Source organism: Castor canadensis, chromosome 9 (genome assembly GCF_047511655.1).
Source record: "Castor canadensis chromosome 9, mCasCan1.hap1v2, whole genome shotgun sequence".
Classification (NCBI taxonomy): domain Eukaryota; kingdom Metazoa; phylum Chordata; class Mammalia; order Rodentia; family Castoridae; genus Castor; species Castor canadensis.
In genome coordinates, this window is record NC_133394.1 from 112,696,836 (window position 1) to 112,841,014 (window position 144,179).

The window sequence follows — 144,179 nt, forward strand, 5'->3', positions numbered from 1 at the left end:
TGACGTTATACTGGCAAAGTATGACTTGTCTACTGAAATTGCAGGTAGAACCAGGCAGGATGAATGGGTGGAAAAGAGTCGGGTCACTGACTTAGTGAGCAGTGTATCCCTGCCCTCCTATGCCCCCAGCCCCATCCCATCAGCTTCCAAATTCTACCACTCAACATTGCCACTGGAGCTGGGCATGATCAGGGCCAGCAGGGTAGCTTTGGGCCACGTTCCAAGGTTACTATGATACAGTGCACACCGATGGCGTAGCCAAATTGCTTGTCTTCCCCACAAACTGCCTTGTGTTCTGTGGCATCACCGTTCAACAGAAATATAATGCAAGCTGATATGTCACTTTGAACTTTCTAGTAGTCACATTTTAAAAAGGTAAAAGTACACAAGGGAACTTCCTGATTTCAAAGCATGTTACAGAGATACAGTTATTCAAACTCTATAATATTGTCATAAAGCCCAGAATTAAACCCCTATGCCTAGAACCAGCTGATCTCCCATAAGGAAACTAAGATTACCCAATGGAGAAAAGACTGTCTTCAACAAATGGAGCTGGGAAAGCCTGGTATCTACTTACAAAGGAGTGAAATTGGAACACTAACCTTGTACCACGCACAAAAATCAGCTCAAAATGGACCAAAGACCTAAAACCTTAAAACCCCTTGGAGAAAGTGTAAGGGAAAGCTGTAGAACCCTGGGCTTGCCAATGGTTTCTTGGATACAACACTGAAATGCAAACAACAAAAGCAAAATTATACAAATCGTACTCCAGAAAACTGAAAAGCTTCCACACAGCAAAGGAAAAAAATCAGCAGACTGAAAAGCATCCAACAGAAAGGGAGAAAATATTTGCAAATGATATATCTGACAAGGGATTAGTAGCTAAAATACATAAGGTATTCCTACAAGTCAATAGCGAACATGTAAGTAACCTGACTTAAAAATAGGCAAAGAACTTGAGTAGACATTCTTTCTAAGAAGACTTACAAATGGCCAACAGGTACTTGAAAAGATCCTCAACATCACTCGCCACCAGGTGAATGTAAATGAAAGCCATAGTGAGACATCACTTCACACCCAGTAGTGTGGCTACCATTAAAAATAGGACAAGAAGAGCTGATAAGTGTTGGCCAGGATGTGGAGAAGTTGGAACCCTTGTGCACTTCTGGTGGGAATGTAAAATGGTGCAGCCAATATGGAAAATAGTATGGTAGTTTCTAAAAAAATTAAAACAGAATTACCATAAGATCCAGTAATCTTCCTTTAGCATGTTACCCAAAAGAGTTGAAATTAATATCTTGAAGAGATAGCTACATTTCCATGTTCATTGCAGAATTATTAAAAATAGCCAGGATACATAAACAACCCAAATGTCCATCTGAAGAAAGAAGACAAAGAAAAATGTGACATATATAAACAGTGGAATATTATTTGGTCTTGAGAAAGAAAGACATCACAATTAAACCTGGAGGACATTATGCTAAGTGAGATAAGCCCCATTACAGAATAACAAATACGTTATGCTTCCATTTAAATGAAGTCAAATTCATAGAATCAGAGAATAAAATGGTGGCCACTAGGAGGAGGAAGAAGAGAAACTGGGAACTGGAAAACTTTGTACAGCTCTGCTGTCCAGCATAGCATCTGCCGTCAATGAACTGCATTGCACCATTAGAATTTTGTAAAAGGATAGGTTTGCACAGAAAGAAGATGAAAAGTCAAGGCCATGCCTATTTCTTTGATTGTGAAGATGGTGTGGTAAATGTGTGCATAAACCCAGACTCATCAAATTGAGTGGATCAAACGTGCAGGCTTTGTACTTTATGCTCCAAAAAAACTGTTTTTATAAGTGTCTTAACTTTAATATCATGTATTATTTAATCCATCACACCTAAAAATTATCAATTAATCATGTAATCAACATAAAAATTTTTAGGTATTTTACATTCTTTTTTCCAAACGGAACCTTTGAAATCCAGGGCATATTTCACACTCACGTCCCAATACCAAGTGTCTGTGTTCCAGGTGCTCAGCAGTCACAAGGGGTGTGACCACTGCAAGACAGGGCGGCCCTGCAGCCATGGCCCTTCAAAAGGTGTCCAGTGCTCTGCACTCAGGACTGACTCTCCCTTACTACTTTGAGCTGCCGGGAAATCAGGAGCCATGTTCTCTTTTTTCTATATATTAATCATACAAAAGAGCTTCATTGTGACATTTCCACACACGCACACAATGTACTTTGATCACATTTGCCTCCTCCGTTACTTTTCTTGCTCCTCCTTTTCATAGTTTCAGTGGGTTTCATTATTCTATTTTCATACATCACCTCCCCTTTACCCTCTCCTTTCACCCTACACCATTCCACTTGTTCCCCTCCCCAAAAAAAGCAGTTCTACTTTCACATTGTTTTTAGATCTAGATTCCACATAAAGAGAAAACATGAGGTGTTTGTCTTTCTGAGTCTGGCTAATTTCACTTAACACAATGCGCTCCAGTTCCACCCATTTGCCTGAAAATGACATAATTTCATTCTTCTTTATGGTTGAATACTCCATTGTGTGTACCACATTTTCTTTATCTAGTCAGCTGTTGGTGGGCACCTAGGGCTGATTCTGCAGCTGGTTATTGTGAGAGTGCTGCTATAAACATGGATGTGTAGAGAAACCATGTTGTTTATCAAGAAAGAACATTTGATTAAAAATATAAAATATCATCTGGGCATAATGGCAAATGCCTGTAATCCCAGCACTTGGGAGGCTGAGACAGGAGGATTGTGAGTTCAAGGCCAGCCTGGACTACATCAAGACCTTGTCTCAGAACACCAGTGTATATGTGTGTGTGTGTGTGTTTGTAGGTGAGACACTGGATTTAGAATCACTGGAAAGTACATGTCCTCTCAGGCCACCTCAGTCTGAAAACCTGTATTTTTAAGATAGATTTATTTTTTTTAACTATGGGCTTTTATATGATAATAAATGCTGCCTGTTATTGGAGGAGATCAAATCCTAGAGACAACTGTGACTCCGTCACGCTGTCATGGTGAAGCATCAATGGGCCCTGGAACCTCTACCTGACCCACTGACCTTCCCTCCACACCGTCACACTCACTGCCCACTGCCCTTCCAGCATGAGTGAGTCGTGCCAGCACAGCTCCAGTAGGCAGGCCAGTTTCTTCTTGTTCTAGAAAGAGTTTGAATAACTTTCTGAGAAGGGAAAATGCATTTACCCAACAAGGAGAGAGGATGCATTTCTTCCTCCAACTTGGCTTTGTCACAGGCTGGGGGAGCTGTCTTGTTGCCAACAGTTAGAAAGTCATCATGAGATACAAGCTACAGGCCTAGGAAACACTGGTGGCCCATTACAGGGTGCACAGCCCTAGGAACCCCTCTTGTTGCCCCTGCAGGAATATGCAGCATGCACCTGACAGGAGAGTTTGAAACAAACACCCTGGAGAAGTTTCAGTAGAGAGCAAGGCCAGCCAGGCTGCGGCCATGTGCTAAAACGCTCTTCAGACCCCAGTGTGACAATGAACCTGCACGGCAAGAACAGCAGCAGGCTAGAAACATCCTGATGACAATGGGAACAAACAGCTGGGCTGAGACCCAGCCAGTCCAGGCAAATGTGCCTGTGCTTTTGATCCAAGTGCAGGATGAGCGGATGCAGGGGAGGCAGCAGCTGCAGCACAGCTGGCCTCAGGAGGCATGTGACCGCGTGACTTGCAAATCAGGCTTAAAAAATTCATTCCTCTAAGCTTGGACGTGAACACAGTCACACGGCCCCCATCATCTCATTCCCTGCGGCCAAGAGGGAGACAGAAATGCAACCAGGCTAATGAGAGGCCACGAGACCACTTCTGGTCCCGTGCCTTTCAGGGGAGGAATGGTGCAGGAAGTGCACTATATTTGGAAATGACTCTAAATTTAGAATGAAGGGCTGACTTAAAAAGAGAGAGCTTGACTGAGAGACACACGTGGAGGGATCTGTGGGGTCTCTGTCACAGCATCTAATAAGAAAGGCCCTCTCATCCCTTCCATTGCTCTAGCACTTCCAGTTCACAAATGAGCAAATAAGGCTAGGAGAAACGAAGGGAACATTGACTGGGGATGTGTACACATGCACATCAGTGTGTACATATGCACTGCGTCACATATATTTACAGTTACTATATCACTATGCACACACATAAGTATATACAATATTGTAATCATTCAGCCAACAAATATTTATCGAGCAATTATCTCAGTGAGGAGAAAGGTTGGGTGTGATGGTACACCTGTCATCTCAGCACATGGGAGGCTCAGGCAGGAGGATTGTGAGTTTGAGGCCAGCCTGAACTATAGAGTGAGATCCTGTCTTAAAAATTCACCCCCACCACACACACACACACACACACACACACACACACACACACACAGATAAGGTATACAGGTATTACCCTAGCTCTCATGGAAGTCACAGTCTAGTTAGAAAGAAAATACTACAGAAAAAAAATCACAACGTAAAGCCAGGCATGGTGGTATACTCCTATAATTCCAGCACTGGGGAGGCTGGAGCAGGAAGATTGCAAGTTTGAAGCCAGTTTGGGTTTCCTCATGAGTTCCAGGGCAGTTTCAGCTAAGCGAGTCCCTATCTCAAAAAAAAAAAAAAAATCACGACATAACTCCATGACTAGGGTCTGGATTGAGCATGTACAAGATGAGGCCTGTTGTCCCTGGGCCACTGGAACAGCTTCCTGCTCAGAGAGCCTGGACTGAGCGCTCTCTGAGATACACAGGTGTTTACTAGAACCTGTGCATTGTGTCTGCCGAGAATTTGGGAATTAAAAACACCACCTTGAGGGTTTTGTTGGCTATCAACAAGTAAGGCTGGCCTTCAAAAATGGCCAGTTTCACAAAGTCAAATCAGAATTCTGAAGCCAAATTAAAAGGGGATGTCATGCGAGCCAAGGTGAAGATTCAATCAATAAACACCAAGCATGGAACATTCTAGAGAAATTGCAGCTGAGTGCAGAGTGGCTCTACCATTTGCTTTTCTGCCCTTTTTGCAGAAAAATGACAGTAAGAAGCACACAGCTCCACCAACACACACACACACACACACACACACACACACACACACACACACACACACGCACAGCTTCATTGTGGTTCTCAAAGCCGTCCTGCTTTTGATGTTCTTTTGTCTCTTCTCTCCTCCCTCCTTTCTGTTCACTGTCTCCTTCTGGTTTCACCTGCCCACTTTAGTTTCCACTCTTAAAGATTCAAATCGGCTGTTCTACCAATCTTGACTCTAAATTCATGCATTTTCCTGTTAAATGGATACCAGTTTCCCCATTTAAAAAAAAATGTACGTATGCTATTGAAAAACATTCACGAGATCACAAAAGTAGCTTTTATTTCTACTCACACCACACCCTAAATACAAACAGTTGTGGCTATCGGCTGGCATCAAATGGTTTTCTGGTGCTCAGAACTTCAGAAGTGTCACAGGACTGCTGTTCGCACAGTCTGCCTCTATGTGTTTCTATAAATTACCCTGGAGGGTCTTTTCTCTTAAGCAAACAGTAGGATCAACCCAGCATTGCAAGCTATTTTCTCAGAAACAAAGAGTCGGGGCTCTTGCTGTAGTTGTTCTTAAATAAAGCAGAGACTTCTTGCCCTGGTTGCTCAAATGCAGCCGTTTGCAGGCGGTCAGGACACCAGCAATTTGGCAGAGGCTGGGGAAAAAAAAAATCAGTGAAACCCAAGTGAAGTTTCAACACAGCGGTTGCCTTGGAGCTCATTGGAGGTTAACTATTTCGCCAGCGTTTCCTTGCTTAGGGAAATTTGTACTCCAATTCCAGCTGAGGTTCCAAGTCTAATAAAACAGAGATAAGACGCCCTGGAGGCTTGCAGGCCAGCCTGTGGGTATGAGTGGGGTCAAATCACATCATGGGAACGAGCTGGGCTTTTACAGAGCTGGAGTATTGACGCTCTCCACTTGCCAACAGTGGGGCGTTTGTTCTCCTTGTTAAATAATTAAATAGGCAGTTTGTATTTATTTAACATACAGATTGTAGCCAATTCCTGCTGACAGCTACCAAAATGACCCCCCATTTCCTAGCTCAGACTGTGGGGGCACCGCTGCTCAGCAAAACCCTCCTGCAAGTCTCCGAACACCTTTTTCATCACTTCAGACAATAAATCAATTCACAGCATGGGATCCAAAAGCAACAGCCCAGTTTTATTGGATGAGATTCCATTCTCTGGGGCACTTCCCACTACCAGAAATGAGTTGTTTTATAACTCTGCCTGGCTGTGGGTGCAAAAAAAAAATCTATAAGTTTTCCTCATTTGCGCTTGTTCACTTAAAGCAAGTGAATTTTAAACTAATGATTTAAAGACAAAAATAAAAGGATAATAACCTGGATGACTTGGAATAGAATGTAGAGAGCTGGGAGAAGCGGGCCAATCAGGAAGCTATTAAAAATCTCAGTGAGTTATCTATCAGTGGAGCTTTGGAACAATCTAGGATCAAGTAAAGGCTCAAGATGGTCCCCTGATGGTCTGCAATGCACAGGAAACCAGAAGCAGCATCCTCTTAATCAGTGAGACACTGGGACCACTCATATGTAATTAATGGTTTGGCCTTATCACATGTACATCAGATGTTATTAGTGGCAATAGGGAAGACAGCCCTCTCAAAGTTTCCTGGAGCACAGAGGAATCCCTGGGACCTCAGCTTACGAGGGAGGAAGAGGCAACTTGTTCTGCCCTATTTGGCCACCCACAGGGCAGATGTGTGGGTACCACTATATCACCTCCTCTTCTGCCTGGTGGTCCCACTAACATGGTTACCAAGGAACCACTTGAGGGAAGGATGGGAATTTAGCCTCTTAATCTGTGAAATGGGTCAGCCATACTTGTCCTTGTCATAGCACTGTCCTGAGTTCCTGAGAATTGAAAGGAAAATGGAAAAGGAAGTGTTCTGTGCTCTGCTTCTATCATGTTCTACTCATCAACCTTGAGACACTGTAGAATTCATTTCTACATCTTCTAAAGATCAGAAACTAAGGATCCAATTTCATGAGCAGGACTTTTAATAGTGTACATTAATTGTACAAAGGAGTTTTATTGTGACATTTCCACATATGCCTAGAATGTGCTTTGGTTATGTTCTCCCTCTCTATCACCCTCTCGTTTTTTTTTTAGTTTTCACTCTATCCTTCATTTTCTCCTTTGTTAAAGGATGAAGTTGCTCTGTATGATCCCCAATGTTTCTTCCAATCTTTAAAAAAAAAAAAAGGCAAGTGGTCCACTCAAGAATGTCAACATAAAATCTTGACCTACTTAGTCAACTTTGTCTCTATTAGCTTAGTCACTGAAGCAAATGTTCTGGTCGTGGATGTCTCAGAAACTGGGCCAGATGCCTTGGCATCTTTCTAAAGCATCATAAAAAGGATGTGGGTAACAGGATTATATTGCTCACGATATGGGGCCATCTTCCTTGAAAGCTAGTTCAGCTATTTATAGCCAAGGAACATTTTTTACCACAGTCTAAGTTTCCCTTGATCACTGTCTGAAGTCTCCATTCAGAAACCTGCTGCTGGCTTATCACTTCTGCCACTGTAATCAATTCCCTGGACTGTGAACTAAGTGACCACTGCCAGAAACAATGGAGTTGCTGTATTGTTGACTTTTGGAAGGCTCCCTCACCTCTCTGTGTTTTATATGTCTTCTTTTCTTCCCTCTTGCCCCATCTAGTGGGGCCTTCTACATTCCCATCCGTCTTCACTTTTCTCCGCTACCACTCTCTCCTTCCTCCACTATTTCAGACTGGATACTATTTTCCATACTTCCAAGCTTTCATCAGGACCAGCACAGCTTCATTCACATTTCCTGTTCCCTTCTTCTTCCCTGTCCCACTCTAATTTCTCTGGAAGGAGGACTTGGGTACTCTGCCCAAACTGGGACTGAACACAATTGACAAGGAACCCACTGATCCAAGCCACCCTCCAGCTCAACAATCAGCAGGTTATGGAAGCAAACACCAAGCCCTTGTTATGATGGAACATTTTTATTCCCCACGAAGACTAATCCTCAACTGGATTCCATGATAGCCATAATACAGAGCTGGAAAGGTGGCAAAGAAAAAAAAAGTCACAGAAATTATGAAAGAGAAGGTAGAGAGAAAGAGCAGTTTAATCTAAATGCTGGGCGAGAGACAAAAGCTAAATGATATGGACAATCACTCTGTGTGAGGGGGTGTTAGTGACCGGAAGCTATGGACCAACACAGCGGTGATGAGAGGTGGGATCAAAAAAAGAGAGGTGGGAAGTATTGCTGGGATCTAAGTTAGAGTCTCACGATATTTATTAAGACATACAACTTAAAGGCAAGATTCCTTCTTGATTACTTTTGTCTATAAGATCTGTAAATCTTGGAAGATAAGTCTGTCCAGTAGCTCAGCCACATGGGTCAAGGATGCATGTAGGTGACATGGAGTTTAGGTAACTGTAGAAGCTTCTGGGTTGTCTTTGGATTAAGCTCAGACCATTGAGACTTGAAAGGGGGAAAAAGTAGCCTCCAAATTTTTTTCCAGAGTGGTTGTACTAGTCTACATTCCCACCAACAGTGTAAGAGGGTTCCTTTTTCCCCGCATCCTTGCCAACACCTGTTGTTGGTGGTGTTGCTGATGATGGCTATTCTAACAGGGGTGAGGTGGAATCTTAGTGTGGTTTTAATTTGCATTTCCTTTATTGCTAGAGATGGTGAGCATTTTTTCATGTGTTTTCTGGCCATTTGAATTTCTTCTTTTGAGAAAGTTCTGTTTAGTTCACATGCCCATTTCTTTATTGGTTCATTAGTTTTGGGAGAATTTAGTTTTTTAAGTTCCCTGTATATTCTGGTTATCTATACCCAAAAGACTGTTACTCCAGAGGCACCTGCACATCCATGTTTATTGCGGCACTATTCACAATAGCCAAGTTATGGAAACAGCCAAGATGCCCCAGCACTGACGAATGGATTAAGAAAATGTGGTATCTATACACAATGGAATTTTATGCAGCCATGAAGAAGAACAAAATGTTATCATTCGCTGGTAAATGGATGGAATTGGAGAACATCATTCTGAGTGAGGTTAGCCTGGCTCAAAAGACCAAAAATCATATGTTCTCCCTCATATGTGGACATTAGATCAGGGGCAAACACAACAAGGGGATTGGACTATGAGCACATGATAAAAGCGAGAGCACACAAGGGAGGGGTGAGGATAGGTAAGACACCTAAAAAACTAGCTAGCATTTGTTGCCCTTAATGCAGAGAAACTAAAGCAGATACCTTAAAGCAACTGAGGCCAATAGGAAAAGGGGACCAGGAACTAGAGAAAAGGTTAGATCAAAAAGAATTAACCTAGAAGGTAACACCCACGCACAGGAAATCAATGTGAGTCAATGCCCTGTATAGCTATCCTTATCTCAACCAGCAAAACCCCTTGTTCCTTCCTATTATTGCTTATACTCTCTCTACAACAAAATTAGAGATAAGGGCAAAATAGTTTCTGCTGGGCATTGGGGGGGGGAGCGGGAGGGGGTGGAGTGGGTGGTAAGGGAGGGGGTGGGGGCAGGGGGGAGAAATGAACCAAGCCTTGTATGCACATATGAATAATAAAAGAAAAATGAAAAAAAAAAAAAGAAAGGGGGAAAAATCTCAGGAATTTCCTTTAAGATACTCTCTCATCAGATGAGATTTTGAAAGAGTATCAAGTTCAGAGGAATAACAGCAAGAAAAAATGGCATCTCTGTGCATTCAGTGTTTGACATATTCTCCACAGAGAAGCTAGTGCTTTAGTTCTGGGCTTACCTGAAGCCATTAGGAGACTATCAAAGATGAAAAGCTCCCGAATTGTGTGCTATGCTGAAAGCAAGTAGATTTAGAGTTACAGAAAGAATTGTCTCCCTCCGTAGTACACATGACATTCAGAAACCCAACTAAAGCTGGTTTTAAAGCAGAGTCTGTAATTGTGTTCAATACTACCATCTGTTCAGTTTGATGATAAAACAGGCTACTTGTGAGACAGCCTATCGTCATTAGAGAAAGTCTAGCACTGCACCATAAAATTCTTCTTTGGAATAATAATAGTTTATATTTATATAATTTCTTTCATCCAAGAATTTCAAATCACTTAAAAATAGTTTGGGGTGACAGGAAGTGTAATGTTTCATAAATTAAGCTATATATGTTAATACTTTGCCTAGGGACAGAAATTAATTATTCCAGGAAGTGATGTTGATATCTAGTTTTATTCCATTACACTGTAAAAGTATCATTATTGATAATTATCACTTACAGAAAGAAGAATGCTTGTTCCATTAGGCCTTGTTTTAAGTGCCGTACATATGAATCCAACTGTAGTTTTCATGTGAATTCAATTGTAGGTCTAATCTTGTTCCAGTACGATTCCATGAGAGAAGTACTACTTTTGATTTCTTCCACAGACATGTAAATTTAGTTCAGAGGTTAAGTAACTTGTTCATTGCCACACAGCTAGAGAAAGTGGTGAAGTGTCTCTTGGTGGTTGAGAACCAGTTAGCATTCTGACGGTCAGTTTCCATTTTGAATGTTGTCTGCATGGTCTTTTGTGCAGCTCTTAGATTGTGAAGAAATAGTCTCCTTTATCCAGAACTGTGTAACTGAACCTTTGCTAACTCTTGAATATATCACAGGCTCCATTATCCATTAACACCTTATTAGAAAAAAAAACTTGAGGGTGATTTTTAAAATATAGCAAATGGCGGGGTGTGATGACTCACAACTGTAATCCCAGCTAATCACGAGACAGAAATCAGGAGGATCATGGTTTGAGGCCAGCTCAGGCAAAAAATTAACAAGACCCCACCTCAATATATAAGCTGGAAGTAGCAGTAAATCCCAGCGACTCAGGAGAGCAGGTAAGATCACGTTCTGAGGCTGGCCCCAGGTAAAAAGTCAAGACCCTACTCAAAAAATAAAACAAGAAAGGGAAGCAAGTGCCAGCCCTGAATTCAAATCCCAATACTACCAATGTAAAGATAATAGAAGATAGATAGATAGCAAATGGGAGGGCACTTCACAACTGTGAACTATTTCCCAGAATTACATAACACACACCGTAGTCAGAAATTCCAGGATTTGAAGACGTAGACTGTCACCATTCCACTCCATTGTTGGTATGTGCTCCTAATTGGCCTCCTACAATCTAATACGGACAGAGCATTTAGAATGAGTGTCTTAAGGTATAAAACCAAGTGAATGTCCTTGTTTAAGGCTCTCGGGGTCTCTCATCTCCATTAGAATAAACCCCTAACCAGCCAACCTTCTTCCAGGGTCTTCCTGGCCCACTCCACTCCCGACCCACTCACTTAGCCTTTTTTAGGGTCCTTGCACACATCAAGGTCTTCTTGCCTCCCTGCTCTCACCTCCTGCTGAAGCCTTCCACCATCATTGCCTCCCATTGTTTGTTGTTTTTCAGGTCTCAGATGTCGTTACTGGTCTTCAGTCACTCGCGCGTGCCCACACACACACACACACACACACACACACACACACACACACACGCCCACAAACAACACCCCATCTCATCTATGTCCTGGCTACATTTCCCCCTACTGCCCTGTGTTTTTCCTTCAGAGATCTTATCCGTATGTATAATTTTCTGCTTTCAGTACTATTTTTTGTCTGATGAGTGTATCTCCACCTGCACTGAGATGCATGAGGGAAGGTTCCATCTCTTTGTTTATCATTGTACTCATACCTGAGACACTGACTGACTATTAGATGCTAATGAAAAATATTTAGTAAGTCAAGTGAGTTGAAGCTTAATTCCTTATCAGCTACCCTTTGAAATATATTAAACTTCTGTGTCTCAGTCTTTGTATCTGTTAAATGGGCTTATGGTCCCTGTTTTACGTAGAGAGAACATATGTGATAAGAAGGATAAGATGCTTCATAAATGATTAAACCTTATATGATAAAATTTCAAACTTGAGGTTCATTTTAACCCCATCTGAAGCAAAGGGTATTCCCCATCTAATAGACTCAACTTGGCAGAGAGCAAACTTTGGAAATATGTGGGCAGTTTTCACAAGGTTTCAACTGGGCTCCAGGCCCAGGACACTCAGAAGTTCACCAGGCATGAAACAGGCTTAACTTGTCCCCCGAGGAGTATATCAGTTCCTCAACCAAGCCACGATACTTATACTGCTCATTTATACTTCGCAGCCTCAGCAGCCTCCTATCTGGCCCTCTGTCCTCTTTCCTAACTGACTTCTGCCCCAAAGAACCAAGCCAAAGGGAATCCACGGGGGTATGTGTGTCAACAGAGCACTGCCCTTGAGGATCAGAGTGACTTGTGGTGCTTTTAAGGGACAAGACTTGGTAAAGCTCTGCAGGCACCTACTCCACGTGGCTGTTATCTGTATTCCGGGTAGACATCCCTTCCCTCCATAGATGACTGGAGGGAAGGGCCTAGAACTTTGCCTAGAGGAACGACCTCCTTCCTTCCTATTGATCTGGACTTGAAAAGGCAGTACTGTAAGTGACTATGTTAGGGGAAAAGTCAGAGTAGACACAGGTTTCCTGATAGGGAAAGGGCCAGGATGGAAAGAGGTCACCTGTGCAATCAAGGTCTAAAATATATGTTTCCTTTTGCATTCCTTTGATGATTCACAAGTGAGCACGATGGTGATTTGTATATTAGCATTCTTGGAACCTCCTGGAAATTCTCTAATCCCCTCCAGAACTGTGAGGTGGACAGGGTACTTCAAAGCAGACATTCATGGCCCTCTCTTTTTCTATGGCTTGGTCTCGGAAACACATGAGAAAATAATCCACATTACAAGTGGTGTTCTAGAAACAACAGCCATTATCTGGTATTAAAGTGCTGGAAGGCAGTTCTCCAAATTTTCAGAAGAGTCTCAGGGTCTGTCAGACACTGGGAACCCCCTTTCTTTCCCACCATTGTTAAATCACACCCCATAGCCACTTCCTGTCCTCTCTTGCCCAGGCCACTGCCTTACATGGGCTCCCTGTTTCTGGCCTGGCCCTGGGTCTACATCATCACCACAGTCCCTTCTCTACATTTCACCCAGAGTGACCTTCTGGAACAAATGGAATCACGCAGCTCCCTGCTTAAGGCACCTCTTTCATGCCATGGTGGCTGGGGTGAGGCCCACAGTGTCACATGGTCCATGAGGCCCACCTGCCTCACCAAAACCAGTTCATGTAGTCTCTCCTTTCTCAACTCCCATCTCTGCTCACCTCTTACTGTCCAGGACACTATTCTCCCAGCAGGCCTTGGACAGGCTGTGTCCTGGGCTCTCAGTCCTCACACGCTCACTACTATGTATACCAAATATTTTCCTAAGTACGGAGTGCCTAACACTGTACTTGGTGATGAATAGAACAGAACTCTTGCCTTGAGGTGCTCACAACCCAGTAAGACAAACAAACGTGTAAGCAAATAATTCTACTATGTAATAATTACAAATGTAGAGAGGAGAAAGTCTACACATGGCAGAGGCTAGCCAGAGAGAGGTCAGAGATGCATCATGGGAAAAGAAGAGAAAGGTTAGCCAGAATAACAGCTCATGTTTATTGAGCATGTACTTAGCTCCATGCTAGGTACTTTATGAGCATTATCTTATCAAATTGTTAAAATAGCCCTATGAAACAGGTGCTATCAAGAAAAAAGAGAAAATAATGGATGAGCCCATGAGCTAGACCTCCATTCAAACTCTGTCTCTGCCACTTACAAAGTGTGTAGGCTTGGACGGGGTATTTAATTCCCAAGGCATTTCCATCATCTTGGAAGTGGAGATGACAATTTTTGAAATATCAATATTCTTATGCTTTTTAAATATATATACATATATATTTAAATATATATGTATATATATTTAAAATATACATGGTGCCTGACACTTAGCAAGTGACTGTTGAAAGTTGGCTATTATAATATTCATTTTGGCTTACAGAGAAGGTGAGTAACTTCCCCAAGATCACACAGCTAGGAAATGCCTGAGTCGAAAATTCAAACTCAGACCTGTCACACTCCAGAACACAGCCTCTAAACCAGGATGTTTTTCTTGAGTCAGAATGATGAATAGAAGTCTATGATGAGTACTTGAAAGTGTTTCTCAAAGTAGGAGAAAGAAAAGAAGAAAAGAAAAGGTCGTGTTGACACAGCGCCAGCGTGAGAAGAGATACTTGGAACTGAAATTTGAAAAATGGTGCATCCTGCCCAGAGAAGTGCTGAGGGTGGCACAGTGCAGGCTGATAGTCCACACCTGGTAAGAAACCAGCAGCAATTGATGCTGTGCCCACAGCTGGCAGGGGCAGTTGGGGCCCCTCCAGGATAATGGAACCAACTCTCTCTCCCTCCCTCCAATTTGCCTGGGTAATTGCTGCTGGGCTCTATATCTTGATTGCAAAACAACGTGCTCCCTGAACACCAGTCTGAGCCTCACCCTGCTCCTCTCGCCACCTCTACAGGAGTTGATGGGAAGCATCAAAGAAACAACAGAACTGGGAATCCATTCTGCATACTTTAATTGCTCCAAAGCAGCAGTTACAGTGTATTATATATAAAAGACCCTAATTATGTGTTAACCCAATAAAACAGGTTTCACAGGGTCCACAAAGACCTATTTACCAAATGTATAATCTGTAATTACACATCATCCATTGGACAGTCAATAGATGTTTTAAACCATCACTTGAAAGTTTATGTGTTTCTAAGGGAGATAGTTTCCCTGAGTTCTTTCATGTTTGTTTTTAACTGAAACATATTTAAAAAAAAAAAAAGAAAGTTGATGTTGGGACTGAACTTATCTCTGTTATGGAACTCACACCAGGGTAAAATATCTGAACTCTGTGAGTTTACTGGTACAGACTATGCTGATGAAAATAGTCCCTGAGTTGTACTAAAGACAATGGATTTTTGGCCTTGAGCAATGAAATGGAGCCTATGCTAATGAAATCCTCGTCTTAATTCAAGAACTGTCAGCTTTCCATGTGTTTCTTCCATCACACCAGAGTGTGCGGTCTAGTGACTAGATCCTAGCTCTTGGGTTGAATGAGGCTCCTGGGAGGCGGTTTCATTCACATTTTCACTAATTCAACCTCCCACTCCATGCCAGAGACTTTGCCAAGAGAGAAGGGCTGACTCGACGAAGTCCTATTCCCATGGGCCAGGAAGTTGAGGTGAGGTAAGCAAGACCTAAATAAACTTGTAATTTCAGAAAATGGAGGTTGCTATTAAGAAACTAAACAAAGCAATGGCTACTTCCAGACGGTGGCTTTCGTCCAGATAGCGACCTAGGAGTGGGGTTCATTTAGATAGGTGGTCACAGAAGACTTCTCTAAGAATGTGATTTTTTTTTTACCTGAAGACAGTTGAAAAGAACAATCCAATGCCATAACAATTGGCAATGGGCTTGTCATGTTTGAGAGACAGACAGAAAGCCAGGGTGGCTGGAATATGGAAAGAAAAGAACAACTTTGTTCTTTGCTTGCTCATCTAGGGAGTCATAGTGATGGGAGGGAGTGTGGATTTCATTTTAAGTGCAGCAGGAAACTAGAGGAGTATTTCAAATAGAGAGGTGACACGTCAATGTACGTCTAAAAGAGAACATTCTGGCTGCTGGAGGATGGATTATAAGAGAATGAAGAGTAGACATAGCGAGTAGCTAGAACTTGAAATAGAGATGAGAAAGATGCAGCCTTCAAGTGCAGTGATGACAGTGGAGACATTGAAAAAGAAATGGATTTGGGATCTATTTTGGCATCAAAGAGAAGACTTCTTTTGTGTAGAAAATGAGGGAAAGTAAGACATGGAGGAGATCCTGAGATTTTTAAGCTGAGCAACTGAATAGATGGTGGAGGTTTTCACTGAAATGAGGGGGGTAGAGAGAAGAAGGGGTAAAGTTTCAGAGAATGGTGCGGCAGAAGCCAATAATTCTGCTTTGAAAATGAGTTGAATACGCCTGTTGGGTATCTAAATGCGTGTGCCAAGCTGGCTGTAAGTGACTTAGAGCTATGGGGCGAAGTCAGGGCTGGAGCTTCAGCTTCTTGAAAACCGAGGCTGAGAAATGTTAAAGGACTTACTGAAGGTCGTACAGCTCCAGTGTGACTTGTGAAGGCTCCCTGATGTGATTTGATTGGTCTCTGCCTTGACAGCCTTAACCAGGACTCCTTGGCTTGTGTTGTTTAACCTCCAGTCACACTACTTTCCCTCCACTTCTCAGAGATGCAGAGCTGGTGGCCTGGTGGGGACCCCTTGCACAACCCACCTTCTGCCCAGAGAGTTTTGTAGCTTTCCATTCACTTGACACCTAGCACAATCACTTCTCAGGAAAGCTTTTACCGAACCCCTGAGATAGGCCGTGTGATTTAGTGAGCTTTCTGTAACTATAACAAAATACCTGAAATAACCGACTTAAAAAGAGGAAACATTTATTTTGACTCACTTTTGGTGGGCGTAGTCCATGGGCAGTTGGCCCATTGCTTTTGGGCCTGTGAGGCATCACATCATGGTGGGAGCATGTAGCAGAGGACACATGTTCACCTCATGGTGGCCAGGAAGCAAAGAGAAAGTAAAGAGCTAGACTGCCAGTATTCCCTTCAATGGCCAAACTTCCTTCCCATAGGCTCCACCTCTTAAAGGTCCCACCACCTCCCAACAAAGCCGTAGTCTGATGACCATGCTTTTAACACACGAGCCCTTGGGAAGACATGAACTCAATCATAGCATTTCATATCTCTAAAGCATGTGTTCCTGGTTCTTCTGTGTTACATGTCATAATCAAATTTGAGTAAGTGTGGTTTGTTCATGTCTGCTCACTCACCATAGTACATGCTTTACAAATGGCTTCTTGCTTTGTATACCCAGTACCTGAATAATTAGGAAAAAAATGTTGCTACTGATATTTGATTAATGGTAATAATCAATGAGTATATGCTGAATGAATTAATACATTAAAAATAAGTTTAAGACCAGATAAATGTATGGTTTTATTACTTGCATAATTTGGGGACAGTTGCATATAAAATTAAAATTAAAATGCTTTCTCTATCTTTTGGGAGATGTTAAAAAGCTGAAGATAAAGTGGTTTATCGGTTAAAAATGAGACCTATATAAGCCTGTGTTATTTTTAAAATCCAGAGAAAATACCAGACCTTCATTTAGTTAATAGTTATAAACATTTCACTTTAGCAAACCTTTTATTAGAGTTACAAAGAAATTCATCCACAAATACCCATTTCCCCTCCCCTCTCATTCTTTGCTTGGTCACGTTGAGAAAGTTGAAATACTGCTGGAAGTTGTCTCAAATGTCAGCAACTGAGAGAGGCGAGGAATGTCCCAAGTAATTTTCTAAAGAAACTGTAGAATTAATTCAAAGCAGAGGTTAGAAAAGCTACATACATTTTTCTTACAATATGCCTGTTGCTTCTTTCATTGGTGGCCATGAGACATGGGACAGGAATCAGTAAGCCATGGGAAAGAAAGTGCCATTTGCATTTGAGCCAGATGAAAGTTCAGCTACCCTGCTGGGAAGACCCAGTGGGGCAGGAATGGCCCTGGGACCCCCGCCGAGTGAGAGAATGGTCAACATTCCACCCACTCAGTGGAACCCTGCCATACCCCAGACACCAGAACCATGAACTAATGTTGGAGGCTCTAGGACATCAAAGCCCCTGTGACAATAGGCACAGCTGATGCGGTACATAAAGAAAAGCAAAGGCAGCACACTGCCAAGGCAATGCACAGAATCTGAGAAATAAGAAATGATCGGCTTTTAAGCTGTTAATTTGTAGAGTAATTTGTTACCCAGCAATACATAATTAAAGTAGAAATTGCTACAAAGAGTTGGGATATTTCCATAATAAAAGCAGAGGACATGTGGCTTTGGAGCCAAATGGTAGGTAGAAGCTAGTTGGGCCTTCAGAATACTTTGAATAATAGGACATTGAGAAACTGTTTATTGGAATCTGGAGAAAAGGCTACCTGTGTTTACATAGTTGCAGAAAGTTTGCTAAATTGTCACCCACAGTCACAGGGAAAATAGAGTTTTTTATTAATTAGAAATATGGCTAAGGAAATTTCCAGATGATGTCAAAAGAGTTCAGCTTGTTTCATCTAGCTGTCTATAAGAAAAAAGCAATTAACTATAAAAAGCATTGTTCAGTTTTCATACAGAATTTAGAGAAAATATTGAAAGCCCAAAACAATCTTTCCAGCTTGGAAAAGATTCTTAGAATAAGAAATGTTCTTAGGGCTGAACATGGAGGTGCACAACTCCAATCTCAGCTGTGGGGGAGGCCACAGGAAGGATGATTGAGGTCTGAGGCCAGACCAAGATAAAACATGACACCCATGGGAAAAATAAAGCCAAAAAGAGCTGGAGTGTGGCACAAGTAGTGGAGAGGCTACCTAGCAAACATGAGGCCATGAGTTCAAACTCCAATATTGCCAAGTAAGAAAATGGAAGGATGGAAGGAGAGGAGGTTGGGAGGGAAGGAGGGACGGAAGCGGGTAGGAAGGAAGGAAGGAAGGAAGAAAAGTAGGAAGGAAGGAGGGAAGGAAGGAAGGAAGGAAGGAAATTTCTTGAGCAAAGATCAAAGTCAAAGGACTGCCAATTGTAAGTGGTCTCAGGGAAATATTCAGACCCAACATAGGGTTGGAAGACTTTTTGTTAAACCCACCAGGATAATGTAAGTCATGCCTATGGACCCTCACACCTGAACCAAACAATAACAACAAAACTTCTGTTCTTCAGACACCAGGGAACAAAGGCAAGTTTTGGAGTGCATGAGTAACGAGATGAAAGAGATGCTTCAGAGAAAATCACCTGGCAGGAGAATGGGTAGTGGAATGGGTTAGTGTGAAAATCTCTGAGAAATGAAGAGGTCAAATAAGGAATGTTCACTTGAGTGCTGGTTAATTCCTTCTCAAAGACAGTTGCATTCCATTTATAATACCTAGAAGAATACAGAAGACTCAGCACCTATCTTAGTGCCAATTACATAATAGACATGCAAGAAATATTGTTGAATGAACTGATGCATGAGTAACTTTCAATGTTTCAGACTATTACCTGAGAAGGGTGAATGGAATAGACCAGCTCTCACAAATACCAGGCTTCAGGTTAGCTCACTGGATTAAGGTGACCCAACCTTACTTGAAAAGCCTGCAGAAGCAATAGCAAACAAAAGATAAAATCACCACACCTAAAAAGGAAACAGAACGATATACAAACACAGCTGGAGATTTTAACACATCTCTTAGTTACTGATATAACAGACACAAACATAAATACAAGCATAAAAGACTTGAATTTCACCTCTAATAAAATTGACTTAATTTATCAATGTAGATAAATACAGGTAAATATATAAATGAGTATAAATTGACCTTCTTTATGTATATACTACATCCAACAAGTGTCAAATCCATATGCTTTTCAAATACACATGAGTATTTAAAGAGTTTAAGTACTCTTTATTTACTTTACAATGCAAAATTGAAATTTTCAAAGGAATGAATTATATGTTCTTCTGACCACTGTAGAAGTAAGCTCAGATAAATAGCAAAAATATCCCAAAATGTTTGAAATTAAGTTAAAGACTTAGAAAAAGAAGAGCAAGCTGGGGGCATGGCTGGGGTGGTAGAGCACCTGCTTAGCCTGTGCAAGGCCCTGAGTCCAAACCTAGTATGGAAAGAAGGGAGGGAGGAAGGGAAAAAAAGAGGGAGGGATCCATAGCAAAATCTTTCGGGTAAAGTCACAGGTGCTCCATCAGTGAATCCTTTCACATATTTAAGGAAGAGACAGTATCAGTCTTATACAAACTCTTCCTGAGAATAAAAAGAAAAAGAGAAAACACTTTTTGACTTTTTTTTTAGCTCAACAAAACTGACACTAAATCTTAACAAGTACATTCTCTCACAGACATAGATGTAAAATTCTAAAAAGAATATTAGAAAATTGAATGTAAGAAAGATACTAAGCTGGATTTATTCCTAGACGCAAAGTTGACTTAACATTTGGAAATCAATAGATGTGATTTAGCATGCTAACAGAACAAAGGGAAAACCATAATCATCGTAATAGAAGCAGAAAAAGCACTTCACAAAATTTTACTTCCACACATGATAAAAATTCTTATCAACCTAGAAATAGAAGTCTACTTCCTTGATCTGGCGAAGAGCACTGACAAAAATCCTGCAGAACACTGGGCCTTGAAATGAGGAGCAAGGTGAGAACACCCATTACTATTTCGACTCAACATTATATTACTCAGGTGCCGTGGCTCATGCCTGGAACTCTAGATACTAAGGAGGAACAGATCAGGAGGATCATGGTTCAAAGCCAGCCTGGGCAAATGGATCATGAGACCTTATCTTGAGAATACCTAACACACACACACACACACACACACACACAAAGAAAATACCCAATATAAAAAAGGCTGGTGGAGTGGCTCAAGTTGTAGAGCACCTTCTTAGCAAGTGTGAGGCCCTGAGTTCAAACCTCAGTATGTCCAAAAAACAAAGCAAAACAAAACCATTATACTAGAGGTTCTGGCCAATATGATGTCATCAATGCAGTAATGGAAGAAAAAGGAAGAAAGGTAAAAGGATTGGGAGTCAAGAATGAAGCCACCATCATTTATAGATGTCATTTGTGTCCACACCCACGAAAACAACATATAAATTTCTATAAATAATGAGTTAATTTAATAAGATTTCTAAATATGAGATCACCAAAAGATCATTTGTATTTTTACATTAGAGGTACAACTAAAATATACATTTTTAAAAATATGTCATTTAAAATAGTCTCAATCAAATACCTAAGACTAAGTCTAATGAAAGTTATTAAAAATATGCATACTCAAAAGTTTAAAATGTCACTGAGAGAAAGTAAAGAAATCTTATTAAAGTGAAAACACGTCAGTGCTCAGGAGCCAAAAGATCAATATTATAAAGGTGTTAGTTCTCCTCAAGTGATTTACAGATTTATTGCAGTGGCAATCAAAATCCCAGCAAATATTTTTGTTAAAAATTGACGAGGCAATTCTAGATTTTATATGAAATACAAAGAGTCAACCATAGGCCTGTCCCCTGATAAACTGTAAAGTCTCAGTCCAGAAAACCATCACCAGACATCCAGATTTGTCATACTGCCCTGGTAAAGACTGCAATGTCTGCATAAGAATATACAAATATGTCCCGAAGGAACACCACTGAGAATACAGAAGCAGATCTGCACATATTTTAGTGACAATAATGCACTTTATTATGTTATACATTGATGATGATAAGAGGCAAAGTAGAGCAGAAGGGAAAGTGTGGTCTTTTCAATAAATGGGTCAACTTGATATCTGTATGGGCAAAAAGTGAATCACCCCTTACCTCACACCACATGAGAAGGCAATTCCAGGTAGACCACAGTTTTAATGTGAATGGTGAACCGTGAACACTTCTAGAAGGTAAAACATCACAATATCTTCATGGCCTTGAAAAAGTAAAACATTTCTTAAAGCATAAGTGCAGTATTCACAGGGGAAACAGTGACTATACTAGACAATCTTGAAACTCTGATTCATGAAAAAAAGCATTAAGCCGGTGGCTTGAACAGTAGAAACTTATTTCTTACAGTTCTGGCTGCTGAGAGGCCTAAGATGAAGGTGCTAGCCTGTTCGGTTCTTGGTAAGGTCTCTCTTTTTTGTTATGTCTTCACATAAGGGATGGAGAGAAAGCTCTAGTGTCTTTCTCTTCTTCTAAGGACACTAAGGATTCCATTATGAGAGCTCCATCCTCATGGCCTCATTTAACCTAACTACTTTACAAAGGCCTTACCGCCTAAGAACATCCCTTTGGGGGTTATGTTTCGTCATATGAATTGGGGATGGGGGACAATTATGTAATGCACGAAACAAATTATTCTTAGTAGCCTGAAGCCACCAACTATAGTGGTGTCAATCAATTATAAAATGAACAGATTGTGGTATCACTAAAAAGAAAACAAAATGGAGCTGGGGATGATAGTACACACCTATAATCCTGGTACTCAAGAGCTGAAGCAAGAGAATTTCAAGTTCAAGGCCAGTCTGGGCTACATAGCAAGTTCTAGTCTAGTTCAGGAGACACAGTGAGACCTTGTCTCAAAACAACAAAGTAACACTGGGTATGGTGGTACACACCTGTAATCCCAGCACACAGGAGGCCGCGGCAGAAGAATTTCGAGTTTGAGGCCAGCCTGAGTTACATAATGAGACCCTGTTTCAAAAAACAAAACAAAAGAAAGAACTCTAATCATAATAATGAAAAATTAAAATGGAATATTAAACAGCAGTGAGAATGAATGAACTGTAAATATATGTGAGTAAATCTTACAAAACATAATGGTGGGTTAAAGAAACCAGACACACCACAAAGTAAAGTTTTAAAACAGGGAACACTATCCTATTATATTGGAAATCAGGTTAATGATTACATTTGGGGAAAAGGTAGTGAGGAAGGGATTACTGAGAGGACAGATGAGGGTGGGTTATGGATATTTCTGATATTCTATCCAGATCTGATTGGTGACACATGTGTGATCACTTTACAATGAGTAACACAGCTTCGGATTTGTTGATTGTGCACTTTTCTATATGTATACTATACTTGAATTTAAATGTGTGTGTGCGTGTGCTGTAGGAATGAATTCAGGGCCTCATGCTTCCTAGGCAAGCACCCTACCACTTGAATTATATGTTCTACTCCTTTTGCTTTTAGTTGGTTTTTCAGATAGTGTCATGCTTTTGTGTGGGTGGCCTTGGATTGTGATCCTCCTATCTCTGCCTCCCCAGTAGCAGAATTACAGGCACGGGCCACCATGCCTGGCCTTACTTCAATTAAAATGTTCAAAAACATTATACTGCTAACGTGGTTCTAATGGCCATCCCTCAGTGGTCTGCCTTGAGAACAGCGGACACCATTTATGGAATAAATTTTTCACCCTACCCAAAATGAAAAATCTGAATCTAGCCACAGAGAAGACACAACTTGAACTCCAAATGAGGAATAACCTACTAAAAAGGGGGAGGGAGAACTGCATTCTTCAAAAATGTCAGTGTCTCACACGATGAAGAATGGCTGTGGAAATATTCCACATCAAAAGAGCCTAAAGACACAACGACTAAGCACAGAGAAGACAGCTATGTCAGCGTTAGGCTGCCAGAAACTGGGAAGAGGCCAGGGAAGATTCTTTCCTAGGGCCTTCAGAGGGTTCCTGGCCTTCCCGATACCTTGATTTTGGCTTGTAAACCTCCCGAACTGTGAGAAAATACATTTTCATTATTTCAGGCACCCAGTTTGTGGTACTTTGTTATGGCAGCTCGAGGAAGCTCTCACACCCCTGTTTTGTGATTGAGGACATTGGCATCAGACCAAGTTCATGCTGGAGTTATCAGCAGATCCTTTCAGGTTCTGTTTCTGACCTTGTCCTCTCTCCTGATTCACACCTACAATATCCAAATGTCTCCTTTACATTGTCACTTGGATGATGAATAGGCAACACAGGTTAAAATTCACTGGTCAAAAGTGAAGTTGATTTCTCTCTTTCCCAAGACACTCCCCATCCCATCATGAAACTTGCATCAGCTTCCACTGAATTTTTTAATTAAACAACTAAAGTCACCCTTAATAAGTTCCATTCCCTAATCCCTTATCTTTAATCCATCAGCAAGTGCTGTTCATTTCACCTCCAAAATATATTCTGAACCAACCTTCTCTTACCACCTTCACTGGTCAAGTCCACCCTCTCTCTCAGCACCATCTCCTACAGTAGCCTCCTGATTTCTCTCTTGACCCTTACAATCCATTTTCCACCTAGAAGCAGGGATGGTTTTCTAAAAATATAAATTTGGATCCTATCACTTTCTATGTAAACTTCCCCAATGGCTTCTCTTGCGTGATAAGAGTGGACATTTGTCATTTCCTTGGTTACCCGGAATCCTAACCCACCTCCTGCACTTGATGGGTGGTGAACTCTGCTGTCCACTCCAGAGCACTCATTTACTCACTTTCTCAGGCTGAGGGCCTGTGACCTGTCAGTCAGTTGGCTTCCCTTGCCTACGGTGGTGGCTAATTTTAAGTGTCAACTCAACTGGGTCATGGGTGTTCAGATATTTGGCTAAACAGTATCCTGGGTGTGTCTGTGAAGGCATTTTTGGATGAGAGCAATATTTGGATAGTTAGACAGAGTAAAGCAGATATGAGTGGGCCTCATGCAACCAATGGAATGCCTGAATAAAACAAAGGACGTAGTGACAGACTTCATTCTCTCTGCTTAACTGTTCTCAAGCTGGGACATGTGGCTGTCTTGCCTTTGGACTTGGGCTAGAACTTATGCCATCAACTCTCCTGGTTCTCAAGCCTTCAGAGACTTGCGTATGGGACGGGACACCATCCATACTCCTGGGACTTCATCCTGACAAATGAGAATCTTGAGACAGCTCGGTGTTCACAATCACGTGAGTCAACTCCTCATAGCACACACACTCACACGCACGCACACCTTACGTCACACTGGCTCTGCTTCTCTGGAGGGACTGCCCAACACTCCCTATTTATATTGAGCTTCAGTGCCTGTGGGGACTCATCCCAGTGAGGACAGAAGCAGCGCTGGCTGTTGTCTGGTGCCCCAGGGCCAGTACTGGCAGGGTAGCCTTGCAGGTACAGCCACTGCCCATGTGCTCATGGCTTTTCCACACATGTCCTTGACAGTCCTGTGAGCCCCTAAGCTCCTCTCCATAAATTCCTTTTCTGATAGATAGAACCATCACTCAGCCTCTGTCACTTATAAAAGCCTTTTCTGTCCTGGCTACTGCCCCTTTCCCCAGTGTCATCACCCACTGCCCTCCCCACAAGACCCCCACTCCATCCCCAGGGCCCAAAGCTTCCTGCCTGGAATGTCGGGCACTTGCCCTTCCCAGTGGCTGGAATGCACTGTCCAACTGAGTCAGTGCTCAGGAATCAGTCACAGAGTACAAGAACAAAGGTCCCTCAAGACGACAGGCCAAACTTCACGAAGCTCTTCTGCTCCAGCTCCAGGCTTACTCTTCATGCCTGAGCATTCATTTTTGAGTATGGCGAACTCACACAGTTCTTTCTTTCTGAGAATCCAGGCCTCCTCTCCTTAGGGTGACAGCCTGTGCTTCTGCCCCATGTCAAGTACTGCCATTTAAACCCTGAACTCTGCTAGAGTTTGACAGTGAAAAGTTAGAGGACCAAAGCTGCCATCACCACCAGCTACACATGTCATCAAGAAGCCATGGCTGTGATGGCAACAAAGGAGCACCCAGTGGTGCTTTCCACAGGGAGCAGCAATAGCAGAGAAGACGGATTTCTTTGCTTTGTTGCAGCTAATCCTGGAACTTTGCTTCATGTAGGAAGAAAGGGCACAGGGAAGAGGAGGCCTGGGTTTTCAGGCTGTGGAGAAGCAGTAAGAAGGACATCTCGGGGCTTGGGCAGGGTGTAATGAACAGCAGTGTGTGTGTGTGTGTGTGTGTGTGTGTGTGTGTGTGTGTCTAGTCTGGGTTCCCTGCACTTTCACCTCTTTTCTCCATCCTGGGGCTCCTGTTCACTGGCTCCGGAAATCAGCAAGACCCATGGTGTGTTTACTACTCTCCAAACACTGCTGGAAGCCCCTTACCTCCACCAATCCTCACAACTGCCCCAAAGGAACAGCAAAACTATCAGTCCCATTTTTCAGATGGAAAATGGAGACACTCAGCAGTTAAATAACTTGCCCACAGTTACATATCTGGTAATGTGGGAGTTAGGATTCATTTCTAAGGTCCATCATCTCAATCATCATCTCATTCAACAACCACTCAGTAGGTCACTACTATATCCCAGGCACTGGGAAGTCGCCTCCAACTCCCCAGGTAGCACAGCTGGTTGTTTCCCTCTCTGTGCTCCTGATGCATTGTATGTAGCCCAGATCCTGTTGCAGTAAGTTACACATTTACGTATTTATGATCTACCTCCCTTAGAAGCCCACGTTTGTTTTTTTTTTTGGTGGTTCTGGGGTTTGAACTCATGGCCTTGTGTTTGCTAGGCTGCCACAACTCTACCACTTGAGCCATGCCCCACCCCCAGCCCATTTTGCTTTAGTTTATTTTTTAAATAGAGTCTCGTGCTTTTACAGGGGCCAGCGTTGGACCTCAATCCTCCACCTACATCCCGCTCCCAAGTAGCTGGGATTACATTCTTGAGCCATCATGCCCGGCTCATCCATATTCTCCTGAAGGACAGTCTGTGCCTTATTTGTCACTGGATGGCTGGCTTCTCGTTTTGTGCCTCATACAGAGCAGGAAGTTAGAAATGTGTTGGATGGAAGACTGGAGGGATTAAGCGATTAATTACTATTAGTTACTGTGACTTTGGAGATAGTATCTTAGGTTCCAGAATTGCAGGTTGCACTTGACTAATGTGGAAAATACCAAAGCAGCTGATAAGGCAGCCAAGAGAGAAAGTGTAAGATTGCCTGTCTATGACCTGACCTCTTCTACTTCGAACTTATGCAGCCCAAGGCAAGAAGGGGGAAAACTGTAAATAAATAAATAAATAAATAAATAAATAAATAAATAAATAAATAAAAACAGGGGAGGGTGATCAAGAGGGCAGGAGGCATGGCACCATCATGTTTGCCCCGCAGCTGCACATCCCAAGAGGGTCCATGTGGTTGTTATATCTTTGGGCTCTGAGTCGGTGGCTGAGGCCCTATATAGTCATAATTTACTTGCATCTAAGAGGAGGCCTCATTGGGACAATATTCAAGAGAGAGGCTTCCACCTGATCTCAGCAGATCCAGCTGATTCACAGAATCACAGAGCACAGGAATCACCTGTCTGGTGTTTTCAAACCTCTCCTTGCTTTGAATAGAACTCTTTTTTTCTACTCAGATCTATAAACCACATAAACGTCAGCTAGCTATAGTTAAAACAATGGGGAGACACAAGGTGCATCCACCCTTATCTCATGCCTATTGAGTATTTTTTTAAACCACTGGTATAAAAATGACCATCTCGTTTTAAACAGGACAAATCCAACCCCAAGGAGCTTAAATGACCTGTGCAAAGTCATACAGCTGCTAAGTTCAGCATGTTGGTGGGACTGGACAGATCAGAAGAGAGTTTTCCTCCATATGCCCCCTGCTTCCTAATAAATCTGTCTGAAAACTGATGATTAAAATAGCACTGTCCATCTTCTAGTGTGTACAAGTTCCAGGGTGGCCTCTGAAGCCTGTAGCCCAACACTCAGCTGCTTGTTAAGACCAGCCTAGTCCCAGATGAGATGAGCAGGGATGCCCTGGTTATGTTCTGTGCATTTGTATAACACTTGACAGATCTAAAACTCCTTTTCAGATGTGGCAGTAAAGCTTGTTGAAAGATTAATTAGTGTGACAGATAGAAGTTGCCAGAAAACAACACCTCTTCTTTTTGCAGCCTTCATTTTCTAAAGTCTAGGTTCATGGGAGACATTTCCCAGAGTGGGTGAAGAGCGAGGGCCACAGGGACATTTGGGGAGCCCCACTGAGACTCAAAGAGAATAGGAGTTTTCTGGCATTCAGTTTACTGGGACCCATGCTTTGCAGTACCATAATACTCTACTGAGGAACACTCTCGAAGACAAAGGTCATCCAGGCCCCTAGATGCCCTGACTCCCAGCCAAGACAATGTCCCACTTGTCCAGCTGGTACAGAGCACAGAAATGCTTGACTTTGAGAGGAGCATCTTAGTGACCAGGGTGGATCAAACTGAGGACCCCTCTCTCTGGTGTGTAAGTCCCAGTAGCTTCTCACAAATTTCCAGAGTAGAAGGGAAGCCCCAGTAATGACTTGGATTAAGTCCCTTGCTAGCTAGGTAGGATGGGGGGTATAGAGACAATAAACTTTGGGTTAGAAAAATAAAAGACATCTATATCTTCTAATGTTATTACATGTATTAATAACATTAAATTAATAATATTAACTGTCTTAATAACATTAAAAGGCAAAAATAATGAGATCCTTATCATAGGCAAGTTTGATGAAGCAAAGTGTGTCACATACGTATCTCCTGTGGTCTCTGCACTTTTACATGGGGTAGTTGGGCAGATGCTATTTTTCTCACTGTTTTGGTGAGAAAACTGGGTCTCAGTGTGGTTTAGTGTCCTGTGGTTAGTAAGAGGGAGAATCAGAGCTCAGTTCTAACTTTGAGGCTCTTCTTTCCTGTGATTGTTCCTAACCATATTTGTCTCAGAGTGCAATAGGGTATGACCTAATGGAATAGTTTTGTTGATTTATCCATTTAATGGTTTACTCATTCATTTAAGGTAGAGAAATCAGGGAGATTTTTCTAATTAGATTCTCCCCACCTTGAACCCCAAAGGATTTCGTGGTGACTCACAAAAATACTTAGTGTATAGTGGGAAGGAGCCCCTAGCACTCGTTGCAGCCTTCTTCCAGTTTGAGTACAGGATGGCACTGCTTGGAAGTGTTTCTCCAGCTATCTAGAAGCCACCGTCTTGTTGTGAATTCAGTTCCACCTATCAGGAGAACTTGTATGATGTTCAGAATGTGGAAGTGAGGTAGAGGTCATCTTTTCCCTCCTCCTTGGGCTGCTGCTACGGGCATCCGTGGACACGGGGACAGATGTGTGTCAATGCACTGCACTGTCAGCCCCCAGCTTCATGAGTACAAAAAAGCAGTAGCAGAAACCTCAAGGAAAGCAGTTTGCTTATCTTTGGGTTGTCAGCTCAGAAAGTTGCAAAGTCAACAGCTCCAGCAGGTGCCTCCTGACTCCCACTTCCTTTTTTGGGGGAGATGTTGTACCCAAGGCAGCAGCACTGTCTGTGAGTCTGTTCGGCAGTGTTTCTCAGGGGTGAATTCTTAGAGGACCAGGACTAGTCTAGAACTCACCATTCCAGCTCTTTAAACTATTGTATAAACACCTAATTTTCTTTGTTAAATCTCTCTCTGTTTGAAATAATCAGAACGGCATGGGGTTTGCCTGTGTACCTAGAATGGTATATAAAGTTACATAAAATAATATAAATCTCAGACAAAAAAGGAAAAGGAAATGAGGGACAAACAAGGAGCCAGGCATAAGATTAGTACAAAGTGTGTATTATCAAATAACTGCCATTTGCAAGAATTAAATCAAAATTTGGCTCTAAAGCTTTCCAGGAGTGAATACAAAGAAGGAAAACAGTTTTTCCACTCACAAAATCCATTAAGCTAAGCATTTTGATTCATGGGAAAGTACCACCTGTCCTGGGACCAGACAAAGATTTCTCTCATGATTCTTAAAGGTATAGTTAATGATAATAATTCTGTAGAAATGATTGGGGTTCAGTAAATTTTTTTTAATCAAATAAAAACAAAAAGTATGTATAAACAACAACATGATACGGATGTACCTTATACCTTTTATTTAGGTTAATCCTACGAATATACATTCATTTTCCCTATTTTTCAGTGTAGGGCAGTATTCTTTCTGTGATTTAAGAGTTCTTTGATTTGAATTACAGTACCATCTTTCTTATATAAATTATATCCATAAAACATAATCTGTGATTTGGAGGTTCAGGATGCTTAAACTGGAGTGTGAAATTAGACAATTTGTGAGGTGTTTTGAATGTATATTCTCCTAGATTTTTATGGTCCTTTCTCCTTTTCATAGTTGTTATACTCGCATCTACACTGTTAGCAACTTTCCTTGGCTACTCACCTTTATGACGTCTTTCCAAACATTTTCTTTGGTTTTATTTGAATAACAATTTTGGTCATACTTCTTGGAGTATTTTGATGTAAATAATAAAATGTGTGATCGTACCAGCAAGTTCAATTGGCATAAATATGTTTGGGAACACGATAGGCTTCAGTGGGCACGTAGCTTGACTGGTGTGAGCACAAGTGGGTGGGCAAACTAGAGAACAACCCACTGGACCAGGACAGTCTGTGTGCTGGACTTCAGTCTTAGAATTTGCAGAAGACCTAGAGGATGCTGGGTGAAAAATGGCTGCTGGGACTGGTGGAGTGGTTCAAGTGGTAGAGTGTGCCTAGCTAGCATGAGGCCCTGAGTTCAAACCCCAGTACTATCCCCCCCGCCCAAAAAAAAAAAATGGTCGTATTGAGTACTGTACTGCCAATACTTAACACGGATTCTCTCACTTAATTCTACATTCGGCCTACGAACCAGGAGCTGTTCTGTCTAACAGACTACTGAGACTGAGAGAATTTATATACCTCCCCTAAAGTTAGACAGCTGACACATGGCGGAGGTGGAACTAAAACTCTAGTCTTCCTGTCTCCACATACCAAATATTACTCACAATTATGTAAGGTGGAAGCTAATGGATCACTCCAAAATAAAACCTGGAACAGCATTGCTGGGATTATGGTACCATACCACCTAATCTTTGCACGCAGCTTTCCTATATTCATAGACAGAACTTGAATTTCAAAGGCAAGGACAGATGAACTGATTATTCTTTAGACAATTTTGCATAAGCATTGTTTCTATCAACTAGGCTTTTGATGGACTCTGAATGTCAGGGAGTTAGAGGTTCTCCTGCCTGACAAGTACCTGGTGTGCAGCTATTTTCATTGTCTGTTAAGAACAGGCTAATGCTTTACCAATCAGCCCAAACAGGAGTAAGGACTGATTGACATTCTTGGGAGGAGGGGGGTTGCATTCATTGGAGAGCAATTCAAAGAGAAAGTGATAACCTATTGTTATCTGAACAGTGAATACCTAATGCAACCCTGGTGTGGTTTGGCTTTATTTTAATCATAGGTGGCTGAACTGTAGAAGTGTGTGTGTGATTAGAAAATAACTCCTCTTCTTCCCATTTCTTTTAGACACCTAAGGAAAGCTGATAATTTTACTTTGAAAATGCAGTCAATAAAATCAATCCAGGCACACTAATATTCCTTCTACATTCTCCGTCCATTTTTACTAACATACATTTCAGATATAATTAACTTTAATGAGCACATATACCTCTCTGCACTACTAGGTCCTTTCATGTAGATTATATTTATTAAATAATCTGACTGAAATCAAATTCCACAGATTTCCCCTAACTTAGCTTTTAAGACATATGTATGTCATTTGGTAGAAGTAGACCAAACAATAAAAGCTCTTACACTTAGCCAGCATGACAAGTTCTTATCTGAAAACTTTATAAAAATTTGGGATACTTACACTATGAGAAATTATAAATTTAATTTATACGTGGTGATCTGGAGTGATACTCATGATACATTGTAAGTTAAAAATGTAACTCGCAGAAAATATAATGTGATAGCATTTCTTTAAATAAGATGTATGTACACACACATATAAAATATAGAAAAGTACAGGAGGAATCATGTCAGAGTTAACATTGATTACCTACAGAAGAGTATGACTTGAGCAAATCTTTTCAAAGACTTCATATCCATAATTCAACCAACCAAGGATAGAAATACTTTTTAAAAAATCACATCTGGCCAAGTGTCCATGGCTCCTGCCTGTAATCCTAGTTACTCAGTAGGCAGAAATCATGAGGTTCAAAGCCAGCCCAGGCAAATAGCAAGATCCTATCTCAAAAATATGCTACACAAAAGAGAGCTGGGGCAGAACGACTCAGCACCTGTCTAGCAAGCATGTTCAAGCCTCAGTGCAGCAAAAAAAAAAAAAAAAATCACATCTGTAGTGAACATAGACTGTTTTCCTTGTCTCCCCCTGAACAACACAATATGACAGCTGTTTGCACAGAATTTGCGTTGTATTAGATATTATAAGTAATGTAGAGATGATTCGAAGAATACAGGAGGGTGTGCATAGGTTCTATGCCAACACTATACAATTTTATATAAGGCGCTTGAGCATCCTCAGGTTTTAGTATCCATAGTAACTCCTGGAGCCAGTCCTTTGCAGATATGGAGGAAGAACTGTATATTAAATACAAATTTAAAAGAAAATTGAAATTAAGAACCTTAGTCTTGGAGAAAGCTGAAAAACCTGCACACACAGGTTTTTTCACGTCTTCTGAGTTAGTAGAGGAGTCTGTTTAAGTGGCTGAGAAATATCCCCAAAGTGTCCCAGAGACCAGATGGGATTTTAAGCTGCTAAACTGTAGCAGTTTTCAAAGGTGGTCTGTGAAGGACTGGAGAGTCTGAGAATCGGCAAGAACCTGGTGAGTGGACTTCCGGGACCCCTATTTTTTTTTAATTTTTATTTTATTCATATGTGCATACAATGTTTGGGTCATTTCTCCCCCCTTCGCCCCACCCCACTCCCTCCCTTACCCCCTCCCCTTATCCCTCGCTACCCGGCAGAAACTATTCTTATCTCTAATTTTGTTTAAGGGAGAGTATAAGCAATAATAGGAAGGACCAAGGGTTTTTGCGAGTTGAGATAAGGATAGCTATACAGGGAGTTGACTCGCATTGCTTTCCTGTGCATGTGAGTTACCTTCTAGGTTAATTCTTCTTGATCTCACCTTTTCTCTAGTTCCTGGTCCCCTTCTCCTATTGGCCTCAGTTGCTTTAAAGTATGTGCTTTAGTTTCTCTGCATTGAGGGCAACAAATGCCATCTAGTTTTTTAGGGGTCTTACCTATCCTCACACCTCCCTTGTGTGCTCTCGCTTTATCATGTGATCAAAGTCCAATCCCCTTGTTGTGTTTGCCCTTGATCTAATGTCCACATATGAGGGAGAACATATGAATTTTGGTCTTTTGGGCCAGGCTAACCTCACTCAGAATGATGTTCTCCAGTTCCATCCATTTACCAGCGAATGATAACATTTCGTTCTTCTTCATGGCTACATAAAATTCCATTGTGTATAAATACCACATTTTCTTAATCCATTCGTCAGTGGTGGGGCATCTTGGCTGTTTCCATAACTTGGCTATTGTGACTAGTGCCGCAATAAACATGGGTGTGCAGGTGCCTCTGCAGTAACCTGTGCCAGGACCCCTATTTTTATTGACAGTTTTGCTGCTTATGTAACAATGATAATACATAAGAAAGTTGACATTTTCTGATTCCATTGAGAGGAACTTTGGAGTCAAACAAAATTTACTTAATCTTGAGTTGTAATGCAGATAAATTCCTACCTCTTAGGGCTATGGTGAGGATAAGAGGAAAAATACAACTTAAGGGCCTGGTGCTTACTAAATGGTTACTTGACATATTACAGTACTGGGGATTGAATCCATGGACTCCCATATGCTAAGCAAGGCTCTACCACTTGAGCCACACTTCCAGCTCCTTTGTTTGGTGTTGGGGTTATGTTTTTGTTTTTTGGTACTATAGTTAGTTTTATTTATTTTTTTAGGATTTTCTTTTTTTTCCACATTTTTTTATTGTTGTGCTGGGGGTACATTGTGGCATTAACAAAGGTTTTACCATATATCATACCTTAATTTACCCCCTCCATCATTCTCCTTTATCCCCTCCCTTCATCCCTGGAATAGTTTCAACGGGTCTTACTTTTCCATTTACATACATGTGTACACAGTATTTGCACCATATCTACCCTCCTACACCCTTGGATTTTGTTTTTGAGGTAGGGTCTCCTTAACTCAGCTTCTGCCTCCTGAAAAGGGAGTCACTTTAGGGTTAAGTAGTAGCACAGGAGAGGTAAAATAATGGGCTTCAAAATGCTTGCATGTGCTATTGTCTTTAAATTTCCCTGTCACCCTTTGATATTATGCATTTCGGAGACCTGTGTCTCATGTGCCCTGAGTGCTTATTCATCCTTGTGACTTACTTCATCTTTGTTTGAAAAAGTCACCGCATTTGGCAAGGTCAGGCATCTAAATCCTTGTCAGCTTGGGAAGAAAGAAGGGCATCAGAGTCCAACGAAGCTCGTGACTGGCCAGCATATAACTCAGGCGAGCAACAAACATGAGGTCCTTTCTGAACCAGGCTGACCTAGGTTATCTGTCTTGTTCAATATAGGAAAATACAGACAGTGTGACATAGTGGTCAGTACCCAAACTGAAGCCAGACTTCCTAGATTCAAATCCTGCCTTAGCCACCTACTAGCTATGTGACCTTGAGGCAAGCTAACTTGACCTCTCTCTCTAAGCCTTTCCTTCTCTATGAAGTAATGTAGAGAGTAGATAAAGTATGTAAAGCGTTTAGAACATGCTAAGATGCTATGTAAGAGTTAGCACACAAGATGGACCTACCCTACCTGTGTCCAAGCAGACATAACCAATCCGGTAGAGCATTCACTCCTCACTGAAACTATTTAAAATCGGTACCCTTCTTAGCAAAGCTAATTGGTTAGCTCACCAAACAAAAACTACTTTCACACCATATTATGTTGATTGGAACATGGCTGTGGCAGTAGAAAAAGTCAGTTTACCCATATCAGTTTTCTACATCAAACACTCCTCAGGAGAAAAATGCAGCCTGGTTAGAAGCAAATGATGCATTGAGGGAGGATTGAGTCTCAGGCAAGATGTGCTGTGGTGTGGACACAGGCTTTCAGCTGCCCTACAATGCCTGTTCATATCCTGAAACAAGCAGCCATGAGACAAGTCCTTCTGCCTGCCCTCATTCTACCATGCTACAGAACAAGAGTGCTAAGCCACAGACCACAAAGAAAAAGGTCAGTCTCATGAAATACACCACAGTCCTGCTGATGTGCTCGAAAAAGCACATACTTCAAAGTCAACCATGGATGGAGACACACAGGCAAGCCACTTGAGAACATTCATTTCAACCAGGAGCGTTTACCCGAGGACTGGGCCCTTGTGAGGTCAAACCCTTCATAGATGAGCCCACATCATAAAAGCTGCATTTCACAAACAAAAATGGGATTGGCAGGGGAGGATCCATCTGAGTAGCAGTTTGTTCATTTATAAACAAGAATGAATACCATTGATGTGAGAGAAAGGTGCTGTTTTCACTCACTCATGTTCACTTGAGGTTCTTGGTTTGCCTTCTTTAGTGTTCCTCTCTACCCTTCAGTCCCATGTCCCTCTGTAAATCCAGCATGTTGTTTTTCTCATGAGGCTTGAAGAGACAAGACCCTTCTTTGAAACACAGAGGAAGAGGTGTTTCTGAGGGTCATGGGAAGTTCATATAGCAGGCCAGGGAGGGAGTAGATCAGGAACCTGTGAACTCAACAGATAATTCTGGGCCTCACATAAGCTTTTAACTTGAACCACAGTCTCAACCAACATCTTAACAGGAGTTAGCAATAAGTAGAAAAGTGTTTGATTTCTTTTCTTTACCTTTTTTTTTTTTTTTTTGGTATTTTCAAAGGTGAAATGAAATGGCTAAAAGCTCACTCAAAGCTGAGAAAAGGACAATAAAAGAGCTTGTTCATATACCAGTAGATTGATGAAACTGCTGCTTGTAGTTCTAGGATGCAGAGGTCAAATATATTAGAACTGTTCTCTCAACTCCATTGCTTATAGTAGCCAAGTTTAGAGCAAGCTAGTGACTCTCTCAGAGTTAGTTTTCTTACCTTTAAATCAAGATAGACACCACCTATTTCCTATGGTTGTCATGAGGCTTAACTAAGGTAATATATGAAAAATATAAAATACAGATCTAGGTACACAGTATGTATTAAATAAATGGTAGCTATCATTATCATCACTGTTACTGATCATTATTCAAACAAGGTAACCTATCAATTATCACTGTTACTTTTTAGAACCAAAACATCTGGAAAGATCTCAAAGATAATCAGTGAGTGAGTGTGCATTAAAAGAGAGGCAAATGTATGGCTGTCATTTCATAGGGCAAGAATAACTAAAAATCATTAAAATTATTTGCCTACTTGTGTCTGTTATGAGGGAAGTTTTTGGAATGATAGCAGTGTTCTAAAGCTGTATTGTGAGGATAGCTGCACACTAAAATCATTGAATATATAATTGCAATGGGTAGATTTTATGGTGTGTTAATTGTGCTTCAGTGGAAATGCTCAAAAAACAATTTCCAAGCTGAAGACCAACACAGAAGACAGAAATCATTTTGTATGCAGCACAGAAAGTCAGAAGATAGATTGAGAGGCATGGAAGATAGAGTGGAAGGGTCTAAGGTACACTGGAGCCTCAGAAGAAGACAAACAGCATGGGACACAGGCAATTTTAAAAGGTCTGAGAATTTTCCAGTATTGCTGAGAGACAACAATCCGTAGATTCGAGAAGCTAAATAAGATAAATAAAAAAATTCAAGCTTAATACACATCATAGAGAAACTCCAAGACCAAAGACAAAGTATAAGAAATAAGAAAAAAAGGACCACAGACTGAGCTGACTTCTCAATAGCAACAATGGAAAACATGGCCCCCATTCTTGAGTTCTATACCCAGTGAGGAAAGCTTTCAAGACTGAAGATAAAGTAAAATTAAGATAGAAATAACTAAGGAGGTTGGCCATCCACAGGCCTTCACTAAAATGAAGTTTCTCCTCTGCGTTTTACTATCACCAAAACTGCATTTCTTACGTGTGCTGGATCTTGAGTGATTAAGTACAGTCCCTAAATCAAAATCTAGACAGGGGCTATCAGATTTAGCAAACAAACTATAGGACACTAAATTAAATTTGATTTTCAGATAAGTAACAAATAATAGAATTAAAAGATGCTGTGAAACGGGCACTTTGGAGATCATTCTAGAGTTTTTGGCAAGTCAGTTCCAGCACTCTAGAAAGGACCATGTTAACTGCTATGATTGGGGAGGAAGGGCTGAGATCTGCTCTTATGGGTTAAATTGGGTGTTCCTCCTATATGCTGATGTCCTAACCAAACCAAGAGTACTTCAGGATGTGACTTATTTGGAAATAAGATCTCTGCAAATGTAATTACTTAAGATGAGGTAATACTGAAGCAGTGTGGACCCCTAATCCAACCCAACCAATGTCTCTCAGAAACAGAACGGCAGGACATTGAAGGCAGAGATCTACAAGCCAGTAGTCTGCCAGAAGATAGAGGAGAGGCATAGAACTGATCCTCTGTTAGCCCTCAAAGGGAACCAACTCTGCCACACCCTGATGTCAGGGTTCCAGCCTCCAGAACTGTGAGAGGTAATTGAATTTCTGTAGTTGGCTGAAGTATTTTGTTATGGCACCCCTAACAAACCAATCCAATTTCCTTTGTGAAAGTTCCCTGGAAGGCTGTCCAGCTGGTCCTTCCTGAACCCAGTTGGACCAGAGTTCTCTTGTGGGGCATTCCCCCTGGCAGGGGCTGGCTCTATTGACCCCCTCCAAATTCAAGCCTGGGTGGCAGTCTTCAGCTTCTATACTGCAATCCCAGATACTTCTGCGTGGCACCCTTCTCTCTCCCCATTTGTGAATAAGGAAGTACTCTTGCCACTTTCCCTTCCTCTCCACCCAACTCACCTACCCTAAACCTCCTTTCCTTCTCTCCCTGTTTCCACAGAGCAGCTGCATAGGCCTTGGCAAGGGTACCCAAAGAAAACTCCCTTTGGATCCCCTTTCCCTTCCTCCTAGAGCCCCACTTCCCACCCTAAGTGTGAATAGCAACCTCTGTAGGTCCCATTCTTTATCTTTCCTGGGGCCATTTCTTCCCAGATGATTCTCCCACACTCCCAACTGATGGCAAGTTTAATTATTTGTTCAGAAAAATATTAATTAACTGCTCATGGAGCTCACAGCAACTTCAAGGGTCTGTGATGGCAGATCAGTCTCCCGTCCGGCTCCAGTGGACTTGTACGGGCTTCCTAAAGAAGGCTGGAGTTTCTAAGGCTCCTTGGCCCAAGACGGGTGAGTACTGGGGTAGTGACATATTGCATGAACAGGGCAGCACGAGGTACCAGCATAGGAAGACCAAGTACTTGCCTTTGCTTGTCTCAGAAGTGCAGACTTGGATCAGGATGCAAATCTGGTCCCATATATGACTAAGTGAACTTGGGCAAGTCTTTATGCTCTTGCAATCTCTTGGCTAATTTAACCTCTGAGTGTTGGATAATCCAAATAAATGGAACCAGTGAAACTAATGAGCACATGGGTATTTAGTTAATTGTTTTTTAAGTCTGCATATAGTGAGAATGGGAAAGTGTTAAGACAAAAGCCAAAATAACCATAGTGGAAGGCAGAACCAATTCTAAGGGCCCTAAGAAGTAGAGTGTGGTGGAAATTCAGAGGCAACTTCCAATTCAGGTGATTTTGCTGGACTTGAAAGATGGGGGCTTGAAGAGAGATGAGAAAATAAGAGGTCTGAGAATGGAAGCCAAAAATGTGGGACATACTTATCAATGACCATGGATGGGAAACTCACAAGAAAGGCTGGAGAAAGAAGTTTTAATTTACTGAATAAAATGTTGAAATTTTAATAGGAGCACAAAAATCCCTACAAAGTCAAGTTGCATAATACACTAGTACATTGTTGTTTGCATTTAAGAAAAAGACAATAACCGGAATCAAATATTTGATTGCACAATTTGGTATGGACTACACCATTACAATAGTGCTGTACTTCTTCCTTAACAAGCCTAATTCACCATGATAAAAGTTACTATTTTTGAGCTCTGAGCATGTATTAGGTAGGCATATGAACAAAGTGGTCTATACAGCTTCATATTAGCACAGCACGGTAGATACTACTGCTATGGAACTGAGATTTCAAGAGCTAATCTGCCCATGCCATACAGCGGTAAGTGGCAAAGACAGGGCTGGCACCAAGGTTTGAACCTGGACACCAAGTACCCAATACTATTTGACAGTAAAAAGCTGGGCCAGTGAGGGAAGTAACCACAGACCGGTAACACCCAGCTCCTCCACTGCTTCTAACTCAAGATTTCAAACACATGGAAAAGGCTGTATGGCAGTGAAACATCTGGAAAGAAAGAGCTCTTGTTTTGTGGTCAGTTAGCATTCATTCCTGTCCATAATAAAACAGCTGCCAGTGCCAGACTGAAATGCGGGTCCGTTTTCCACTGATCATTGATGTGTTCCTGGGCACATTAATTCCCTCCTGCTTTGAAAAGCCTTCTTCTTTATTACAAGTCACCTTTCACCCCACCCTCCCCTTTCAGGAGACGCTTCTGCAGGCGTACATGACATGTTCATAAAAGAAGTCAAAACTGGTGGTGTTTGGGTGTCTGACCCAATCCTAATAGGATTAGGGGGTATGGGGTGATTCTTTGTCTCAAGTGGGTTCCAGTGATCTAGGTGTTACCTTCTGGTCCACAGGATGTCCCAGCCACAGAATAGCACCCAACTCACAGGAGCAGGGGACCTGCCTCCAAGCAGGTGAAGGAATATAACTCTGCTCTCGAAGGCAGTAGAATAGGGGCCGAGGGTAGAACATGAGTACCTATCTCATGATCAAATACCCTCTCTTCAAAACTCCAGCCAACAAGAGTACAAACCACTTTCTTCAGATTCCTGATGCCAACCTTCTGCATGACTTTACTGTTCGAGGTAATTTTTAGACAACCTGTTTTAGGAGGAAACATGCCAGATGCATTAGACTGGACATGAACTTGCTGTTATTCACTGTTATTTTGCTGACAAAAATAGTCACTCCCTATGAATCAGCTTAACAATCATAGCTATGTGCAAGATTCTCAAAATGTCTTCTATATTTGTTTTCCAACTTACATAAATACCCCAAGTTGTAAGAATAAAATGAGAAAATATAGTACATACTAAAATCTTAGTAAATGTCCATCGACTCTTCAAATATATAAGTCCTACAGTGTTCAGATAGTTCTGCATGTATTTTAATGTAAACTGGGCATAAAACTTTCTGTCAGGCTGAATGCACTTTAAAAACTCAAAAAGAAAATCCATTTGATTTATATATTTACATTTTTATTAGAATTCTTCAGAACTGTCAACCATTGGACAACATATCAGGAAAAAACACATGAAACGTCAACATCCTTTAAACTTGCACCGCTTATATATTTACACATAAAGTTACTGTATATATAAAAAATATTTTCAAGGACTCATGGGCTTGGGAATATTCAAAAGACATTATTGCTACATTTCAATATTTACAAAAAAAGCCACAAAATAATTTCAAACATTAAGCAACTGAAAGAAACATCTGATGTAAAAAAAATTATAAAAATATAAACTTTCAAGAATATTCAAGACAAAATTCTCCATGATGTGCCCTGAAGTACCTAGATATTCTACAATTAACAGCTACTTTTCTTACTATAATCATAGTCAATAGGAACGCAAAGGAGTTTTTCCAAAGTATGGCAAATGGTGACCATCTCTTACGTGACAATACAACCCCAGAACCTGCCGACTTTGGAAAGGTGCAAGAGCATAGAACTCCCATGCAAATACTTCTCTACGTAGGTCTAAGGGACAGACGAGGGACACCGTGAAAGTGACATACCTGAATCTTGCAAGACAACACAAATCTTGCCATGTACGGATTTAGCTGTTATATTGGACAGTGATGAGGAGGAGGGGGAAAAAACGGTTAGCTATAAGAATAATATCGAGACTACAGCCTAAACAATGAAATTCAAATGTCTCAGTGGAATAGTAGCATTTGATAAGGTCTGAGCAATGGGTACAGTATGATAAGTATAAGTAAGAGAGTGCCTGAAGTGCAGGTGGCTGCAAATAGTCCTTAAGCACTCCATTGCGGACAAGCCTCTGTGTCAGCTTTTGGTTGGCTACTCTAGACAGCTACATGCAGAGAAACAGGAGAGATGATGAAGGATAAATTACTTCTTGGACCCTCTTGGACTCAGGGCAGGAACAAGCCCAAAATAACTTGTCTACACACATACTCACACACACACACACACACACACACTTATGCAGATACTGGCCAGATGTCCAAGACATGCCTGTGAAGGAGGCTGAGTCTAGCTTTTACTTCCTGCTACATAAGAATGCAAGCTAGACAGCATTGTTTTCTCACTCCTGTGGGAACCATGCAGTATCACTCAGTAACTTTTGAAAGAGCATCCAATGCCATTCTGAAGCTGGGAGGCTTGATCTGGGAAATCTGCAGGGCAAATTCATGGGCTGCAAGAGGAGGCTTTGTTAAGACTGTGCTTGGCAGTTATATTATTTTCCTTACAAAACAGTATTAACAGTTTTCTTCAAACTTGTATGGCTGTTAATCTATTCCTACACATAGCAGACATATCGCCAGGGCTGTGTACAGAAACTAAAGCTTGTGGGTTCCCCTCCACACAATCCAATGTATGAACACACACAATCTACAGATGAGTATATACAAACACAGGCTAGGGAATTCTTGTCTCTAATTCAACTCCCTAATAGCAAACTCTATTTCAAAACCAGGTCAGTTGCACAAAAGCTCATCCAGTGGTCCACAGCGGAGTGTCTCTATTTGTGCCTGGGGGCCATTTTTTCACAGCCTAGGTCTCCTTCTCAGCATGAAATACTAATTTCTGAAGCCCAGATGTTCACACTGGTGTCCTTTGTTCTAACAATGCTCTATTTTTCACCCAAAGGGCTTAGGTTTCAGTTTCCAAACCTGCATCTTCACATCATTGTATATGGTTCTGCAGGCCAAACGTGACTACTTCTATTTATTCAAATAAACTACCAGTCATACTTTTTTGAACAGAATTGGAGAAGCTTTGGAAAGAACTCCGGGCATCTAGTCCATCGTGCCCTCCCTTTCTCTAAATGAGAAGTTTTTCTGCTTACAGGAGGGGTTCATTGCTATTAGGAATATATATATATATATATATATATATATATATATATATATTTTTATATACAGTTCGAACCTTTGCAATGGATTGGTGGCTGATGACAAAACAATCACCAGCCACTAAAGTGTGCTCATAAAGACAGGATTATAGTGGGGGTCGCCCACTACCCTGGAGTAGGATGCAAGTCGAAGGAAAACAAAATAACCATTAAGGAAGCCAAAAGAATGGGCGTCACGCCTGCGAGGGAGACCCCGTGCTCTTTCTGCTCAGGCATCTTCATGCACAAGCAGGGGCTGGGTGGAAGAGGCGCTGCTGCCGACGGAGTTGACGCGCACAGCGTGGTCCACCATGGGGTTCTCTGGGCGCGGGTTGCAGTTGGCTAAGTTGGAGTAAATCTGAGGGAAACAAGCCCACAGTCAACACAGTGGTCCCTACAATGAACACAGCAACCAAGGGCACTTACAGCTTCAGAACTGCAAGTAATGCACCAAGACATTTTTTTGGAGGTAGTGGTCTTTGATCTCAGGACCTCATGCTTGCTAGGCAGGTGCTCTGCCACTTGAGCCATGTCCCCAACCCTTTTTGCTTTATTTTTCAGATAGGGTCTTGTGTTTTTGCCCTGGGGCCAATCTCAGATGCACTCTTCCTACCCATGCCTCCTGGGTAGCTGGGATCACAGGCATGTACCACCACACCCAACTTACTTGTTAAGATGGAGTCTCGCTAACTTCTTGCCTAGGCTGGCCTTGAACTGCAATGCTCCCAATTTCCACCTCCCAAGTAGCTGGAATTACTAATGAGCCACTGCACCTAGCTCCAAGACTTTTAAAGAAAGTGGTTTGCAAGAACTTAGTGGCTAAACCCTAGATCATATCGATACAATTTTCCTCAAGGAAATAACTTTACACAAGGAGTGATGGCAAAACATACATGCAAGTGTAGCTCTTCTGATGGACAAGCACAAACTAACTTATTAAAAAGGTTTACAAATCCCTATAGTCAACTACAACCCAACTGCAAATGTAATTGGCTGAGAAACCCATGGCTTTTGCAGGGTCTTCTATCAGGAGTCAGAGCTTAGGTGGAAAATGCTTTGACACCCTGCAGAGCAAGAAGAATTAACCCAAAAGCATGAGTGGTAGGCTGTTAGAAAGGAAAAGATAGCTCGAAGGACACAGAGAGGGGAAAAAAAAAGAGGGGAAGCTTAAAAAAAAATCTGAGTAAGCCTGGCAGAGTAGCTCAAGTTGGTAGAGCACCTGCCTAGTAAGCACAAACTCCAGTACCACCAAAAAAATCTGTCAAGTAAGGATGGCTGATTCTTCCTTAAAAGCAGGAAAGGAAATAGTGGATTTGAGTTTTCATTCCTCCTCTCAAAATCAGTAGGAGAAATCTCCCAAATTCAAACAACTCTTCTTTTCTATGGCTTGTGGGCATGACATTTATCACCACTTGCTGGCTATGGCTGTTTGGGTGGAAGGGTCACTTTCTCTATGGTAACAAGTGTCTTTTCAATGCTTTCATTCTAATTCACATTACCCAGTCTGCCCAAGATGACAGGCCCCAACATGTGAGAGGGAGACCATGATCAACATGTGGTGTGGGGAAGAAAAATGGCAACTCCTTATGGGAACTTGTATTTCCATGCTTTGCCCTCCTCATCTTACATCTTTGTTTGGCTCGGTACAGGGTTTTTGGACAGAGGGAACTGGTTTCCAACCCAAGCTGTGGTGGTGGTGGTGGTTAGGGGGTGCTTATTTCTTACCCCTGAAGCCTAAAGACCACAACCCAGGAAAGTAGGGAGACATGGGATCCTAGACCTGGCCAGTTACTCACATGATTGGTGCTATCTGAAATCTGCTTCTCAATGAGCTGAACGATCTGCTTGAACGTTGGCCTTTTTAGGGGATCAGCATCCCAGCAAGTCTTCATAATGTCGTACCTGCAAAATGAGGGCCAGACACTAGCACTCCTGTATCCCAGCATAAGCACACAACAATTTCAATAACAGTGCCAGGGTTGTGTACCTGGACACGTGAAATCACATAGGCATAAAACCAAACATATAAGATACCAGCAAAGCTTTCTGTACTATTGGTGACAAGCAGTTATGAAAAGAAGTCACAGCAATGACATCTGATCAGGTCCCAAAAGGAACCAGATGACATTTCAAACTGCAAGTGCAAACCTTCAACATTTGGGTTTCTGCTTTAAAAAGAAAATTCAAAGGGGATGCATATCTGGACGCTTACATTTCAGCAGGTGCATGCTCAGGGCTGAGCATCCGGAAGCCTTCCTTGATCATCCTGTAAAACTTGGAATCCACTGGCATCCCAGGGTAGGGGCTGCTTCCTGAGGCACACACAGTTGGCAAATCAGTGTTAATCACAAATGAGCAGGATACTAATGAAACCTCAAGAAGTTGTTCTGAGTCTAATGAGGGTGTCTTTGGCAAGGATCATCCTACCTAGAGAGAACAGCTCCCACAGAAAAATCCCATAGGACCAGACATCACTTTCAAATGTGTACACGCAGTTGAAAATGCTTTCTGGTGCCATCCACTTCACAGGCAGGCGGGCCTAGGAAGGAAGCACGACAGATTCACCCAGTTAATGAAGACGCTCAAAAGGCAGAACAGGAAATCTTCCTAGAGATGCTATTCTGCTGAAAGGTAGGGCGGACAATTTGAGTACCATCTCACAAGACCTTTTACCTACATGACCTCAGCTTTTGAAAGAGGGGGCTTACCACCATAATACTGCCATTTAAAAGATGGGGACATTCAGTCTGTACAGCACAGTGAGTAAAGAGCACAGAAGTCTGGGATGGACAGGCCTGAGTTCTAATCCTGGCTCCACTAATGGTCTGGCATGAAGCAGAGATTCCTTAGCTGCCACAGAATTATTCTTTCTTAAGAGAAACATGGCCTCCCACATTAGGACTACATTTCCCAGGCTCCTTTGCAACTAGCTATACCACATGACTTAATTCTGGCCACCAAGCTATAAGTGTTATATAGCAGCTTTAGAAAAACCTCCTTAATATATAGCTGCCATGTGTTCTCTGCCCATTTTCTTGTAGTGTCCCTTCCTCCGCCTTGCCTTTTGGATCTAGTGGCTGTCTGTCTGTCTGGTGATCAACCTGGAGCAGGAAGATGAGGTCTATACCCAAGGATGGCAAAATGTGGAAAGCACTTCATGGAACTTCTACACCAACCCTGGCCTGCAATGCCCTCCCTTCTTTTATTCTGGGTTTTCTGTTGTATGCAACCCAAACTCTCCTTCATTAATTCACTGAGAAAGTCACTAACATATTGATAATTAAGCTTCAGAATTCTCTTAAGTGAAACAACAACAACAAAAAAATCACACTCCCAGTTCCATGAGTTGTTTTATTGGACAAACAAGAGGATGGGGATAAAAATGCTTAGTGCTACTGGCTAATCTCTGAAAAATCACTCATATAACAAGTGCTCAATAAACAGTAGTGGCTGTGCTGAGGTGGTAGGTGGCAGAATCAGTGAGTAAGCCAGATAGCTGGACTTCACATTCTGAGCACCTCACATTAAGGTCAAGCCAAACTTTCTGCAACTGTTCTTAGAGACAGTCTGGATTTCCGGAAATTAATCTACCATAAAAAAACGAAATCAACCCCTCTCTTAATCCTTTTAGGATTGGAAACTGGGAAGAGCTTTCTCTAGGCTTAAAGTTATTTTAGCAGGCTAAAAAATAAAAACCTTCCAATATCCATCTCCAGACTTGGTGCTAAAACTTTTGAGTGGGGCTGCTGACCCAGCGTTTGGATGTCTTGATTTCAGGACTTTGTGCGCTTGGAAGGTAAATGATTATGTCCTTATTTTCACTACCTTCTAAGGGAAGTCTAGCATTTTTAAAAATTACAAATGATGGAAATAAACTATAATAACATCAGCAGGCCTTGTGACTTCGTCACAACAGAATCACTGATACTTCCACATCCTAAGAAAGTATTTACTGGCATCTCTAACAGCATTTATATTTATCACCACTTTGAAATTACAACAGCTTTTAGTATGCGTTCTGTGCAATAAAGGACATATATTGACACATCACATTTTCTTTTTTTAAATTTGAAAACATTCAACTCAATGCAACTTACTCATCGTGGTTATTCCTATGTATTTTATTTTACACATCTAAAATGGTATTCTGACAAAAGGTCCATAGCTTCACTAGACTCCCAAAGGGCCCAGGACATAAAAGTGACTGAGAACTTACATGAAATGAAAAAACTTTCAGAGGAACCTAACAAAAAGATTTCACATGACTACAACATAAATTTTGGAGCATTTCTTTCTTTTGCCCCATAAATTCTCTTTACCCAGTAGCCTGGTGAGAGAGATGTCTGTGACTGGTTAATTCAGCTGATTTGTGCTGAATGTCACGATGTGGAGGTCTGGTGGGGTCTCATCCATCCACCTTTGTCAATTGCAATAACAGCTAAGAAGCTAGCTTCCTTCCAAATCACCACTTTTGTCGTGATTATTTCAATTTCAAACAAGGCATCCAGAGAGTGGCACCGTTTTGAAATTTGTATCTATTTATTCATTTAATCCTCCCAACAACTTCACAGGCCAGGTGCCAGTATTATTCCCAAGAGGAAAAAATACCAAGATGTAAAGGTGTTGGATGATTCTTGTCAAATATTGCCTGGCTAAATAATGGGCCCAGACTTAGTCTCAGCAAGAGTGGGCCCAAAGAGAGCTACCTCTTTTCTCTTGCCCTACTGTCAATAATCAGAGGCTGGGATAATAAATAACTTCTTTCCGCATTGTACCAGGATGGAGGGAAGTTGGTTTTACCAACTCTTCTCATGATACCTGCTTTTGGGAACCTTTCCTGAATTGCCTGATTTGGTCAGGAGATAAACCCAGCAATATCTTTACAAAACCAACTTGAACACAGCCTCCCAACAGAGATGCTATGGTGATGAAGGAGAAAATATTAGATTATCATAAGACACACAAAATCTATCTCCAGGAATAAGCGTAGACTATTGAAATGGGCTTAGGAAAATAGGCACAGAAGACTGTATGGCACCAATTGGTTACTGCTGTGGAAATGATAAGCTCTGGTTTCAGCCCCTACTGACTCATATCACCTCAGATAAAAGTCACTGAAACACACTGTGCCTTGGTTTCTCCAACTATTAAAAATGGAAAGATACTGCATTATAGGGCACGGGTTTGTTCTGAGGCTACAATGAAAACCGGCAATGAAATACAGCACTTGAAAAAAAATTCCGTATGTCCTACAAGCAATTATTACTGATGAATCTATTTAGTAGTCCTCTATTGATTATAAGATCCAACATTCTATATAGCTAACTTGAACGTAATCTTAGATTTTAATCATTTTCACGTAGTATCTCAATCTCCAAAAAATTCTCCTGCTGTGACCTTCAAGTCTACATTTGTTACACTTGAGCAAAATCAAGTTCATTGCTATTCTCAGGCTACAATGAAAATTAAGGCTATTTCTGTTTCCTTCCCATGCCCTATAATTACACAATTAGAATTAGGAATTCTATTATTAACATTAGTAGTAGTAATGCCCAGCATTGCATGCAAATTTTGCTGAAGTACACTAAATTTGACTGCTAACATGCAGTAGGATTTGCATTATGAAAATCACAGAAAACAATTTTTTATTAAACCTTGAAATGAAAAACCTTTGCAAGACTGTCAGGCAGAGAAGGGGCACTCACATTTCCTTTCACCACATAGTTAGAATCGTTCTTGATGTCTCTGGCTAGACCAAAATCACAAATCTTTGTGATTCGACCATGAGTAAGGAGGATATTTCTGGCTGCCAAGTCTCTGTGAATACACTATTAGGTTGGGGGAGAAAAGAAAACCATTTAAATGCATTTTAACTTTCAAAGAGTGAAGACTATTTTTAAGACTAGAATACTGTTTATATTATAAAGAACCCCAAACTTTTGTTTTACATTTAAAGTATTCAGTGCACCAAAAATAAAAATTAAAATTATGCTTCAAATGATGTTTGCATTTTATGTTTCACGCGATCAGGATTTTAATTACTATAATCACTTTTGAAACCAATTCTTTCATTCATAGGAGTACATATTATAAATAGTCGAATTGTATTTTTTTAAACAGAAATTTCATTTTGCATGCATCTCTTTGAATGTCCTTTCTAAGAGTTCCTAAAATGTCTCTGCTACTGCAGTTTGACGTTTCCCAAGGACACAAGGAAAAGGGTCTTTATTTCAGCCATCTTAGATCCTCTTTTAGGTTGGTAATTGTTTGGGAATACCACCAATGATGTTTAGGTAGGAGCTGTGACCTCATTCTCTTTGGTTAGCCCTATTTCCTAAAGAATTCCACTCGTCCTTCCAGAATCCATGGTCCTTGTTTGGGTTCCATCATCTCTTCCCATCCTCATCCTTTCCCTAAAGGTTTATTATTCTCTCTGACCCCTTATTTACCCATATTTCAGAAGCCATACATTTAATATTTGGGGTCTCTTTGAAAAAGCACAACTACACGCTGCACCAAGCACAGCAACAGTAAGGTAGACCCCCTGCTTCTGCTGATAAAATGATTATTCTTCTATTTTCTAAGAGCATATCCTATATCTTAAAGCCAAAAGTTTTAAATGAATTCACTGAATATAAAAGAATATTCATGGAAGCTCATTTAGGCAGGTTTGCACTTTAAAGCTTATAAATTAGCACAGGAATTCCAAAGAGACAGCAGTTGGAACATGAAGAAACTAAATTTCCTCTGCTTCTGGTTACCACACTTCCAAATGACACTCTGCATTCTAACTAGGGCTTTGAAAAGAAAGAAAATGGAAAAGAAGGACCCTGTGTCTCTTCTGAGACTTGCTCCCACTCACATTTTTCGAGGCAAGGAAAGCCATGCCCTTTGCCACTTGGTAGGAGAAGCTTAGCAAGTCTTCCAGGTCCAGAGCCAGCTCGTCATCCTCCATGATGGCAGGAGTCACATCTCTTTCTATGTATGAGCCTGTTAGGAAGAGAGGGGCTTTCTTAGCAATTAAAACCTAGAAGGTTACAAAATAGCAGCAGTGACAGTCCCAAAGGCTGCCAATGACTGAACGCATGTGAACTTGAGGAAAGGTGGCTGGCTGTCAGATCACAAATATTCAACAATCTTCGGGTTGGGTTCCAAAATCCTCAGGGCAGAAGGATACATTAATTTTCAAAACCCACCTATACAAGCAGATGCTTAAATACAAAATATATGCTCTGACCCCAAACACCTACACTTGCAAACTCTGTCACTGCCTACTGGCTTTGCCCCTACTGGGAGTGATATGACATTCCAAGGTGCTATGACATACCCTCTGTAGATGAGATGGCTTTGTCACTTGACAGGTACCCACCTATTCTTGCAGATCTCCTTTTCTCTGCCTTGGTGGGGACAACGTAAGAGACTCCAGGCTTCATATCCATATACTCATTAGTACTATCATTGCTGGGAGAGACAAAACACCTATCAATTCGTGAAGGAAGAGAACCAGAAACAGAGTACTAATGGGTCAGGCTCCGTCTCTCGCCCTGTTTGTCATGTTACGGACTGGTTTTATTTGAGGAAAGTCATGCAGTATTTGAATGAAGGGTTTGAAAATCATGTTCTGGAAGATACAACTTTTTCATATTCAGCCTTAGAGTCCAGTCCCCAGGAATTAGACGTCCTTTTCATGGAAACTCAGCTTAGAAGCGTCCTATCTGTAGACATGGTAGATTTAAAGGGAAACAGAGCCCAAAACATTACTCCAAACTCTTCCCCCAACAGAGACAAGAGAAAAGACAAAGAACAGAGTGTCTGAGATGTGCAAGGGGAGAGAATGTTAACATATAGCAACTGATGGAAGAAGGTTTAAAAAAACCAACTTTGGTTCAGATAAACACCAATAATTTGGATGATTTTCTGAACCATCTGGACCTCTTGAGTCTGCAACATTTGGCTGGAGACTCTTCAAGATTTCCAGTACTTCCTGCTTCTGATTAGCATAGAAACACCATGACAACAGCCTCCTTCAGAGCGTGCTGGTGGCTCCAAACCCATATGGGGTCCTAAAGCACAAAGAATACCACCCAGGACTGAACAATTCAGGCCATTATATCAGCAAGTTAAAAAATATATAGAGGGCAGAGGTTTCAGAAACAAGGCAAAGTCTTGTTTCATGTCTTCATATACAGAGTTTATGCTCAGGAGAAACTAAAAGGGATGTATAGTATTTTACTACCACTTTCAACTACTCGAGTTTATAAGAGCAAGAAATGAAAACAAAAAGCCTCACCTGGGGTTTTAAACTTTAGCCAGAGGTAGGAAAAATGACTTTAGGAGGTAAATGCCCATCAATAATATTAACTGAGGTCTCCTGAAGGGCCTGGAATTAAGAGTTCCCTAGACAAAGTCTTACTATCTCAAAAACACAGAGGATAGAGAGTAAATTTTATTTTATTTTCTGGTGTTGGAGAGTGACTCCAGGGCCAAGCACATGCTGTGTATGTGCTTTACCACTGAGCTATACCTCCAAGCCCTAGAGTAAATGTTGCAAGGACAGGCGAATCCACCATCTATCTGCAGCAACACAAAACCTGAGGGATTGGGCATGATTACGATTTCCATTGGGCCAGATGAATCTGGAAATCTTACGTGGCAGATCTTAATAGCATCTGGAAAGAAAACACGGGCGGGTGTGACACAGAAGACTTCTATTTTGCTTGTAAACCAAATGAGTTCTCCTTAAAGGAACTTGAAACTCTTTCCATAACCATCCAAATTCAGAACAGTATTGATAATGCAAAAGATGAGAATGATGTCCAGAATTTAAAAAACAAATGTGCTAAAGTTGTTATCTCCCTCATGTCATGATGAATTAAGGGGGAGGGGCTGGTATATAGGGATAATTCAGAGATTGATAGTAAAAAGCCTCCATAGAGAGATTGTTCAGTGCTCTTTGACACTCTGCTAAAAGTTCTAAAGGACTTTATTGTGGCAACTTGACAGCCTCTAGAATCTTTTCTGTAAATAATTTCATTGTAAAGACATCTACAAAACCAAGCTCAACAGTATACATAGAAATTCATGCAAGAATGGAACCTTGATAAAAGAGTCAGGTATGAAATTCATTTCTTTCATAGAACTAAAAGCCTAGGAAAACAAAAACCTAAACATGCATTAAAAAAATGCCAGCAAATATCTAAGTTTACAACAATTTGAATCTTCAAAAACACTGTTTAAACTTCCTAAACAGTTAATCACATTTAAATAATTTAATAATTCTGATTTCATATCTCAGAGTACCTTGGTTCAGTTTTTAAAGACTCAGCCTTGATTGCAAAACCCTTCTGACCCCATGAACTGCCTGTCAACAGCTGACTCTTTATGCAAATCAGCCTTACCAGGAAGACTCCTTTGAATGCAGAAGATTCTTATAAAGTGCTGCTTCTGCCTGATCCTCCTGCTTTGAGCAAATAAATGAATCACGTTTTCTTCTCAAAAAATTCAAAAGATCACCATAGCAACAATATTCTGTAATGACCAGAGTGGGTCCTACAAGGACAGAAGAAAAAGTTAGAAAGAGGTAAGCTATACTATAGATAATCCCGCCTCCCAAAAACTATCCAGAGGTGACCATGGCTATTAACATTCAGCTTCAGTGGCTAAAGCTTCTTTGTCCCAATATAACTCTGCCTATTAACAATACTTATCAAGAAAGCAACATTATATATTAGAATAAAATAGGCTAGAACCTTTCTCCCTGAATTTCTAAGTGACAGGAGCCTCAGGGGCAGGCATGATTGCTGATTTTGTAGACACAAGTTACTGCTTTCCAGGTTCTACTATCGTCAACCTTCCTACGTGGATCCTTTGACTCACATCTGAGTACGGCAGGGCTTCACATACTCTCTGTAACGTTATTATGGAAATGAAGAACCCAAACTGCAGCATGGTAGGAAAATCAGCCACATGCGACAGCTAGCTGAGACCAGACTGGAAAGTGGGCAAAAACCTGAAATGACCCAAGTTCTGAGCGCTACTGGTGTTAATGAGCGCTTAAAAGTGCAGATCTGGAGCTAACAGGCACCTAATTACCTGGGGTAGAAATTGTCTCATGAACAATTCACGATGTGGCAAAGCCACTGTCTAAAGCTGTCAACTTTCCCATGTGGCTCTCCCTAGATCTGGAGCAACAGCTCATCTCACACATCCTTTGTTCCTTTAGGCCAAAATGCCTTCTGCAAGTTTCACAGACATCCTGGACGAGGAACCTCAACTAAGAATGAAGAATGGGAAATTTGTCCTTCTAGAAGTGAAATTCTGGCTTCATTTGGTGTACAATTGGGAAGTGGGAGGCTTAGGAACTTATGCTAAATGACAGAAGGCAAATCAACATTAACTCCTTAGTGACTAATTATGATCTGGCAATACAGAAGGCTTGCAAGATAAGTCTTTTGGTTAAAGAGAGATATTCAAGAGGTGATACTTTCAAAGTAACATACATGACAATAACTAGTGTTATGTGCTGGGCTGTTCCTCCTTCGGATGGTAAGACTAAAATCTACGGTTTTTATTCATTAATTGGGGAACTCATTTATTCTTTCAATGTAAATTCCAAAATACTTCTTTTTTAATTGACATATATTTGTACTTATTTAAGGGTTGGAGTATTAAAACCTATATATGTATATATGCACTTATCAAATCATGGTAACCAGCAGTCATGCACAGAGACAAACGCCCTAAGCTCTCACTCCTTTGTGAATGCAAAATAGTTGGTCTCATAGAAGTAGAGGGTAGAATAGAGGTCACTGGAGGCTACAATGGGGAAGGGGAATAGTGAGAGGGTAGATATGGACACCAAGACATAACTGGCGGGGGGCTGGAGGTGGGGAGTAGTTCTAATGCACAGCGGGGTAACTACAGTCTACAAAATTAATACATTGTACAATAACTAGAGGAGAGTTTAAAGGTTCCAAACACAAAGACATGATAAAATCTACATTCTTAACAACAATGAGGAAAATAAAACTGAGCAAAAGAGGACAAAAATCTGGATCATAGTCGTGCATGCAGTTTATAATCAAGCATTGTCCAAACCTGTGACACGGTCCCTCTTTTGATAACTTGACGTGATAAAAGGCAATTAGGATGTGGCCTTACCTCCAACGGTGCACGCTCCAAGAAGGTTCACAATATTCATATGATTCCCAAGGTAACTCAGGACCTTGAGTTCAGACATGAGGGCTTCCCGTTCCGTTAAGTGAGCACTTGCTAAAATTGGAAACATCTTATTTTAGTGAGGAGAAAAAAAAAAACCACTAAAAAAGTGAATTGGGCAAACTGGTGCTGGGCACATTCAGTGAATGCAGGAACTTACGCTTGAGCATCTTCACGGCCACCGTCATGGCCGCATCTGACTTAATTAGGCCATAAGCAGTGGCTTCCACGACCTTCCCAAAGGCTCCAGCACCCAATGTCTTCCCTTTAGGAAGGAAGAAGGCAAGGTAAGTGCTGGGGACAGTCACGAACTTCCAAGATCAACCAAAGAATTAAAGACAAAAGTGTCCAGAGATATTTCCCTACAGCATTTTCAATGCCAGATCTACCAAGTTCTGTAAAAGTGCACTGAAAACACTTCTTGTTTCAGGTGGAATAAAATAAAGGAAGTCCCCTGCAATCATTGCTGCATGTATACAAAGAGACTGCATGGAAAGCCCCTGTTTCACACTGACCAAAACTCAGCCTGTTTCTGGGAAACTCCCATTTGTGATCATAAGGAAGTTGTGTTGGGTCTATGTAAACATAATTGTTTCCATTTATCTCCTCGACAACCTTCCATTGTACTTCATACATGGGTTTCTGGGGGAGAAAGAGAAAGACACATCACCTTTTAATGATTAACGACTCGGTCAGTGTAGCACTGGGGAAGGAACAAATCAATGGTTACCTGTAAATATTTGTAGGTGAGAATCATCACAATGATGCACATCATGCCAGCCGTGATCACGAAGCCAATCAGTAAAGGTGTGAACAACGTGTGTGGATGGATTTGTTCTGAAATGGAAGAGAAGTGGGGAGTGGCAAACGTGAGCAGGACGGGAGCTTGGCCACAACTGCCCAGCCCAAACTGACCCACCTCCCATCGTCCAGCCCAGGCAGGCCACACAGCTATGCATCTCACATCGGCTGCATTTCTAAAAATGTGACTTCAATACAGATTATGAGAAGGTGACATTTCTGTGGTGCATGTACAACTTAGGCTGTTTTTCAAAGACAGTCAATGACTGAACAGACTCTGTAGTTTAAATTCCTTCTTTAAAAAGAAGCTTCCTTTACAGGTAGTTTACATTCTCTTCTTTTTGTTTTCCAAATGTTCCACCCTGGGCACAAATGTCTTTCACAACTAAGAAAAACATTTTTAAAGTGTCCTTTTCAGGCTGGGCACAGTGGCTCAAGCCTATATACTCCTTCCTATTTGGTAGGCAGAGATCGGGAGAATTGTAGTTTGAGGCCAGTCCAGACAAACAGTTTGCAAGACCCCATCTCAAGCAATAAACTAGAATCCCAGCTATAAGGGGAAGCACAATAGGAGGATCACAGTCCAGGCTAGCCCAGGCAAAATGTGAGACCCTATCTCAAAAAAAATAATCAACCCAAAAAAGTGCTGGAAGAGTGGCACAAGTGGTAGACATGCCACCTTAGCAAGCACAAGGCCCTGAGTTCAAACCACAGTACTGCAAATCAAAACTTTAGAACAATGTTAAAATTCTTCCCCTCATTACTCAATAGCTAAGAACACTTAACTTTTTGGCACTATTCTTTGCCATCTCAAAAGCAACACACACACACACACACACATCCTAACAAAACGGAGGCTTAGAAAACAGTTTCTTTGTCTTCTAACTTTAAGCCAATTTGTTAATTTGTCCTCAAGGATCATTTAACTTATGCTAGGAGAGCTAGTCACTCACAAAGCACATTTTAAAGAAATAGGTTGCAGGGCTGGTATATAGCTCAGTAGCAGAGAACCCAAGATGCATGTGTGTGCAAAGCCCTGGGGGTTCGACCCTCAGCACAGCAAAACAGAAGATACTGCTTACTAACATGATTATCTAAAGGACAGGATTAACTTTCTGATATGGGTATCTGGCAAAGTGTTAACTGCTTTTAACTAACTAAAACTTCAAGTTGCTTTAATTATGTTGGATCATAAAGTAAAATATATTCCTCTATTTACTTCCAATCTCCATCCCCCCACCCCCTTATTTTTTTTGTGGTACTGGGGCTTGAACTCAGGGCCTTCACTTTGAGCTACTCTACCAGCCCTTTTTTGTGAAGGTTTTTTTTAAGATAGGGTCTCACGAACTATTTGCCCAGGCTGGCTTAGAACCACAATCCTCCTGATCTCTGCCCCCTGAGTAGCCAGGATTACAGGCATGAGCCACTGGTGCCCGGCCTTTCTACCTCTTTTTAATGAAGACATAGTAAACATGTAATTAGTTATGGAGAAGCTCATACACACACACACTCTAAATATATAAATAAATAAATTTATAAATATAAAATTACCCTGGTAAAAGTATAAACTTCATTTACAAACTAGTATGGAATGAACTTTTATGAGTTTGATGACAGTATGGTGTCAGAAAATGACATGGCACATGTTGGAATGGACCTAAAGTCATGACTGATATGGTAGACAAAGCCTAAACATCCCCTTAAATTGGATTAAAAAGAAATATACCTTTGCTGTTACCTTTAAATGCAAAGTTAAAGTAGGCAGAGCTCTTGCCCACATCGTTGTAAGCCTTACACTCCACTGTGCCATTGTGCCGGAACACGCTGGAGTCAATGGAACTTTGAACCACTAATTTCCCAAATGGTGGCACAGATGAATTCTGGATCTGCACATCCACTGGCTGGACAGGCACAGAGCACCTGGGGGCAAGAACGCAACAGTGCGGGCTTATGCTAGGAACCCAAATGGATACCCGCATCACCTGGGGTATAGTATACTTTACAGCACAGGTAACAACAACACTGCCCTTTAATAACCATCAGGTGTAAAGAAGAATGAGCCCTTCTGCGGCCCTGTGAGTGAGAAAAGGAGGGTGAAGAGCAGAAAGAGAGAGGAGTCTTGGATTTTGATGTGGGTTTGAATCCTAACTCAAACATGCTTATCATGTGGACCTCTGCCAATGAGTTACATAAACTCTCCCAGACTCTTTCCAAGCTGTACAATGGGATGGAGATACCCATCTTGGAGGGTTATCGAGAGGGTTGGAAATGAATTAAAACAGCTACCATAGATAGATCCTGGCACACAAGAGACCGTTAGAAATAGCCAAGCTTTGAAAGGGTATATGAATAGCCGAAAAGGAGTGTGGAGAAGGAAACCATGAAAAACATGCTTCCATGACAAAGACATGAAGACACCCAAAACTGCAGTAGCGAGGCACTGAGGCCCAGGGTTATAAATAGGGTGACACCACTGTGAATGGCCTGATGATAATCCAGTTGGCAAAGACCACTTGTCCTGAGAGGGATCTTGTTCATGGATCAGAGATCCCAGCTACCATCTTGTCAACTCCGGGCCATTTCCCATTCCCTTATTATCACTTACCTATGCGAGTTGTTGATCTTGCCTCTCTGTACCCACTAGAATACAGACTCATAAAGGCAGAGTGTCCATACCAGCATCTGGCATACACTTGTGCCCCCACCAACCGTAAATATTTGCTGAATAAAAGTCTTTAACTACTGAGGTTGCTTGCTCTAAGGGCACACTTTCCAAGGTTCCCTTCTGATTCCCTCAAAGAAGGCTTCCTACTCATATCCAAATGATGATCCTACAGAACTCTTCTGACAAGTGGTCATAAAGAAGTCTAGTCCACGAAAAACTAAATTTCCACTACCACCTGACTATTCAGTTGTGATGATAAGCTGGGCTCTTAAGGCTGGAACATAAAATAGCATTTGATGGATAAAAACAGCAACGTTGACCCCATTTTCTTCTTCAGGTAATGGGAAAGGACAATTTAAGGCTTAAGTGTGGCCTGTGAGGGAGAAGAAACACAATGCCAGATGTTCCCCGTTCAGGGGCTGGGCACCTAATCAAAGAGAAAACCTTTTTAAAACCCGTCGCTTACAAACGCCATATGTATGTCGTAATTGTGTGATCATTACTTTTTGGTAACTTGGCAATTAACTTCTGAGGTAATTTTTTCATGATAACTACAGCCACATCTCCCACACACATTACCTCCTGTGTAGAGAATGCAAATCTAATTACTCTGTCCTGGAAAATTGCTTTATCTACCTGCAGGCTAGAAATTGCATGATAAATCCAAAAAGATAACCACCAAAATAGAGGAGTCATTCAGTAATCATTTTTCAGCAAACAAAATTAATGTCTACCAGGAAAAAAATATAGCCATTATCCCCTCTAAAAAGCCACATGGACAGAAAACAAAACAAAGCTTTTTTTTCTTTTAAAAAAAAAAATCTGCAAACACATCTGAAATTCAACTGAATTAAAGTTCTTCCCTTCTCCATTTTAAGCAGTGCCAAAAATAATCATCTCACCTCTGCTCCATTCCTGGACAAAAATACCAATCTATTGTGGGCTCAGGGAACCCTGCTGCCACACACTGGAGCATTCCATTCATGAGCCTGTCGTACGTCAGGATTTCTGGTTTTGCTGCAGGAAAAGAGAAGTGGCCATATGTCAGACTGCTGAAAAACCTCCCTGAGATTCGCTCCACTCTTTCTCATCCTTAGAACCTTCCAGAAGCTGAGGAGCCTAAGGGAACATGTCACTCAAAGGGAAGAATCTGGACCAGTGAATGGAAGATACAGGGAGGTGGACGTGAGGTCCACCCCCATCATCATCTTGCAAACACAGTCCGAGAAAAATGCTCAGTGCCTAACTGAGGATCATCCCCACCCATCCTGTCCACATGGAGGTCTCTGTGAACTCTCTCTGGACCACCTGGCAAGTTTTGCTTCAGGCGAAGGGGACTCTGAAAGATTGCTTCTGGTCAAGACACTAGGATTCCAACTGTTCTAATGGCAGAAATCTTGTTTAGAGAATTCCTGACATTGGGATTTCAAGTCACTGTACCTGCCAAGGGATTTCAAGTTATTGTAGGGAATAGAAAGGATGAAATTGAGTTGTTATAGGAAAAGAAAAACGCTACTCTCTTTTTAGGGGTAGAGGGAGTGGTGCTGATACAGAGCTGAATCATACCATCTTCAGGGAAGTTAACATTTGAGAGTAAGTGACAATATGGACTTTTAACTACAAACCTTTATTTCAAATGCAAAATACAGACAGAAAATTAGAAGAATTAATTCATACATGTATCTAGAGTCTGAGTATAATCAGCAAAAACAAATGTTATCAGCAGGAAGACTTTAATTTGACATTTCTGTGTAACTACGATCATCAATGGATATTCAACAATTTCATTTTCTGGAAACTATTTCTAAAGTGAAAGGAATTTGAACTTATGTTTGGTAGTTCTAATGGCAATATACTTGAAGGTTTCTCACCTTTTGAGAATGAGTAAGCTGAAGTGTGGGCTTCCTGAGGGCAGGGATGCTGGTGTGATCACCGGTGTCCTTGGAGGTGAGCCCGAACTACAAACTCAGAACTGAGCTCAGACCTATGAAGGCTATGTGTAGTGGACAATCTCAACACTAGCTCCTACACTTACCAGTTCTCTGCTTGATTAAGTTTCTGAGTCCCTCTCCTAATTCTATTTCTGCATGTGTAAAATGACAACCATAATGGTAGCCACCTATGCATATTGGGACAATTAAATGAGATGGAGCCTACAAGGAGCTAAGAACAACTCAGAAAAATATAACAGTACATTCACTAGTTATTGTTATGGTTCGGTTATTCTCTTCTAATTGGAGTACCTACCCTCCTTGGTTAAATGAGTTCACTACAGATTAAGTTAGCTGTGTCTGCCAGTTAATAGTCCCTTCACTGATCTGAAAATTGCTTCTGTAAGCTAATGTGATAATGTGTATGTGCTTTAACCTGATGCACTGGGAATTCAACACCACTTATATTGCGACTGATAAGAGTGATAGACATGGTAAAAAGGAAAGACAGATCAGAAGTGTAGGAAGTTTATTTCCCCAAAGGAAGCTAACACTGATAAATGACATCTTGGTACAGCCAACTCTCAGCACCTCACTTCCTTGGAGGCAAATGACTTGGCAGAGATCAGAGTGTCCACATGCATGACACACCTCCACCTGTCACTCAACCTGGCCTGCTGATGGGCAGGCCAGTTGGCAGACACACACAAAAGAGAGATTCTCCAAAGCCATCTCAAGGTAGGAGCCTCCTTGAGAGTTTGGATCCAATGCCAGCTTGCACAAATAGAGCAAGAAGACGAGCCATCATCTTGCGAAAGCATCCATCTGGCAAGCTTCATTTAATTACCATGGGCAACTGTGTGATCGAGCTGAAAGTAGGACATAACACTAAACAGTGGACTCTTAGGAGAATGCTACTTTGCTGGAGACTGCAGGCACCATACGGAAGGTCTCTCTGAACTCAGCTTAAATGTCACCTCCTTTTCTAAGCAACCCCAACTCTCCCAAGCCAACTTAGTTGGCCTCTCTCCCCATGCCTGTGGCACTTACGAGCATCTGACTCTGTTATGCAAGGTCTTGGTCTGTCTCCTCCATCTGACTATATGATTTCAAGGGCAGGTCTTACTGATTGTACCTCTGATCCACAGCAGACACACAGCAAGAGCTGTTCAATGATGAAGATCTCACCCAGGGCTGGGACGTAGCTCAGTTGCAGAGCATTTGTCTTGCATGACCAAGACCCTAGGTCCCATCCCAGCACTATGGGGAGAAAAACAAATCCCAACCAAAGAACCAGTCACCACGAATCCAAAGATTCAAAAGAAAGGACCTGGAAGAATGGCCTAATGGGTGACTTTCATAGATAGGGAACCCATTTCCACTACTTTTACAATAGAGGGCCAAAAGACCAGAAATCCACACAAATGCCTACATGTATGAATTTGTTTTTAAATACCGAGATTAGGGATGAACCACAAGTCTACACACAGATGGCAGAGATACTCAGGAGGACTCAAATGGGAATTGAGTTTATAACATAAACAATTCCTGCCCACATTCCCTTTGTCCTGCATCCTTCCGTGGGATTCAATATCAACTCAATAGGAAAAAAAATTTAAAGGCTGAAGGGATACTTAAAATGTTAACAATGGTTACCTCAGGATAGTAGGCTTGTAAATAGTTTTTATTTTATTCTTTTGACATATTTGGTAGTGTTATTTTACAATGAACATGTAAAAAATGAACCTATAAAATATTTTAATTAGAAAATTGGAACATCTCAAAATTGCATAATCAATTACATTTTGCTTTGGTGACAAGTGCTCTAAGATCCAAGCCTTCTAGCAAGACACCTGGTAGCAGTTATTCAACAGCCACGGCTGGCCATGGTGCAGTCTGGCTGGCCTATTTGCTCCTGTGTGTTGGTTAATTAGGTAAAGCTATAATCCCAGGTGGATCATAACCTGAAGCTGGTTGAGCCACCTCTGTCCTGTTGGGCCTCCGAAAGTCCTAAACCTTCAATATATATTAGACTTACTGAGCGATGAGATTGAATACAGGCTCCCCTCCCCTCTTCCTCACCCCACTTATTTTATTTCCGTACACTCAGGATCGGACTCAGCAATGTGCTTTTATAAAGCACCTTCAAGGAGTCCCAGTCAGGGCCAGGACTGGAGTAAGGCACAAGAATCATCTAATACTTCAGAAGACACCAACCCTAAAGGTCTGACAAGTTGGCATCTGTGTGTGAACGCCTCCTCTTACATAACTATAGTCTCAGCCCTGGCCCTGGCCCCAGTGCTGCTGGTGTGACACCTCATTCTGAAAAGGCTAAGTTACACTGGTCCAGAGAGGGCTTTCCATGACAAGTTGCTTTAGGAAAATGTTTAATGCATAAAGAATGAGCAAGGTAGAAATCTGATTCCTAAAAATGAAAATCTGGGCTCATCTGCATTTTCTAAGTGGCTCAATGCACTGTGTATGGCATTAAATATGCATTTGGCTGCTAACGATATATAACTCTCTGCAATTCTCCAGGTTAAGTCTGAGCTGCAGTTTCTTTGATATTCTGCAGTAAGCAGGATACCGAATGACACATCCCCTAATTCCTCCCAAGTTGGAGGTTTAGATAAGCCTAAGAGGTGTATAAGTTAAGCATTTCCTTTGGAGAAAAAAAAAATAGCCCCTTCTCCTTTCAAAGCATTGTAGACTTGAGTCATTCTGATGTCTCCAAAACACCGATCAGCTTGGAGGCAATACCTCTACTGAGAATTTATTGCTCATGCAATTAAAATCCTAAATATTCACTGATTTACCCCCACAGATTGGTAATCTTGAAAAAGATTCTTTTTCACTACCATCAGGTCCACACTGAAGGCAAGAACAAAATGAATTCTAAGAACATAACACAGATAACAAAGAGCTGGCAGCTGAGGGCTGGGAGGCTACAGGCACAGAAGTGACTGGTGGGGGAGGTCTTTCATTCATCTCTGTGCAGGGAATGGGTTTGAGGTAGAGCTCTTCTCTCACACAGTCCACTTTAACTGACTCCTGCTGTAAGTGCACATCTGCTCTCGCTCTATAACAGCAGCACAAAGAACATAGACTGAAGGCTCCAAACAGTAAAAGACTAAATGGGGAGTGATTGAGGATCAATTTCTGCTTCTACGGTTCCAGGTTTGCTGGTGTGGAGTGGCACTTCAGCAGTCTGTCACTATCCTGGTTTGAGTCTGGATGAAACCTTCATTCCTATCCTAACACAGTTATAATAAAAGGATTTAAATCCGCTCAAGGGCTGGAAGGTATGGCTCAAATGGTAGAGCTCTTGCCTAGCAGGCTCCAGGTCCTACATTCAAATCCCAATTGCATAAATAAATAAGCTCAAATAGGTATGTAACGCCAGCTAACTTTTTTACAAACTAGATATTGTACTTCTTAGAAAATCCCCAGAAGAGATATTTTGGAAACATACTGTGTTTTATCCATTCTTAAGAAATTCATGTATGAGCACTTAAACAGAAGTTTATTTAACAAACTATGGTCTCCTGTACTCAACTATTATTATCAGAGTGCCTGTTGTTTAGAAAGGGAAAAAATATGTCCTAATGAAAGTAAAATTCCCAACTAGGAGTCAGCGAATGTTTACTGTAAAGAGTAAGAGGATCATTTCAGGTTTATGTGTTGTTGAGTCTGTCTTGCAGCTGGGGTACAAATGTAGCCACAGAATTTACCTACCCATTTACAAGTGGGCAGGCATGACCGTGTTCCAATAAAAATTCACTTCTGCATGCTGGGTGTGGTGGTTCTTGCCTATAATTCCAGTACTTTGGAGGCTGAAGCTGGAGGATCTCAAGTTCAGTTAGAGGCCAACAACAAAAACAAAAGTCCTTAGTTTGTGGGCTGTCCAATACCAGTCAGCAGGTCAAATTTAGTCAGCAGACTGTATGTAGTTTGCTAATTCCTGTTCTAAATAGCAGTCATCAAAAAGACCTCCCAGTCTCGAGATGAAGTTAAGACTAATGTCTCTACTTAGAGCAACCTTTTCAGTCAAAATCACTGTGCCCAACTTACATGATCATCCCTGCTGAGTGAGCCAGACACGAGGAGGGCACCTGTGCACACAGCGTAGAGCAACCCTGCACGTTGCCAAGGTACCTAGGCATGGGATAAAATGCTCTTTTTTCTACTCTGTAAAAGTAGCTAGTTCATTTTGCCACATAATTCAGAAGTAGAAAAAGTTATTGACACAATGCCCACAAAAAAAAAATGATGTACCTAGTCTTAGATTAATTTAAATTTCCACTGAATTACAAGTGACCCTACATACACTTATACATGAAGGGGGCTAATTTGATGTAAAAATACACCTGGCTCAACTGAAAAGGAAATTTCCAGCGAGTAAAAGTTCGTGATACAGAAGGGACTATTTGAGCTGTGGTTAGGCCTGTTCAGGGGCAATTTCAGTCAAGTTTATGTGGTTACATCTCTGAACCTGTTTCTCCTGCATTTCCACCATCTACATTAAAAACAACAAATGGGCAGACCACAGAAGTGGGCAATAAAGGACCCATGGATCCAGCAGGCTGTTTGTTCTGGAAAGGCTCAGCATTTCAACAGATCCCTTCCTCCCCCTGCCAATAGCAACACACCCTACAAGATCAATCTTTCTTATGAGGTTTAGAGGAAAAGTAATAATACCAACACCAACCAGGGCAGGGAAAGATGCAACAATCTTTAACATCGGATTTATTTTTCAGAAAAGAATCAAGTTCTACATTAAAAGCACATTGCTGTATCTTTTTTTAAAAATTAAATATCTGTAATCCTTCTTGTATCCAGAGATTCTCTTTATAAGGAGAAAGAGGTATCAGAATGTCACATCAAAAACAATGCTCATAATTCCCAACCAATTTGAGAGCAAAAAGTCATTTCAAGTTCAAGAAAGGAAAATAAAAAGAATTCAAACACTATCAGCCATGAACATATAAAACGATTAATGTGGAAAGATGGGTGACTATTTTTCTGTAGAGTAGCTACCACACTAAGATCTTGAAATTATTCCTTAATTTAGAAGGAACCACAGTGTATTTTCTACCCATAGGTGGAAAACACAAGCGCATGAACGACAATGACAGATGGTAACCTTACTAACTTCCAGGCACTTAGTCAAGGTCACTCATTCGAGATCAAACAAGATAATTATAAACTTTAAATAATCATCTGACAGGCTTCTTTTCAAACTCTGTCACATCATTTCAGAATCCCGCCTCACTCCGTGATGTCTCGAAATTGCATCAGACACAGGCTAAAGGAATTAAGAGAGATCTACACAGGAGATAGCGAAAGGATGCGACAGAAGAGCATTTCATGGCCTGGAAAGATTCATCATTAACACACAAAAAGAGGTTAGGAAGCAGTATGACCACATGGTCTAGGAGAATATACAAAATACAGGATGCTAGTAATGGTAAACAAGAAAATGTAAGGGAACTCCAAAAGTTAAAATTTGCTTGGTTTTTATTTTTGCTTTAATACATTTCTTGGCTTTTCTCCCCTTTGCATGGCATTCCTGTAATAAGAAAGACATTATTTTACTTTAAAAACATGTACAAATGCTTGCACACACTAAGCTAAGTTCCAGTTTTGGTGGGCCCCAGAGCAAACTCTCAAGAGCCACTGAGTAAGACAGAAAGGACTTCTTTGTGCAGGAGCCCTAATTAATACTTAAGAATTCCAATTACTTAATACGGGACTGAGTCTAACAGAAGCCTCCTAATGTGGGGGGGCGGAGTAGATTGGGGGGAAAAATACCACAGACCAAAGTGTGCAAGTCCTCAATTTTTAGTCTCAAACACAAAAGGTTTGGACATCCATGTGTTTGGAAGAGGCTACCATTTTTTTAAAAACTGGAAACAGGGGGTGGGGATGTAGCTCTGTGGTGGAACACGTGCAAGACAAGATTCAATGCCCAAAACCAACGACGACAGCTAAAGTAAATAGAAAGCTCACAGGCTATGAGGTAGGAAAATGTTTCCAATGTCCATCAGGGACCAAGATCTAGCAACTGCTCCCCTTGTTTCATGAGGAGTCTCTTCAAGGGCTCAGTGGCCCAAATACCCCAAACTGCACAGTGGTCCTTAAAGGTGAGCCGGCCGTTATTGTCTTAGCCTGAAGACGCCAGCTAGGTGGGGGACCCAGATGGCTGGCAGGCAGTCTGAAGCCATTGCTCAACAGATCTCCCTTCAGTTCTGGCAAATGGCGGACAGGTCGCTGCACTGACTATGACTCTAACTAGAGTTGGTTCAGTCACCTCTAAGTGGATCTGAGTATGACCCAAAATACAGAAAAGGCAGCCCAGACTTTGCAAATGTGGTCAAAGAGGAACTTTCGCTTCAAGAGGCTTCATTCTGGGTGATTTATGATGCTGGCTGATTTAGGTGTACTGTGAGATCTATAAATAATTAGGAACACCAGACAGGATGTTAATTATATGTTGCAATGACTTAGAATTAATACATTATTTAGCATTTCCTTAAATTGTATCTCAACCCTCCGTTAACACCCTCCATAAATGGAGTGGAATTGGTGACATTTGAGTTAATTTGGTGCAGTCCAGCAGTCATTTGGGTTTCCAGTCCAGCTTAACTTTAAGCATGTTATGCAAGCCCAAAGATGAAAGGTGAACTCTTTAGTTCCCAACATCTACCTCCCTGTTCCCACCTGTGAATCACAGCAGCCCCCCTCAATTGGCTGGGGCTCCTTGCGAAAGGATATAACTTTGGCCAGGTGCAGTGGCTCATGTCTATAACCCCAGCTAGTCAGATAGGGAGGATTACAATTTGAGGCCAGGCCGGGCAAAAATTAGCAAGACCCCCATTTCAACAAACAACCCAGGCATGATGGTTTGTGCCTATAATCCCAGCTATGTGGGAGGCACAGGTAGGAGGGTCATGGTCCCAGGCTGAACCTGACCCAGGCAAAAACCTAAGACCCTATCTGAAAAATAAGTAAAGCAAACAGAGCTGGAGATGTGGCCCAACTGGCAGGGTGTTTGCCTAGCAAGCTCAAGGCCTGATTTCAAAGCCCAGTAAATCTCCAAAAAAACTGTAAAATTAAATTAGGAAAAGGATGTAACTTTAAGATTGGAGACTTACTTATGACCCTACATACTTTTTGCCACATACTTTCAACTTATAACACAGATTGGGAAATGCTATCAGATCATGTATGAAGTATTCTTTTAAGGTTACTGGATCTATTTTACAGCATTCCAGAGGCTTGAAAAATAATTGATCTATCATATTAACCATAATTTCTGTAATCACATAAATTACTTCAGGATTCATGTAGATATTTGAAATTAAAAACCATTACTCAGACTTGGGGGAGAAAAAGCCAAGAAGATACGTTATATATTTAGCCTTTTATTTGCCCTGGATCTGGTTAAAAAAAAAAAACAAACAACCTTCTTGGGTGGTATTTGTTATAACCAAAGAGATCCTAGTTTGCTAAGTTAGATATACAGGTTAGCTGTGAATCCTAATGATGTAACTTCTTCCTGACATTTGTGTCTACATTTGGGAAGGAGTGATGTTTATTAAGTTTTAAGAACCCTTCTTTCCTCTCAGTTTTCATTTGCAAAATAAATCACCAGTATCAAGCTTTCTAGAGCTAAAATTTGATTTCTCTGTACATCTTGAATAAGCAATTCCAAGAATTATGCTAACACTAACTTGATGAAAAGACTCACTGACTTTCGTTGTTTTGTTTTTTAACGAAAACTCCCATCAGTTTCCACTGGACGTGCCACTCAAAGAAGCCAGATGGGTTCTAGCTCCTGGCCTCTGAAACTTCTTTGAATGTCATGGAGCTGGTTTAACAGGCCCACGGACATCATGGCTTGGTTAGGGAAATTAAAAACCAGTATTAAGACACCTTCAAGCTTCACATGTTAGCTATTTGTTCTCTTCACATGATCATGATATTTTAAGTTTCCCATATAAAGAATTAAGATTGTACCCCCCACCCTACCCTATCCACTCAATATATGAAAATTTGCCTATGGAATTTACAAAACAAATGGAGTTTTCAAGCACCAAACATTTAATCAAACCCAGGACTTTTCATTAGCATTTCTGATGGCTGAATCTATTAAGCAATTATGCGTCAGTGTCAATGGCAGCCTGAATTTCTGTACCAACCCTCTGCATTTATTATCTTGACTTTTATTAATTCTAATTTTTGCAAACATAATTCCTTCCCCCTTGGGGCTAAGCTTATTTGCAGAATAAACCATACCATAGACCTGTGCATAATTGCTTCACCTAAAATGTCAGTACAGACACAATTGTTCCAAATTTGAAATTTTAACACGATTTTAGCTGTTGATTTGAAAGTCCAATATAAAAAAAATCTTTCCGAATACTGGCAACTGCAAATTTTTTCTTCAATCCAAAAATGAAAATCAACGAATGAGCTAACTACAACTGTACAAAGCATTTGAGACATGGCTCACAAGAGACAGACAGTTACATAAAAATGCTAGCTCTGTTCAAGCATTTGGAAATCCAAGGTGTTAGGTACCTGGAATAAATGCCTGTGCTCAGTTTAGTGTTTGTAACAAACTGACATGAGTGGAAAGACTTCCTGAAGAGCTTAACCTTGAGGGCAGAGCCTACTTTATCCTCATCTGTATCCTAAGCGTGATGAAGCAGAAGTTCAATCAACAGCCAGACTGGCAGGTATTGGAGACCCAGGCCTCCTAACAGGGAGGGATCATTTTAGAAGTGAATAGCTTATCTTATCTGGTTTCAAAGGAGCCATGACTTCCCTAGCAGAAGTGATTATAACTGACCCTGTGGTTGGCAAATTAGCCTTGTAAATAAAATGGTAGCCATTCTGCTCCCCAGAGAAAAGCCAGAAATGTCCTTCTGGGGTCAATGTCTCATGACCCACTGGTAGGTCACATGCTGGCAGTGGAAAGCAGGAAGATAAGGAGAAAGAGGTGCATCTAAATGTCCCTCTGGCCTGCATTCCAGGCAAACAGAGAAACCCAAAGCACCTGACCTTATAAAATTCCCATCTGCTGAGCCTGTGCAGTGCATCACATGCCCTATATGTCCACAGGAGAAGGACAAGGAAACTGAGAAGCAACACTGAGAAGGGGCCACCTGTAGGACAGAGTAGCTTTTATTTGTCTGGAGTCTAATAAGTAAACAAGGTCATGTTAGTATTCTGTGTATCCGTTAGTAACTGGTTTCCACTGTATTTCGAGAAGCACTGATCCACAATGAACTGGGTCTCTTAGTGGGGGCGGAGAGTCCTCTGCCACAGACAGTGTGGAAGTCCAACTGCCCTACCACAGTCAGAATACAGCTTTGCGGGAGCAATTTGCATATGACACTTGCAAGGATACTGATTTTCCAGTCATCTCTTAAATTAGTTGAATATTAAGATTTTTCAGAAGTAGATAATTTTGCCCATGTGTAATATCCTAAGCTCCTTTGATTAACATTTGAATTAATCTAGAAATATCTGAATGGAGGGCCAATGATATCAAATAATCAAAACTATTCTGAGGAACTGAAATATTAATTAACATCTCTCTCAGAAGGGGAGACCACTGTGGCCAAACAAGTATAGGATTTGCTCCATCCCAGATCCCCCTTTTGGGGAAGCATAATACACATCAGCATATTAAGGATTCCAGTAAGGCCGGTAATAAAAAATTATTTTTCATTATATGCATGTGACCCTCTTTATCTCAACTCATATTAACATCTTATTCAGGGAGCACAATTTTGGAAATGCTGATATAGTCAAAACCTTCTAGATTAGCAATCAAAAACCTATCCAGACAGGATTGGGCCACCACCCAGGCTGGGCTGCAGCGTCAGATGACATCATTATATCCAATCACAGCAGGTAGCTCCTTCAGGGCAGGGCAGGAGTTCCCAGCCTTTGTTCCCATCACTCCTCTGGTCCCCCAACACACAGAGGACAAACAGAGTTGTTCTCTAGGGTATGTCCCTTGTTGAGTCCCAATTCTGCAGTCTTTTACTGGACCACCCCCTTGGAACTCCGAGTCTCTAGTGGGAACTGTGTGGTGGACACCTGCCTACCCTTCCTTGAAAATGCAGTTTGGACCCATAGCAGAGCCACAAGGAAGTCCTGCACTTGGCCAAAGCTCTAGCTGGGGCTCCTATCCACTTGGCTCCAGCCTCTGTGCAGGCATTTCCCTAAGAAGTTGAAGGGGTGGAAGGCGGGGGAGGGGGCATAGCAGTGCAGGACTCTGGTGAAGTTCCAACAAGCATACACAGCCCCCCTGCAAAGCACCTGTTACTGCCCCCACAGGGTGCAGGGATGACCCACTGAGCTTGACCAATCAATATTGCATTGATCTTAGTGAGAGAACAATCTAGACACAAATAGTATCACAACCCGAAAAGAGGAAGTACCGTAACAGAAAAAACACCATGCCAGAGTTGGACAGCATCTCTTTCCCCCACTCAATGCCAAAACCCAGCTGTCACTCAACATTTGGTTTCCCAAATACATTTGCTTTTGAACTACTGTTATTTTCAACTTCTATGTCTCCGTTTACTTCAAAGGCAGCCCCCAGAACTGGTGCCACTTCTACAAGGTCACATGGCCACTGAAATGTAGGACAAGAAATCGGTTTCTCCTCTAACCATCAGACCACGAGGTCTTTGTTAAGGTCAAAATTATCATGACACATTATTTACATAGCACACAAGGAACACAGTTCTGCAGCTGTTACAGACACGAGCCTCAACTTACAATAATAAAAAAATTAAAAAGATAAGGAGTCCTGTGTTTTACTTACTGTTCACGTAAACATTAAATGTCACTGAAGCATTGACATCAGAGTTAGCCACGAGAAATGTGTAAGTGCCTCCTTCGGTCCCTTTTAATCTGGTTAGGTGAAGTTTGTTCACATATCTACAAAGAAAGGACAATAAATCAACCCCCTGTGGACAGCCTGCCCTGGAGGGCATGTCTTTTTCAGTTTCTACCTAGAAACAGATGCCTATTTGGGGAAAATACAACTTATTTAACTCAGTAGTAACAAAATCCATACTGACAAATAACACACTCACACACACACTGGATGCCCTCCCTGTGAGAAGAGAGTGGGGAAAGGCCTACTAGCCATCCAGGCAACCTCAGAGAGCCTGCAGCCTCTCCCCTCTGTCCTGGGCCTCCCTCATGACCACTTCCTTCTCTGTCCACACTGCTTTCTCAGCCTTCCTCTGTAGGTGTTCTATACTCACCTGCCACACCTGGCTTTAATGTCCCCCACCTGGAGAAACCCCAACCTGGCCAGCATCCACAGGTCCTCCATCCTCATAAAACCCTTCAGGTGCACTTAGCACCAGGTACTGCACCACCCCTACCTTGCTTCTGTGGTTCCACAATTTCCTGGTTCCCCTTCTACCCCACATGCGTCTTTTCCCAGAACCACCCAAAGTATCCACCATTCAAACTTTTGCTCTACTTCAGGGACACAAGATATAGTGGTATAGACTGGGTACCACACAACCTCAAGTGAATTCCTGCATTGGCCCCCATGTGGATGTGTGTCTTTGGTAGCCCATAGCCAACTCTCCAAATGCAGTGTGATTGTCACTCTCCTCTCACAGCACAGGGGATAACTCGTTCTCTTGCCCTAAACCATTTGCTGCTTGCTCCCATCTTGGCCTCTTGCGCTGATGGCTCGGTCCTGTGCCTCCTATGCACCCCTGCTGCAAGTGCGGTATTCCCACCTTTGGCCCACCTGACACCTACACACTTAGACCCACTGAGAAAGTGACAGCCCACTAAGCCTGCATCTGTGAGTGACTGCCATGGGGAGGTACAAAAGCCCAGTGCACAGACCTCCCCAAAGGATATCCCCCGACACAACACACACACACCCTTACTTACATGGTTACTTCCCCTACTCCCTGACATGTTTCTCTCTCCTTGCTAAATCCCTAGCCTCATAATCCCTGTGTCAGGGAACTTGACCTAAGTCAAGTGGACATTTCCACTCAAGATCCCAACCTAACCGCATATTCAGCTCCCCCCTCCCTTTCCTATGCCATTCATCACCCCGGCACCTCCCAAATCCATCCATTTCCATTCAACCTTAGTCCTTGGCCCAGGGCACTGTCTCTTTGCACCCACAATCTTCCAACAGCCATTGGCTCCTGACTGAAATAACACACAAACTCTACCCAGGTGCCTGCCCCTTATTAGTCATTCAATCTTCGTCAATGTACTTCACCCCTGTGTACCCAGCCTCCCCTTCCATAAAAATGGGGAAAGTGAGTGCCTACACATAGGTTTGTGAGGACTGAAATTAGCAAGTTGATATACATAAGGTACTTAGAATCATGGGTGACAGAAAGAAAAGCACATGCAGCATATGTAAAGTTTTACCAGCCAGACATGGTAGTGCACACCTGTACTCTAAGTACTCAGAGAAGATCTCAAGTTTGAGGCCAGCCTGGGCCTCATAGTGAGACCCTATCTCAAAAAGAAAAGAAACATATTATTGCTACTATTAAATTGTTTTGAGGATCAAGTAAGAGTAATGATATAAAAGTACCTGACTTCACTGACTGGCCCAAAGTTACTCAATGCTTTTTAATTTCCTTAGAGTTTTAAGAAGCAAGTAAAGGTACTAACTGCTTTATATCTGAAGAGAGTTATTTACTGTGTGTACTGGATACATGCTGGGCTATCCTGAGAACTCTAGGAGAGACATACTTCCATTTTACAAATGAGAACACCGAAGCAGAGACTTGCGTGTGTGCAGTGTGTGTGTGTGTGCACACTTGCACACAGCAAAAGGGATATTCAGATGAGGACTCAAGAGGAAGCCCTAGGCTTTCTTACCTGATGTCTTCTCATGTGATAGAATGTCAGAGAAACAGGACCTGGGCAGCCAGTGGGAGATGGGCAGGTGGGGAACCCGCAAGGCCAGGTCCCTTTCTTACCTGATGTTACTTTCGTTCTTAGTCTTGGGGTTATTCTCCCATTTATTGGTGGAGGTCCTGTTCATATATTTCCACTGTAGGTGCTCAGGTTGGGGGTAAGACTCGTATTCAACAATCAAATCTACATTTTCTCCATCGTTTACAAATATTGTGGTATTCATCATGGAGGAGATATTAATGAATCCTTTATCTAATTATAACAGAATGAGATAGAAATTGTTAGCCCCAACTGTCTGAACAACAACAAAAAAATCACAACCACATCTTAAAGAGACTGACTAGCTCCCAGTATTAACTGGCAACAAACCAGCGAGAGAATGTGAAGTAGGCATGCTACCCTTCACTTTGCTCTTGCCAAATCACTACCGTATGGTGGTGAGGAACACACACGGGAAAGTGTCTCTCCCTCTCTGTGTTGTAAGCAGTTCTCCCAATGATCTACCACTGTTTCAAAGGTCTTCTAAATCCACTAGTGCTGATGTTTATGAAGTGAAAAGACACTTGGACTAATAGCCACATCCAGATCCAACAGAATTGTGTAGGCAATGAGAAAGTGTCCTAAGTCAAGACAGAGCAGAGTCCTAATGATGAAAATCTCATTTTGCATTTAAAGAAAAATAAACGTATGTCTTATCATACCATGTATCACTGAGCAATCAAAGATAGCACTTCAACAAACTGTATTTTTAACTGCTGTCAGACTTCTGAGGAGAGGGCACCGTGAGGCCCACTTGTAATCCCAGCACTAGTGAGTCTGAGACAGGAGGATCACAAGTGTGAGGCCAGCCTGGGCTACGTAATGAGACTGAAAAAAAAAAAAAGAAAGGACGGGGGAAATGTTTTGAGGCATTTTGGAAGCAACAGAAGAAAAGTATCTTAAAAAACAAATTTGAATACATAAACTTTTTAAAATTCAGGCAAGGAAAAAAAGGTCATTATAAAGTGTTTAGCTAAACCAGTAATTAAAATATACTTTTTACTTATTAAAAATAGCACAACTAATTTAAAATAAACCCAAGAAGCTTGCAAGTGTGATAAAAGTAGCACACTGAATTACACTGTGAACTGGCACAGCTCAGTTACGGAGCACTTACCAATATAGATTTCTTAAAATTATCTATTTTTAAATCTAATCTTATAATTTGTTTGAAATCCTAAAAAACTCAAAGTAGAGTAGAGAGACAGAAAAACAAGTGCCATTTACATTAGCTATAAAAAATTTTTAATGACAAAATAGAAAATTGGTTAAAAACTACAGCCCTTGGGTGTAGCTCAGTGGTAGAAGGTAGGTCTAGAATGGGTGAGGCCCTGGGTTCGATCCCCAGCAACACCTGCACACATACACATTATATAATAATGCATAAGACCTTGAAAAGGAGCAGTAAATAATTGCCAATATTATTTTTATAGTCACAATTTATGGAATGTTTAATATGTGCTAAGAACTGCCCTAGGCAGTATACATTTTTTTGAATAACTGTATTTGCTTTTATGACAATACTGCAAGAAGTGTAGAAAAGAAGTTGTAGACAGATAACCTCTGGTGTACAGACTGAACTTGTAAACTGTAATTTATAGATAAAATAGATGATCCCTATTTGGCTTGCAGGCTATATAGCAGAGCCTAGACTTGAGCACAGGTCTAAGAGAAGCCAAGGCAGGCTCTTTTCCTATAGTATACTAGAGCCTTTGCTTTCAAGTAAGAGCAAGTGAAACTATGAATAAAATTGTATGCATGATTAAAACTCTTATGTACAAAATATAAGCAATATACCCAAAAAAATCTTTAAAATGGTTACATCAAGTTAATGGGGCTTTAAAAAGTTTTAATTTCATTCTTCTAGTCCTTTTTAAGCTTTTAAAACCACTTATAAAGTTTTAAATTATCATTCATTTTTATGCTATCTGGTTAAATGGTTTGAAGTTCCACATAAGACTGCTATATTTTAGTTTCCTATATGTTCAAAATAAAAAACACAAATTTGATTGTTCCTTGTGTATTGTACCAATTAAAAAAGGATTTTTCAGGTGAGAATAAACAAATCACCCAAAATAAAGATCTGAGAGAGATGAAAACTCTTTCCTTGTTCAATACCAAAATCATAAATGATTTACCCTTTGCCGATCTATAAGTCAATTAAGATTAATTTTAAGGGAATAAATGCTCTAATCTATAGGTTTTATTAAGTTTTCAGATTTTTGAGGTCATAAATTCAGATAATATACAATGCAAGATATCCAGATATTTCAAACAACAATATTTGCACTGAAATTACTTCTCTCATAAATATCATATATAAAATACTTAACTCCTCCTAGGTTTGCTGTAGTCTATTTTTCTCAATATAGGGTCACATCTTCTTTTATTTATTATTTAGTTTGGTGGTGCTGTGATTTGAACTCAGGGCCTCGCACTTACTAGGCAAGTGCTCTACCACTTTAGCCACAACCCCAGTTCACGGGTTACATCTTATAGCAGAACGAACTTCAAATTCATGAAATGTAAGAATTATTAGAATTCTGCCTGGGTTGCTATAACATAAAGAATTGAAGAACTCCACCCAACTTGTTATAAAATAAGTATATATTTTTTTCTTCTGCATTAAGAAATTGGTAAGATGTTAACATTTAATCAAGTGCAAACTCTATGCTTGACACGTCAGAAGAATCTGCCTTTTCTCCTTTCCCCATCTGTGGGAGGAGAAAATATAGGTAAAATTAAAAAGGAGGGTGCATCAGAAAATAAAGGAACAGAGCCCTGACCTCAAAACCAGGTCAGATTCTAGCTGCTCAAAAAAAGGTAACTGTGAGAAGACAAATCATGTTCATTTGCTCCGCAAGAGCAACTTTTTAATATCTATATGTAGCCTTTAATATCAAGTTACACAACTGAACTGTCTGCAGCTTAAACATCTGTGTGCATATGTATGTATGCATGTATGTAAACATTTCGTCAGAATGGTGCCAAAGCCTTAGTCTCCCTCCCACTCCAGGTTATATCCAAATTCTAGCCCTACTCCCTAAAAAGTAACTGTCCCCTTTATCTCTTCCTGATCTGGTCCCACCCCACCCCACTCCTGAAACAATACAAAACTAGATTCAGATTGCATAGCCACAAGACTTTCCAGTCACACATTTATGATTCTTGGAAATTGATGAATGGATTTTTAAAATCTGATTACATTTAACAATAAGCTCAAAACATCCTTTCTAATTGCTTTCTGGAGCTGAAGATGATATATCAACATGCTCCCTAATCAACTTAGCAAATTAGTGCTTATGGAGTTTAATATTTTAAAAGCATAGCCTTCTATTAAAATTAATAAATGGTTCACAACCACGTTTGGGGACAAAGTGGTACACTTTCTGTGTGCTAACTCTGTAATTTCAAGGGAGGCGTGTTTTCTGTGTTCAGTCTATTGAGATACTTTCCATTAGGAAAAATTTTTTTTAAAAACAGGAAAATAGATGAAATTTCAATAATACTCAGAAGGTCAAAAAAGTATGAATGACATAATTTAAAAGCAATTTATATCCTTCTCAGTAAATCAAAAACATCAAGGAAGTCACTTCCCTCTGCTCTCTTTAAGTAGAAGCTTGAAAAATGAATTCTTAGTGGATTTCTACAGTAGGGAAGACGAGGCTGAACCAACTGCACAGCAGACATGATGGGCTCAGGGGGTAGAGCACCAGCTCTAAGGCTGAGCTGTATAGACCAATGCCCCATGGCCCAGTAGCCCTTCTTCCTGAAGGATTATGGTATAATCTTTAAAGCTGCAGACTAGGCTGAGGTGGAGGCAAACTACAAGGTGGGGAAAGCCCAATTTACCTCATACCACAACTGAATTAGGGCCCCAAAGTAACAAAATAATGAACCAAAAAGCAGAGAGTCCTACCAAATGAATCAGAGAAGTACTCCAGGTTCCAAGCCTTTGTGCTTCTTGACAAAGGAAGTCAACAATCAGTTCCAAACTCAAGTCATTGAGCAAGGACTAAAAGTTTAGAAAAAGCTCAACTTACACTTTTTTTTGGTGAGGAGGGAAGGTAAGTATCACAAAGACAGACAGGGTGAAATTTCAGTAACAGTTTTCCACTATCTTCTGCTAAGCTGGTAGGATTTGCTGTTGTGTTCTAGCTGCAAAAGGCTACAGGGCTTGATAATATTCATTCATTCGGTGATAATAAAATTCTTAAGAATCTGTTCTAAGAATTCCATTAGCATAAAAAGGCAACTATCTAGTAATTTCTTCTTTCACTATTGCCAGTAGTTTATACGTTCCCATAGAGATATTTACCTACTACTTTCAAGGTTGTTGTGACATTTGCTGATCCAAAAGTATTATTGGCATAACACATGAACACTCCAGAGTCATTAACTCTTGCTGAGCTGATAGTCAAGGTTTCCTGGCGCTCATAATCAAAGTCACCCCGGTGCCAGCTATTACGTTTTACCTGTGCTTTAGTCTTCTGATTTCAGAAAAAGAGGGGAAAAAAAAAAAATCAAAGATTACCATACAATTTATATTCAGGAGCTTTCCTAAATTAAAAATAGCAGCAATTAACTTCTCCATATTAGCATTCATTATACACTACTGAAGTAGGAATGATACAACATCGTGACAAGGCTGTCATTGGAACCCTTCATGTTACAGGATTATATTGAAAGATAGTTATTATTAATGACTGGGAAAAAACCAGGAAAATTAATTCCGAATTCTCTGCGTATTACATTTGAAAAGTTACTATTGAAGAAATATTACAGGGTACTGATATTTTACAATGAGTCAGCATACTTACTACATTGACATTTTGTTATGTCCTGGATCCCAACAGTTCAAAGAAAATACATCACTAATAACAATAACATTCTATTTTATTAGCATTTTGTATCTGCGGAAATAAAAATCAAATCAGAATGTCTACAACTAACTTGGAAGTTCATCCTACAGTTCCTAACTGGCAGAATTCTGACAATTCTGAAAGCTCTGCAAGAGAGGTGAGACAGGAAGGACCAAGCTCTTTAAACATGAACTGAACAAAAAAGGCTATGAATGTACTGTTGAGGTATAACCATCCCAAACTTATTATCTGTCTGCAGAAAAGACATGGAGAGACTGCTTGCATTTAAAATACCAAGGAAAGGCATAATATAAATAACAGTACTCTATTGAAAAGATTAAGCAGAGTCAAATATAGTTTTCTGCATTTTCCAAATTTTCTGTAACATGCATATATTCCTATTATAATGGAAAAAACTGAAAAAGAAAGCAAACAGGAACTGGTATGACAAAGATCAAGATCAAGGGTGATTCATTGGCTAGGCAATGGTGGCCCTAAGAGTTAGACCATTGGTCAGTGTTGTCAATCATAATGATCCTTCTGGAAAACAGCTTAGCAAGATGCTCATAGCCTCTGGCAACTCCAGCAAATGTATCTCAAGGAAGTAACTTAACAGAAGCAAAAGTTCCTGCACGTTGACTGCAGTGAAAACTCGAAGCACTCTAAATGCATGTCAGGTATAGACAGCAATAAAAATTCTGGAAATGCAGAAAATAAAAGAAATGTTTATATTACTTGAAAAGCATAAATTGAGAATACCTTGAAATTGCAACCATGTGATAATACAGATGCACGAAGAAAGAAACAAAAGAAATTTGAAGAAACTATAGGCTATATAGCATTTATAGACTGGCCACTTGTGACCATAGAGCACTTGAAATGCAGTACAAGTTATCTTAGAAATATACAGAAACATGTCCCAGGTTTTAATGACATAGCATAAAAATGCAACATACCTTATAAATAACCTTTATGTTAATTATAGGATGAAATGCTAACAGCTTTGGATACACTGGGCCAAATAAGACATGTAATTAAAACTAATTTTACTGGTTTTTAACTTTTTATAATGTGCCTTTGAGGAAAGTTTACATTACACTGGAGGCACACATACTTTGATTACAAATCAGTTTTAACCACAAACATGGGATTATACCTATTTCTCTTTTTTCTTCTACTGTCAATGATAACTTAGGAACTTTTTTTCAGTGCTATGGACTGAACCCAGGGCCATGCACATGCCAGGTAAGCAATCTACCACTGAGCTACATCCCAACCCAACTTTTTGGAAATTTTTTGACATCAAAATAAGCACACCTAACAGTTGACTGCCAAAGGTGAATAAAAAAAAAAAAGAGGAACCTGCTTTGCTGTTAACTATGAGCTCTTGGGCAAGTCAAACAAAACAACTTTTGTTTAGAAAGGTGCAAGGGAACGAGTGAGTCTTTGAAGGCCTTTCCGCTGTGGAACGCTATGGAGATTTGAAGCTACCCCTTCAAATAACTGGTAAAAATCTGCCACTTCAGTGTATGGCAGAGAGGCAAAAAGACTGCAACCACAAAGTGACATTTCCACACTGGCCTTTCCCAGGTCTCTGCTTCTTAGACTTCTCTCCAAAAGCAGAGTGACCATGGATAGATAGCATACTGTATTCTAGACTGAAAGTACCTTCCCTCCTCTTCTTTCAAGAACCTGAAAGTCCACAATAGGGCAGCAAGCAGGAACACTGAACTAGTTGGTGGGTGCTGGATGGAACAACTTGGCTGTTAAGTGACTGATAGCAACATCCAAAACCAAAGCTCATAGTTTAGGATGCTGTCAAGCTCACAATTAAAAGTAAGTAAAAAAACTAGTGTTCAGAAACACTAGAAAAGCTGATCAAGATTAATGAGTGATGAATAAACTCTAAGACCCTCTCATGCTTAAACAAAGTAATTGTGACAACTCTCAAACCTCGTTTTACCCTAAATTTCATTGTGAGTTAAAGTTACTCTAAATGGTCAGGATCAAACATTATGGATGTTTAAAATAATGTGATAGTGCTAACAGAATTCCAGATTAAGCCAAAGGATGTCAATAAAAGATGCATGGGTGAACCTTGGCAGAGAGCCAGGACCCCATCTGCAACTCACACACTCCATATTGTTTGCATGTGATTTGGTTTTCTTTAACCCTTGGAGGTGCACACTGGGACTTCCCCAAAGAGCTCCTCACACTAAAAGCTCCGCTACCAGCGTCAGTGGATTAATTGGGAATGGTTCAGAAGAAAACCGCCTGGGGCAATTTAATTTCTCTGTCTCAAAAAGGCTAATTTCCATGTTATACAGAGGCCCAAACACACACACATACACACAGAGTCTAAATTGTTCTTTCATCTGAAACCAAGGATTATAGAAAGCCAATGAATATGGTATTGTACTCTGTACAATCAAAATGTCCATACATAAGTTATGATGTTTATTACATTATAGTATATAAAAACTAAAACTTGTTTCTCTAAGCCACTGGCTTGAGAGAACAAATCTCCAGTACAATTTATTCCAGAGGCCAACGGCAGGCTTCATTTAGCAAGAGAGCATCCACTGCAGGTCTCCGTGAATACCAATTCCATGACTTTGCATTGTGCCAATCATCATGGTTATTTAACAAATAATTCCTTAAATGGCATGAAATTGCCAGTGTTGGACACAGGACGTGAGGAGGAGTAAAATATAGTATTTCTTTTTTCCAGTGTAATTTATACATACATGTATAGTGGAAAGAAATGCTGGCAGCTAGTTAACTAGACAGCCAAGATTATTTTTTAAAATACTTAAAATTCTGTCAATGGGAACTTTAAAGGAAAATTAAGACAATGTAATAAACCTTGTTACTAATATGAGCATTTAGAGAGAGAAAAAACTTCAAATAAATCTGGCTAAAATTGGCAGGGGGTGTACTCAACGGTAGGTCCCTTACCTCACATACACAAGGCCCTGGGTGTAATCATTAGCTCTGCAAAACAAATAAGCAAATAATTCCTAGCTAAAATTTGTTTAATTTTAAAATATGCCCAACATGGTATCTAACATCTAGGCATTAAAAACACATTTGTTAAATGAATGAGAACCTAAATATGTCCAGCTGTTTCAGACTAAAGATAACCATTTTATTAATAGCAACTAAAACAAATAGAAAACCATTACAACCTCATCTCAGGTAACCAGCCTCCAAGGAGAGAATCAGGGCCACACAAAACATAACCCACCTCTCACATGTTAGGCTATTCTGGAGGACAGAAAAGCTTTCTGGTTTGTATTTGACACCATTTATTCTTCATAAATATGGAGGGGAGAAACTGGAAACCTTCTACTATCTTAAGTAAGCTGGCCTGACTGAGCAGTACAGTAATTTTCATTTAAGACATTTATGCTGTCAATCATTCTTTTTGAAAAATTTCCCTACTAAACTCATTCAAAAAAAACAAGTGTTAAATAACAAGATGAGGCTGATGTCAGTCTAACTTTCTCAAAATAAATTTACAAGGCAGTTGTTTGCCAATAAAAATAAATGTGTATGTGGAAGTACAGGAGGGTGAGTATACACCTGAGTGCGCTCAGGGGCATTGCAATCGGATAGGCATTCCAGTGGAGTCACCCCAGGATGCTCCCCGGAGGAGGAGGAGGAGGAGGAGGAGGGAAGAAGAGATTGAGACAGTAAAGGAAACAACTCACTCACCTGACCATTCTCCTTTATCCACATGGAGCCCACAGAAGTAGACACGTCTTTTATTGTGCACGCCACTGTAAATACCTCCCCTTCTCTAAGAAGATAGCTGGATTTGGACACTGACACAACTGGTATAGCTTTGATGGCTAGAATTTTAAAAAATATGGCTCAAATAATTAGCTTGATTATAGCATGAAATTTTAACTTGCCTCTTTTTTTCCCCCTCAAATGTACACAGCTTCATTATCTTTTAAGTAAAATACAAAGTATGGTACTAAGGTATCTGCTTTATTTCTTACCTGAAAATACCAGCAATTAAATCATGCATCCTTTAAGTAAATGTATTATAGTCAGTGAAAATACAGGAATGTCTACTATGAGATTATAATGCTTCTGGAAATTGCTTTTTTAAATCAGGTAGAAACCCTAGCACAATGAAGCAACTTTGTTTTTTGTTTTTTTGATAGTACTAGGGTTTGAACTCAGGGCTTCCCCACTTGCTAAGCAGGTGCTTGAGCCTTGCCTCCAGCCAGTGAAGCACTTGTAACATGAGACAACCTTGATGATTTCAGGGAATGTGACTTACAAGTAATTGCATTCTTTTAACCAATAGCCATCTTTCTCATGCACTAGATAAATAATACCATGCTTGCTTCCAAAAATCCCGCATTCTAAACTAATCAAATTTTTCTTAATTTCCATGAGCATACTTTTTCAAAAGCCTTTAATAAATAAACTGTACTCAATTGCTAAATTAAATAATCTCAGATATAAAACCTAGATTACCTTCCGGCTACTGAAAAATCCCACATAATGTCACAATAATAACAGTCCACAGTCAGTTGATACTTTCCTTCTCAGATCTCCCATAGTTTGAGAATGCATCAAAATCAATCGCTAAAGAGAAAGTCAATTCCCATGTCAATACTGAACTGAAGACGGAATCACTTGTAGACTAATCTTTTTAAATAGTATGATTAAAGCTTGCTGGAACACCTGAGGTAATTATCCTCCTTGGGATGCCCTAAGCCAGCAGGTTTAATGACCATCCCAGTATGTTGTAAATGTCAATCTATGGCAGACACGCCCACCTTAGCCAGCAACCATCATGAAGTCACTAGGGGCTGCGAATGTGAAATGAATTCACAAGCACCTGGCATTATTTGGTGTGTGTGTGGGGGGGTGGTAAACTAATCAAGAGCCTGATCACTCCCCTAAGGGAGGCCAGTAAGAGAGGTCATCTAGATGAACAGGCCACCAAAAGACGTAAGGAAGGGACCTTACCTGCCCTCACTTTCAGGACAAATCTGTCTGACAACACCAGCTTGCCGGCCCGTTCAGCAGCACACCGGAAACACAGCCGATGATAGACACGTTTCACATTTCTGATTGTGATGCCAGCCTTGGGGTCAGGGACAAACGTCAGGTCCTTGGGGAGAGACTTCCCCTCACATTCCCTGAGGGTGTAATTGGTCACCTCTGGGTCAGTCAGTGGACAGCGGACCAGCGTGTCATTGTCTTCTTTCCCATACAAGGGAAGGCCAACGAGGAAAAGCCTGGCAGGATCTACGGACACATCAAAAGTGAGTAGTCTTAGAGGGTCGGTTATAGACACTGAGAACATTTTACAAAGAGCTCAGATGTTGCTTTATGTGACAGCGATCCTGGGGGGCCCAAATGACTTGTTTCTATGCAAGCAAAAGCAAAACCTATCCAAATAGTACTAACTAATAAGAGAGAACATTTAATTACGCATGTGTCGGGTACTAACAGTGGACCATTACACGTGTTCTCTCATTTAATGTTTAAAACATTTCTCAGGGATCAGTAGTACAGACTGTCTCTCATCTGAGATGCTTGGGACCAGAAGCATTTAAAATTTTGGAAGGTTTTCTTTTTTTTTTCAACTTTGGAGTATTTGCATAGCATAGACGTTACCAGTAAAGGATGTAAACCCTAAAATGTTTCCAGTGTCATAGTGCTCAAAAGATTTCTGATTTCAGATTTCTGCATTAGGGATGTCTCCACCTGTATCACTGATATTTTGTGGATGAAGAAGCTGAGACCTCAAAATGATAATTCTCAAGTGACATGCCCTGACACTGTGCAGAACCCAAACCCAGATCTGACTGGTACCAAAATTTGAGCTCTGAAAACCCTGAGAACACTTTATTAAAACAGTTATTCTTTTTCTACAACAGGTAATACCCTAGGAGCATCAGCTGAGAATAAGCCAGTCTGATATTTCCTTCTTAGAGCAGAGAAAGGTGTGCCTTCCTCTCAACTCCTCTGGGTGGGGCCCTTCCCAGAGCTGCCATGCCTAGGATTGTTCAGTTTCTGAAGAGACTCTAGAAAACCCTCATCAGACCACCCACCCCAAGTGACTATGGGCCTCACTCTTTCATGTTCCTTGAAAGAAATACATAATGTAACTTCTGGTCAGCAAATAATTTCAAATGCATTTCAAGAGCTTGTAACTTTCAGGAATGCCATAGCAGATTTTACTGCCTAAGCCAGCATGCTTGTGAGTGGAAGGGGACCAACACTATTATACATCATTGTCAGGACACCAGGCACAGACAAGGAAAGGCTCTGACAGCTGAGGCTCTCACATAAGCAAAGACAAACTTGTGTGTCCCATAGACACCATAGGATGCCACCCCTGATTGTGTAATCACATAGATAAGTGAGTGGGCCCACAGATTACACTGAAATTCTGTTTTAAAACTGTCCTTTCCATCTGGAAATCAGCTGTCCCATTAAAATGAATTTGACATTATTGAAATATAGCTCTGTTTCATCATTTAATTTTGATTAAGAAAATTCCCATGGTCAAACTATGATGGGAACAATTTCTCAGTCATCAGAATCAAGCTCTTCTAACAATGCCTGGCTTTCCTTCATCACTGTGGCAAAGATCACTTAAGTACCAAACATCTTACATCAGTCAGCATTAAGGACAGTTCTAAGTTACAGAAGATGACTTTCCCTGGAAAGTAAGTGTGTGAGTTCTGTGACTGATCTGGCTCATTCAGGGGTTTCCTTGGGTATTTAATTGTCTGTTCGTCCTATTAATAAGCAGAATGATACTTCATTACCACCTGGAATTTACAGGTGGTAAATTTACACCATCTCAAATGTCACAAGTAGCACATGGGTTAGCTCAACAATTATGGAACTGGACCCTGAAGCTAAGCTGGGGCTTATCAGAGCCTACTTCTCAGCTACCCACTCAGGAAAGGACAACAGATAAATTCAGCAGAGGCACAATCAATTTTTCATGGCAATCTTCTGAGTCCACTTTATTAACTCCTGAAGGAGTATGTTAAAATTTGTTTAATTCTGTCTCCCTAGCCATTCCCTAAGGAAGACAGAGCAGGCCATCTTACCCAAGAACTTCAGTGAGGGAATGGAGGGAAGTAGCAGATCTTCTATCCGTGGTAAGTGTACCTGTCACTACTTAACAGTACCTCCCAGGCCTTTTTTAAATGACAGCCCCAGTCCTGGCACACTCAGGACTAGAATCAGAACTTTACTTTTCCTCCTGGAATTTGGGTATGTATCTTGAACTGCCGGCAGTTCAGTTTTTTTATAACAACCAAAGGATACAGCTGTGCTGTGCCCAGCTAACCAGCTCTTAACAAACTAGCAAAGGCACACAGATGAATCGCTGAACTCCCTAGGATGAGGTATAGAAATCCCATGGTCTTAATCTCTTTTTCTTTTGTCTCTAAGAGATCATAATTTTTTTTTTTTAAAGAATCAACTCTACTTGGAACCTATGACAGACAAGGGATATTTAGTTGGTGGAGTCATTTTTCTGAAACTTACTCCCTTGGAGTGGGCCAAATCTTTTGAAGTGCTGGCCTGTTTGGGCCACTGGAGGCTTTTGGTTCCCTGAAGTGTTTTTACTAAGTGGGAATATCTAGTATCTCAAGACATTAAAATGCAGCTTTCCCAAAGGGCATAATTTATTCTCAGGGTTTACTCTGAGTACCAGGACAAGTGGACTAAACATAACTGTAATCTCATTAGGACAAGTGTGACCTCCAGCTGGGGTCACACTCAAGGCTACCACAGATCAGAAGATGTGGGAAGCCAGCAAGCAAACATTTGTCTTAAGCTTTCTAGACCCAGCCAATATTCTAGCTGTTATTCCAAGTTAAGAACAGGGTATGCAGCTCTCTAAAGCAAAGCATCATGGGAAGCCATCATTTACCTCTGACGAACACATAAACGGAACTCTTCAAGCCGCCTCTGTTGACGCACGTGTATTTGCCTGTGTCGGTGATCTCTGCTTTTTCTCTGACCCATTCGTGGTGCTTATTCTCACTTATCTGATCCAGGGTCTCGAAAGTCCATTTGACAAAGGCAGGATCAGTGCATGTCAGCCTGATGTTGTCGCCAGCGCTGACTATTAACTCTGATTGTGCTGGCTGGATGGATGGAAGAGCCGGTTCCCCTGGACTCACAGATGGTTGAGAAGAGCCTGCCAAGAAAAATAAGGATCGTGTTGAGTGTGCTCTTCTTCCTTGGCAAAATACAGCATCTCTTCCAATACCGAGTTCCATCTTCTGTGTACTCTACAATAAAAATAGGACAACGCTGCCCAGCTATTTTGGGCTGGAAAGGGAATTCTGTCTAAAGTCTCTGAAGTTCAACTAGAAAGTTATTTTCTGCAATCTCCAATTAGTCCTTAGGGTCACATTTGGTGTCCAAGCTAACCCTAGCTGGATGACATGGCTTCTTTGGGTTAAACGTACAATTGGGTCAAGTTTCCACTCTGATACTGAGATATCCTCATGGTGCTGATATGCCGATACTCGGCTTAGAAACAACAGGAACAAACTCTCATCCCATGGAAACAACCTGAAACTTATCCACCACTCCTTCAAACCTTGTAAATTCAGTTATTTCCATATAGTTCTCCTTATAGCCAATGCTCATCGAAAGGAGAGCTACTCACAAATCTCTAAACAGTAAGGCAGAAAGTAACCATTCTATTTTTAAGATCAGACCATGAGATATTCTGTCATATACACTGAGTTTCTTTTCTTTTTTTCCTTTTTTTTTTTTTTGAGGCAGGGTCTTGCTATGTAGCCTACGCTGGCTTTGAACTCCCAACCCTCCTGCTTCCACCTCCCAAGTGCTGAGATTACAGGTATGCATGTTGGGTTTTGACCTGCTCAATCTAATCCCTGAGTAGGTTTCTTCGACAGGAAACCAGTATACTTAGTTGAGAAAGCTGTGACTTTAGACTTTGAATATAAAACTTGAGCCCTAGAATATTTACAAAAGCCTATTCATTCATTCATGCATGCACCCATGTATTCAAGTATCTGTTCATTATGATCTGTGGACGAATCATACTAGGTGCTGTGGGGAAGTACATGCTGGTGTGATCTGTGACCTTTCCGCACAGTTGAGAGCTCAAAGCACAAACTGCTTAAGTGTCAGAGCAAGTGAAATATAGCTACAAGTTTATGCTTTAAGAAGAAAATGAGGGGGATGGGCTGAACCATGACCATATCAGAAGAAGCAAAGGGGAAGGAGAAGGAGATGGCATCAGGAAAGGGCTGGCACTGATGTTGGTATATGTGACCTTTTGAGCTGCAAAGAATTAGCCTGGCTGGAGAACTAGGTTTCCAGTTTAGACTATGAAAGGTAAGACTACATAGCATGGAGCCAGATCAGCAAGAGCCCTGTGTATCTGGCTGTAAGTACTTGGAATGGACTCACCGAGACCGTGTGGACCCACTATAGGTTCAGTGGAAAGTGATGGGTGCAGTGAGATAGCAGCCCATGGAAAGGAGTGGTCCATGCGCAAAGGTGCTGGCAGCCTGCAGTAAGGAGCTGAGAATAAGGACAGGAGATGTAATATACTATCAGAGAAGAACATGTTAATAGCTACAGGTTATATTGCATCAAAAAAACAAAAAAGTTGACTTGTGGGTGACCTGGGTGAAGAGGCAGGAGAAAAATTCCTGGGTGAGATGGCCTGTGACAGTACAACACAGATCTCCCTATGGGCTTTCACTTACTTCTGCAGAATCGTGGAGAAAATGGTTCACATGTGTGGCATTTGTGCCCCCTACCACACACATACCAATCTCAGGTCAAGACTGACCTGAGATTTTAAGGAGGAGGAAAAGCCCTGCAAGCCAAGGGATGAAAGGGGCAGGTGGGGGGCAAAGAGCATGCATATAAGGCAGCAAGGTAAGCCACTCACAGAAACTCAAGTTCAGATGGCAGAGGAGTAGGGAGACAGAGAGGATCAGAAAGAGACTGCGACAGTACAGCAGAGACTGCTTGCACCTGCTACCTCATGGGTAAATGGATTCTCAGCCGTGGATTATTTGTGCCCTAAAATTCAGATGGTCAGGGCTGACTAGTGAAGTTAAAACAGGATGGAATCATGAAAGGCCCAAACCAAGCACCAATCATGAAGGGCTCCACCAGCCAAGAGGGAGTAGGAAAGTTATGAGAGATTTTGCTAAAAGGACTAGAAAGGTATGAGAGAGGCTAGAGAAGTGGCAAGGAAGGCAACACATTAGAAAGTATCACAGAGAAGGAGGGTTCTTAGGGTAAAGTCACAGTGAGACCATGGGAAATAACAAAGGTCCCCTAATATGGGTACAAAGAGCCCACTGGAATTCCAATAGCACAACTCCAGTTGAGTGGGAAATTCTGTTTGCTCCAGTGCTAAAGGCTCCAAGTGACTTCTTGGATGCTATGGAAGGAGACAGACAAAAAAGATAAGTATGTACTTGAACGAGGTTAAAAGGTTGAGACACAGAGAGAGAGAGAGAGAGAGAGAGAGAGAGAGAGAGAGAGAGAGACTCACATTGAAAACAGAAGGAAGAAGGTCTGTGGATAGAAAGGCTGCATTTGTTCCCTGTAGGGGTGTGTGTAGCTGACCTGTCTCAATTCCTGATTATCCACACATATATTTCACCTGGAAGCACAGCTGCAGGCCCATTGGGTGAAGCAAAGTACTTCCCAGGTCAAAAGACTCCTAAGCAGCCTTGGTTTGCTGAAGACCACAATATAGTCAATTATAGTCAATAAATGTCATTAAGCACCAACATGTAAGAGGTGACATAAGGTAACACTGTCTCCCTGTGTCCTCCAGTCTCTGCATCTAAGTGGAGCAGCAGAATAAGGACATGGATCAGTTGAGATTATTTTCAGTTGTATAGAATGTGAAATAAGGAAAATGGAGGCAGGAATAAATAGAGACGCTATTATTTTAATTATTTATCCCTTTCAAAAAAGGAGTAGTTCCAAGTGAATGTGCTCATGATATTGATGGTAAATTTGATCCAAAAATTCTTAAAGAATTTACATTACAAAAATAAATAAATAAATAATTTACATTATAATATATTTCAGTCAATTCAATTTCCTCACTTATAGATCTTAAGGATATCTATACATATTTCAATCCAGCCAAATAAATATTGCTGACTTCTTGAGATCTACCATGTCAATGTAGGCAAGGCCTAGCTATGAGGCCTAACACAAGTCATGTGAATTCTGTGTGTCCAAGTTACCATGCCTAGAAAATAAGGATAAAAATACCCTCCTGTCATAGAGCACCTATGAGATCACGAGGGAAAAACTGGGAAGTTTTTAAAGAATGTACTACCTGTTAGGTAAAGCATTTTAGCAGACTTAAGTGAAAGCATGGCTCTTGAGCTAAGACTGTCTAGATTTGTATCAGGGCTGTGCTACTTACTAGGTAGGTAACCCTGGGGCAGGTTATTACTTCATCTGCCTCAGATGCCTCACCTATCAAGTGGGGAGGTGGAGGGTAGGAACGGCCCCCATTCTACAAGAGTGCTGTACAAAGTACTTGGAACTGTGCTTGGGCACATAGAAAACACACAAGTGTTCGACACACTTATTCTGGAAACAGAACTTATCACCCTCAAATCAGTCCTGACTTACCCACTTCCTGTTTCTGTGAACGGTTCTCATGTCTCCCAAACACGTTCCTGCCTGAGCTCTCCCTCTCCAGCAACAAGTTCTAGCCACCACACATCCTGCGTCCCCTTCCACTCCTGATATCCCACCCTGAACAAGCCTTCTACCACCTGGAAGAGAGGACATTCCCCTCTTAAAGACCTCCCTATCCCTCTCTCCTCCTCATCCCACTTCCTAAACCTGAGAGCCACTGGCCCCAAAACCACCCACTTAACCACACCATCCTGGCCTCCAAATCCAGGACAGAGCAGAGGCAGCCAACACTGGCCTTAGATGCACTGGGAAAAGTGTTCACAGAATTCCTTTCCAGTTGTTTGCCTCAGGTCTAGCTTGCCTCTCCTTAGGCACAGCCTGCTAAGGATCCTGAGCACATTCTTCCTCCCTCACCAGGCTTATCCTTCTGCCCATCTTGGCCTGCATCTCTCGGATACACCTTCTCGGGCTTTCCTGTGGAAAGTCCAGCTGAAGGGCAACCTCTTACTGGGAGTCATCCCCTGACCCCACCAACCTTCCCTCACTAAATCCCACCAACACAAGTTAGCCTCACCACCTACAGGGTTTGTTCTGATGTGGACCACGTCCATATTTGACCTTCCACCCCACTTCCAGGTCTCAGAGCCCCCAGGAGGGCATCCAGCTTGTGCTATTCCCCTAGCATAATCATAAACACCCTCCCTCGGTCCCCAAACATGTAAAGACTGAAGATAGAAAGACTCCTTAACACCCAATACTTGTACAGCAGTCCTCGGCCCTGTCCCCAAAAGATGACACATCAATTCTGCTGTTCCACCAAGAAAACAGTGCTTTACTTCACTGACTAAAACAGGCATGGATACTTCCAAAATAGAGGTCTATGAATCCAAGATTATTGGTTTATGATTTACTTCTAGTTTTATGAAATAATTTTTAAAATAATTACCACTAGAAACCAGAAGCAGTCAGAGTTTTATTTTCAAACTAAATGATTTGTAAGTCCAACCTTCAAACTCCACACTATAAAATGGAAATAGTTTTACTAGGTAGGTCTGTGGATCATGTTTATTCTCGTTTCCATCCAAAATTTTCTTTTTTGGGCAGCAATACTCGGGGTTGAACTCAGGGCCTCATTCTTGATAGGCAAGTGCTCTACCACTTGAGCCACTTTACCGGCTCTTGATTCCAAAATATCTTAAATGTTATAATGGCCTCAAATTGCTTTTTAAAATCATGTTTTTAAAAAGAGAACAGAAGTTGAGTGCTGGTGGCCCACACTTGTAATCCTAACTACTTGGGAGTAACAAGATTTGAGGGCAGCTGGGCCATATAGTGCATGAGACCCCATCTCCAAAATAACCAGAGCAAAATGGACTGGTGGCATGGCACGAGCTGCAAAGCACTTGCTTTGCAAGCTCAAAGTCCTGAGTTCAAACCCCAGTCCAACCAAAAGAAAAAAAATAACAGAGGAGATTTGCATTAAATGAACTTTTTTCCAAAAAAAAAAAAAGGTATTCTACCTGAGCTTTGAAGCTGCTCTGAAATTACATTCTGCACAGTATCTGGTACACAGCAAATGTTTGTTGAATTGGTTTTATCTGCTTCAGGACTTTTTTGCATGAGTAAATGTACTTCCTTAATTATGTTTGGCTAAGGCTAATATTAAGAGTTGTTTTCCATTCCCTGAACATATGTTAATTAATGAACCAAAGGAAAATGACATATGACAAAACCCATCACCCTGGGGACAGACTCCTATAATGAAGATGAGGCTGGGAAATCCAGTACTGCTCAGGAAGCACTGATCCCAGGTCCTTGCTAAGTGCTGAACCTAAAAGATGGGCCTGGATCATAAAAGGTGTAAAAAGAATCCTTCAACAAAAGGGGCGCATGAAAGTGAATGATTTTAAGCGACAGTACAAAATAAAAGAAATGCCAGCATATCCTCTGCTCACTTCAGCTACTAGTGATGTCTTCCCCATTACTAATGTAAAATTCAACCAAACCCCAAAGAATCGAAGGCTGGAACTCAGATTCTTGTTTACCAACATTCATAGTGCATTATTCACCCCAGCCAAAAGGTAGAAACAACCCCAAGGGCCCATCAACAGATGAACGGGTAAACAAAATGTGGAATATCACTGAGTCACAAAAAAGGAATGAAATGCTGATACATGCTACAACACGGAAGGGCCTTGAACCATTCTGCTAAGTCAAAAAATCTGGACACAAGTGAATGTTATATGATTCCCTGTTTGAGGTGCCTATGATAGCACAAGTCACAGTGACAGCAAGTAGAATCAAGGTTACCAGGATGTAGAGTGGGGAGCAAGGAGTAGGGAGTTAAGTTTAATGAGTGGCATTTCTGACTAGGATGATGAAAATATTCTGGAAACGGGTGGCAGGGATGATTGCATGGTATTGTGACACAACGTTACTGAATTGGTCATTTACGCAGGGTACATTTTATGTTACATATATTTTTATCACAATTTTTTAAAAACATTTATAAAAATAAAGCCTAAACCTTCTTCAGCTGCTCTGGCTCTTTCTCACCTGACCACTTCCACCTCAAGTTGAGCCTGTGAGGCCCCTTACAGTATTTTAAATTGCATCATTAAAAAACTTAAGTCATTATTTTTAGTTGTTCCACACAGTTGTGCTTGAGGGCATAAACCACATCTTCTTTCTCCCCTCACACTGCCTTACACTAAGCAGACAATGACAGCAGAGCCTTTTACTTCTGAGCTAAAGGACCTAGAAGGTCTTATTTAGAAACCATACCGACCAGAGCCCAAGGCTGTCATATACATTTTAGCTCTTCCACTCACCTGGCTGTACCCCAAAACCTCCTTATGGATGTTGTGCTGGATACTACATTACATATAAATTACACGTGCAAAGTCCATGCTAAGAAAATTGATGAACAGTAAGTGTGCTCATGGGTGTGACAGGAGAAGCTGGTGATCATCTGATAACTAGGAACGACTAGAAGGGTGGCTCAACTAGAAAAGGTGTATTATACAATTTTTTACTTTTCTGGCAGTACTAGAGTTTAACACAGGGCTTCAAGCTTGCAAGGCAGGGGCTCTATGGCTTGAGCCACATCTCCAGTTCTGGTTATTTTAGAGATAGGGTCTTGCTTTTTGCCCAAGCTAATCTGGACCACAATTCTCCTACTTTAAGCTTCCCTCAGTTGCTGGGATGATAGGCACATGGGATGATTGGTTGACATGGGGTATCACAAGGACTACCTGTAAGTGAACGAAAATTAGAAATAGCAGATATTGCATTTAGGTGGAAGGAAAGGATGGCAGGTCAGAACCCTCTGGAGAACTCCCATCAACCAACCCAAACTCAAAGTCAATCAGAATTCCAAGACAAGACATTGGCCCTCTATCCAAAGATATGCCACTGGTCCTCTTCCATTTTTGAAGCAAAAACAAGATGTTTTTACAATATGCCAATTAAACAAGTTGAGAGTCCAAACTGTTGTTTCATGGTCATTGGGACCTGTGTAAGTAGGAACAACATGCCACCTGGCCCAATGTATCCTCGACTGCCAGATCTTTAGGCCCTTCACAAGTTTCTAGTGCTGTAAGCTCTGGATTTATAGCTGAGGTTAAAAGCAAGGAAGTCATTTCAAAACCTTTCCTCCTTTGGAGGTAAATATAAGGAACCAAGCAAAACAATGGGTGGGAAGGAAACCCAGGTAGAGAGGCCTGTTCTACTTTTGGGGAAGTAAAGCAGAAATAACTGCAACAAGGCTTTGCCTCTGCATTGGAGTTCAACTACTGCATTCACATACTCTTTAACCACAGCTCGTAATAAAAAAGCCAATGATTTGTATGCTATATTGTTTCTGACATACTTTTATATCCCCAGAGGAATACAGTGGATAAAAACCAAAATGGAAGAAGACTAGTAATTGCCCACAACACCCAGGAGGCTTTACAAACAAAGGGAGGATACTGGAAATAGAATAAAGCTGGGAGGGGGAGTAGGAGCTGGATGAAAAGTACCCAACTCTTCAATATGCTCTTGCACCACTCCCTCCCCCAGCAGAGCCCCTGTGGGGTCCCCAATGATAGGGAAGCAAATGCTAATCCACACCACACCATGGAGCACATTGCCCATTGGCAGGAGATTGTGAGCCACCTCTGGGTCACCCACACACTGGAGGAAGCATTCAACGGAGGACCCAGAGCTGTGCAATCTACTAGGGAGAAGCCATGCCCTAAGCACTGAAGCGTTCCTTCCACCCACCTGTTGCACGACTAGACCAGAAGCTGATGGGGTACCTGCAGCCTTGTGCAGGAGGTAAACAATGTGAACGAAAAAAAGACATTGAGAGGTGATAACCATGCCACAGGAGTCAGGGAAAGCATCATCTGCTCAGGAGGACCATGAAAGGCTCCAGGGAGAGGGCTGTGTGTGATAGCTGAGTCAGAAGGACTTGTTTTGTTGTGTATACAAGAAAAGGAGAAACCAAGGCCAAATTCTCCAAGTATGAAGGTGGGCCCAAATTAGCCCTTTGAGGATACCCACTCAGCCCTCAAATGGTGAGTGCTCAGAATCAAAAAGCAAGGTCTGCCTGTCTCTGGCCTCCATGCTGCGAGAGAAACAGGCCGTGCTCAGTGAGTCCTCAGTGCAGGACTGACTGTGTAAGGGACATGATGGGAGGTGCAAACCAGGGGAATGTGCGCGCCATCCCTGCACATTGGTACTTTTGAGTTTTCTTCAAGGTCAATTTCACTTGGTGGTGAGTAATTTTAAATTTTCCCTTATGCTATTTTATATATTGTAAAATAGAAAATAAAATCAAATGCATTTTTTCAGGCAAGAAGATGTTCTTTCAAAGAAATCAACTACATACACCCCAAACCTTCAAAAGCAGCTCCATGGCCGGGTGCCAGAGGCTCACGTCTGTAATCCTAGCTACTTGCGAGGCTGGGGTCAGGAAGATCATGGCTTGAGGTCACCCAGGCACATAGTTTTTGAGACCCCCACCTCCAAAATAACCAGAGCAAAATGAACTGGGTGTGGCTTAAGCAGTAGAGCACTGCTTTGCAAGCATGAAGTCCCAAGTTGAAACTCCAGTCCCATCAAAAGAAATTAAATTAAATAAATGCTCCACAAACAAGTTTGAGAACAGTGTGACATGCATGCCATGAACTTTCCAGGTAAAAGAAAGAGTTCAAAGATATCTTTAATCCAATAGTAGAAAGCAAAGTATTTATCTACATAGTTTAGACATGAGATAAATAAGAACAGATATCATTGCCTCACCATCTTTTAAGTCCTTGCCTGCAGTACTTCTAGGTCTGGTGGCTAAAAACACAATTCCTTTGTACAATAAAGTTCCTGCTGATTCTTTGAAATTTAAAGCAATTTTCCACGTGCATGCCAGGCCTCAGTACTCTATTAGTGTACTTGCTATTCAGTGATGGTTTCAATACTTGAGTCAGTCTAAGGACTCAAGCACTATCAATACAGCCCTGTAAAAGGACTGGCTGTTTGGAAGTTGATTTAAAATTAACAAAAGAACAAAGACTTCTTGGTGGCATATTTTTGTTAAAGAAGTAGCTCCTTAAGTATATTTCAATGTTGGTATGAAGATGAATTCACTGACAGAAGAGAAGGAGAGAAATACAACTGAAAAAAGCAAAAAGTAGAGCAGCAGTAATGAATGGTAAACCAAGCTGGGTTTGTAAACAAAGCACACTCTTCTGCAATGTGTCTTCATTACCACTATGGTGACTGGGTTCCCACCATTTGGCGCAGGTGGTGCTGAGGACTAGAAATGTAAGGAAGGAGTTCCCAGCCCAGTGAGGGGCGATAGACTCACATAGGAAGTTACCACGCTACAAGGCAAGTGCAAGCAGAAACACAGGGCAGAGTCCACAAGTCCAGATTTAATGATGGCTCCATATTCCATTTCTCCACTTTGGGATGGTACAAAAGAGATCCACATTTTGGATAAACTTGTACTTCAGTTTTTGAATTTTGACCTTTTCCCAGTGGGATACTTTCTCGAAACAGCTCAGCTATATGATAGTCAATACTTCATTATCAAACAAGACTGTGTCAGATGATTACCTTAATGTAGTGTTCTGAGAGTGCTAAAGCTAGGTCAGTCTGAGTTAAGGGTATTTGGCAGGCTCTGTGTGTTAAATGCTTTCATAACCTCAGATGATATTTTCAACTTGCAATGGGTTTATCAGGATGTAATCCCATAGGTTGAGGAGACACCTACATTAAGGAGAACCAAGACGAGAAGCTGGGGAGGGTGCACAAGAGAAGGAAGGTCAGAAAAGGGCTCGTAGAGCTCACACTGAAGAAAGTGTGTAGCCTGGCCAGGCAGACAGGAAGGAGAGGGTCCACTGGGGAGGGACACAGGAGCAAAGGTCAGAACTAGTCAAGTGAGTGCTGAGCAGTCAGTCGCTGAGCAGTCAGTCACTTAACCACGTGGAACTGCTGCAGTGTGGAGGTGAGGCCAGAGAGCTAGGAAGGTCAGGACCAGTGGGGGCCTCCTTTGCCAAGGTAAGCCTGTCCTGGCAGTCCTTAGGGGAACAGAACTAGAACCAAGGTCAGCCAGCAGACAAGGGGGGATCCATACAAGAGTCAATGGAAGCACAAGCTAGTGACATGGAGCAAGATGGGTATTTCCAGATGAGTAAGAGGGCCTGGGGTTGGCTGGTTCTGGACAGTGAAGAAGCAAGGAAGAAGACATCCTGTGTTTGGCCTCCATGATAGGGAGATGTATGACAAAAAGCTAATGGAGGAAAGACAGATTTAGAGGTATATGGACTGACAAGGGGCAGTGAGAAGATCCTGAAATTGGGTTGAGGTAGGAGGAGCCACAGACATGCTCTGGAGTGACTGGTATATAGTGGGTGGCAACCGGGGTGTCCATGAAAGCACTGAGGGAGGGAATAGAGGGCACAAAGAACAGAGAGTCAACTGGTGAAGAACCACAACATTCCAGACCAGGAGGTGTATGTAGAGGGTCTTGTAGTTGGAGCCTGGAATCTCTGGTGACATGGTTGCAGGTAGAGGAGCAAAAGAGGATAGAGAACCAGCTCCTGAGTCATCAGGGCACAGGACTGGCTGCTGACAGAGAGAAGGAGGGGCAACCATGTAAATGGTATCTCTCCTTGCACACTGGAGTCACCCGCAAAGCTTTACAAATACCAACACTAGCATCCTGTCTCTACAGGACAATCACCCCAGGGTGTCTAGGCAGGAGGCCTGGGCACAGATGCTGTAGTAGTGGGATGTGGGAGGAGGAGGGCCTTGACCCCTACAGGCCTGTACCCGGGGAGGATGAGGTGGAGGGAGGTTTCTTGGAGCCCGTGAATATGAAGGACAGTAGCTGGATGCTCCCAGAGGGTTTGGAACAAGAGGAGAAAGCGTGCACATCCAGAGGCCATGGCATGAGGACAGGGGCAGACAGGAGTGGCAGGGTGAGAAGTGTTCCTGAGTTACCCTGCCTGACCAAGGGGGTACAGAAGCCTGTACAGGCTCAAGAGCACCAAAGTCAAGCGAAAATACTATTTTAACCTCTTACACTTTGGACCTTGTATTTTATGGGACTGTCTGTGGCACAAAGGAGCCCATGGTAAAATACATGGATATTTTCCCAAGGATATTCAAAGGAAGCATGGTCCTTAGGCTCCCCAGTGCGAGAGAAAGATGCCCCTTGCAAACGAGTGCCCTGATAGGGGTAGGCAAGGTCAGGCCGCCACCCCCTCTCGGCTGCTCTCCTGTTGGGGGGGGGCTCAACTGGGTGGATCCACCTGTGGTTTGGGCCCTATATGCCTGAGATGCTGAGCCATTTCCTCCTCAGAGCCACGCCAGCCCCTCTATTTTCTGCTCTGACCACATGAGCAAGTTCAGTGCTCACAAATCACCTGACCTAATCCTACCTTTCCTATAACACCTGCACTTTCTGCTTCTCTAGCCTTTTTACTTTTTGAGATGGGGGTCTCACTCGGTTGCCCTGACTAGTCTGTAACTCCTAGGCTCAAGTGATCCTACCTCAGCCTCCTGAGTGTCAGCTCTCAACTTCCTGGCTATTGTTTTTTTGATCCCCAGGGAAAACCAAGCCGATCTCTACTATAATGTCCCCACTTGGATTCCTCCATCTGCCCAGCTGGGAGCTTCATGTTAGGGGAACTCCCTAGTTCATTCCTTCCTCTGGGTCCCAACTCCCAAGCACAGGCCATTTGGTGTCACAGAGGATGCCCTCAGGCTGCTCCTGCATTTTGAAAAGCACACCCAAGATCAAAGCGGTGTCAAAGTTCGGCTGCTGCTAAGAAACTGACAAGGAACCAGCTGCAGAGATTCAAGCTTCCAATGAACACCTTTTAATGCCAAGACATCTGTCAAAGCTTTTCTCCAGTTGGAAACAAGCAAATTAGGAAATGTTCGGTGTTCGCGATATTTCATATTTGTTCATTGTAGATAAAATGTGTAACTGCCTACGTTTGATTTTAAGCAATTAGTGCAGGACATAAAGGGGAAAAATGGTACTGGTGGAGACAAAAGTTCTGGATTCTAAATCCTGAGCGAGTCAGGTTCTCTCGTGCTTGGTTTCCTCACCTGACAAATATTTAAGGCATGTGGGGTCAAGATAAAGAAATCCCCTTAAAAGATCCAGTGGCTGGACAGGGAAGGTACTCAAAGGCAGGTGGGAAAAGTAAGTAACAATCAGGCACTGGTGGCTCATGCCTATAGTCCTAGTGACTCAGGAGGCAGAGATCAGGAGGATTGAAGTTCGAAGCCAGCCTGGGCAAATAGTCTGCGAGACCCTATCTTGAAAAAATCCATCAAAAAAAAAAAAGAGGTGGGGGGGAGGATGGTGGAGTGGCTCAAGGTGTAGGCCCTGAGCTCAAACCCCAGTACCACAAAAAAATAAATAAATGTGATTCTCTTATGATATAAATAATACAACTGATCACTTTCTTTGTTATTAAATTACTGTCTGGACACGGAATTAGAGTAAGAGCCTGAAGGTGGAATTTGATTCCTGGCTCTTACAACTTACAGGTGAACAATACTTGTGGAGACACAAATATTATTTCACACTCAAAGAAGGATCTTCTCAGCTAATTATTTTGGAGAGTTTTTTGTGGCTATGCACATTACCAGCAGTAAAGGTTTTCATAGGGCTACTTACTACAGTCTCTACTCACTCATCCCAAGAAAAATACAAGCCAGAGTTTGAGGAAGCAGGACTTCCCCTCCTGATCTCAAAGATAGTAGAAGGGGAAGCCTGCCTCTCCATTATAAGCTGGGTCTTTGGGGAGTTAGATAAGGGCTGCCTTTGACAAGCACAATACGTGAAGCTGCATCCCTGAACTGGGAGGAGGAACTTTCTCATTTCCAGTGGGTTTTCCCTCTGCAGTCCAGGATGGCTCGGAGATTTCCGTGTTTTGATTGCTGGAAAGCACTTATTGAAATGTGAACCACATAGGAAGCTCTAAGGACAGGAGTGCAGTCAACACCAGACCAGGTCCTCACCATCTGTGATGCTTGGCGTGGGGGCGGGTCTCTTCACTTCGGTCAGCATTAACTTCAACAGGAGCAGGTCAAAAGAGCTCAGCAGAGGTCAGCCACACTAATCACAGGTCGGCTTGCCATCCCCCACAACCGTGCGAACACAGAGGGGCCAGGCTGGCCACCCATCCCACAGATGGATGGGTACAGCGATCTTGCGACATCCTGAAGGACCTGTTGGGAGCACACTTTCTTCATGTCAGTGCAGTCCTGTGCACCTGCGTACGGTGCTCCAAGGCCAGCCAATCACCGTGTCTTTTCCTCCGATCAGGAAACTTAGAATTCTACAAAATGCCCATCCTGCAAGCTCAGAAGGGGAAATGAGGTTGTGACAGTGACAGATGACCTAGTTCTGATCCTATGGCTCCTGACTCTAAGGATAAGAAATGGAACACCAATAAGAAAGGAGCCAGCTGAATAATTTTTTTACACATCTGTATGTGTGTGTACAGACACACAGAAAACACACATGGCAATGGGGGCTTTTAAAATATTTTTATTGTTGTAAAATATGCATAATACTTAATTTACAGTTGAATGACGCTAAGCATATTCACAGAAATTTTTCATCATCCCAAACTAAAACATTATGCCCATTAGATAGTAACTCCCCATGTTCTCTCCTCCCCAGCCCCTGGACACCAGGGTTCTACTTTCTGTCTGTAGTAGTTGGACTACTCCAGGTACCTCATAGAAATGGAATCATGCTCCGTCTGTCCTTGTATGTCTCACTTATTTAACTCATGAGGGCATCTGTGTTGTAGCATATCTGAATTTTCTTCCTGTTTAAGGCTAAATGCCATTCCATCATGTGGAGAGGTCACATTTTGCACATCCATGAAAACATCTGGTTCACTTCTCAGGCATTTTCAAACCCTGTCTTTAACTATCACCTACACTTCAGACAGGCCTCTCTCATCGTCTAGCTCTGAAAAATGCTACGAATTATATTTGACTAAATAGTTAACTATGCCAATTTTCAAAAGCATGGGTAAATCCATACATTTTACTCCTAAATTTATACTCTAAAATCCACATATAATGGGCCTATGAGATAAAGAAAATTGTGCCTTCCCTCCTTCCCACACACTGAGCAAATAGGACATTTTTCCTTCTGTTTCCACTTTCGAGGTGTGTCCGACAGGCACAGGGTTAGCTGACCTAAAGGAAGTCAAAACAAAAGTACTAATAACCCTTCCAAAAAGGAATTTTATCTGAGACAGTTGCCGTTACTGATGACTGTCCTGCAAACAGACTTGAATTTGAGGGGGCCAAACAGCTTCCCTGCAGTGCTGGATAACAACCGGGGGCAAATCCCCTTCTTCCCCTATTTGCAGAATACCTGGAAGCACTGGGGAAGCCCTTTTCTACTTGCCTTCATGTTATCTTGCCAAAGACGAGACTCTTGTTCATGAGGTGCTAGAGAGATTTCCAGGAAGACAGTGACTGTGGTTTAGAGTCTGAGTTGAATTTACAGGGCTCAGGTTCAGTGAGAAACTCAAAGAGCACCCCACACTGGCACAAGGCCCTCTGCCCTAGGGGGAAGGGGAGAAGGGTACCACTTGGGTCAAGGGCAGGGGACTCATCCTGGGTGGCCTCAATGGTCTCCTAGAACACAAGGCTAAGATTTTTTTCAGAGGAGGGCATAAACAGGAGAAAGCATGTTAGCAGCTTGCTCTCAAATGGTCCTGAAAAAAATAACATATAGCCAGACAAAGAAAATGTGTTAAAATTTAACAAGTAGTGGGTGTACTAGAATTTTTTGTACTCATCTTACAATTCTAGTGTAAATTTGAAATTACTCCTCTGTCCCTCCCAAAAAGCCTTAAAAAAAAAAAAAAAGTAGATCCAGCTTTGTAGCTTTACTGAGCAATATTTTAAAGTCTAGAACTAGGATTAGAGGCTGGAAATGGTGTCCTCTGAACCTGGGGTTTGAGGGATTCTACTCCATACCAGGTGAGGCTTTGGGGAAGCCAACTAGGCCTCAGATTTGGCATGCATACACCAGGAACAAAATAGTTCAGCACCCTTGCATACACTCAACACATGTCCCTGCTGTTACTTGTACTGCTGAGATCACAAGTGGATAGGGGATAAGGCTGTCTGAAGTACCATAGAAAGCATCAGTGACAGGGTCCCCCTGGAACCCAGGACAAGCAGGAGGAAAGGAATGAGCACAAGTTATATAAGGAAAAGTAGTACCTGATGACATGAATAAACAACGGGCAGTACCAAAACACAAAATTGTACCTCTAGGGTGGGACCGACATTCCTAGCCAGCTCAGCAGATTGTAGCCATTCTGACACAATTCTTACAAAATTATGTTTAAACTTTTGTTCTGGAATTTTCTGTATTTTGTTACCCTTACTTCATCTAGCAGGGGTTTACAATGGTACCAGGGAGTATGTTGAGCCCAAATGTAAAAGGCACACACACTTCCCACTAACTTGCATAAGTAACAAATTTCCAGTTTCTCTATCAAAAGCAAGATCCTCATAGGCATGCAGGTGTCTGTGCCCTCTAGGTCTTGGAATACCATTTTTAAGAACATTTTTTGACCAGGGCATGGTAGCGCACACCTGCATTGCAAACACTTGGGAGACTGAGGCAGGAAGATGGTGCATTTGAGGCCAGTCCATGCTACATAGCGAGGCCAAAAAAATGTAGGCCTGCATTTCTCTATGTACTTTTTATAATTAATGTACATGTGTGCTGTTACTATACCTTATATTAAATTTCAGCAAGGCTGAGTGTCTTCGCCTTCTGGAAAAGGAATGCAAAGCCTCACTGTCACCAGGCCAAGAGAAACTGACTAAAACAGACCTCTTCTACTAGCAGGTCCTGGGAGTGTGTGGGAAGAACATAGGGCACAACATTCACTTCTGTGAGCAAAAGAGGCAGTGGTTCTTGGAAGCCCCATGGAAACAGGAAGGATGAGTCACCTGCCTGAAAACTTCCTGGAGCCACCTTTACTTTTCGGGCTGTGGCTTCTGACCCACATTCAAGAGCACAGAGTTTCTCCCTTTCCCATCTCCCTGGAATACTAATACACACAAATGTCCTCTACACCAGGTACCCCACAGCCAGACTGAAGATCAGAAGCAAACAGCAGATGGCACACTAATGGTGCCAGGGACCTACCTTCAAGTGGTAGGGTTAGATGAGCCTTCCTAAAATTCATCAGGTGACATCTCTATCAAAATTAGATACACTGAGCTGGGCACCGGTGACTCACACCTATAATCCCAGCTACTTGGGAGGCAGAGATCAGCAGGATCAAGGTTCAAAGCCAGCCTAAGGAAATAGTTCACAGGACTCTATCTTGAAAATACCCAATTCAAAACAGGGCTGGCTCAGGTGGTAGAGTACCTGCTTAGCAAGAGTGAAGCCCTAAGTTCAAACCCCAGTACCACCAAAAACAAGTTAAAAAGTAAAAAACAAAAATGAGGGGCCTTCCCTTCACCTCCCCCTCTGCACGTGCATATCTCTGGAAGCCTCAGCACTGTCCCACGGTGCTGCACTTGTCTGTTTTCCTGTTTGGACTAACCGAAATGCCTATCTATCTTTCTTAGGCCGACAGAAGGAGAACTGAGAATTGCAACCTGACCTGATCTTAAAAAACAAAAAGGGATTCAAGAGCCTGGTGCTGTGACAAAGCCTGATAATTCTCATACCCAGGTGGTTCTCAACCTTTAACTTAGAGCAGACTCCCCTGGAGGACTCATTGAGACTGGGGGCTCTGCTCCCAGGCCCAATGCAGCAGGTCGAGGACAGGGTGCCAGGGGCTGCTGATCTGCTGGTCCTGGTCACACTGGGAGAACCAGAGACCCCCTGCCCTAGAAGGCAGTCAGCTAGCAGAAGAAACCCACATCCAGGGCAGTATTAAGACAAGAAATTGTACTAGGATCTGTCTCTTGGAACTCAAAGCAAACCTGCAAAAACAGATTTTCTTGAGTGAGCAAATCTGCCTGCCTTTGACACCTAGGAATGGGCCTCTCGCTGGGTCCCCCCTCCCACCCCACAAGCCTTGGCAGCCAGTCAGGCACAGATTTCTCAAATCCCTAAGCTTTCAAAGTGGGAAATGTTGCAGCATGCACCAGTCACAGCTATGGGACTCCAGAAGAGTGACACTGGGTGACAAAGACAACTTCTGCAGCACATCAGACCACAATCTGGTGCACTTTGTCTGAGGGACCTTGGTGCTCCACTGCAGTGGGTAACAAGAAGTAAAGGCCTCACCTTACACGGACTGAGCTCTTGCACAGGACCCTGTCACACTCCAGGCATTTCTTGGTGAACAGTCAGATACTATAGTCACCAATTTCCTAAATTGCTAATCAAATAATTGCTACAATAGTTAATTTTGCAGCCATTGTACATTTGAATAAACAAAATAGAAAATAATCAGCCTGAAACAATCACATTGGTTTAAAAGCACACTAATGGACAAAATTGGTTTATTCAAATTTGTTTCAACATTCATCAGAACGCTTGCTGGTCAATTTGCTTAATGAATGTTCACTTTTCTCTTAATTTTTCTGGGGTGACATCCACTTACAGCAATACATTAAGCCTGCTTCCTTTTTGCAAAGAATTCCTAATGAGCAGCCCCCTTGTGCAAAAGGATCTCTTCTCACACTCTTCGTAGAAAACAAGAGGAAAGGTCTGAAAACTATCTTGCTCACTCTGTTTTCCAGAATTACAATAAATAAATAAATAAATAAGCAAGCTTCCAATAAGTCCATTGCGAAAGTTCTACTTCCTTATAAGGCTTTAGAATAATAACCATCCTGGGGGGGAGGGGGAGGCCAATTCTAAAATTGTAACCTTTTAGAATGGTAATTTAAATTGATGGCCAATTGGAAGAAGCTCAAGTTGGAGAAAGGATATTTAGTATTTTTGGAAATCTAAATTAATATTATGTCAAGCCCTGGCAGCATTTTTTTTCCAAATGACTATAATTAGAGATATGCAAATTTTTCACTGGGGGGACAAAAAAGCTCAGAGAGGAAAATGCAGCTAATTAAGTAATGATGTTATCTTTATTAGATGGTATTAAAAGTATAGATCTGGTGTAATGCTTTCAAACCTAGAAACTAGCAGCACCTTCCTCAGAACTCAGGGAACCTTACACCAAAGTAACAGTGGCAAAAGGTAGAAATTTTCCTCAGAAACTACAGCTCAGCATTGGGCTTCCTGGAACTCAGACAATCTTAAACATTATGTTTTATCTAAACAAAACTTAGAAAAATGTCAGGTGGCTTCTTTCCATCCTGATCAGTTTTCAGATCGTTTACAACCACTAACTTATGACAAATTCTTAATCAATTATTCTGATGGAAAATTATTTTTTAGGTGGTGACCAGTCATTTAATTTCACTGTGGTCCAAATTTGCCACACCCAAAGGTTAACAATTTTTATGGCCAGCAGGGAATAGAGACTCTGGGGAGATGTCAGTGGCTGTGGGGTGATAGCAGAGTTGGTGAATCTTCTCAACCATAAAAATGGGCAAATACAGCACAATCAAAGTCATAGACAACCAGCTCTACAACAATGCTAAGTGATAAGGTATCCAGGAAGTCCTTCCTGCCTATGGAGACTGGGGACAAGCTATCAACAGCCACAAGGATGACCACCAGGTATTCACTGGAAAGCTCAGAGGGTCACTCTGAACACGGCCACAGAAGCTGGGAGAGGTCTTGGCAGGTGAATATTCCTAGGGAGTGCAGAAGAAACCATGATGCATGCATGTCTCAAGTGCTGGAATATTCTGTAGTGGGGGGAGGTTTGCTCCCTGGGAACTAATAACCTAGGACAAAGGCCCACTCTGAGGAGAGATTGCTGGGGGGTGGAATCTAAGAGTAAAAACAGGAGCAAAGAGAAGGAAGTCTCAGTGGGCAGGGAGGGGATAGGGACAAAAGAGTAAGACCTTAGAAGGGAAAGAGAATTACTGTATTTTTTACTGCTTCTTGAAGATAAGCAAAGAGGGTACCCTAAGTACAGGAGAACTCAGTGACTAACAAGAGAATTGCATCAAATTCCAAATAGTCAATTAAAAAAAAAAAAACTAAAGAGCAGAGTGATATTACTAGCATAGGCAATAAAATAAGGCCAGGGGACGCAAAACAAAACTACAACCTACTAGTCAAAACAAGCAAAGAGAAACTAAGCGAATGAAAGAAACTATACAGAATAGCATAAGTCAGAATTTTTAAAACTTAGAAATGAGTTAATTGGAGAAAATAAATATTAAAAATTGGAGATGAGAGCTGGAGGAACGGCTCAAGTGGTACAGCGCCTGCCTAGCAAGCATGAGGCCTTGAGTTCAAACCCCAGTATGGCCAAAAAAAAAATGAAAGAACTAAAAACACCTAGAAATAGAAGAAAATCACTTCAGCAATGAAGGATAAATACAACACAAGAGTAAATAAAAATGAGTAGCACCCTAAATGAACTATGAGATAGAACAGAATTTTTATTAAATTATAAAGGGACTAAAAAGGTTTTGAAAGAACACAGTCTAGATGTAAAGAAGATCTAATATACACATAACGGGAGTTCCTAAGCCAAAGAAGAAATGGCAAATAGTAAATGCTGCACTTCAAGAAATCTTTACAGAGGAGAAATAAAAAGCACTTGAAATTACATATCAAACTATCACCTCATATGGGGAAGGCGAATCAAACCAGCACAGTCAATACCATAAAAGTACGGCTTCAAAGAATAAAGGTAGACAGCATTCCCTTGTGTGTCTAGGCAAACATACCTTGGCAAATGTGAGAGAAAGAAATTTAGATTGTCCCAAGACTTTGGCAACACTTTCTGCCAAAGGACAATAAAATAAAGTATTAAAGATTCCTGACCAGAGATAAGAGGGCCAAGAATTCTATCCGCTGCCCTGACCTCCACCTTAAGTACAGACTGCAGACCAGCTGCCATGAAGGGATTCGGGAAACACTTTCTGCAGGTGCCTCCAGCAGCATCCTTTACAGAACAGCTTTAGAAGAAGGTGCGACACACAGAGTGGCAGCTGGCATCCACGCACACTTATCTACAGAACTAAGACCAAGTGACAGGAATGGCACAGAGAGTGTGCAATTGCCGTATGAGCTGACAGTTTTAATACAGCCCTCAGAAAAATGGAAAAGAGGAACTGAAAACAGATACCCTGATTTATAAATATTAGCTGGGAACAGGTATTTCTTCAAATCCCCACGACAGGAGAGAAAAGAATAGGCTACTAGCTAATTTAAATGTTACTCACAGTAAGAAACCAACAGATACCTCCCCTCCAAAAACACACAGAAGTATTACATAAAGGATCAGAATACAGGCAACAATTACAATGGAAAGTAGAAATCTTCACAAATATCCAAAGGTAAAGAGAAAGAAAGAAAAGGAAAATAGAACACACCACCTACCCGGTACTCTTGTTTTAAAAAAAAAACAAACTTGAACACGATCAAACCACTAAATCAACAATTTACAGGAAATGCAGGGACTAGAGTGTGTTAATTACCTCGGGAATGCAATCAGTGGAATTCACACTGAAAACTACATAGAGCAGACCCAGCTTCTGCACCAAAAATGTGGCAAAAACTGTCAGGAAAGCACAGAAGGAAGGACACATCAACCAACAACAAGATGTCTTACTTGACTTTTTCCAAGTATTTACATATTTATGTTACACATCTTTAATAGAGAGAAAGGCGAATAATGGATACTCAGCAATAGGGCAGAATTATACCGATTTGTGTTATGCGTGGATATCAAATATCATGTTTACCCCAACACACAAAAAAAGTAAAAAAAAAAACCAAAAAACTGTGTGATGAATGCTTGGTCCCTAATGCAAGGTTCAGAGTTGGGATTTTGAGGAAGTGATTGAATTCTGCAGGCACTGACCTAATGGATGGATCAACCCACTGAACCCATCAAGTTACTACGGGGGAGGTGGAAACTGTGCAATGTGGAACCTGAAAGTGGCATGGGGCGTGCCTTTGAAGAGTGTATCTTGTCCCCCACTCTCTCTGTCCATCTGTCTGTCTGTCTGTCTCTCTCTGCTTCCTGGCCACCATGAGATGAGCAGTTTCTCCACCATGTTGCCACAGGCCCAAAAGCAATGGAGCCAACTGACCATGGAAACCTCTGAAGCCGTGAGCCAAGACAAATCTTTCCTCCTTGAAGTTGATTTTCTTCAGTATTTTGTCAGAGACAAAAAGTGACTAAGACAATTTGGAAGGATGTGATACCAACATCCTCACTATGTTTAGGGAAGGGGTTCTGTGTTATAGAGAGATATACTGAAAATACAGCTGAAAACTCTCCCAAGCTTGAGACTTGCTTCCCAATACCAGCAGGTGAACTGGGAAGAGGCAAAGCAGAAGAGCTGGCCAGGCTTACAAGTAAGCTGGGTGTGTAAATGAGGGCTCCCTACTCTATTCTGTTTGAAATGCTCCTGTAATAAAAACGCACATCTTAAAAAAAATTACTGTGAGGTTCAATTCCTCCATGTTGAAACAAAATGGCTGCTAATAGGTTTTCAAAGAAGCCAGAAAGTAGCCTAGAAATCACAGGTCCCCTGCTGCTTTTTAAATTCTGTTTACCCTTCCCTGCTCAACTGATAATAAATTTAAACATAGTCTATTTAAATGAAGGCCCTGAAATTCTCACCCAAAACAATAGGTGCTAACTGGAGATGATTACGCCAGATAAAGGAAATTGTGAACCTGGAGCAGCACATTAAAGCAGCTGATTTGGTGATTACCGAAGTACCCAGAGCTCAGGGTTTCAGTGACACCTGCCAAGCACCTCAGGATTCCTCCTTGAAACCCTAAACCAGGACTGAGGCCACTTCCGGCCCTAACCCAAGAGGAGGCCACTATGTGTCGCTAGACACCTCCACCTTGGATTCCTTCCTGAGGACCAGAACTTACACCACAGGTAGCAAGAGTCCATGCCCAGTGCCCAGGAATGGACGGAGAGAAATGTTCTGTCCTGAATAATTCCACAGTGCCAAGTCTCATTTTGGGAGGTAGAAGGGGGTCCATCTTTTGAAACCAGAGACCTTAACACTTAATAGGCCTCTGAAAGGCCACCCAAAACTAAAAAAAGTCAGACAATGTTCCCTCTCCACTGGCACCCCAGCCATACCAGCTACATGAACAGTAGAGGTGAAACTTTGTGCACAGTAGGACTGACAGTGGCAAAAGTCATAAGCAAAGTGTTTTCAGTGTAACACGGTTGTATTAAAACCAAAGATCTTCAGATTTTAATAAGAGAAAGATAAAAAATTTTCAAGAGGTACAGAACCTCCCATCCTTGGAGAGACTGCATAGAGCACCCAGGTTGGATGCCTGAAACATCCTTCTCAGCTGTGAGAACATTCTGGTAATTTCTGGAAAAAAATGTTCCAACCTTTCAGACTAACAAGGCACCTGGGCACATTAAAGTCTCCCAAAGTCCTGAAGGTGAAGACTTTCCTGGTGTTTCAGTGCTGACTCAGTCCTCATCAGAGGAACTCCTGCTGGAACAAGGGGAATCATTTGCTGCTCTGAAGTTAAAGACTGGATGGCAAGGCCTGGGACAGTTACCAACATTCAGCTCTTCCCAGGTAGGGCAGTGGTGACAAGCACTCGGAAAGCTCCGATTGACTCACCCTCTCTGCCCTCCCCAAATTTTTCTCCTTTTTCTGCCTTCCTGGTGTGTTCTCCAGCCTTCCTCCTTTCCCTCATAAGCCAGTCCTCTGACCCTCCCAGGAAACTTTCTGTTCCCTACTTTCTTCCTTAATTGACCATAACACGGAAATAAATCTCAATTAAATTGCTTTTTATAAGAGACTTTCAACTTCATGTTTCTTTTTGTTTCCATTTCTGGGCTCTGGGACCTAATGTCTTGGCAGGAAGAGAATTCATTAGAACATAAGCCCAGAGGCCAAGGGTTTGGGCCTAGTGTGCTCACTGCGATCCCCCCTCCCCCCAGTCCTCAACAATTACATGTGAATAAACCTATGGACTCCTCACAAGGGATCAGTTTAAAGACATGACAACAGAATGAAGTTGTAATCGTGTCCAGGTGGTCACACCTGCTGTTCCAGGTGTCCCTTGTGCAGACAGAAGAGCCAACTTGACCCTGCCTTATCCATTCCTCACCTGCTGGCCTGGCTCCCTTGGCCAGCCTCTCCACTGCAAGGCTGGGACCATCATTTTCAATACCAGCCCTTGGAAATGCTGGGCTGTACAACAGCCAACACCTTCAGATCTACTGAAAAAACACACAACCCCTTCCACCGGGCCAGTTGATTTCAAGGTGGGGAGGGGTCTCCATCAAAGTGATGCTTTTTGGTTCAGCTAAAAACTTACCGACTGTTTCCCTGCCACAGGCTATGCCAAAATAAACGAAAACATTTAAGCATCTCAATTACACATTCTCATAGGCTTTGTCTAATGACCTGGGTTAATTTAGATTAAGAAGCCTGGGTTGATTTAACAATGGCAATCTTGAAAACAAGTCCACATGTTTTATTAGCTAATCAAACAGCAGGTACATAAGCCATCAAAGAGGAAAAAATGTACATGGTGAAAATTAGTATGGAAACACACTTAAAATATTTTATAAACTAGAAATTGTTTACCTTAAAGTACCTGTACTGCCTTTATTTCAGTCTTTCCAAATAGAATATTCAAGTTTTTTTTTTTTTTTCAATCCTGTTTTCCTTTCAAGCATGCATTGGCCACAAAGAATAGCTAACCACTGCCACCTTTCATACTGTTAAGATTTCCAGTAAACATTTTTGTTTTTTCCAAAAGCCAAGGTCTACACTGGATTTCTTTCCATAAACACTTCCTCCCAACAGAGACACATTCACTTCCAAAGTTCCTAGTGATGGGGGGAGGATGGAGGGTGAATTCAACTAAGGATACGAAATATTGTAAGAACTTTTGTAAATGTCTCAATGTGCCCCCAGCACAACAGTAATTATGATTAAAAAAACAAAACCAAATACAAACAGAAGAGCTTTTAAAATTAACAGGACAAAAAAAAAATTCCTCTTGATGGCCACCCCCTCTCCTTTGTTCTCTACTCAGAGAACAATTCCCTGCTTAACAGTAGACATAGGCTACTATATGCAAATTACTGGGCGTCCCAGAAGATTTAGGAATTTTCTAACATCCTTTGAAATGCAGAGTCACCTGAGGCAACCCCAAAAGAAGCTGGATTTGCTGCCTCACTAAGCAACTTAAAGATACAGGTAAAAGAAGTCAGCATTTCTCCTCTTTCTAATATCTTTGCATAACTTGGTCAAGAGCTAGGTAGGCCAGTGTCATCAATTACACCTTCTGCCCACCAACTGTGTGTTTTGGGGCAGCAGCCACCAGCATCCCTAAGTACCTTCTAATTCCAGGCTGAGGGAAAATGAGGAAGAACCTGGAGGTGTCCCAGTCCAACTGGGTCCTGAGCAAGGTCAGGAGCTTGCTTGACCAAGGAATTTACAAGAACAGGGTTTAGAAAGCCAGCTATGTGCTTTCACATTTATCATTTTACTAAAGATCCACTGTTTAGTAAGCAGAGAATCGGAGATCATCCCTGCCACTATGATATTCAGATGTCTGTAATCGTGGCTGGGGGAGTTGTAGGAGAGTGAAAGGTAGAAAGAAGGGGAGGGAAATTATCCTTGGTCTTAAAAACAACTCAACGTGCATATTTGTACTAGATTTGCATCACACTTACGACATATGTAATTACATGCAAAAGTGAGATGCATACTTTTCCATTTTTTAAAGTTATTTCTCTGAATAGGCAGCTACTTGACCGGATTTCATTTACAAAAATCACATCACATACGGCCCAGAAGGAAAAATTACTGAAGAATAAAAATCTGGGTGCCCTAAAAACAATCCCTATCACCTGGCACTGCTCTCTGCAGAGATTCCTTCCAGGGGGCCCCTTGGTTGCCTCTCCACCCTTGGCTTTTGCTCTTCATGCCTTAGCCAAATCTCATTCCATTCTTCAAGATTTATTTCAAGTTCAGTAAATTCTCTTCAATCAGTCATTCTAAAGTGATGCCTGGGGGGAGGGGGAGGGGGAAGATGAGGAAGAATGATGGGGGGGGTGAACTCAACTATGACATATTGTAAAAACTTTTGTAAATGTCACAATGTACCCTCAGTACAATAGTTTAATAAAAAAATAAAAAATAAAGTGATGTCTGTGTCTCCATTCCCATGGTAAGGAAAATAACCAGATGGCTACTGAAATCAACTCACGAATGGCATCCTAGCCTCCTCAAAGATGGGGATTCCACCTTGGACTTGGCCAGACATTTTGCCTTAACAGCTAATAGGACCTTATCAACCAGTAGCTGGTGAGCTGCAATTTCATTTCTTCCACCTTCCCCTCCTGGCTGATCTAATGCATGTCGTTGAACCATGACTGTGAAATGACCAAAGGGAAAACAGATGGGAAGGAAATCAGAGTGGTGGGTGAACCACAGAGGAACTCCACCCCTCCACACCCCCACCCCGCAGTGATCAAGGGGGCGCAGCCTTCATCCTTACAGAGTTGTCCACATGGATGCAGCATGGGATGACCGCACAGCACAAGGACCCTTAAGTGAGGACAGTCATTGATGATGGATTTCTACAGACCTCAAACTTCCTTTTATTTCTCTTATCTTGACACTCAGTTCAAGCTGTCTTTACTGCACAATTTGTTCTGTGGTTAGATACCCGACCCCAACAGATCAATAACCTATTTTTAGGCTGTGGGTTCTTTATTGGCTGTTTTCAATATAGCCAAAAATTGTAAGCCTACCCAGAACTTACGAAAAACACTCTAGCCCACAGCCAAAGAAGTGACGAAAGAAAAATGGCTGGTCATTTTCCCATATCCAAATTATTTAGGAAGGGTAAGACAGGTGCATAAAGGAGCACCAAACCGAGTTGATTATATCATTATTTCACTTTGCTCCTAACTCCAGCAAAGATCCTACAACCAGCTATGACAACACAATTAAGTCTTTTCCATGCCACTCAACTAAAAAATCCCCACCCCAAAACTTTCAATTTCCTGCTGGGGCAACTTACAACTACTCACACCCCACGGATAGGACACTTGAAGACTGTTACCATGCCTCCCCCACCTTATCTTCCCCAACTTAATAAATCCACTTGCATATCAAAGGGCCCATTTCCCAAAGCTCGCATCAACTCTACACCTTCCATTTTATTTTGAGAAAAATAAGACACATGTCTTCAAAATGGTCTCGTGAAGAATACAAGATGATCTTCCCACTGTCTGGTTCTTTTCACGAACACTTTTCATTATATGACAGGGACACACTTAACACGCAATTCTTTATAAGCCTCAAATCCTACCATAAAATTATACAGCCAGGTTCTGAGACTTTTGGGTTTCTTTTTATTTCTTACAAGCACCTGACCCAAAGAAGAATTTCATCTGCCATCGTATCTGTAAAATTGAGTTTCAAATAAATGCAACCTACAAATAATCAATGTATAAACTCAGCAAAATCCAAGTCACATTCCCTCCTGCAATGAGTACCCATCACCTCCACCAGGCTAACCTGCCCCTGACCAGGAAGGGACCCATGAATAAATGGTGTGCCCAACACTCAGGACCTCTGCCCCCTCCAGAAGCCAGGCACCATCTGAAGAGCCTAACTGTCCTTCTGCCAGGTGCCTACAAATACCTAGCTCTCAGCCTCCAGGTTAGCCACTATCAAAGAGTCACTATTTATAAGTGACAAAAGGTAGGAGCTACCCAAGTCTACCAGGGGCTGAATAGAAAAACAGTATGTGGCATATACACATGATGAAATATTATTTGGTCTTTAAAAAGGAAATTCTGAAGCTGGGTGCCGGTGGCTCACACCAATAATCCGAGCTACTCAGTAGGCAGAAATCAGGAGGATCAAGGATCGAAGCCAGCCCGGGGAAATAGACCTCAAGACCATATCTTGAAAAACCCTTCACAAAAATAAGGCTTTTGGAGTGGCTCAAGGTGAAGGCCTGAGTTCAAGCCCCAGTACCACCAAAAAAAAAAAAGGAAATTCTGACCTATGCTACAATTGGAATGAACCTTGAGGACATTACAGTAAGTAAAATAAGCCAGTCAGAAAAAGATATTTATACCAGATCCCTAGGGGAAGTCAAATTCAGAGGCAGAAAGTAGTAAGGAGTGGAGAGGGTGGCACTGGGTACAAAGTTTCTGTTCAACAAGATGAGTGCTCTGGAGATAACCGGCCATTTAACAACCTAAATGTATTTAATGTTACTGAGCTCTTCACTGGAAAATAGTTCAAATGGTGAATTTCAGGTTATATGCATTTTACTCAAAAAAATTAAAATTAAGAAATGAAAACAAAAAGAATGTCCCTTAGTCCCGCTGCCCACAGTAAGGAGGTGGCATCAGTTTTGCAGCAGGACTTGGCAGAAGGAGGGGTGGGCTGGGGAATGTGCCTAACTGGCCTGAGCATAGAGCAAGGTGGCCCTGGACTAGTGACCTTGCTCCTGGGTCAAGTCCACCTTAGCCTGAACTTCAAAGCCTTCTTCAGAATCTGGACCAAACTCAACACTAACTAGGGTCCCTGCTGTGCTCCCTGAGGCTGATGGGAGCCTGGGAGTCCACTGGCACAGTCTCTTCTTACCCAGGCCATCTGACAAAGGAAGGAACCCAAGGTCATTGGTAAGCTCTGAACATCACTCCAGGTTTCTGTCGCTTTCTCCAAGTGAAGTTTTAGTTACTGTCACTCTACTCCCCTCCTCTAAGATGCAAAAATTAATTTTAACCATCCTATGGACACTTCTACTAATCCCTGGTCTCTTATTACCTCTCCTTTACAATGCTGCCCAGAGCACTGTGCACTCTGTCCCCGAGTCCTACTATGAACTGGTGACAGTGCACTTGCCCAGTCCCTCCCAAACTCCAGCCCCTATCTGCAGCCCCTGGGAGGACCCAGCAGGGCACTGATAAACCTCCGTTAAACGGAACCAGAATATTCTCTCAGCATTTCTTGCATTCAAAGCATGGTCCAAGTGCTGGGGCACAGCACAGCAGAGCCTTAGGACACCATGGGGGTCTGAAGCAGGGTGGTCCCTTCCAGTGATCTCACTCACTCTCAAGGCCACTTTATAAAAGGTGATAGGGTTCTCGAGCCCCAGATGAGAGGCTTATTCACCTAGAAAAAGAGGGCATTTGCAGAATTTACAGATTTGTGCTCCCCTGGACTTTTATTCCAAACTCTGTGTTCCCTTTGGTGGGAAGTCAGTTGGCTAAGAAGGATCAAGGACATCAGGCACAGGTGGCTCATGCCTGAAATCCTAGCTACTTGGGAGGCCAAGACTGGGAGGATAACAATCAAGGTCAGTCCACCCAAATAGTTCAGAAGACCCCATCTCCAAAAATAACCAGAGCAAAATGGACCCGAGGTATGGCTCAAGTGATAGATCACCTGCTTTGCAAGCAGGAAGCCCCAAGTTCAAATCCCAGTTCCACTCAAAAGTAAATAAATAAAAGATTGGGGGAGAACAGTATATATTACCACCGACTATAGGCTTTTAAAAAATGACACATAGATGCATAAACGTTGTCTCAATACCCCACCCAAAAAGCCCACATAATCTGGATTAAATGCCTTTCCAAATTTTTTTTAAGAGACAAAGCTGAAAGAGGAACAGAAGAAAATCCACCTGAGAGTGGAACCCACACACTTCCTGGGCATGGGGTCCTGTGCTAAGTGGGTTCCCTGCAGAAGCTCCTGTAATCCCAAGGAGTCCCACACCCCATCCCCATTTCCCAGATGAGAAAATGATAAGGCAGGAGAGGCTGAACACCTGGGCCCAGCTCACACACCTGGCAAGTGGCAGAACTGGGATTAAAAACCCGGTTGTCCAATAAAGAAATGGGCAAGTGAACTAAGCAGAACTTTCTCAAAAGAAGAAATTCAAATGGCCGAAAAACACATGAAAAAATGCTCACCATCTCTAGCAATAAAGGAAATGCAAATTAAAACCACACTAAGATTCCACCTCACCCCTGTTAGAATAGCCATCATTAGCAACACCACCAACAACAGGTGTTGGTGAGGATGCGGGGGAAAAAGGAACCCTCTTACACTGTTGGTGGGAATGTAAACTAGTACAACAACTCTGGAAGAAAATTTGGAGGCTACTTAAAAAGCTAGACATTGATCTACCGTTTGATCCAGCAATACCACTCTTGGGGATATACCCAAAAGACTGTGACACAGGTTACTCCAGAGGCACCTGCACACCCATGTTTATTGCGGCACTATTCACAATAGCCAAGTTATGGAAATAGCCAAGATGCCCCACCACTGACGAGTGGATTAAGAAAATGTGGTATCTATACACAATGGAATTTTATGTAGCCATGAAGAAGAACGAAATGTTATCATTCGCTGGTAAATGGATGGAATTGGAGAACATCATTCTGAGTGAGGTTAGCCTGGCTCAAAAGACCAAAAATCATATGTTCTCCCTCATATGTGGACATTAGATCAAGGGCAAACACAACAATGGGATTGGACTTTGAGCACATGATAAAAGAGAGAGCACACAAGGGAGGGGTGAGGATAGGTAAGACACCTAAAAAACTAGATAGCACTTGTTGCCCTCAACACAGAGAAACTAAAGTAGATACCTTAAAAGCAACTGAGGCCAATAGGAAAAGGGGACCAGGAACTAGAGAAAAGGTTAGATCAAAAAGAATTAACCTAGAAGGTAACACCCACGCACAGGAAATCAATGTGAGTCAACTCCCTGTATAGCTATCCTTATCTCAACCAGCAAAAACCCTTGTTCCTTCCTATTATTGCTTATACTCTCTTTACAACAAAATTAGAAATAAGGGCAAAATAGTTTCTGCTGGGTATTGAGGGGGTGGGGGGGAGAGGGAGGGGGCAGAGTGGGTGGTAAGGGAGGGGATGGGGGCAAGGGGGAGAAATGACCCAAGCGTTGTATGCACATATGAGTAATAAAATAATAATAAAAAAAAAAAAACCCGGTTGTCAATTCCAGAAACCATGTTCTTAATTCTGGTACTATATGCTCTGAATAGAAACTCAGTCTGAACCTTACATTTTGCAAAACGGTGGAAAAGAGTGTCACCACCAAAATGTAAGCATGGAGGCTAAGACTTACGACAAAGGGGCGAGGTTCTGGGAATTTAAAAAATATATGGCGAGGTTCTGGGAATTTAAAAAATATATAGCCAGTATCTGCTAACTCTCAAAGACCAGTGGTACCCAAATGCTGAATCAAAACTGTATAAAACTCAACAATTTTATCAAAATTACATTAAACAAGACAAAAACTAAAGGCATTTCATTTTAAAGGCTGTGTGGTTAGTACTTTTTGGTACACATGCACAAGGTTTATGAAGAGAAATAGGCAAATTCTACCTCCTGAGCAAATTCACTTATTTAAGGTGCCTCTCCAGTTCCATCCTACAACAAGCAGCTTTGCAAAACTCCTCTTCTTTAGGGCAACCATATTAAGAGAAGGCACTATGTTAGAAACATTATAAATTGAGCATGTACAGAGAGACACCATTCTAAAAGTATTTATATGTAGCAATACATTTGCTGGCAGAGAGAGGTTAAGTAATTTTTCCAAACTCACATAACCAAGAAGTGGCAATCTACAGTAAGACACTGAAAATCAGAAAGGTTAAGCAACTTGCTCCAAGGCCACATGGCTGTCAGCTAAGAACCATCAGACTATACAACGTAGCCTGCCAGACACCCCTTCCACTATGGGCACCTGCCAGGTCCCACCTTCTGAGGACCAAAACAACCCGAAGAGCCCAGGTCCCATCTTAAGGGGCCAGTCTTCAATTTTTTTGTTGTGTGTGTGGGTTTTTTTTTTTTTTTTTGGAGACAGCTTCTATGTAGCCTATACTGTTTTGAATACAAAATCCTCCTGCCTCAGTTTCCCAAGTGCTGAGATTACAGGTGTACCACTACACACAACTTTCAATTCTTCAAGAGGAGGAAAATGAAGATCTTGATTTAAAAAAAAAAAAAAGTTCCAGATTTTTAAAATAGTGCCTGGATGTTTTCTAAAAAAAAAATCCCATGAACTCAACAAACATGCCCACGGGCTTAAAACAACTCCTCACTGATTGGAGTCTTAAGTCAGAGGATGAGCTATAGGATCACATCCAAAATGTCAGCAATCACAGCTACCAGGCCAGCCTGACTCACAAGTCCTCACTACTTTCCCACAAAGATCCATTGGCACTGGCTTTGCCCTCCAATTCAAACTTTTACCTCGGCTGACTCCCTTCCAAGCCCTCCTCACTCTGGATTTGCAGCCATGAAAATCTCTATTCGAGTTTTTGAAGATGCATATGAAATTTTGCATATTTCGATTCCTACAAATGTCTTTTAATCCCACTTTGGAAAAGTTACCACACACGAATGCAGCAAAATACAGCACTTCCCACCTCCTCGCCTGCCAACTCTGAAACTAAATCCATTCTGGAGAACAGCCACCACAGCCCTGTCCACCACTTCTAAGGGCTCCCGCTCCGAGAAGTCCTCGCAGGACACAGGACACCACGGCTCACTTGGCTCATTTCCTCCTGTCCTTTTTTAATCTGCTGGAGGAGACTTGAGGAAATGAGTCAAAATCCTACTGGTAACTTCTACCCTGCTGTCAACAACAGCAGCAAAATTCATCATCATAACATCTGTACACAAGTGTTACAAGGGAAGCCCACAGAACACTTGGTACATTCCTGGTGAGAATTTCTTCTAGGAGAAGAAAGGCTGGAGCAGTAAACCGTCCCCATAGCTTACTGTCCTTATCCAGGATAAACAGCCATTATGGAGGGGGGGGCTCTTTTATTTTCAGTTCTGGACATTGAACTCAGGGCCTCCTTGTGAGCCATGCCCCACCTGGGGGCTCTCTCACAAGTATGCACGAGTGTCTAAGGGTAAGACCATTTTTATTGGGGGAGGGGGGGACAGCTTTCAACTGATTTCCATCATTTTGGACAGGTTATCTTCCTTTCTGAGGGTCCCAGTCAAGACCTAAATCCCTCATACCACAGAGACAAATGCCCCCCTCTCCCACAGAATAGCCCCTCAAAATGACAGGTAAGGAATCCTAGCTACTCAGGAGGATCATTGTTTGATGCCAGCTGTGAGCAAATAGTTCATGACACCCTATCTCAAAATAACCCATCACAAAAAAGGGCTGGTGGAGTGGCTCAAGCAAGCAAGCATGAGACCTTGAGTTCAAACCGCAGTACCACCAAAAAAAAAAAAAAAGTAAAAAGTGACAGGTAATCCCTAGGCCTCTCACCAAAATTGGCCATCCTATCTCTCCAAAACCTCCAACAGTGCAGGGCTCATAGTAACACTCATTAAATATTTTTGCATGAGTCTTACAAGCAACAGATTCTGGTGAGCTCTGTAAATAGATATGCAGTTGGGCATATGGCACGGAACTCGGCTCCTCTACTGATCATTTGGGGCAAGCTACTTTCCCTCAGCCAGTTTCTCCAGTTGCAAGATCGTAGGGGCAGTGATGGCACAGGGCATGGGCCACACAGCAAGCAAAGCAAGGGCCTGCCCCACAATCTGCAATGACAAACCAGCAAGCACACACAGGAGTAACATGAAATCTGAGAAAGCATGTTGTGTGAGCACACCATACATCACTTACAAAGTCATCACCAAGAACTTGTGGGTGAGTGGGTGGGAAAGACCACAACAGGGAGTTGTGAATTATCTGGGGTCCCTTTATAAAGCAATCACTTTAATTCCAATAGGATAATAGTCCAGCATGCCTTGTCCCAGGTGCTAGGGATGACTGGAGCCTGCACCTGCAGATGTGATTCACTCACTGTTCCTGCAGGTTTATCCTATTGGCCACCAGGGCTGTAAAGGGCCAAGGGGATAGAAGGGTACCTACAGAGCCAGCACTTTCTAGGACAGTTTCTGGGATTTGAGGGGAGGACAACAGAAACCATGGCTCCCTGCCAGGCCAGGGGCAGAGCACAACCCTGTACCCTGAGAGGTTCCTGTGACCAGGAGAGGCAGGACAAGACCAGGGACCTAGCAAAGAAAAGCAAAGCCTGCTAAACACAGACGCATTCTGGACCTAAAGATCCTTATGATGCAGGTGCCTTGCAGACTGAAAACTGGAACTTCCCCCCACCCCTCCCTGCCACCACCAATTTATATGACCTGCTCAAGGACACAGAGCCTGTAAATGCCTGAGAAAAGGACACAGGAACTGGCGGCGGGGAGGGGGGTGGAGAAGCAAGGCTCTGTCGGTACACCACACACCACATTGCCCCCCACCCCCCAGGAGACAGACCTTATTAAATTTTCCTGTTGCCAAAAAGCTGGATGGGATGGAGCAGGCTATTCACGAGGAAGGAAACCACTGGTTCCTTTCATTTTTTAAAAGGGAACTACTCTGTGGGATTTTTCTGGTGTCCCACTCGGGTCTAGTTCACATACCTTTAATGAAATTAAAAAAGACAAGACATAAAGACCATAGGGATCATTTTAAACTCAGCGATCGAATCCGCAGAGGATTCCGGTCACTCACTGGTGACTCCTCCCCCGGCGCAGGGGTCCAGATGCAAGTACCCCACAGGAAAGGCCGCCCCTCCCCGCGCCTTGGGGGGGGAGGGGATGCGGGTGCCTGGGTCTGGAGACTTATGAGGACACCCGCCAGTAGTCACCTCACAATAGGCCACTGCAAGGCTCGCCTTCAGGTGCTTCATTCTAGAGGAACCTCACTTTCTAGTCCAAAAGCGTTTTTGTTTAAAAATGACCAAGGAGAGAACAGGGCTCGGGGACTAGCTAGGAGGGCCCGCACACGACCGCGCACCAGCGACACCTGGCAAAAAAAGGAAGGGAGGCAGAACAGCAGGGCCAGGAGCCAGCAGATTCTCTTACACCCCAAGACCAAGTTCCCATGAGGGTAACAGGAGTTCCCTTACAGCTGAAGAACCCAGCAAGACCTGCAGAACTCCAGTGCCTCTTCCACCCCACCTCGGGCAGCCCCGAGTGTAGCTGTCACGTGTGTGTTGGCGGGGGGGGGGGGGGGGGGGGATGTAGCGAATCTCAATTCCCGAAGAAAGCCGGCACCTGCGATTACAGGTCGCAGACACAGGGACGCCGGATCCGGCCAGCGGCGCACTCTGGCTGGGTGCGCGACGCAGCAGGGGTCTGGGGCCGCGGCGTCCCAGCGCGCGGTCCCCGCCTCCCGGGAGCTGGCGGCCAACGCAGCCTCCAGCCGCTCCCCGGCGCGTGGCAGCAGCAAGGACTGCAGAAAGGGGCGAGCCTTCAGCATGGGATTCACAAAAGACAAAGTCTGCAACCTAGCGGCTGTTTGCCACACGCCCTGCCCAAGTTGTCCCCGTGGCGGCCACCTCAAGCCTCGCGCGCTTCGCGTGCAAAAGCCTAAACGGGCGCTGGGACGCGCCGGAGCCTTGGACTCCGTCTCCACGGGTGGCGCCGCGCGTGATCAGGGGAAGCAGCAAGTCGGTCACCAGCTCTGCGCACAAAGAGCGCCCGCGGTTGGGAAGCAGCAACCGCAAAGAAAAGGCTCTCCAACTTTGCCCAGGGCGCATCTGAAGACCCGCGGGCCGGTCCCCCGGTGCGCTGGTCACACACACGCAACTTTTAACAAAAGAAAGCAGCGGCCTCGCTTCGCACGGCGAGATAACGCGCTCCGTGCGAACCCTGGAGCCACCCGCCACTGCCAACGCGCACCGGCGCCACAAAAGCGACCCCAAACTCGCCGGCAGCCTGCAGCCTAGCTCACGACGAAGCCCCCTCGCTGCCCGTCCCCGGAAGACCCCCGGCTCAACGTCCCCTTCCCCACCACCACTAGCGGCAGGGAGGCTCTGCGCGCAGGTGAGAGGCAGGGCGCAGGGGAGTCCCGGGGTCGCCTTGAGTCCTCCCGGAGGCTGGAACGCACGGGTGCTGGAAGGCCGGTAGCCACCTTTTCTGGATGCACCCCAAGTGTTTAACCCCTCCTGGGGCACCGACTGCGCCCGGGAAGGGGGGCGCGGCCCGGTACGGGCTGCGCTCTCCCACCTGTCTCGACGCGGAGCAGTAGGAGCAGGACGCGGAGAAAATCCCAGGCGCCGCAAGCGCCTCTCATCGCGGTGGCTGCGCGGGGATCGGAGCTCCGTTGCACGCTCCAGCTCTCGCCCAAGTGCACCGAGCGCGGCAAAGCCAAGCCCCCAGAGAAGCGAGCGCCGATCGCAGCCCCTCCTCCCGCGCCCTCCCCCCGCGCTCCAGCCACGCCCCTCCCCGCCGCCCCTCCCTCCCTGTCTCCCTCCTTCCCTCCCTATCTCACTCCCTCCCTCTTTCCCCGCCTGGGTCTCGCTCCCTCCGGCGGCGTCTGCCCCTGCTCTTTCGGTGTGGTAATCCCGGGGGCTGTGCCTGCAAGGAAGGGGAGGGACCCCAGAGCCCCTTCCTCCCTCCACCTCTCCTCCCTATGATGTGGTCCGCCGGTCCCCAGCAGCTCCCAGTCCAGGGCGGTGCTGCTCGCGCGCTTTGTGAAGCCCGGAGCCACGCGCGCATTAGGGCACGGGCCCGCCACTTGTCAGGTGCGCCCCAGACAATACAGGTTGGCCACCCGCCCATCCAGCACTCTCGGGAGGGAGAAAGCTGGACGCCACTGGGTGTGAAGGTGGTACAGATTTAGGAATGGGGGGGTGGACGAGGTTTTGGAAATGAGGCTCCTACATTCCCCAGACCTGTTAGTCGAGGGAGACCAAGCTTGGCGCCTGGCACCGTGGCGAGAGGCTGAGCCGGGTTTGGATAATTCTTTATGTTCAGTTTCTCCATCTGCTCAGTTAACCTGTAAGAACACAGCTGATTTCTATTGGTCGGCGTAGCCTCCGCCCAACAAGCTCCTGCTGAGACTTTTTCTGGAGACCGAGGCGGTAGAATGGGAAAGCGAGACTTGGTATTTGAGCCCATTTTCTTCTAGGCACCTTTCTCTTTCTTGGTTGGTTTGGTTTGGTTTTTGACCATTTTTTGGCCGGTTTCTTTGCCTATGAAACAGACAACAGTTTTGCGGTACTGGGGTTTGAACTCGGGGCCTCACGCTTGCTAGGCAATGGCTCTACCACTTGAGCCACTCCACCAGTAAAACGATTCTCTAGCCAGGTTCCACTACTTATGGTAGCTATCCTGGCATGGACTGTAACAACAGTATCTGTATAACGTTTTATAGTCTTCCCTACTTTACTATTTCATGTTCCAATAAAATAGAGCAGATATGTTTATAATTTTCCCTCTAAATGATCACATAACTAATGGTGGGCAGATCCAAGGTTTGAGCCCCCATTTTAAGACCTACTGTGGGTACAGGGAGCTTTCCCTGATACATTCTGATACGCCAATAAAACACCTCTCCCGAGAGCTTAAGAATGGAAAATAAAAGAGAGATGCCCTTCAGGGGTAAAAATGGAATATTTTTGATACACTACTTTTCCAAGTGTCAAGTGTTATAATTTCCAGCTCTCCTGCTCCATTTAATATTGAAAGCTGTTCTGCTGGTCGTGGACAGGACCTGGGCTGATTTAAGAAGTCATTTTTAAAGCGAATGACTTAAAAACTTACTAGTGCTAGAGGATGATCAAATGGTCAGTGTGTGTGATTGTCACTAAGTTTGTTCATTTTAGTTATTCAAAATGTTTTTTTTTTTTTAAACTGGGGCTTGCACTCAGGGCCTTCACCTTGAGCCACTTCACCAGCCCTATTTTTGTGAAGGGCTTTTCAAGATAGGGTATCATGAAACTATTTGCCCAGGCTGCCTTCCGAGTAGCTAGGATTACAGGCATGAGCCACTGGCGGCCGGCTCAAACCCATTTTTAAGTGTCTCCTTGCAGCAGGGAAAAACCAGACACTCTTGTTAGCAGTTGTAGGCCCTGCCCTCCCAGTCCTTACAGACAGGTGTGGGAACCCACAGCCCAATGTCCTAGCAAATGGTTCAAGTCATACAGTTGTGTAGGACTCTTCAGATCACTTTTTGTCTTCAGATGACAGAGATAAAGGTAAAAATTACCACTCAAAGCCATCATGTAAGTTCCTGGAATCGTGATTCATTTTTAAAATCCATCTTGTAATGAGAAAAAAAGATCACTATGAGTTAAAATACCAACCTTATACCAAGACAGAATATTAACAATTTTTTTAATTCAATCAACTGATGAAGAGGATAACATCTTCAGAAGAATGGGTGAAAAAGGACCATACTGCAATTTAATTCCAGTCAAGAAACTTCTATCAGGAAAAAAAAAAAAAACTGAATAAGAATTTATACAATGCTGACCTGTCGTTTCTTTTTGTCATTGAGCACCCAGGTAGGCACCAAGTCCTCCAAAAATGAGTAAAACAAAATCTCTTCCTGAGGTGGGGGGGTGGTGATTTCCGGTTCAACAAAGAAAACTCACAGCCAAATAAGAAACTTCAGTTTCTGCTAACAGAGCCCATGGTCAGCCAGTGCATCCCCAACTGGGCCATATCAGCCGAAGAATATTGAAATCCTGTACTGATTTTTTAAAAAGCCATTCTCCACACCTACGTACCCCCCACTCCAACCCACTCTTGAGACACCTCATATCTCATACCTCATCTCTCATATATGATTCAGCAATATCAGGCTTAATGCTGAGCGCAGCAGAGAGCCTCCAGCCTGTGCTTTTAGGGTTGTTAGCTATTTTTAATAATACCCCCTGACTGGTTTGTACTGAAAGAAGGCATGTATAAATAAGGTGTTATGAGTGAAGTCCTATGGGAATGAACTGTCCAAAAGGACTTATGCAATGATGGAAATGTTTTATATCTCAGGTAGGATATATGGATCCATTCTATAATGTGTTTTGTGATAGCCCTGGACTGTGTCATAAGCTGCACTTGATATATTTAATTGTTTCTACAATTGTTTTAGTGAGGACTCTTGACTGCAACTTTGTTGAAACACAGCTCAAATTTGACTTAGGCAAGCAAACAAAGAAACCTAGAATTTATTGGCACTTGTAAATGGGATGCTAGTGTTTCAGACTTTGCTGCATCCAAGGATTTAAAGTCCCAGGATTTGAAGGGTGGGGGTGGGGGGAGGAGGCTTTTCTCCATCTCCATCCGTCACCAGTATTTTCCTGTGTTCCTCTGCTGGTCTTGGTATGCATTCAGGCAGCTCTAGGCTTACAGCTTTTTAGTATCAATGACAGCAGAGCTTTTCTGCCCCCTAAACGTCTCCCAGAAAAGTATCAAAACTGAGTATCACTGGCCTGGCTTAAGCCCCAAGTTCATTCAGAACCACTTGCTAAACCAGAGAATTGCAATGTGATCATTGGTTTGGTCTGGGTCACAGGACAACCGCAAGAGAGCTGAGGTTGAAGGTCTACTTCATCTCTGCTATGTGGACTATGATGGGGAAGGGCGTGTCCCATAAGAAAAATTGAGGTCCTCTCACCAGGAGGAGGAATTAGCTACACGAATAGATCAAAAGATGTTTACTATAGTCTCACACAGCCAAAAACTGTAGTTTGAGAAAAATCACACTTCTTATTATAGAAGTAAAGATGCTTATTGGAAAATACCAAAAATTATATAAAACAAAACAAAAGTCACCCAAGGTATAAACACTGGAGAGTTCATTTAAGTACATTTCTTCCAATGTGTTTTCTTTGCATATGAGGATTTTTTTTTTTCCTTTATATAATTCAAGATTTGACTGTATGCTGAATGCTGGTGACTCGGGCCTATAATCCTAGCTACTTGGAGACTGAAATCAGGAGAACCAGCCCCGGCAAATAGTTCATGAGACCCCCCATCTCCAAAAATAACCAGAACAAAATGAACTGGAGGTGTGGCTCAAGTTGTGGAGTACTTGCTTTGCAAATGCAAAGCCCAGAGTTCAAACTCCACCTCGCCAAAATAAAAACAAAACACAGTATTTTTACTAGTTTTCAGCCAGCGTTTTCACTAAACCATGAGTGAGCATTGTCTCTGAAACATAATACTCAAGAGTAACACCATGTACATCTTGGTGAGTGACACCTGCCTGCTTCTGATGACTCACTTAAAATGACTCCTAGAAGTGACATTACTGCACCAAGGGTATAATCCTTTTCAGCTTCCTAGTCCTTTTTTTTTAAATCCTCTGAAAGTGTTTTGTCCATGTAGTTAAGGAAGTGAACACCTGGTGTCTGATCCTTATTGTAAGACTCTATGCTGGCAATAACCACCTCGCGGTTTGTAAAAGTGGAAGGAGATAATACAAGGCTTCCATTCCAGCTTTTATTTGGAATTTATTGAACACTTTCTATGAGCTGCACATACTACGTTAGTTAGACAAGAAACAGATGCTGCCCTTCTGGATTTATAGCAAAAGAGGAAAGACATGCGAAGGGGTGGGGAGCAGAGATTACATAGTTTAGAAGTACTCTAACACTACATGCAAGGTGCTCAGAGTCATGTCTGAACTCAGAATAGCACCTGAATCCTATGCTGTGATTTCATGGGCCCTCCCCACAGAGGTAAATTAGATTCTGAAGGAGCAGAAGGAGGGGAAGGGAAAGGAGGCAGGGCAATCCCCTGCGTGGTGTGAGTTGCCTGTGTCCTGCAGCAAGATAAACAGATGGGTTGGGAGCAGAAGGTGAAGGACTTGGAGTTGAGCCTGTTGGGTCCAGGTGCTCACCGGTTTCTTCAAACACTACGTGCAGGCCTGGGACTCAGCACAGGGCCAGCTGTGCAGAGGCAGCTGCAGCCTCAGCTCTGGATGAGGTCACTCCAGAGAGAGCGTTACAAGGACAGCAGAGGGCAGATGTCATCTCCTTAGGGAACAGCCACATGGAAAGGAAAGGCATGTTAAATAAAAATTATAGGCAGCCATTGTTTTGGACTCAGCTCCTGCATTAAAACCCCAACAGACCAGACTGAAAACCAAAATGGAGTCACTTGTGCTAAAATTCCATGTCACCAAGCTGAAATTAAGCTGTTTGTGTGAACTTCCTAGGCAAAGATTAGTGAGATGACAGCCAAATTTCCCTTACAAGCCAGTTTCAATCACCGTAAGGAAGTTCCCTCTGCCTTACCCCTTGGCTACTTGGGAGGCAGAAATCAGGAAAATGGAGGTTTAAAGCCTGCCAGGAAAATAGTTCTTAAGACCCTATCTCGAAAATACCCAACATAAGATGGAGTGGCTTAAGTACTAGAGTGCCTGCCTAATAAATGTGAGGCCCTGAGTTCAAGCCCCAGTACTGCCAAAAAAAAAAAAAAACCTCATACTTACTAACCATTCTTTCTGTTCTACCTTTCTGTTCTAGCCTTGCAAGGAAAGTATCTGAAAGGACCAATCTGCCTCTTGGGTTTGGGTTTGTTTTTCTCTCTACTTTCTTCACCGGTCTTCTGTTTATAAAACCAACTTCTGACTAGCTTGTTGGAACACTTATTCTATTTTTTTTTTCTTTTTGGTGGGACTGGGGTTTGAACTCAGGGCTGCATGCTTGCAGAGCAAGCACTCTACCACTTGAGCCACTCCACCAGTCCATTTTGCTCTGGTTGTTTTGGAGATAGGGTCTCATGAACTATATTCCTGGGCTGGCCTCAAACCTCAGTCCTCTTGATCTCAGCCTCCCAATTAGCTATGATTACAGGCATAAGCCACCTGCACTGGAGTCACTTGTTTTATTTTATGGACTGAAGTGTTGCCACACTCTAGAATAAAAAATAAAGGCTTTGTCAGGTTTGATCCCAGCACCAAAAACAAAACAAACAAACAAAAAAACCAAAATGAGATGTTCAGGAAAATAGGAGTGTTCAACTGTATCAGTCTTGTAGAGGGAAGTCAATATAAGATTTATATTGATATAAAAATATCAATGGGAGTTTGTAATTATAATAAGAACTGACAACACCTACCACCATATACACTAACTCACTTAAAGTAAGTACCCTTCTCCACCCCCATGTTGCAGATGAGGAAACTGAGGCACAAGATAATTAACCTACAAAAAATTTGAAGCAGTATTGGCCCTCTTGGTAGGCAGAGTACAAAGTCCTGTTCTCAGGTACTGTAATATCTCATTTCCCTAGTTATCCTGGAGGTCTTTGACAAGTTTAATCACACACCAAGTTCAAACACAAGCTAGTTTATGAGGTCAGAATTCAGCAGACTGCAAGTAGTTGAGCAATGCATGAGAAGTGAAAAAGTAGACCCAAGGATTTATCTCTGGAAGTTTTCAAGTTCATTGGTATGAGAAAGGAGGGGATGAGGCAAGAGATAAAGGGGAGATCAGGGAGCTCTGGGTAACCCTCAGATGAAGGCCCCAGAAGAGAAAGGCCTAAGAAGGTCTAGGTGTGTGTGTACAAGGGGGTAGGGGGAGGGTTGGAAACAATTTGAGGTGAAGATGAAAGAATGAACATTAGAGAACAGACTGGAGAAGTGCAGAGAGAAGTGGGGCAGTGTGTAGGGTGAATTAAAAACCCTGGGGGACTTTGCTCAAATGTAGAGCACTTCCTCATGCATGAGGTCCCTATTCCATTCCCAGTACCACAACAATAAATAGATAACAGGTAAAAACTTTACTGTCATACATACACGGGATAATATGAGACCAAAAGATTTTCATCATTATCAACAATCACTCCTGAGAACTTCCTAGGATAGGAACATTGCTCACAAATAAATAACCATATCTAAATCCCCTTATCTAAATCCATGTTGCCTCCCAGAATTTAGGATATTTCTGAACTTTTAGAGTCACATTTAGAACTCATAAATCTCCTCCACACATAGTTTGGACAGTTCTTAAGACACACATCTTTTGCCTTATACAAGAATTATTTGTAATCTTACCAGCGTCTCTCCATCAAATGATAAATTCTTTGAGGAAACTGCACTGTAACTCAACCTTGAATCTACTGAAGTGCTTGCTCAAAACAAAGCATGCACTCAGCAGGCACCGAATGTTTACAAAACTGAATTACTGACAAATTGTGCATCTTGGTGCTTTTTCCTAGTTGTTATTTCAGCAGGATTTGTTTTGGCCCCAGGACACACAATGTCTTTATTATTCTTATTCTTAATTTGCATAATCCAAATCTGTTAACTTCATTGTGACCCTTTCATCTTTTTACATTTTCTTTCTGATCTGATAAATAAGTCACATTGCACTGCTACAGGACTAAGAAATCCTTTAAGACTACAAGTCTTAAGTAGTTGAGTAAATACAAGAAGTAAATATGTATTTAACACAAGAAGGGTACAGATAAATCAGGTTTCCTGATTGGTGGGGGACAGGAGACAGAGTTGTTTATAATCTATGTGCAGTTCCTAAAAATTGCAAATAAATGATCTCAGATTAGGCACTGCCTTATTCTTTTTTCTGTGTGTGTGTGTATGTGTGTGTGTGTGTGTGAGTGTGTGTGTTACTGGGGTTTGAATTCTTTTCCACCAGCCCCTTGAATTCTTGGTTGATTAAAAACTGTCTCCGCTATGGAAAAGATAGCAGTGAGGCCCTTGTCACACTGTGCTGAGTATAAACCATGCTTAGCTTCAGAAGGAGTTCTGGTCATTGCTGGTTCCCAGCCTCCTGTGGTTAAAGTGACACTGGTGATGGGTGTACTTATGGCCCCGGGGAAGGGCAGACAAGAGGAAGAATATGAGTAGGGAAAGATGACTAGAATGTATGTTCTTCAAAAACACACCTGATGTTTTGTGTTTGGTGGAGGCAAGGTGGTATATACTTTATCGTCCACACTGATTTGGATACTCCTTTGTGTGAAAGGGGTAACGGGCATACAGCAGGCATTGGGCAGTCCAGAGTGAATGGTCTCCAGAGTGTAGGGGGTTATAGTGACCCCTCTGCTACTGCCTGTTTCAATTAGAAGGGTTTTGTTTTGAGACCAGGTCTCACCATATAGCCCAGGCTGACCTTGAACTCACTACGTGGTCCAGTCTGGCCTCAAACTTGTCATCCTCCTGCCTCAGCCTCCCAAGTGCTGGGTTTACAGAAGTACACCACCAATGTGGGCTCCCATTTCATTTAGGATTGTGCTCTCTTCTAGGCCTTGGGTCCCTCTGGAAGAACACCTTGGAGATGTGGCTGCAGGGGTTGAGTGTTCCTGACTAAGCTTGGAGGAGGGTGTGAAGAGAGAGTGCGTGAGAGCTGCAGAAGGCACAAAGACACCAACAGCATTGACTTGCAAATTTAAAAATGAGCCTTGGCCAAAACCACCGCCACCACCACCATCATCATTATAGTAATCATACATAATAGTAATTATGCATTTGTGGATAATAAACAGAGCTACCCACCTTGCTATTGGGAATGCCTGTAAGACTTCTTAATGGGTCATAACCCTGTCAGGATATAATACTAGCTAATGTCTACTGAATAATTAAGAGATCTGTGATTCAAGTACCTGTACCTCACATTACTCCTTCAAACAACCCTTTGAGAGGTCTATTATCTGTTTGGGGGTTTTTTTTGAAACACGGTCATGCTATATAGCCCAGACCGACCTCAAACTTGTCATCCTCCTGCTTCAACCTTTGAGTGCTAGAGATTGCATGTATGACCATACCTGGCTTTTGAGCCCCATCTTCCTGATAGGTCAGATAAGCTACTTAAGATCACTTAAGTAAGTGATGGAGCAGGCTGGGGACCCAGGCAGCCTGGTCAACCACTATGAGCTACCTCTCCACTCACTGCAGTGTGCTGTTGTCCCAGGTTAACACTGTGCTAAGTTCCCAACTTCACACTTAACTCCTCAGAACTAAAGAGCAGGAATTGATTTTAACACCCCTGTAACTTCCAGTTTCTTACCCTGGAGAAAAGTTCAAACCTTGCTTGCTACAAAGCAACCCTCTATATAAAAATGAAAGTGTGTGGCAATTAGGACAGTTTGAACCCCAACAGGGTAGTTGATGATTTTAAGGAAGTTGACTATTTTTAAGGTGTGATTCTAGCATTGAGCTAGTATTAAAAATAGAGTCCTTACAGTTTAGAGATATGTGCCATATTTATGATGCAATGTTATGCTGTTTGAGATTCACTTCAGAATTTACCAGTGGGAGGGAGAGAGGGAGAGGGAGGTAGGGAATGGGTGGGAATAAAGATGAAGCAAGATTGAACAAGTGGTTGTTAAAGCTGGGTGGCAGGCTGTGGGGATCCATTATACTATTGATAGTATTATAGATGTATAATTTTTCCACAATAAACAGTTTTTAAAACAAAATTGTTTGTGGTATTTAACCAAATGGAGAAAACCATGGAAATGACACAGCTGTTGGGTAGCAAAATCTATGCCCAGCTCTCACCAGCAAGCTTGAACCTGACCAAGGCCCCCTGAATGGTCTGGGACCATGTCCTGCTGTCTGAAAATGAGAAGTTTGCCCCTGGCAATCTCCAAGTTTGCATCCAGCTCTAAAATGTTATGATTCTCTGATGGGGGGCAGGGTGCAAAAGTTACCAGCAAAAAGTATTCTCCAACTCTTTGCCCTGGCTAGCTCCAGCCAAGAAGAGCTGTTGAAAACAACCCAACTTCATGCCTGCATTTCTGGCTTTCCTTACTTTCACTCCCTAGCCATGTGACCTTGGACATTTATTTCACTTCTATGCCCCTCAGTTTCCTCATCTGGACTGAGAATAGGGTCCTCACCATGGCCTGTGGCTACGATGAATGACAATTACCTGAGATATACTTGCATAGCACTGACAACAGCGCCTGGCATATAGTAAGCACCCAATAAACGCCAGATACATCTCTTACTATCTCCATTTGATGGAGGCCCTGTTATTAAAACTAACTGTGGCTCAGTGAGGATAAGTGATTTAGCCAAAGTCTATCTGTTTTAATAAACAGTGCAGTAGACACTTAAGCACAAATTTCTGATCATAAATCCAGCTTTGCTTCCACTCCAATTACCCTCCTAGGGCATTATTACGAAAAATAGCAAATGATGAAGGATTATACCAGGCAATAATCTAGGAGGGATAAGGTAGTGTCCTAAGACTCCAGCAGCCATCAGAAAATAACTTAACGTTTGTTATTAACACAAAAACTTAGTCTGAGTCCCAGACTGCGGCCCCTGGGTCTTGGAGCCAGCCGGCCTCTCTCCCAGACAGCCTGGAGCCCGGCACAGAGCAGTTGCAGAGCCCTGGGTGGCTGGGAGGTAAATTACAGCAGCACTGAGAGCCAGCCAAGCCCAGAGAGAGGGACTGGGTGTTCTTTTGTTTGTGCACTGGAACGCTTCATAACCTTGCACACTGGGCCCTTTGGAAGGAACTGGGCCTTGCACACATACTGACCTCAGGTGACCAGGAATGATTTGTCAAAGTGTGGCTTTTGGTGAATTTTCCCAGTATCTACTATCCCCAGCATCTCTTCTCTCTCTGTAGCCTTAACCCATCTCTCAAGTTTAATTTTCACTAGTAATTTTAGAGATACTATGTGCCAGGGATGTAAGATTGATTTCTGTTCACATAAAGTTTAAAGATGTACAGTGAAAAGCCTGGAGGAGCTCATAGAAAAATATATGTAGGACGATACAAAGTAGGTGCAATGTTCAGTTGAACCCTACAACTGTGGTCAATTCAGCTTTTTGACTGGCAAAAAAACAATAGAAGACTATTTTATCTGGCTCCACCTTGTATGTAAATATATTATTGAAAAGACATGTGCCAAACTGTAATCATCTTTGGGAAGGAGGATAAATTTTGGGGATGGGAGGGAAGATATTTCTTCTTCTCTGTTTTTATACTGTGTGAACATTTATTCAAATACACTCATATATTACTTTTATTACTTAAAATTAAAAATTTAGCTACACCAAATACTTTCCGGAGTGAAGTTGGGAGTTTATAAATATTTATGTCAAATTAAATAGTTATCTTCAAATGCTCTCAGGTTTCACATATATGAGGCTCAGATGTCACCACCCTCCAGGTTCCCCACCTGATTGAGTTCTGTATTTGTCTCAGTGTGACTATTTATTTATTTAGAAGGGGAGAGTACTGGGATAGTTTTCTTTTGATTTGGTTTTTATTTGGTTTTCAAAATGGAGGAGACATCGCTAACCCCTGAAGACTGGTCTAGAGCCCTAGGACCTGTTCCCATTGTTCCCTGTGTGCCCAGGCATTTCACATGGTACTGAATTTCCCCTGTCTTGCTTGTGTCTCCCAGCCTTCTGGCTCCCAGCACTACAAGCAACCAGAAGATAACTGCCATGTCTCTGCACAGTGACCTCCCTCCTGTAGCAAGTCCAGTACAATAGAGCTCATCACTATTCGTTAAATGAATAACAGCTTACATGCATGGGGGAGGGAGAGATTCTTTTTCCTAAATTGTTCATTTTACCTTAAAGAAAATACATGCCACACTTACAGCAATGACAGAATAACGCTTCAAAGAAGTACTTGTGTAATGGTTCAAGGGCAATGAGCTAAAAGCAAATCGGAAACTTCTTCATGATTTGTTCAAAGCCCACGAACACTTCCACATGTTTTAAACGTTAATAAGCAGCTCTCTAGGTCAGTGGGTTAAGTAATAGCTATGGTGGGAAGTGAGAGGTGATGAAATACACGGGAATTACATTCGGGATGGCTTGTCTCACTAGAGACATCACAATGGCGTGTGATGATTTAACCATGCTGTCTCTCCCTGCGCTCAGCAAGCGTGGCACGGTGGCCATGTTTCTCTTTACTCTGACAGCTGCAGGGCCTGGGAAGATTCAGGAAATATTGGGAAGTATCCGTGGGTTGCATATTGGGTCACCTCCTTCTGAGTGAAAGAAAGACAGAAAATCACTACTTTTAACCCAACTGTTTGGAGCTGATTATAGTTCTTTCATTGTCTTTTCCTTACTCCTTGCATTTGACTTTTTTTTTTTTTTTTTTTTTGCAGTACTAGGGGTTGAATTCAGAGTTTTGTACCTGCTAGGCAGGTGCTCTAATGCTTGAGCCACACCTCCACGCTTGACTTTTTTCTTTTTTGAAGAAAAAAGGCCGAAGAAAAGGAATAAAGATTCTGTGAGCACAAAATTGCTGTTTCTTCACTGAATACTGGATGATAACAAAGGGGCTGATGGAGTGGCTCAAGTGGTAAAGCGCCTGCTTAGTAAGTGTGATGCCCTGAGTTCAAACCCCAGTACTGCCCCCCCCAAAAAAAACCCCACAGAATGATAACAGTAATGTGTGCCAGGTACATTCTTAAAGTCACTGGTTGGGATAAGGGAGTATTTTCCCCAGCAGGAGACATTTGACAATACCCAGGAGCATTTTAATTGTGAAGACTAGAGGAGAAGGGGTGGGGGGAGGTGAAGCTGGCAATTAATGATGGAGTCTAAGAAAGCTACTATACATGCCCAGGACGCCCCTTTCCCCCACACCAAAGAATTGTTTGGCCCCAAATGTCAACAGTATTGCAGTTGAGTACCTACTCTTGATGAATTACCTCCCTTTTTTAATTTTTGGCAGTTCTGGGGTTTCAACTCAAGGGCTCACACTTGCTAGGCATACCCTCTACCACTTGAGCCACTCCACCAGCTGGTTTTTTGCAGTTTTTTTTCGGGGGGGAGGAAGAGGTGGGATAAGGTCTCCCAAACTATTTGCCCTGGGCTGGCTTCGAACTGCGATTCTCCTGATCTCTGCTTCCTGAGTAGCTGGGATTACAGGGGTGAGCCACCAGTGTCCAGCTGATAACCTACTTTTGATGAATCACCTCATTTATAATACCAAGAAAAACCTAAATGTTTATTGTCTCCATTTTTTAGATGAGGAAACAGAAACATGGAAAGTTTAGATAGCTTCCTCCAGACCTCACAGCTAGAATAATGCACTCATTTTCCGTCAAGCCTGCCTGACTCTGGAGACCTTAACCTTGACTGTGGTATATTGGTGGAAGAAGAGCAGATAACCTTTGAGTTAGCTGTGACTTTTATGATCAACAGAGAATTGCTACCAAAGCATCCTAGTGCTCATCACTGTCACCTTTTTAGAAGCTTGGAAGCAAGGGACTTCAACTCTACTTCTTTACTTTGCTCAGTATGGGAGTTTCTCTGGGAAAAAGAAAAATTATACTTTAAAATAAAAGTGAATTCTGTGAGTGTGATAAGTGTTTCTTTGCCATCTTTCCAACGTAAGCATCCTGAAATTGTATTATTTTATTAAGATACTGATTTATAATTAGGAATAGTAATATTTAATAAAAATACTCACAAAGAAGTTTGTAAGTAGTTCTCCAAAATAATGAAAGTATTAGCAAAATAATGAAATATGAAGTTCAGCCTTTCTTTGTCATTAAATTTTTCTTTAGCCATACACACTGGTGGCAGAATGTAATGTGAAATTCATGAAACAGCCTTATATTCCTTATCCGCTGTCATTTTCCATATGTATAGGAATTGAACATTTAAGTATTTCTGTAACTGAGAAGGGCAGTAATACCAGGCCCAGAAACAAGACATTTCACATGGTTGTAACTGTATTTTATATAGAAGTGCTCCCATTCCCTTCAAAGTTTCCAAAGGACTGTCATTGGTAGACTGCACTGAAAATCATCCATTTTCCATGAGGCTGAAACAGGTTCCATACATAAGAGTGGTGTAAAACACACTGGGAATATTAGTAGGTGTGCATGTTTCATCTCCCCTCGGTGAGTTATGCTTATTTTGTATTCCCTCATCTTGTCATAATCAGATTTCTTGCTTATTGGTTTATTGCCACATTAGACTTCATAATTTCCAGTCCAGGCATCTCACAACATTCTCAGCCTTCTGCAGCCACGTAGAGGATCATTCAGCTCCAAACTATATCTGAAACCATCATCTTTGCTTCAATGCCTGAACTTTGTTGGACAGCTCATAAGTACTGCAAAATTGCTTGGATTCCAGTGAAGTAAGAAAGATGAAGGAAAAGAAATAGACCCAAAGAAATTCACAAAGAGAAGGAGAGGAAAAGGTTTCATAAACTCATAAAATTTGGGGACCCTTAAATATCTGAACTGTGGAGGTGTTGGTTATACTTTTTAAAAAAGGAGTACATTAGAACAAAATCGTAGATAGTCATTTTATTTTCTCCCACTCCATGTCTCCCCATTCACAATATAGAGCAGCCACAGGACCTGGACTGAGATGTATATAAGGTAGATTTACTTTGCCTCCTTTTTTTTTTTTGCGGTACTGGGCCTTGAACTCGGGGCCCTACCCCTTGAGCCACACCAGCAGCCCTTTTTTTTTTGTGATGGGTTTTTTCGAGATAGGGTCTTGAGAACTATTTGCCCTAGTTGGCTTTAAACTGAGGTCCTCCTGATCTCTGCTTGTTGAGTAGCTAGGATTATGTGGCGTGCGGCAGCGCCTGGCTATTGCTTCCTCTTTTTATTGTGGTCAGTGTAAGAACACAGCCTGTGGTAAGCGCCAGGAGACCTAATGTGAATTCTTCATCACAAAAGTGATTTAGGGAGTTAGAGTATAGCTGAGTGGCAGAGCACTTGCCTAGTATACCGGAGGCCCTGATCTGAATCCCTAACCCCCCACCCCCAAAGTCAGTTTACTAGGAGGGCTGTTCCTCAAGTCTAACCTTAAATTAACATTAATTAATGTATATCACTGAACAAAATATATAATTTAAAGATATTCTAATTTTTAGATTCAAAGTAGAAGATAATGACAAATCCAAGTTAGAACCTCAAGATAACTTGGGCTCTTCCCTCCTTATCCCATCAACCCCAGCTCTCCAGTCCATGCTGCACACTTCAGGGAGAGTCTTTTTTTTTTTTTTAAATAACAATATGATAATTCTGATGCCTCAGTCAAGAGTCTTAAATGACTCACTGTCACCTAAAAATAATCCACTGCTTTAGTGTGGCACGCGAGACCTTCTCAACGTGGCTGTAGCCTAGCTTTCCAGACTTATTTCTTGTCAATTCTCACTCCTTTTTATTTCTCTTATCACCCGAGAAACCTTAACTCCAGTCACAGCAGACATCAAACGTGTTACGATTGCCAGCCCCTTTGCCCAAGTGTTCCTTGCTGTTTCATCTGCCATCTCAACCCAACCTTCCAGGCTATTCTAAATGATACCTTCTCCCATTTCCATAGCACATTGCTTATTTCCCAGCAGTTTAAAACATCCAGTAGGCATTTTTTGTCACTTGCATAAGATATCCATTACTTGCGCTGGTTTCTGGGTTCTGGTTTCTGGGTTCCAGTTTTGTCTATCTTTTGAATCATGCCCACAGTTGTGAGGCTTGAATTAGACAATCATAGAGAGGATGATTTTGACACTAACTTGTCTTGAGAAACTAAGAATAATATCTCCACTGGCCACTCTTGACATCTGGCATATTTCAAAGGAGTTTAGGTGAAAGTGTAATGAAAGATGCATTCTAATTAGGTCAATCCCCCCACCAACACACCCTGTAACTGTGAGCCTGGATTCATTCACTAGCAGGCCTGTATCAAGCAAGAGCATTTCCAGTATAAGTCCCTCAATCTTGACTGCCCAGTGTCAAGGCTTAAGATGCTCTGAAAATAATTTTTCCCACTTTTTGTTTTCTCCAAAAAGCCACTTCCTTTCAGTAATTCCAGTCATACAGTAATTAGCATATTGGAACAAGGATTTTGGCCTCAATGCCATACAATTTCCATTATAATTTGCATAAACTTGGCAATTTAGTCTTGTCATTGCTCTTGCTGGAAATACACATAACCAGCAGACCAAACCTTCAACCTAAATAAGACCTGCTTGGGTACATTGTACTCAGGAATTTGTAAACATAGAAAAATCAGTTCTCTGAAGCCTTTCTGAAGAAGCAACCACAACATTCCTTCAGTCCTCCACTCTTTTCCTTCTTCTGAAGAGACTCCCTATGCATGAAACAGAACAGCAAGAACAGCTTTCAACTCAAAGATTAAGGAGGAACCAGCAGCTACCAGATACCAGTCTGGCATAGGCCTGGTTAAAGTCCCTCAGCCCTGGTTGCAATCTAGAGAACTAAGGCATGTTAGCTCTGGAAATGACCTTGGGACAAGAGTCAACAACTCCAACATCTGTAGGTGCCAAGCAGGGAACATGAATGGATGAACAGGTTGGTGGGTGAGGGGCAGCCTTGTTTGGAATGTAAGAACTCCATTTATGGCCCGTAAGTGGTGAACGCTGCTCTTGTGATAGTACTGGTAAGAACAAGAGGCCCTGTTGGCTAGAATTTCCAACTTTCCAAGGGAAGATGAAATCTACATTTTTTAGGTGAAATATCCATATTTTGAACCTAGTTGGAATTAATTTTGAAGCACCACATAAGCCCTGGTAAAATCAGTCTACAGGTTGCATATGGCTTGGGGCCACCAGTTTGCACTCTTTGTCTTAGGGACCGTCCAATTCCTCATTTTACAGATGCAACACCCAAGATAAGATTTATTTCACACAGCCAGATGAAAGTAAGAACTTGACTAGAACCCAAGCCCTCTAATTGCCAGTCCTCTTATAACCACACACCCAGGTGAGGCATGGATCTGAGACAATTAGAATATAAGGACCAAATCAGCCTGGAGGGCTTTTGCTTGGTTCTCATCATGGATCCTGTGAGGACCATGTGAGGACCAGGCTCACTTGAGTTTGAAGACCATAGGATGATAGATCCATTTCAGGTCCCTCTAGTGCCTCTAAAATCCTTTGGAACTAGACTATTACTTCCCTAATATGAACCAATCATTAGATATACTGAAGAAGTCTTACAAAATATACATGTCCAAGGTCCAGTCTAGAATTAAATAAGCAGAAGCTCCAATGACATACATATTTTTACTAAGCTCCTATCAGCCTGACTCAGTGGTACATGCCTATAGTCCCAGCTACTTGGGAGGCTGAGGTAGGAAGATTGCTTGAGCCCAGCAGTTCAAGATCAGCCTGGGCAACAGAGTGAGACCCTGCCTCAAAATAAACACATAAAGACATACATACCTACGTAAACAAATAAACAAACAGGCTCTCATCAATGATTCTGAAATTTGACTTCTCCAGGCTGAGGACCAGGGGTCAATGTGGACCAGATAGTCCAGATAAATCCCAATCTAAGTTCACAGTCCTACAACATGGAGCAGTGTCCTACTGAGTGACTGATGATGTGTTAACTTCTCTAAGTTTAAAAATCATTATTTTCTATGTTCTTGTTTTCTCACCCTTTGAAGGGGAAAAAAATAAGGGAAAACATGAGCAAACTATGGTGGTGAAACTTCTGGCTTTCCACTCTGCTGCTAGAGCAAGATGTTTTTATTCAGGAATGAAACTGAGCAGCTGCAGAGAACTACTTAATTAAATCATGAATGATAAATTCCTCATAAATTATACTTAAACATTTTATAATTTTGATAGGTCTTATTTTTTACTATATCTGTAAACATTTAAGGAGAAGCTATGAATTAGATTTCAAAATAGATGAGTAATTTTAGACTGTGATATCCATTTTCACAGCATTCCAGTTTATTTTAAGGGACAATTAGTAGCACTTATAAAAATGTATCTAATTGCTAGGCTAAATCAAACTCAGCAGTACTGGATGTTTTTACCCTCATCAGTCCTATTTATTTCCCTGCAGTGACCAAAACAAGTGAATAGAGGCAAAATATAAAATTCAAAAAGCAAATGCTTATGATATAAACTTAATTATCATTTCTTAAATTAGCCCAGATTTACTTGAGCTGAACTCATCTCTAGGTCCCATAAATCACTTCTTATTTTGATCCTCTCCCCTGTATAACCAGAGTGTATTCTGATCAAATGTAATTGGAACCCCTTCATGACAAGTACAAACAGTTGCTTGTATTGATCAGGGGCTTAACTTGTTTTCAAACAAGTCCTTATAAAACTCAGATTTTTAAAATCTTACCTGGGAACGGGTACCAGTGGGAGGGGGATGGGCACAAGGAAAGGGGGGAATGAGGGTGAATACGGTGGATGTGTTTTGTATTCCATATATGGAAAATAAAAGAATGAAACCTGTTGAAATTGTTCTAAGAAGCGAGGGAGGGAAAAGAGGGAGAAAGATGGAGGAGAGGTGAATCTAACTAAGATATATTGTGAGCACATATGTAAATATCACAATGCACCCCCTGTACAACTAATAAAATCATAAAAAACTCAGATTTTTTTAAATTAAAAAGCCCCTCAGATGTTCACAATGATGACGGTGGTGGTGATGGTGCTGTCTTGCTGCCAGGTCACTCCACCTGGTGGAGCAGGTCTTTCCATTTGTCTCTCAAGGCCATAGCTGTGTGCCAGCTTTCAAGGCATATGGTCCAAGAATCAGCTGAAGCATTGCCTTTTCATTGTTCCCTCTTTTTTTTGGAAATTAGAGGTGTGGTGGTTTTGAAGTGTTATGAGCTGAGTTAGCTTGTTCCTGAAAGGAAGAAATCAGCTTATTGTCTTCCTCCACGTCCAGAATTCAACAACAGAGAAGATCGCAAGGGTAAACCATTTCTTTTTCAGCCACTACCCACTGCACCACTTGCAGACAGCTTAGAACAAATCTTTAAAGGGCTCAGCAGGCATGGAGCCTTCTCAGTCTCAAATTTTTTTTTAAGTTAGTTCTTCATTTCTGTTCATTTTTTGGATAGAATTCTTAATTTATTTGGTTTTAAACTCCCCCACTATAGATTTCAGAATGATTGTAATAGGATAGGGTTTTGCCATTGACACTATCTGTTATAAAAAGCAAGTGGAGACGGGGGTGTTGCTCAGCAGTAGTGTGCTTGCTGAGCATGTGCACCAGGGCCCTGGGTTTGAGCTTTGCCACCAAAAGAAGGAGAAGGAGGGGAAGGCAAGGAGGAGGAGAGAGAGAAAGGAATTAAAAAGAAAAAGCAAATGGAGACAACACACACCTCCACAGGGACACTGCTAGTCACTTTGGTTCACTGAGTCAGTGATAAGGAGACCTGATGCTCTGATTCTCATGAAAAGGTGGCATTGGGGTTTTTATATGAAACCCCCAAGTTTTAAACGTTGGGTAACTGATTTAAAACAATTGATAATATTACCCAGGTTAAACAGCATAATTCTGTGGGGCACTTCAATAGGCTGCCAGTTTGCAAACTCGGTAAGAACCATTGCTCTGTGAGTTTCTAGTCTTAGCAGTAAATCAATTTAGAGATTTCACCCTGGGTAGCTTTTATGTAACTGCAATACTAGATTATGCCTGCTATACCCCAAGCACTGTTATAGACACCAGAGGTCCAGCAGTGAACAAAACAGACAAGATAAAGCTTGCATTTCTGTTTATGGAACCCATAAAGGACAAGACCATGAAACATAAGGATTTGGATGGGGGGTAAAAAAAAAAAAACCTCAAAGAAATTTACAAGCAGATGATTTTGACACTGCAAGTTGTCATACAGAGTTTATTACAGTTCAAACTTTCAGAGCAAAATACTTCATGGAAAACATAGCCATGTTTAAAACCCCCATCAGAAGAAAGTGTTTTTTTCATTTGTCAAATAGTTGTGAGTCCCTAACTTTGTGCCAAGTGGCTTGCCAGACAGAAGGGATACAATAAGCAAGAAAAGTGTGATTTTTTAAACTGCTACACTCAAGTGTGAGAAGCAGAAGTTAAATCAGAAAAAGGAAAAATTAATGAATAAAAACAGTAACAAAAATGCTGTGTAAGAAAGATGAATGACAAGAATAAGAATGCTTGTTTAAATAGAGTTGTCAGGGAAATTCTCCCTGGGGAAACCATATTTGAGTTGAGATCTAAAGAATAAGATCAAATACTTTGGTTTTTGTTTTGTTTGGTTTGGTGGGACTAGGGTTTAAACTCAGGGCTTTGTGCTTGCAAAGCAGGTGCTCTATCACTTGAGCCACACATCTATAAGGAATAAGAGAAAAAGAAGCCAGGCACCAGTGGCTCACACCTGTAATCTTAGCTACTCAGGAAGCAGAGATCAGGAGGATCACCGTTCGAAACCTGACTGGGAAAATAGTTAGGGAGACCCTATCTTGAAAAACCCTATCACAAAAAATTGGGCTGGTGGAGTGACTTAAGGTGAATGCCCTTGTTTTGTACCACAACAAACAAACAAACACACAAAAAACCCAACACAAAAAAGGGCTGGTGAAGTGGCTCAAGTGGTAGAGCACCTGCCTAGCAAGCATGAGGCCCTGAGTTCAAACCCCAGTATCACCAAAAAAATTAATTAATTAAAAATGAAAGAGAGAAAGAGTCACTGGAAAGAAAGGGGTGGTAGAGAGAGAAGATTTCTAAATAGAACCTCAGGGTGCAAGGTCCTCAGGCCTGAAAGAGATTTCTCAGGGAATAGAAGTCTACCGGGGCTATAGGATAGCCCAGTAGGGTTGACCTACAGGGACAAGCAGGGACTAGACCATGCAGGGTCATGTATGCTTAGTAAGAACTTGGGGTTTACTCTAAGCACAAGGGAAGGCAGAGTGTTAGTCAGGGGGGTGATGACATAATTTACACTTTCCCCTGGCTGTCGTGTGTCCAGAGTACAAATCATTGGGCAAGCATTGACACTGGCAGATGGATTAGGAGGCCAAGGTAAAGAGGAACCTCAGTAAGATGTAATGGCTGACTGCCCTAGGCTGATGGCATTGGAGATGGTAACAAGGGCATAGATTGCAGATATGTTTTATTTAGGGGTTTTCCCTGAAGTCCCATGACTCTGTTTGCTTGGTCTTCTTATTTTTTCTTTCTAGGACAGAAAAGTCACAAGGTTGAAAGTCATCTCTGCTTTCTGATGCACAAAGTCAGTTCAGGAAATGAGTAGCCAACTCCAACTAGGAACAACATCTCTGTGAACTTTCATTGAGCTTAAGCCCTCAAAGATGAAAGTCTTTGCTACTGTCTGCTAAGTATCTCCCTTACTGCCAAAAACTTGCATCATCAGGGGTTCTTTATATTCTGGAGATATGAACAGCACGTTTGTCCCCTTATCAAAATAATTTGTGCATTTGTTCTATTGCTTGCTTACACAAAAATTTAACACCACTGATGCAGAAGAAATTTTACTGTGACCCTTAATCAACACCACACAACAAAAATGCACATATATATCCTAAAGAGTTAGTCTTTGAGAGAAAGTTTAAATAAGTCAAAAAAAAAGTGACTTGCTCTGTGACTTGGGATAACTGTGGGTTAATTTTTTTCACTCCAGGTGGTAGAACACCAGGGAAGCCAGCCTGGGCCCAGTGTAGCAGTGTCTCAAACAAGTTGAACCTGAAAATTAAGTACATTTGGAAAGGAAAATCAAAGAGAGAGAACATCTGACATTTTTTTTTTCCCATCTTGATACAGAGGGAGGAATGAGATAAAGAGAAAGGAGATGGAAACACAAATTCTCAGCCTGCAGCCTGGGCCTGAGTCCTCTGCGGGAGAATGAACTTGCAAATCCACTTTCCACGTCTCCCCACTCAAAGTGGGGCCCCAGCTTTATCTGATGACTCACATCCTCTGCAGCCCTTTCAGCATGGGTGTACTACCGGGATGGACTAAGGAAAAAGAAATCAGAGATGCCTAATATAAGGCAAAGCAGCAGATTTGTAAGGGTTGGGGTGTTCAGAAGCTCCTCAAGTTTTAGCTTTCCATCTGTAAGGGGAATTATGAAAAGGTCATATAGTGCATAAAGAGTTCAGCCTACCTTACCATCTTTATCTCACCTTGAAGGGAGGCCCAGGATTCTCAGTGAACACCAAGTCCTTCAGCTGATCCCTGGAATTATTTTTTTCTCAATCCCTCTTCTTCATCCAGTCCCATTTCAACTAAAGAAAACATCATCCTTTCTGGGCACTCTGTTAATAATTGTAAATGGTTGAATAGTTAATCCAGGGAGCCCATGCTAGTGAAGGATGAATCTTGTAACAGAAGAAACAGAGTTTTGTACAACTGTAGTACAGTTTGCATATCTAAAGCATGTTAAACTTGTGGAATCTGTGAGATTTGAATCCTAGACCTTTTCCCTCAATGCTGCCTTTGATGTTCCCTCGTGTTGTGGATATAATGTAGTATAAGAATAATATAATGAGGCACATGACACCTAGTATGTGACAGATGATATCCTAAAAGATTTACTTGATTTGGTTCTCATAATGACCCTTCAAGATCATCCAGCCACTTGGACACCTTTATGTCTCACCTAGGCCGTTTAGCTCCAGGTTGTGCTCTTGATCTCTTCTTGCCATTCTCCAACCTCCAACCCTATCTCTTCCCACTTTCCCTTGGTGTAATGTTAAGTAATGTTCCATTTAGGGAACCCTGAGAAGATCTGTAATGGAGACTTCTCTCCTGATTCACCCTGTCTCCAGTGAAGATAGACAGCCCTCACCAGCATGCCCACCTGACGTCACCATGGAGTTGGTGAGGAAACAAAACTGAAGAGTGAGAGACCTCATGTGTTAGTCAGCTCTCCATTACCATGATGAACACCAGAGATAGCTCAACTTAAAAAGAGACTCACAGTTTTGGAGGCTTTAGTTGGCCCCATTCTTTTGGGCCTGTGTGAGGCAGTACATCATACGGGGAACATGTAATGGAAGCAGCCCAGTCATCTCATCCTCTTCAAGGTCACACACCCAGTAACCTAAAACCTCCCACCAGGCCCTACCTCTTAACATAGCTACCTCTTAGCCAAGTGGGGGCTGAGCCTATAGTGCACACCTTTTGGGGACTGTCTAAATTCCAACTACAGCACTTCCCATGATGGTTTCAGAGGACCCTTCTGGCACTCCCCTTGGTGCCATTTGTTTTGCTGTTGGTCATTGCTCGCCACCTCAAGTCCCAGAAGTCAGGGAGAAGCTCTTTTAGGAATATACAGTAACTAAAAAGGAACAAAAGGGACAAATATAACAACACCATTCTTCTTTAAGGTCAAAGACCTTCTCCATTGCTAGTGTTAGTTGGGTTTCAATTTCTTGGGTTTGGGATAGGGGTAGGAAGGGAAGAAATCCAGGCCTATTGGAATGAAAAATAGCATTTATGGCATCCCTAGTTGGTGTCTATGGTGGTCTCTATTTTACCAATAAGAAAAATAAGACCCTGATGTAGGATCACAAGGTAAAAAATGGCAGAGATGGCATTCATGCCTGTCTTTGTAAATCGACTTTGCTTAAAAGAACTTGGACTTTAAGGATAATGGAATTATGACTATTCTCTTTTTCAAAATTGGATCCAAATTCATCAATCTTCATGCCAAAGCTGTCCTAGTCCTGCCTTCTGCTCCAAGCCCCTCTGTACCTCCTCCCTGCACTCCATATCAGTTTTAGATCCAGATGCTGTTCTGACTAAGTGCCCTATCTCCCAAGTCTCATCAGCATTTCTGGATTCAAACATCCTGGGCTCCTGAAACTCCAAAGCTGTGTAGTCATCCTCCCTCTTTTCAAATTCCTAAAACTATGATCTTTGCTTTGGACTTATTTCTGAAATTACAAGGACTGTTCTCCCAACTCTGGTGCAAGGTCATAGTTCAATGACGAAGTCTACTCCTTGAGTCATTAAGAGGGTTCTACATGGCACTCTACGCTTTCAGTAACAGACAGTTCCCAACTTATGATGGTCTGACTTACAAACTTTGACTTTATCATGTATGCAGTAGAAACTTAATCATATGCTCATTAGGAGTAACTATACAACAATTCTGTTTTTAACTATCAATACCACAGTCAATAAATTATACAAGATAGTTGGCATTTTATCATAAAGTCTTTGTGTGAGATGATTTTGCCCAACTACAGGCTAAAGTAAGGGTTTGAGCACATTTATCTATTGCTGTGATATAAACAGTGTAAAAGCAGGAAAGATTTCATTTTGACCCACAGTTTCAGAGGTTTCAATCCATGGTCACTTGGTTCCATTGTTCTTAGGCTGTGGTGTAGCAGGGAGAGCATGGTGAAGTAAAGCTACTTACCTAATGGTGGCCAGGAAGCAGAAAGAGAAAGGGAGGAAGGGTCTGGGAACAAAATGTACCCTTCACGGGCAGACCCCCATGACCTGTCCTTACCTCCTGAAGTTTCCACCACCTCTCAATGAAGTTATCAATGGATTAATCCATTCATGAGGCGGGAGTCGTCATTATCCCATCACCTCCGAAAGGCCCCATCTCTGAGCACAGTTGAACTGGGGACCAAGCCTTCGACATGTGAGCTTTCAAAAGACATTTAAGATCCAAACCATGGTAATAGGCTAAGCTAAGCTCTGACATTTATGATTAAATGGAGGAGCATCTATACTGAGTGGGCATATTTACCGATAAAGAGCACAAATTATGGACTCAGAGTTCAAAGATGACCTCTGCCACTTGCTAGCTGTGTGATGATAGACAAGTTTCTTAACAACTCTGTGCCTTATGTGTAAACTGGGAATAAAAAGACCAACTCCATAAGGCTAGAATTAAGTAGTTTAATATGTGTGATTATACGTAGTTCAACAAATGTAAGTCATACCTTATTATTTCATCCAAATACGCTGAATGCTTTAATGGACTAAAATTGCCAAAGCTTTTCTGCAGTACTTTGAGAAACACTACCTGACCTACGTGGAGATTATGGCAGAGTGGGTAAGAGAAACTCAGAAAATGAATAAAGAGTCTGTACTGTGGCTCTGACTCCTCACGGCTGCAAGACTTCGAGAGCTCACTTGACCTCTATGCCTCAGTGTCTTTATCTCTGAATCGGGGGGAAATGAAAGCATTGACAACTTAGAGTTGTTGTGAAAATAAAATGAG

At 42.1% G+C, this 144,179-nt stretch overlaps 1 protein-coding gene, 1 non-coding gene and 1 pseudogene across 5 annotated transcripts; 1 reads left to right on the forward strand and 2 right to left on the reverse strand.

Moving 5' to 3' along the window:
* Positions 1-39,823: 39,823 nt before the first annotated feature.
* On the reverse strand, positions 39,824-119,699 carry Kit (KIT proto-oncogene, receptor tyrosine kinase). 4 transcript variants are annotated; one of them, XM_020183421.2, is made up of 21 exons: positions 119,528-119,699; positions 84,117-84,386; positions 81,182-81,463; positions 79,907-80,043; positions 75,646-75,814; positions 71,351-71,540; positions 69,193-69,308; positions 57,318-57,432; positions 55,489-55,670; positions 53,680-53,786; positions 53,465-53,591; positions 53,110-53,214; positions 52,893-53,003; positions 51,131-51,281; positions 49,102-49,193; positions 48,595-48,722; positions 47,438-47,560; positions 44,160-44,271; positions 43,945-44,044; positions 43,529-43,634; positions 39,824-42,090 (listed from the first exon to the last, which is right to left on the reverse strand). In XM_020183421.2, the coding sequence occupies exons 1-21, from the start codon at positions 119,592-119,594 to the stop codon at positions 41,962-41,964; spliced, it is 2,919 nt and encodes a 972-aa protein (XP_020039010.2). In that variant the 5' UTR covers positions 119,595-119,699; the 3' UTR covers positions 39,824-41,961. The 4 variants fall into 4 exon arrangements, with proteins under 4 accessions (XP_020039010.2, XP_020039008.2, XP_020039009.2 ...); XM_020183419.2 differs by having other exon boundaries at positions 55,477-55,670; XM_020183420.2 differs by having other exon boundaries at positions 75,646-75,817.
* Positions 119,700-133,537: 13,838 nt separating this feature from the next.
* Positions 133,538-133,682, reverse strand: LOC141411269 (small nucleolar RNA SNORA51; annotated as a pseudogene).
* A 5,875-nt stretch (positions 133,683-139,557) lies between these two features.
* Trnaa-agc (transfer RNA alanine (anticodon AGC)) lies at positions 139,558-139,630 on the forward strand. Its single transcript has one exon. It is a non-coding gene; the product is annotated as a tRNA-Ala (tRNA).
* Positions 139,631-144,179: the final 4,549 nt, after the last annotated feature.

Bases quoted from the DNA above. Each gene is read 5' to 3' on its own strand.
- Kit (XM_074042222.1), bottom strand. From the start codon at position 119,594: ATGAGAGGCGCTTGCGGCGCCTGGGATTTTCTCCGCGTCCTGCTCCTA. The intron at 51,282-52,892 runs GTAAGGCCACAT...CTGTCCTTGTAG, and splicing joins TGGAGCGTGCACCGTTGGAG to GACCCACTCTGGTCATTACA. The intron at 43,635-43,944 runs GTAAGCGTCCAG...CTCATTTTGCAG, and splicing joins GAGCATGCACCTGCTGAAAT to GTACGACATTATGAAGACTT.